At 40.6% G+C, this 144,179-nt stretch overlaps 2 long non-coding RNA genes across 6 annotated transcripts; both read right to left on the bottom strand.

Moving 5' to 3' along the window:
- Window positions 1-50,527: 50,527 nt before the first annotated feature.
- Window positions 50,528-108,003, bottom strand: LOC129460122 (uncharacterized). Of its 5 annotated transcripts, none has more exons than XR_010115173.1 (6): window positions 107,721-108,003; window positions 80,483-80,713; window positions 78,246-78,327; window positions 75,381-75,477; window positions 61,916-62,058; window positions 50,528-50,748 (listed from the first exon to the last, which is right to left on the bottom strand). It is a non-coding gene; the product is annotated as an uncharacterized lncRNA (long non-coding RNA). The 5 variants fall into 5 exon arrangements; XR_010115175.1 differs by lacking the exon at window positions 50,528-50,748 and adding an exon at window positions 59,743-60,487; XR_010115174.1 differs by lacking the exon at window positions 75,381-75,477.
- Window positions 108,004-125,083: 17,080 nt separating this feature from the next.
- LOC129459883 (uncharacterized) lies at window positions 125,084-142,082 on the bottom strand. The gene is made up of 3 exons (XR_008650091.1): window positions 141,968-142,082; window positions 129,748-129,841; window positions 125,084-126,884 (listed from the first exon to the last, which is right to left on the bottom strand). It is a non-coding gene; the product is annotated as an uncharacterized lncRNA (long non-coding RNA).
- Between the last annotated feature and the right edge of the window lie 2,097 nt (window positions 142,083-144,179).

Here is a 144,179-nt window from a genome sequence, read left to right as displayed (position 1 = left end):
TTCATCTTCATTATTCTTTGCCTCAGAGAACAAATGAGCAGCAGAACGGAGCAGGAAGAGGGTGAGGACGTGTCTGCTGTGGCCATGCTCAGTGTGACCCAGAGGCAGGCCCCAAGTCATGTGATTTGCAGGTGTGCAGCCACGCATCATGGGCCCAAACTCACCTTCTTTCCTCCTACTTCCCGCTCCGTCTCAGCCTGAAGCTCCTTCCCTGGAGCAGTCTTTCCATGCCAGAGGACCTGCCTCTTCAGAGGTCCATTGTCCATAAGCAAGCGACTCTGGCTGGGCCTGCACCACACCCTATTCCTGGCTATGTTCCTCACAGTTGAGGTGCTGACTGGAAGCTCCTTGGGATGAGGCTGGACCTGGAGCTCAGGGCATGGAGAGAAGTCCATGAGAGGGGACGATGGAGAGCACCCTGCATGGTGCAGCCAGCATTAGCCATGTTGGAGTCCCAGGCAGAAGGAAGAATATCCACCCCCAATACATACCTTAATCTAAATTGTTATTAAGGTCAAATGTATCATAAAGTTACCTATTTTAAAGTGAACATCTGAGTGCATTCAGTATATTCTCCCTGTTGTACACCCCAATGTAGCTGCAAAATACTTTCATCATGCTGAAAGGAAACCTGCAGCCGTGAAGCAGTTCCTCCACATTCCCGCCCTGCCCACAGCCCCCGAGGACCACCAGCCACCTTTCTTTCTCTGTGGATTTGCCTATTCTGCATATCTGACGTAGATGGAATTAGACGTAGGTACCCAAATGAATACTCAAACCGTGCATGGTATAGTATCAACCAGTCACAATAGAAAAAAGGTGGAAACCACGCAAACGTCTGTCGGCAGATGAATGGGTTGGCACAATGTGGTCTATCCGCACAATGGAATATTATTTAACTATAAAAAGGAACAAAACACTGATACATGCTACAAACATTCTGCTAAGTGAAAAATGCCAGACACAAAGCGTACCTATTTTAATGTATTTTTCATGATTATTTTTTTCTGGAACATTAAACTAATTGAAAAAAAATTAAAAATTGAAAAGCACTTGTATTAAAAGTTGCAGCATTATTTTTAATTTTAAATATTTTACTTATACCCCAAATGAAATTTACTATATGTTTATTTTCTTGGCTTTAAGGAAAGCAAACTCATCAATAGTATTTTCATAAAACCTTCATTAAATTATTAAAATTTCCATAAAGCCTATGTGTAAGGACACACAGTTTTCCTTTTCCTTGGGCTCCAATATCTCAGCATGGCACTGGTGGACCCTGTCTTTATTTACATTTTTGATATTTTGTCCACCATGGATTTTTTGCATTCATTTTGATTTCTTAACATACTGCATTATAATAGTATTTATCTTGATTGCTGAGATTTGTGGCATCCCCTTAACTTTTGTGTCCAATGGGAGAGTCTAACTTATGTCCCCTGGCCCGGCTCTGGCGAGGGGTCCTCAGTGCCTGTGTCTGGGCTGTTTCAGGGCTGGTGGCTGGTGACATACAGTGATCACAAGCGTTGCTGAGAAGGAACCTGCTCTGACACGGTGCCAGGCCCTTTCTCCGTGCTTTACCCGTGTCGGCTCACTGAATCGTCACAATTGTGTGGAGTCTGAAGTAGATCGTCAGGCCCTTTTTGAGGATGCAAAAATTTGTTCCCAGAGACACTAAGCAGCTTGTTGAGTCACCAGCCAAGCGATGAGAGAATTGGGGTTTGAACCCAGGCAGTCGGGCTCCGCAGTCTACCCTCTTGGTCACCCCATTGTCCGGTCCTGGATGCAACAACAAGCTTGTCTCCAACGTTTGCACAGAACCAGGGTGGCCAAATCACTCCAGTTTGCCTGGAACTCTTCCTGGCTTTAGCAGTAAACTTCTGCATCCCAGGAAAGCTCTGAGTCTTTGGCAAACTGAGATGGTTGCCTTCCCCATCCACAACAGAGCACATAGATTGGAATTGGTGGAGCCAATGTGAGCTTTGGCTGTGTTGCTCTGTCACTGAATCTCTGTGTGACTTTGGGCCCATCACTGGACTCCCTGTGCCTCCATTTCCTCTTTCATAAAAAGGAGTTTATGAGATGATTCTCATTCAGGTTAATGATTTTTTAAATCCCTGTTTGGTCTTGGTGTAGATTCAAAAAGAGTGAACCAGGAAACGTCATGTAATTGAAATACTTTGAGCTTAGAAAAGAGCAGAGGGTAACTAGCTCAGAATTTTCAGTTGGTGTCATGTATTTATGAGATGGAAAAGTCTACGGCTGAGAGGGGACAGAGGCTTATCTTCCAGTGTGGAAGGGAGAAGGGGATGGAAGAATCACTGAAGAGGAGAATACAGGTGAGAAGTAGGGTGTGGACTGTTATTTCTCCTGTACAGAGAAGCAACTTGGAAGGGCACCTGTAACAGTTAGGACAGTGTGAGTAAGGCCAGTTAGGAGGGAAACTGGTTTCTCTAGAGGATGAAAGCACACGAGGCAGTGCTGACAAAAACAGGATGTGTTAGATCGGGGATTTCATTCGAGCTGCTGGGAAAAGGGACAGATTATAGAGAAAAAGGCTGCAGAGTGCCTCTCCCAGTACTTACAAGGCGAGATGAGAAAACCAGGCAGGTGGGAGCCTGCTAAAACCAGTCAAGGATCCCCATGAGAATGAGCTGCCCTAATAGCTTTTCTGGCTGCTCGGATTTGGAGGCCATCTCCTGGCAATGATGTTATACTAAGGAAGGGAAAGTGCCTGTGCAAAAATTGTAACAGTGAGAAAATTATGGCCGTGAAAGAGATCTGTTCTAACCCACCCCCATTTTGCCTTTTTCTAATTTATTCCTGGGCTTTTGGGCTGAGCTGACTTTGGAAGACATTTAGCTGATAGTAATCATTTAAATGATAATAACCCTTCCCCAAAACTCCACCGCCTTTGTAAAGCTAATGAAAGGCCATCAGGCTGGGGAAGGAGGGAAATCTGAATTCTGCTAAAGTGTGGACATACATTGTCAGTCATTCCAGCAGATAACACCACTATTATCGATTGACCTTTTGAAATATAATATATTTTCAGGGTTTTCTTTTTTTTTTTTGGATATCTGACAGCGTGTCTCCATGTGGACCAGTCTCGCTCCTGTGACCCCACCCGGAAGTGATTCAATGCAAGAGGACAGCTTAGATCTCCTATGACTTCATCTCTGCCCCAACCCATCAGCAGCAAGCACCCATTGCCTAGCAACCCCCGGCCCTTACCCCACACTGTCTTTGAAAAACTCCTGCTTATGAGCCTTGGATGAGACTGATTTGAGTGCTGACTCCGCCTCCCACGTGGCATGGCTGGCCTCCTGTCTGTGAAACTCTTTCTTTACTGCAGTTTTGTGGTCTTTATTTGTGCAGTGGGCAGGTAGAACCCCTTGGGTAGTTACAAAAGGTCACCAGGAAATGAAGCGACTACTAATTAGGTATGAATCAACATGGTGAGCAAAGGTCAGGGGAGAGGTTCTCACTGCGGTGATCAATGGTCTCAAGGGGTTGGGTCGGATTTGCAGTAAAAGAGATTTTCCTGGAATCTGAGTGATGAAGAATAACTTGCAAATGCAAACTTGTTTCTCCTGCTGATGCGTTCCTAGTCTGTGTAAGTCAACTGAAAAGTGTTCACAAATTGCTTCAACATTCAGGACTGGGATATAGCAATGTTTTTGACTGATTTTTTTTTTTCTTTTAATAAACTGGTTCTGGTTACTTGAGTGGGGTAGTGACCTTGATTGCTTTTATACTCCTTATATCCACCAAGGAAGGCTGAACCCACCCTAAACAGTTCAGCCCAGTGGAAGGGAAGCTGCATATTAATCTGATTATACTTATTCCTGAGCATAGTAAGATACTAGTGTACTTTTACATTTAAAAAATTGTTATGCCGTCCTGGAAGCTTAAATGAATGCAGTGCAGTCCTTCTTAATGACATTCAAATGCACCCAATTCCTCTTTTTCCATCACTTCTATCATTCTCTCTAGACCCCATTATCCTCACCTGGACACCTGCAGCAGGGCCTAACCGACCTTCCTCTAATTCATTCACCACACACTGCCCAGGGTGATGTCCTAAAGTGTTACAGTGACCATGCCACTCACATTAATAAAATCCTTCACCACTCCTCATTGCTCCAAGAGAGAACGAAAATGTATTTGGGTAGCTAGCAAGCCCCTGGGGGACCTGGCGACTTTTACTTACGGTGTTTCATAATTTGTGGCTTCCTCCACTTGATACCAGTTTCCAGCCAAGTGTTATTCTTCAATGGCCCTGAACTGACCTGCTTGGTCTTCAGGGATTTTATAGTTCCTGCTGCTTCTGCATGGATCACCTTCTATCACCCAGCTCCCCCATACTTGCACCTCCTCCACTCTCTGTCTCGGCTTTCAGAAGTCACCACTGGGGTCTCCTCCTCTGGGAACATGAGACTTCCTAAGAGTGTCAGATGATCTGCCAAAGTTAAGAAAGCCTCCTTGATCTGGGATGGATAACCTGATTATTTAAATGGGAAAGGGACAAAAATTCGGGCATCATGAGACAGAATCTAGTCCAATGTTGATTTAGTCCATAGTTTAAATATTTAGTCTGTCCTCTCCCTGGAGATGGAAATGTCAGTTTTCAGGGATGCTAAGGGCTGATGAGCAGGAGGAAGGCCTTGTCATTTTATTTATTTTCCAGGGCAGAAGCTTTGGCCACTGTCATCTGTGAAATCCAGTTACAACTTTCTCTGTTTTATGAGGGCTTCATGAACCATATTCCACCCTACTTTTTCAGGGTCACTTCTTCATCCACAGAGCCTGTTTGAAGAGCCTTATGCAAGTCAATTGCACACTGTTTTGTTGTTGTTGTTGTTGAGATGGAGTCTTGCACTGTCACTCAGGCTGGAGTGCAGTGACACGATCTCGGCTCACTGCAGCCTCCACCTCCCAGACTCTCATGCCTCAGCCTCCTGAGTAGCTGAGATGATAGGTGCCCACCACTATGCCCGACTAATTTTTGTATTTTCAGTAGAGACAGGGTTTCTCCATGTTGGCCTGGCTGGTCTCAAACTCCTGACCTCAAGTGATCTGCCTGCCTCAGCCTCCCATAGTGCTGGGATTATAGGTGTGAGCCACCATGCCCAGCCTGTTCACTTTTTTCTCAATCCCGCCACACAGACATCTTATCAAAATGAATGTAGTGACCCTGGCACAGCCCATAACAACCATGCCCCTAAAAAGAAGAACATTAAAAGAGGAAATTGGGAATCTAAGCCTTTTCTGAGGACATTCTGGAAGGTCCATTATGACACATTTCAATTCCCAGGTACTAGGTTCAAGTCCTAACAGAACATTTTATATATTCCATTATAAACTCTCTAGAGTGGTCTTTATTCTTCATTAGTTTATGGGATAGAAAATTCATCATTAACCCTGACCGTGAATAAGCGCTCGTTGACAGTGTAGATGAATGAATAAGCTTGCTTTGTTTGTTTTATTTTCAGAATTGAAGAAGTGTGGATCTGCTGTCTCATTATGGTAGTCTACTCTTAGGAAACCCTCAGACATACTCTTTGATCAAAATGATGCTCATAACATTCTGTTTTTTCAAGGCCGAAGGATCAGTGCCCCCCGCGCCACTCTTGTCCATTACCAACAGCATCTTCACAGTCCATTGGAAAGTCCATCATGAAGTAAGTAATTTGTTCTCTATGTTTATCACCTGAATAATAGATTCAGGGCCCATCATCTCCTGGAAAGCTATTAATCATACACTTTGCAGTGTGGCACAGGTTTGATATGTTGGCCTCAAAACCATGCCTGGCTGGATTAGAATTGTTGATGATGTTCAATAACTGCCTTCAGAAACTATTCAAGACGTTTAATGAAGACACTTTTTTCTCCATGTTTCTCTTAGGGACAAAAAATATAGCGAATAGCTTTTTCCTCCTGATTGCCAGTGCTTTCTGAAATCTTCTATCTTCTTAATGGAAAAAGATTTCTATCTTGGCTCCTATTATTTGAGAGATGTGAAAAGCAGATGCTCCAAATATATGGGAGAAACAAAACAAAACAAAAAAACATTTATGAAAAGTACAAAAAGTCGCACACATAATAAAAGCTAAGCCCTTCCTTTCTTCCTCCTTGGTTAACTTTGGAGCCTTGTTAAAAGACAATCTGAACAAAGAGCTCTTTAGAACAACAACAAAAACTTTCACAAATGCAGCGAGCAATTACAAAGTCTGTTTAAATGGGCCTCAGAGCCACACATAGAGAGCCACGGTTGCCCAGGGCCGTTCCCAAGAACATTTCTGAAGTTGGGCTTAAAACAATTTGTTTCCATTATCTTTTACTCAAGCTGGGTTCTGGAATAATCTGTGGAATCAGTTGCAAAATTCAGCATAAACTTCTCCTTGCAGAAACTCTGGTGACATATCATTTGGCTGAATCTGACTTGATAGGTACTAATGAGAAATGCGAGCATGGCTTTGATCTAGTATGGGCTTCCTTTTTGTAGCTAATACAAGCCAACTCCTGAGAAGACATGGATTAAAAAAATTGTGTCATATTCATCATTAGACACCCTTTTATTTAATCTACTGTACATCTCTAAGTAAAATTGCAAAGTGACAGGATTCAACTTCGCATCAATCATCACTTGAAAATGGGAAGAGTGAGAAAGGATGGCATCTCCTTGGGGCCCATGGACAAGGAGAAGTTTCTAATTATTAAGCAGAGAAAACGGAATGTGGCTTTGCAAAGGCAAGTCAGAGCAAGCTCGCTCCAGTCTGGAGATGTTCAAAAGGTATAGCAGTGGCGGCATCTGAAAAAAACCTTGATTCTGTGAACTCACTCATGCAATGTTAAAGCCCAAACCATGGCTTCATATGTTTGAAAAACTCTAGTATATAGTGTGCATTTTAGTTATAAAAATCAATCAGCCAGGCGCGGTGGCTCACACCTGTAATCCCAGCACTTTGGGAGGCCGAGGTGGGCAGATCACCTGAGGCTGGGAATTCAAGACCAGTCTGACCAACATGGAGAAACCCTGTCTCTACTAAAAATACAAAATTAACCAGGCGTGGTGGCATGTGCCTGTAATCCCAGCTACTCGGGAGGCTGAGGCAGGAGAATCGTTTGAACCTGGGTGGTGGAGGTTGCGGTGAGCCGAGATTGCGCCACTGCACTCCAGCCTAGGCAAGAAGAGCAACTGTCTCAAAAAAAAAAAAAAAAAAAAAAAATCTAAAAGGACTTTTCTAGTTTACGGAAATTTTAACTTTTTTTTTTTATAAAGGTAACATATGTTTTATGCGTTAATATGTAAAGGGAAAATTACCCAATGACCAGCCCCTTCGAAGTCCACTTATAACCGAAACACAGCTTCAATCGCTTGCCACTTGCAGAGTCCAATTAACAAGAGCCGATTCAGTATAAGAAAAGTGATTTTGTTCTAAAGCTTAGCTTAGGGGAAGAAGTACAGGCTCCTGCCTTTAAGTCCTTGCTTTTGGAGAGGAAAGCAGGGGCTTTTAAAGGAACACTTGGCATGAACGGAATACAGGGGAGGAAGTGAGCAGCTACAGGGTCATTCTGCTGGGTGCTCAAGCTGGCACCATGACTGGCAGAGCTAGGCTTTAAACTGGCCATTGCCTGGAGATTCTCTCCAGGTGGAAGAGTGTTCCTTTGAGGGCATACTTTTAGGTTGTAAATTGACTGATGTCTCCTGAGGCAATCTCCTGGTGGGAGAGAGTTGCACTGCAGAGCGTCTAAGAAAGCACGTGGTTAGATAAACTTGCCCTGCAGGGAGCGTCTGGTGAAGGGAAGGTAAAGTTATAGGTGCATTTCTAAAGAACTAAGTAGGAAGTGGGAAATAGTGGAAAGGGGGAAAAGGGAAAACGATAACAAAATAATTTTAAAAATAACTCATTCTCTCTTAGAAAAACAGGGATACTCAGTTACATACCCTCAAGGGGGAACCAATGTTCGTAACTGATAAGTTATTCTACCTAAGTTCTCTCATTCTGTCCTAAAAAATCTTTTTGCCCTTAAAATCTACTTATATGACAAATGTGTACATCTGTATCATCACAATCAAGATGTAGGTCATTTACATCAGTCCCAAAGTTTATCTTCTGCCTCTTCTGAATTTCCCCCTGCCCTTGAACCCAGGGAAAACTTGATCTGCTTTTATTTCAGTAAAAATTAGATTTTCTTTTCTGGAGTTTCATATGAATGGAATTGAAACGGGAGAGTTCCCTGAGCCCCCTCATAGGATGTGTGACAAGGGTGTGGCTCCTCTGTTCGGCCACCGTGAGCACTCAAACCCCTTACTGGAGTGGGAACATGCTGATGGGCAGGTCCAGGAGACAGGTGAGCACCCTTGGGCTCCAGCCTCATGGCAGCGTCCAGGGGTGAGAGGCTGCGACTCCTGAAGCCCACGTGGGCGCATGTTACAGTGTGCTCTTTTAGCCTTGCCATCCACGGACGGCATAAGTGTTAAACAGCTCAGTGGACCCTCTGCCTTTGGCAAGGGCAAAAGGCTGTGGACCCTCTGCCTTTTGGCTGGGGAACCCTCCTTTTCTACCCAGTATTTCCCTGTCTTCTCTCTGTATCGGAATCACATGGTATGTACTTGTGGCAGATGTCAAAATGCACTGCCCAGCTCTCCAGCTCTGACCGTCCCAGATGCTACATCTCTTGGCCCATCTCTGAATTTGCCCTGAGGCCACTTAATCCCAGCCTGCCCCAAGCCAACAGCCAAGCTCAGCCAGGATTCAAGTGCCAGCCCACTCCCACAAACACTTGTAACAGAATATTTTATCTTGAGGACTGACTGCTGACCTGGTTGAAAGTTTCTCAGAATTGCATTGCAGCCTTTGATTCTTCCTACAAAATACTCTCTCCCTCTCCCTCATGGTTCGCAGGTATTCAGCTGGTATCATGGTGCAAAGGAGGTTGCTGCCTCCCCTGCTTTGACCTCATGGTCCATTGCAGCTCTTGCACTGTCTCATCCCATCTGAATGTCTGCTTCTTGGAGGACTCGAAATAACACATTTGGCAGGCCTCTGAGCCGAAGGTCAGCCATTGTAACCCCAGAGACCTGCACATATACGTCCAGATGGCCTGCAGGAGCCAAGAAGTCTGGAGCAGCCAAAAAACCACAAAGAAGTGAAACAGCCAGTTCCTGCCTCAACTAATTAACCCACCTTATGACATTCTACCATTATGACTTGTTCCTGCCCTGCCCCAACAGATCAATCGACCCTGTGACATTCTTCTCCTGGACAATGAGTCCCATGATCTCTCCACCACGCACCTTGTGACCCCCTCCCCTGCTAACAATAGATAACCACCTTTAACTGTAAGTTTCCACTGCCTACCCAAGCCCTATAAAGCTGCCCCTCTCCTATCTCCCTTCACTGACTCTCTTTTTGGACTCAGCCCACTTGCACCCAAGTGAGTAAACAGCCTTATTGCTCACACAAAGCCTGTTTAGGTGGTCTTCTATACGGACACACATGACACTTGATGCCAAAACCCGGGATGGGGGACTCCCTTGCGAGACCGGCCCCTGGACCTCACCCTCTCTCCATAACGAGATCCACCTACGACCTCGGGTCCTCAGACCAGCCCAAGGAACATCTCACCAGTTTCAAATCAGGTAAGCAGTCTTTTCACTCTCTTCTCTAGACTCTCGCTACCGGGCCTGTCAATCTCTCTTCTTTCAATTTCAGTTTCTTTCCCTCTCTCGTAGAGACAAAGGAGACACATTTTGTCCATGGGTTCAAAAACTCCGTCAGTCGTGGACTCGGGAAGACAGTCTTCCCTTGGTGTCCAGGCATTTTTTACACTTCATTCCCTCCCTAGCCTTTGCTCCCAGTGTAGCTTTTTCACAGATCTTCCTTCCTTCTCTCCCATCCATCCCTTCAGCCTCTACCCAAACCCCAGAGTCCTCTGAATCCTCCTTTTCTGCAGACCCCTCTGACCTCTCTCCCCCTCCTTAGGCCACTCCTCGGTAGGCTGAATCAAGTCCCAATTCTTCCTCAGCCTCTGCTCCCCCACCTTATAACTCTCCTGTCACCTCCCCTCTTCACACTCTGTCCACTTTCGTTCTACGACTAGCTCTCCCCCACCTGCCCAACAATTTCCTCTTAGAGAGGTGGCTGGAGCTGAGGGCACAGTAAGGGTTCATGTACCTTTTTCTCTATCAGACCTTTCTCAAATCAGTCAGCATCTGGGCTTTTTCTCATCAGACTCTACTAAATATGTACAGGAATTCCAATATTTGACTCAATCCTACAGTTTAACCTGGAGTGATTTAAATGTCATCCTGACCTCTCCCCTCTCCCCAGATGAGCGGGAAAGAGTTTATACCCTAGCTCAATCTCATGCTGACACCCGCCGGCATCATGAGCCAGACCTTCAAGAAGGCTTCAGGGCAGTTCCCTGAGAAGATTACCAAGTGGGAATATCAGACAGGCTCCCAGGTATAGTGAGGCGAGATTTCACGGTCTCCTGCCTAGTTGAAGGGCTGAAAAAGGCAGCATACAAAGCTGTTAATTGTGACAAGCTTAAAGAAGCCACCCAAGGTAAAGATGAAAACCCAGCCCAGTTCATGGCCTGCTTGGCGGCTACCCTCAGATGCTTTACAGCCCCAGACCCTGAAGGGCAAGAAGGCCATCTTATTCTCAATATGCATTTTATTACCCAGTCAGCTCCTGACATTAGAAAAAAGCTTCAAAAATTGGAATCTGGTCCTCAAACCCCACAACAGGAATTAATCAACCTCACCTTCAAGGTGTTCAACAATAGAGAAGAGGCAGTCAAGTGGCAACATATTTCAGAGCTGCAACTGCTTACCTCCACTGTAAGACAAACCCCAGTCACGCCTTCAGCACACAAAAACTCCAGAACAACCAAATCGCAGCTTCCAGGCACTTCATTTTTTTTTTTTTTTGAGACGGAGTCTGGCTTTGTTGCCCAGGCTGGAGTGCAGTGGTGTGATCTCGGCTCACTGCAAGCTCCGCCTCCTGGGTTCACGCTGTTCTCCTGCCTCAGCCTCCCGAGTAGCTGGGACTACAGGCGCCCGCCACCACGCCAGGCTACTTTTTTGTATTTTTAGTAGAGACGGGGTTTCTCCTTGTTAGCCAGGATGGTCTCTATCTCCTGACCTCATGATCCGCCCACCTCGGCCTCCCAAAGTGCTGGGATTACAGGAGTCAGCCACCGCGCCCGGCCCTTTTGCTACTTTTAAGATTCCTTTTTATTACTTGTTTTCAGAAATTTTATTATCATGAGTCCCAGTGTAGTTTTCTTTATGTTTCTTTGCCTATGGGTTTATCATTTGGAATCTATGCTTCATAGTTTTCATAAGATTTGGAATTTTTTAGCTATTATTTCTTCAATTATTTTGGATTCTTACTCCTCTCCTCTCTTTTTTGGACTCCAATTGCATTTAGAAACTAAATATATGATAACCACACAAATATTTCAGTGGAGGGGGGTAACAGCTATATAGATACTACAGAAGAAGACATTACTTTTCTTCAGCCATCAAAAATTATACGTGTGCATCCAAAGAAAAAGTTGCAAAATGAAGCACAGAGAGAAATATGTCTTTTTTTAAAAAAGGCGAAACAAAAAAACAGAGCTTCAGTGCCCTTTGAGGCAGTACATGGCAGTTTAATACAGATTCCATTTTTCTTCTCATTACATTCATATTCTTCATTAAATCCTTGAGTATACTCAGTATGTTCACAATAACTCTTTTAATGCTCATATCTGAAGATGCCATCATCTCTATCATTTATGGGTCTGTTTCTACTGACTTATTTCCTTCCTGTGTTTAGGTCCTGTTTTTCTGCTTCTTCATATGTCTTGTAATTTTTTAATTGAAAGCTAGACAGCTTAAATTTTGCATGGGCGCATGCTAGATTTTCTGTATTTCTTATGAAATACATTGAACTTTATTCTTTTTATATCAGTTTGATGTTTAAGTCTTGTTTTAAACCACTTTTAAGACTTGTCCAAAGTACCCTTTAATCTAGAGCTAATTTAGCTCTGCTTCTAAGGTATGGCTCTTCTCTACTGAATGCCTTATGTATAAACAAAATAATTCACAGCCCTTTGTGACCTCTGGTAATTTTCACCATACAGCTCCCTGGCAATTTTAATTTCCCCAGAAGTTTTTATTTATTCAACCTGTGAGTTTTTTCCCAATATATATGGAGATTTTTGTCAGCCGAAGACTCAAGTATGCCTATGTGCACATTTTTGGAACTCCTGCTTTGCACAGCTCCTTCCTTCCAGGTGTTCTGTCTTGTAAGTCCTAGGAACATCAGCCTTCCCAAAGTCCAAACTCTTTCTCTTCAATTCAGTGAGAACAGGAGTCTCTGTTTGGGTTGACCCTCCCTGCCCTGCAGCCCAGAAATTGGGAGTAATAGATCTCATCTTATTTGTTTTTCTTTTTTCAGGTATCATAGTCTTGCCCTGCCTGTTGTCCAATTCCAGAAAATTTGTTTCCTATAAGTTGCCCAGTTATAGGAATAATTGTTTTTTAAATTTGTTCACTGTAAAAAGGTGATTCTGGGCTGTGTTTCCCTCCTATGGCCAAGACATAAATTTCCCTCCTATTTATTTTGAACTATAAAAACAACATTCTAAGTTTTATCCTCCCATTTTCTTCTTCCTCCTTGTTATTTCCCTTCTTCCACCTCTGTCTTACCATTATCATGACCAGCATTATTACAAGCAACAGCTAATGTTTTTTCCAGGTGCTAAGCCAAGCATGTTACTTGCATTTTAAAATTTAATTCTCTTGCAGGGTAAAGATGAATAAATTCTGTGGACCTAATGTACAGCATGGTGATTATAGTTACTAATAATGTGTTGTAACCTTGAAATTTACTGAGAGTAAATATCAAGTGTTCTCATCATAGGCACCCACACACACTATGTAACTATGTGAAATGATGCACATGCTAATTAGCTTGATTATAATAATAATTTCTCAATATATATGTGCCAAATCATCACACTGGACACCTTGAAAATATACAATTTTTATTTGTCAGTTATATGTCCATAAAGCTGAAGAAAAGAAAAACACAAAATTTAATTCTAACAACAGCTCTAAAACTAGGCTGCCAGAACCCCCTTTATCTTAGCCCTCCTGATACGTGTGGTCATTTCTCATCATTCTCAGCCGTCCTGCCAACATTGCAAAGATGCTGATTTAACTCAGTCTCCTAAATGCATGAATATGTGCCCCTAGATGGGGGTCTTTTTACTTACATCTTATTTAATTTTTATTTTCATTTTTATTGAGATGGAGTCTCATTCTGTAGCCCAGGCTGGAGTGCAGTAGTATGATCTCAGCTCACTGAAACCTCTACCTTCCAGGTTCCAGTGATTCTCCTGCCTCAGCCTCCCTAGTTGCAGGGATTATAGGTGCCCGCCACCACGCCAGCCTAATTTTTGTGTTTTTAGTAGAGACAGGGCTTCACCACTTTGGCCAGGCTGGTCTCGAACTCCTGACCTCAAGTGATCCGTCCTCGGCCTCCCAAAATGCTGGGATTACAGGTAAGAGCCACTGAGGCCAGCCTACAATTCATTTTAAAGCTATTCATCCGGCTTAACCTGGCTCAGGATTCTGCTTGGTCTTCATATCCTCTAAGAATCTTCCGTGGTGGTCTTCATGTTCTCCCCTCCCACCCTCACTTTGCTAGGTTGAATTGGGCACAGCTATATGCACAATTTTATCTCAACCCATGCACAGCCATAATTCCTGCTGTTTATACCAGAGACTACTCTGTACTTTCTCCCGTCTTCCCTCAGAACGTCAGTGTGTGAGGTCCATCAGATTCATCTCTTTGTTTCCAATGCCCAGCACAATGCCAGATGAAGTGAGTGTTAACTAAATTCTAGCTATATTAATGGATACGTGCATAGAAGGATACACTTTTCTCACTAATTGTCTTAGCTTCATGGAACCAGGGTCATTCACATTCACTTACCTAGCCTACTCAATTGGAATCTGCTAACCTCCTTGTCCTTAAATACAGAAACAGTTTCCATATTCCTATTGCATACAATTGGTGCTCATTAATGCTCTTAATCCCCTGAGAAGTGGGAACCATAAAATCCTATTGAGCAATTGAATCTCTTTTCCTTCTAACTCTTGCTGGAGCCAGAGGAATGGAGATATTAAAAGTTTCCTGAATCTCATTATCAGCTCAGAATTTTAAGTGTGTGTCCATGCCACTATCACCCTCTGGAGCAGCACGACATGAATGAAAGCCCAGTGCTTCCCATGTCACACAGGCTGGTCCCTTATTTTGTAGAGGGTTTAACTGACACTCAGACTGTGACATTTTCTAAGGTCATGCGATGACTTAGTTGCAGAACCAGGATTAGGGCCTATATCCTTCCTGCTTACCCAGCATAAACTTCCTTCTCATTTGAGTCCTAACTTTGCTCTAATTTAATCTGATTTATGCATATATTTTGATATATATCATTTATTAATTCATTCATTTGCCAAACAATAAGTATTTTATCTGTTATATATGCCAGAAAATACTCAGATAAATAAGAAACAGACTCTACCGTCTTCTTCAACTATTCAGCTTCTATTTAACATTGCTGCAAGCATTTATTTATTTCAACATCATCATTTTTTAAAGTTGATACATACAAATAGAGCACATCTGAGTCTATACAGTGGCTAGTTCTAAATTGATTTGAAGTTTATCTACATTTCTTAGTTTCTGATTTCTTTTTCTTTGAGCTGAATGACTGACATTTACTCCAAAACTTATTTTACTTAAAATGAATGCTTTTTAGTATTTAGAAAAATATGAAATATATAAAATGCCCTCTGGTATATGTGAATTGAATTTTCTTCCTGTCACAAACATTGAATTCTTTTCAAAGTATAGTTTAATATGTCTATGCAGTCATGCACAATGATATATTCTAGGTTGGCCTCATGAATGAATTTTGAGAAAATATCCTATTCCCAGCACTTTCACATTGTATAGGGAAACAATTTTTAACTTTGTATTTGATTGATTGACCTCAGTGTTTTGAAATTGAGTTACGTATTATATATGACCATACATGAATAAAAAATATCCATGACTGTTTTTCCTGGAGCAGAGAGTGAAAATAAAGTTGCCTTAGGTTGCAGGACTGGTTCCTAAGACATGTCCAAGATCAATGCCCAGGGAGCGGCTGTCAGCCATATCTCATGCCTTTGAATCGATAAGAGCTTGAAAATCATTTCAGATTTCACACTCCTGCTTTGCTTATGTTTCTAGGTGAGAAACTGCTTGTACCTACAAGAAAGTGTAATTTGTTAAATCCTTCTGATTCTAAGTGTAGCTACCCACAAAAATTCAAAGTCTCTTCTCTTAATATCACACTTTGATCTGAGGGCAGCTAAGCCCTACAAAATACCTGTATAGGGAACATAACTTTTGGCTTTGACCCACGGAATCAATGCAGGTGAAGCTCAATTTTACTCTAAAAACATTTCAGCATGATGCCAGAGCAGGTTTTCATTGCTCCCATTAATTGACGATAATATGGTATCACTTTTATTTGAACATAAGGAAAACCTTCATCATTATCCTTCGTGCCTGGGCCCATTCCCCATGGGGCCTGGGTTGGATTTCTTTATGTAAATCTCCCTTACTGAACGAACACAGGAGCACTATCTGGCTGGTTAGGATTTCAGAAGGTCTCTGTTGAGGATCAGGAGTCAAGAGCTCCGTAAAATTGGGAAATAAACCTAGAAGTGATGCTTTCTTGCAGTTTCAGGGATTCCATTAAAAATGACAGGTGTTTTCAGGATGTAGGGAGAGGAGAATAAATACAAATCAGTCTCTGTCTCATTTCTGCCAAAACTTTTATGCCCAAAACTTTACATCAAAATGTTATCTAACTGAATATTTGCATTTCTCATTCTAGACTGATAATGCAAACAAGGCATATACTTATTAAAATATCCAGTGTTTCAGTTTCCATATCGATGTCAGGAAGGTAGGTGCTAGGGAGAAGAATGGAAAGATGTTAATGGATGGAATTGAAATGAAACCTCTTCTGCGTATTTGTGGAAATCAGAGAGCTAGATATGTCCTTAAGAGATCTAAGAATTGCAATGAGCCACCGGGCACAGTGGCTCACACCTGTTATCCCAGCACCTCGGGAGGCCAAGGCAGGCGGATCACTTGAGGCCAGGAGTTCGTGACCAGCCTGGCCAACATGGTGAAACCCTGTCTCTACTAAAAATACAAAAATTAGCCAGGCATGGTGCTGCATGCCTGTAATCTCAGGTACTTGGGAGGCTGAGGCAGGAAAATCGCTCGAACCTGGGAGGTGGAGGTTGCAGTGAGCTGAGATCTGCCACTGCACTCCAGCCTGGGCCACAGAGAGAGATTCCATCTCGGAAAAAAAAAAAAAAAAAAGCAAAAATCCTCTAAGCATATCAGGGAAAATGTAAATCTGGAGATGTGTTTCAGAAGTCCCCAGGGATCTCAGTTCCTGCCACCAGTTCTTTTTTTAACTGGAGGCAGCCAGTGTACTTTCTGATAACACAGTGCTTGGCACAATCAATTGGTCTGTGCTAATGTGGATGCCACAGTCCCTTCAATGTGAGTCCACACAGCACTAGTGGGTGGCCTTTACTGAAGCTGGAAGAGAATGTAGTAATAATCAGGACCTTCTCAGCATAGGCTATGTCCAAACCTTGTTTGAGTGGTATCCAGAAATCTCAGGATATCATCATAGCCGAATAGCCTCAGAAATGAAATCAGGGTTTGAGTAGATGTGTGATTCCCCGTAGCCATCCGGAAACATGTTTGTGTTTGTTTAGTGTCCATTGTGAGGTGATGGCAGGGAAAGTATCTTTTATGAACCAATAATAAGGTGAGGTTCCCGCAAAACCACCCCTGCAAAAGCCTCTCTCATCATGATTCAGATCAGATGCATCACTGTGAAATGATCTCAGTCAATGCCATTTTAAGAAGCATCCACCATTCAGATAACCCTCTCTGTGACAAAGAAGGACAGAGACATTCAGTATGGATTTTGTCATTATTCTGGGGTTTGACCTCTTAATAGCAAGCATTTAAGGTGAGATAAATGGAAAAAAAAATGCCCTGATGTAATGAAGATGGGTATCTGTGTCCAAGAAAAATATTTCCAGAAAAGAATTATACAAAGAGCTTTTCCTCATATTACCAAGAGGAGTGATACATCTTTTTAAAAGTTACTTCAGTGAGCCCAAGGATAATGAAAAAATATCCTGATGTTAAAGAGACATGGAAAGAATGTGAATTAAATCATTTCACAAAATGAAAATGCATAATTACTTACAGGGAGGTGTTAAACAAATGAAAAAGTTAAAAATATATTACCCTGGCATATTGACTGTTTTGAGTTAAAGGTACTTGAAAAATAGCAGGTGCAGGAAGATTATTCTGACCTCTTTTCTGTGTCCTAAAAGCAGGAGATGAAATTCCCACATGAAATTCACCTTCACTATACCAAAAGAAATAGCATCTTTATCCTCAAGGACGAGAAGTGGAGACCAAAAAATTTCAGTGCAGACTTTGTGAAAATAACTCCTGTCTCTTATGTCTTCCCACACAATTTACTGCTTCTTCACAACTTTCTATTCTTTGTCCAATCCAGTATATAAGTAACTCTGTCTAACTGCTTCAGTCTTTTTTTTTTAATGACAGCTCCCATGCCATGTAAAACTTGTATTAAATGCATTTGCCTGCTTTTCTCCTGTTGATCTATCTTAAATTTCAATTTAATTTTCAAGCCCATCTGACAAGAAACCCTACATGGGATCCCCACTCCCCTACCCACACGTGAAACTCGGTGAATTATGTAAATAGATGATTTGACCTCTTAACTCTAAAATTTTACATGTTAAGTTGGCCCTTCAAAACTTTTTAAACACTATTCTTATAATTTGAAAAATGGGGCTGGTCCCTTCTATTTGGGTATGACGTGTAGTAGATATTGCAGGGCCCACCCAGATCCCCTCGCCAGGAGCTGCCGGAGCATTAGCTGCAGACAGCTCAGAGCTGAGTCCCTCTCTGGGAATGTCGCTGGCCAAAGGAAAGTGGCTCTCAACGTTAGGCACCCTCCCTGCAGCAGGCTGCATCCAGTAACGGTAGGCGGTGGAGAAACAGTTTATAAAGGCTCAGCCCCATTGCCTTGATCAGGTCAACTCTGAAAAGCCAGCTCTTCATCAGGGCCTCCCCTGGGATTCCTGGGGGCTGATGCCACAACTCACCACAGATCACCACCTTCTACAGGTAATTCCTCCTCCCTGACTCCCTCCCAGACGCTGCTTTTGAGAATTCTGCCCAGTGAACCTCTGTCTTAGGCATGTTTCTCGCATACCTAACAGGAGGATTCTGTTAACAAATCGATGTACACCCAGGAACACACTGTGCAAGCATCTGTGTGCTGGGTACAGTAGGACACACAGGGAAAGATCAAAACATTCTTCTGCGCTAGAGGTTGCAAATGCATGACAGTAAATCGACAGAGTGGAGCTCACAGATATGTTTCCTTTGATTTGCCTGAGGGTTTAAAAAAACTTTGCATTCATTGACAATGTGTCATATCAGATTTTACATTAAATATAAGATATATAACTTTCCTTTAAAAATGAAAATCTGAGATGTGGCAATACTGGTATGCATCCCAATAGCCACAATCAGCTGGAGATGAGGTGGTAGCCACTGTGCTCTTTAGACAGCATGAGAACTCTTCAGTGAATCACAGTCTCCAGCACTCCCCACTGCCCCACACCAGTTAGTTTCACTCATCTGTCTAACCTGCCTGGCCCCTGTAGGCATTTGAGTCTGTGGCTTCCCGTCTTGTCTATGGCTTCTATTTCTACTAGAAAAAAACTGAATTTCTCAAGGCCAGAAACTGTGAATCCTGTTCCAGCATTTTTCTACTCCCAGAAACTTGACTTTTAACCTATGAGAGTTTATTTAACTGGTGATTCAGATATATCTATTTAGCTGGTTTATTTAACTGGTGATTCAGATATGTCTGCTCAGGGAGAGAGTAAACTCCATGCCTGATAGTCTGTAGAATTTAAGTCACTCATTTATTTTTATCCTATTTTAAATGTTGGACTGCAGGTACATAATTAAGTTAAACTTTTCTGTTTATAACACATCAGTGGTCTATGTAAGGCCTCTTTCTTGTTTTGTTTATTTTATTAATTTGATTGCATTCTCTATTTTCATACCTGTTTCCACTTAATCTGTAAGCACAACTCAAGCATGTGTGGTATTTGTCCTTAATATAGTGGTGTGTGTGTGTGTGTGTGTGTATGTGTGTGTGTGTATGTTGTGGGTTTTCATTTACATAATTGGTATTTGCTCACATTCTTTTTTCCAACATTTCTCAATCAAGATTTTCTTTTAGATATGTCTCTGATGTGCATGTTCACCTGGGGAATTTTCTTGGTTGTATGAATGTATTTGAACCTAAACTTCTAATTATCTAAAAATCCATCACCATAAAATGTTTCCTCAACCCTAGGTACATAAGACTTGGGGTAATACACAAGTCTGTGGCCCCTGCTCCTAACACAGGACTTGGCCATTCCTTTCTATGCACACAGCGCTCAGAGTAGGGGTCACTGAGCTCTGTCCCCTTTTCCTTTGGGAGAGTCCTGGACTGAAGGACGTGGGATTATGTATGCACTTAGTTTTAGTTTACAGTGACCTTGGACAGAACTTTCCTCTTCTCTAGGCTTCAAATCCAATCTGAACTCAGAAAAACAGAAAAATTCTCCCCGTTTCCTCTTAGTGAAGGGTGCTGTGGTATTGATTCTTGTTTGGAAAGATACTTTTTTCCCCCTATTTTTTTTTTAATCCTCCAAGAATGGAAATTTCACTCCATTCTTGACAAAAGACATCCATCAAGACCCAACTTAAAACCCAGGTCTCTCAAATGCCCAGATTCTCATTTTCCAGGAGAAAGCTGAGTCTGGACCCATGGACTATAATTCCATCAGCTCTTCCCTGCAGCATTTTCATGACCTGTGCCTACCCTGGACAATGGCCCTTCCCTCCTATGCCACATCCTCCCCTTCAAACCACAAGGGTAGGGGCAGTGTTCTGGTTATTTTCTGACTCCCACAGCCACAGCCTGGCACAGGGCTTAGCAGCAGATGACCAGGAAACATTTACTGGAAAAGCAGACTTCATTTTTTTCTGATGAGAGCTTCAGTTCCACTGCATTCTCCTCCTTAAATTTGCCTGGTCGGCCGGGCGCGGTGGCTCACGCTTGTAATCCCAGCACTTTGGGAGGCCGAGGCGGGCGGATCACGAGGTCAGGAGATCGAGACCACAGTGAAACCCCGTCTCTACTAAAAATACAAAAAACTAGCCGGGCGTGGTGGCGGGCACCTGTAGTCCCAGCTACTCGGAGAGGCTGAGGCAGGAGAATGGCGTGAACCCGGGAGGCGGAGCTTGCAGTGAGCCGAGATCGCGCCACTGCACTCCAGCCTGGGCAACAGAGCGAGACTCCGTCTCAAAAAAAAAAAAAAAAAAAAAAAAAAATTTGCCTGGTCTTCCTCACAATTGAGAGGTTTCCTGTGCAGTGCCATCAACCACAGACAGACACACAAGAAAGTGTGCTGGGCAAATGGATCTGCTTAGGATACATGTTCGATCATTGCAAAGTCAAGGCTTATGGTACATTAATGAATGTGAAATACATGTTGTGGTGTCTTTTATCCCCTCTGCAGCGGGATTACTGAGGAAAGACAAAATAAGCCCATGAGTACACTCTGAAAATAGCAACATAACTCAATCATGTGTCCTCAAGAGTTTGACTTAAAATTGAAATAAACTATTTTGTCTGTTGTTAAGAATATAAAAGTAGGACAAGCTATAGGAGATCAATTTTAAATCATTTGAAGCTACAGGAAAGATTCTTCCTGAAACTTTTTTCGAATGAGGTAATGTGTTTTTCTGTCATGGCCTTTTAATAAAGAAATCATGTATTATGCAAACATTAACATTTAAACCAATTATGAGCAACTGAAGTTAATTCTTTTAAGAACATAGAATTGAGATATGACCTTCTTTTTATGAATATAATGCCTTTACCAAAATAAAACAATGAGAGTTATGTCTTATGCATTAGCTCACACTGTTGGAGAAAAAAATGATTTTCCATTTTTCTCTTTTAGGATGAGAGCACATTATCAAAAAATTTTATGTACACCATATTATTTCTTTCTCAGTAAATGTAGGGGGTTCAACAATGACAGGCATTGTTTCACAATAACACGGTAATTGTCGTCGAAACACTAGGAGTAATTACACCATCCTCATTATACAGATGACAAAAGTTAAGCATCAAAGGTTTATTCGTCACTCACAGTGGGTCAAAATAACCTAAAATACACCCAGTGTTGAGACTTCTGTTTAACATGAGTGAATATTCAATAGGATAGTAAAAATGTAGTATATTTTAAATCTTTATTTTTTTAAAATAATGCTTTATTTATTTATTTTTTGAGATGAAGTTTCGCTCTTATTGCTCAGGCTGGAGTACGATGGCACGATCTCGGCTCACCGCAACCTCTGCCTCCCAGGTGCAAGCGATTTTCCTGCCTCAGCCTCCTGAGTAGCTGGGATTATAGGCATGTGCAACCACGCCTGGGTAATTTTGTATTTTTAGTAGAGATGGGGTTTCTCCATGTTGGTCAGACTGGTCTTGAACTCCCAACCTCAGGTGATCCACCCGCCTCGGCCTCTCAAAGTGCTGGGATTACAGGCATGAGCCACTGCGCCCAGCCAGTAATACTTTTAACCCTTGTAAAATAGAGTATGATGTTAGGATGTATTATATTTCACGACATAAATCTAAGGGGTGTGTATGTGTTTAACCCCAATGGTGCACACCCGAGACACTTCATGAATATGAGGTCAGGGTCTCCCTTCTATATGGGAATCGACTTATTTGTGTATCCTTGACCCCTGTCTCCTTTTCGTTTGGGAGAGTCCTGGACTGAAGGACATGGGATTATATATGCACTTATTTTTAGTTTATAGTGACCTTGAACAAGACTTTACTCTTCTCTAGGCTTCAGATTCAATCTGAATGGCACAGGTGCCAAACAGATAATTTCTAGTCTGTGACTCCAAAAAAGATGTTACAGCTCTTTGTACCAAGTCTGCTCTGCAGACATGTGGCACATTTTATTAAGCTCAGGAAGTGTTTTAAACAGTTTCAAATCAGTGTTTTTTACATTTTAAGATTTTGCATAAATATCCAGACTTCCTTTGTCTCCTGGAGCATCTAAGGTTTTGGTGCACCAGCCTGCATTCCTGCAGGGCCCCAGGCTGGGAGCTGGGCTGCTGTTCCTCTTTTCCACAGCTCAGGCATCCATCCAGTGACTCTGGTCTGCTGGTTCCCCCACCCCACTGATATAGGAGCTGAAAAGAAATTATTTAGGAAGTTAGTGAGGGTAAGAGAGTCCTCAGTAAGGTTTCCCTTTTAACAAAAAGCAGCCCCCCAAATCATTTCTTTTCTAATGAAGAGCAGCCTGTAAAATGGAGCTGCAGACATAGAAAGGCAAGCTGGAATGCTGCACGGGTGAATGCCAGCAGTTGTGCCAATAGAAAAGGGCTACCTGAGGGCCAGGCATCTTCCACATGGACGCTCCATCTTCTCTTTTCTTTGTCAACCACGTGTACAGCAAAGGAGCAGGCAACATGGCGCCAGCCAGGTAGAGATGCCGTCTGCATAGTAAAAGATGAGGGTGGGGCAGCCAGCTTCTTTGTGCACTATGTAAAAGGCACACCTGGTCCAACCAATCTTTGGGCACTGTGTAAATCAGACACTGCCTCTTCAAGGTCGTCTATAAAAACCCCGTGCATTTCACCTGGAAACTAGGCGGCCCACTCCAGAGCCCCCCTCCGTCTGCAGGAGAGAGAGCTTTTCCTTTCCTCTTTCTTTTGCCTATTAAACCTGTGCTCTTAAACTCACTCCTTGTGCGTGTCCTCATCCTCGATTTCCTTGGTGTGCGGCAACGAACCTTGGGCATTAGCCCAGATGCACTGTAGCAGGACTAGCCGCGGACAAAACTCCACAGACACCGAGGTGGTGAAGGAGGTGGCTTTTAATCAGCTGGAAACATCGGCAGACTAACGCCTCAAAATCCGAGCTTCTCGAGTGCACAATTTCTGTCCCTTTTAAGGGCTCAGGACACTAAAGATTTTACATGAAAGGGCCGTGATTGATTGAGCAATCTAGGGGGTATGTGACAGCGGCTGCATGCACCGGTAATCAGAGTGAAAGAGAACAGAATGAGAAGTTTCACAATGTCCTTCCATACAATGTCTGGAATCTGTGGATAACATCGGTTGCTAAGTCTTGGGTTGAATTTTAGCTATCGGGTTAGGTCAGGCAGGTCCAGGCCTGTTCTGGGTTTGGTTTTGGGTCTAGTGCCTGGCACCACGCTGCCTGCTTTTGGTTTCGCTTCCTTGTTTCTTCCTAAAACAGGTACTGAGTATGAAACAATATAAAACAATATGGGTGGGTCTCTTTCTCTCTTTTCTTAGCAGGACGCCGCTTCACCACGCCCATTCCTCTCTAGGCCGAGATGATGTCACTGCAATAACTCACTTTGCTTGCCCTACTGGTCATCTTAGAGTAAAGTGGGGTCTTTCTTGTGCCTGTGTCTTTCTCAAGACAGCACCAGTGGTCAACTACAAGAATGTTAATTCCAAGAAAAGAAGCCCTTGTACTCCTTTCAGTTTGCAATCCTTTCCTCATGAATATTAAAAGATTCCTTCAATCTGGGCTGCTTTTCTTTGACCAGAAATCCCACAGCACCAGTCCCATTAATCTAGGCTCAGAGACTGTATTTTCTTTTCTTTTTTAAATAGTCTTTGTATTTCTCATCTAAATTTGTTGCCCAGATTCAGTCACAATTAAACATTCATATGCAGGGGACTGGGAAGAGGCGGAAAAGAGATTAAATACACTTGATCTTCTCAAAAGGCTTAACTTCTGTTTTGGAAAACAAAACCCACTGTAAATAGAGTTCCTCATACAGCACAATGTAATAATGGTAAAAGCAATCAGTTATGAATCCTTCACTGTTTGCTGGGATCTGTTCTGTGTATTCTCTCTCTCTCTCTTTTTTTTTTTTTTTCATGATGGAGTCTCACTCTGTTGCCCAGGCTGTAATGCAATGGCATAATCTCGCCTCACTGCAACCTCTGCCTCCCAGGTTTTAGTGATTCTCTTGCCTCAGCCTCCGAGTAGCTGGGATTACAGGCGTGTGCCACCACACCTGCCTAATTTTTGTATTTTTAGTAGAGACAGGGTTTCACCATGTGGGCCAGGCTGGTCTTGAACTCCTGATCTCAGGTGACCCACCTATCTCAGCCACCAAAAGTGCTGAGATTATTATAGGTGTGAGCCACTGCACCTGGCCAATTCTGTGTATTATCTCTTTTTAAAATTAAAATACTACTACTAATAATAATTGTAATAACAAAACACATAGCATAAATATACTTCCAAATATTTAAACAGAATATATATCTCTTTTTTCATTTTAGATGTAAAAATCTATCATATTCCCCATATTCCTGATACATATAAAATTTACCGTCATAACCATTTTGAAGTATACAGCTCCATAGCAGCAACATTCACATCGCTGTGCAACAAACTTCCAGAACTTTCTTAGCTTGCAAAACAGAAAATCTGTGCTCCTCTCTGTCTGTGAATGTGATTGCACTAGCTACCTTCTATCTGGAATCCTGTGGTATTTGTCTTTTTGTGACTGACTTCTTTCACTTAGCATAATGTCCCCAAGGCCCATCTATAGTGTTGTCCCATTTAACTCTTAAAACAATCCTGGGAGGTGGGTCTTATTTACAGATGAGCAAACCAAGGCTCCAACAGGCATCCAATGTCACCTGACAATGTGCCACAGGTCAAGGATTTAAATCCCAGTTGAAATTCCTGTTGCTACCTCTTAGGCCAGGGCTTCTCAAATCAAGATCTGCTGGGATTGCGAGAGGGCAGTCTTCAGCATTTCTCAGAAGCTCTGCCATTTTCTATGGTGTATTTAAGTTTTATTTCTATTTTAGTGGCTATCTTTTCCTTTCTGTCTTTTATTTGGGAGAGAGTTGGGCTCAGGTGCAAATACTTAATCACACTTCTCATCTAAGGGGGCAATCTATCCCGTGATCTGTAGGAATCTGTGCTATTCATGCGTTTCCTTTTCCTCCCCCATCCTAGATTCTTCCTCCCGCCATCTTCTAAGGCACAGGTGTTGGCTGTAACTTGAACAGAACAAATATCCTTATAAAGTCTGCAGCATTGGTGTGTGCGTGCATGGGTGTGTGCGCGTGCATGGGTGTGTGCGCATGCATGGGGGTGTGTGCGTGCATGGGTGTGTGTGTGTGTGCCTGGGTGTGTGTGTGTTTCAAGTCACATACTGAACTCTCTATTTGACACTCTTCTTATTTTTTAATTTGTTTTGCATTGTTCTTAGTTGTATCAAAGTTATCACTTTTCACATTTTGAAGAATCAACAGGTCTATAGATCTGTAAAGCATATCACAAAAAGGAGCAAATTCTGTTCATCCACTCCTCCCATTATTCGTTTCCCAGAGCTGTTTTCAGCACATCTAGCTGAGTTTTGGTATTTATCTTCAAATAGCTAAACAGCATGTTTTTCTTATTACTGTTTTTGTTTACTAGCTTCTGCCATAATCTCTCATAGTCTTTAATATTGGTGATGTGCCTTAAGCTTTCTTTCACTTCCCTCATCCCTGTGTGCACCCCTACCATCCCTCATTTCCACAGTGTTTCTAACATACATTTTTTTAACTTTTATTTTAGGTTCGGGGTACATGTGCAGGCTTGTTATTAGGTAAGTTGCATGTTACGGGGGTTTGCTGTACAGATTATTTCATCACCCAGGTGATAAGCATAGTACCCGATACGCAGTTTTTTGATCCTCATCATCCTCCTTTCACCCTCAGTTAGGCACAAGTGTCTATTGTTCCCACCTTCGTGTCCATGTGTAGCCAATGTTTTGCTCCCACTTAGGAGTGAGGACATGTGGCATTGAGTTTTCCATTCCCGTGTTAGTTTGCTTGTTAGGGTAATGGTCTCCAGCTCCATCCTTGTTGCTGCAAAGGACATGCTCCCATTTGTTTCTCATGTCTGTGTGGTGTTTCATGGTGTATATGTACCACATTTTCTTTACCCAGTCTACTGTTGATGGGCATCTGAGTTAATTCCATGTTTTTGCTATTGTGAATACTGAGGCGGTGAACATACGCGTGTATGTGTTTTTATGGTAGAATGATTTACATCCTTTGGGTATATACCCAATAATGGGATTGTTGGGTCAAATGGTAGTGTTGCCTTGAGTTCCTGTAACATGCATTTTTTTTCCTATCAGTATTCTGTTAATATTTATGAACATACAAGCCCTAAGCTGAACCACCTTTTGCTTTCTTGACTTTTACTGCTTTTCCTTGAGCTAATAACTGTTATGCTTTTTATTTGCTTAGATATCTGTGCTTATTGCTCACATGGTCAGAACGATCCGTTATTCTGTCCACCTTTGCTTCCTGAAGGAGCCCCCTGCTCTGCTGAGCTGCCCCAGCCTAGCTGGGTGCCTCAGGCCTGAGCACCCCTGCGCCAGGCTCACCCTTCACCATCTCCCCGGCATCCCTCTGCCTCTCCAGGGCTGGATCCCCTGTTTCCCTTAGGCAGAGTCCTCTCTTTCTCTGTTTGGTGAAGTGCTTTCTGCACTATATGCTGGGCATTGGGTGTGTGACATTTCTTTCTGAGTTTTGGATGTCTGAAAATGTCTTTATTCTTACCCCATATTTGATTAAACACCACATGTATTTGAATACTAAACTGGACATCAGTCTTCATTTGAATTTTAATGCATTGATCTATTATTTTGTAACTTCCATTATGTTATTGAGCAAATGGAAACTACTCTGATTCTAATTTTTTTAATATGGTAGAAATGTACACCCCTGATTCAAAATCATCAAAGACTATGGTTTGCTGCTAGAAAGAAAGAGGAAGAAATGTGACTGGCTTAAATCTCTGGTCTTCTCAGTATTTTGAAGTTTACCTTGGATTTCCCAGGATTTTATTTTTAAAATCTACCTATGTGGTCATATGTAATGCATCTATGTGGTCACAGGTATATTATGTTTGTTACTTCTATTTGCTACATGGTATTCCAGGGTAAGCACCTATGGCTATGTCCACACCCATTCCTCATTGATGGAGAATTCGGTTGCTTCCATCTTCCCACTAACACTCACAGTTGTTTACCCACAGCCCAGTGTGGGAATGACCCTGGGTTATTTACCACTAATAGGACTGCAGAGAAAGGACATATATGTATATATATATATATATATTTATTTTCACAATTTATTCTGGTTCCACTAATTTGCTTTTTAGAATGGCTGAGCCAGATTTATTTTGCCCCCAGCAGTGGCAAGGATCCCATTACGTTACGTCCTTACTAACTCTTGGAATTAATCCATCCTCCTCAGTATCCCCAACTGATGGGCATAAAGTGGTATCATGTTGTTCTCTTTCACATTCTTAGTTTCCTAGTTAGTTTGAACATATCTTCAACTCTTAGCCTTTTCCTTTTGTAAGTATATTCTTAGGCATTTCGAATAGTCTAAGTGGCTGCTTTGTAAAAACTTTCTATTTTTAATTTTCATGGCTACATAGTAGGTATATATAACTGACTGCTTTGAAAGAAAGTCACATCTAACTATTTCAGCATTTTTGTTAGTGTTGATATTCATAATTGTTTCAGCATCAAGTGGACACGCAAACCAGGACAGCATTGCACAAACTGTAGGCTGTGGGCTTCCGGGGATACAAATATACCCTCTCTAATGTGAATGTGTTGAGAAGAGTATGTGAGCGTTCGGTCTGAGAATTCCGCTCTATCCTACACTGCATGGATAAAGCCAAGTGCAATGATCTGTGTTAACAGCAGTTATAAGGAGGACTCCCTTTGAGATGGGACGGTGAGGAAAAGTTGGCTGGAGAAGGAGGTCTTTGGGTGGCTGCTGATGGATGGGGAGGAATTCTTGTTACCAAACCTCCATTGTTGCAAAGTACATTGGTGAATGAAGCCAAGAATGGAACTCCATTAGATATGATTAAGCTGATAGGAGCACAAGGAAATGCCTTACAGTCTGGAGAAATCAAATAGAATATGAAAGCTTGTAAGCAAAGTAACTTAGACAATAAACAGGTATATGAGTTAATAAAGATAAGCATAAACACCCTCTCTCAGCTTCCCAAACACCAATTTTTCCTACCACAGTTTGACATTTTTATTGTGATTTCTCATAGTTTATGGAAAAAGAAAATAACCATCTATATGTATAATGTGAAATTATTTGCATAGATGATATTTACTATTCTCTGCACTAAACGCCGTTAGTAGCAATTAATTTTTAACAGCTGTGCATGAAATTCTTAAGATATCTGATATATGTGTCCTTCTTATGGCTAATGAAAAAGTCTCTTTTTCTAGAAAAAGTGAAAGCTTGTTAGAAAAACATTTCATATTTATGCTGAGTCATCTTTTCTATAAATGTCATCTTTTTCTTTTTTCAATAACTAAACTAACTTTTATAATACAAAAGAATAGAATGGGCATGCCCGTGACTAATCTTGCTCCAGGATAATGGAAAATTTATATCCATACAGGCTCAATGACCTGAGTCATGTGGCTCAGCTGCAGAGACCCCATCACTCACATTGGTCATGACACGTTGCTTCAGTGTCCTGATGAGCAACCCTGCTGGTCTAAAAAGAAACTCTTTCAGTCCTTAGCAATGTATTGGATGCCACCTTTTAATGAATACGTATCTGCATTTTGCAGAATCGTAATAAAATGTGTTTTCTACACATCAGGTAGTCCTTTAACAGAATCATTTTTGTGAACTTGATTATTTCAGGAGACAAACACTCAAGAAAATGAATATATTTAATAATCATAATTATAGATACCCTCTGCTTATGGTAAAATATATAATACATTTTAATTTTCTCTCATCCATTAAAATATAGGCTGGAGAGTGATGCAATGCAGGTTTCATAGACAAGAATACGGTTGCCACTAGCACTTCAAAATAATGTGGTTCCTGACTCATGAGATTTTATCTGAATCTCCTTTTCCTCCACATGTATTTTAGAAGAATATTACTCCATGGTAAATAATGCATAACTTTGAGCATTTATGAAGTGGTCCTAGGATACAGAGAAATGGCTTGGGAGCAATTTTTCCTTCCATTATTTTATTTTATTATTATTTTTTGAGACGGAGTCTCGCTCTGTCGCCCAGGCTGGAGTGCAGTGGCGCGATCTGGGCTCACTGCAAGCTCCGCCTCCCGAGTTCACGCCATTCTCCTGCCTCAGCCTCTCCGAGTAGCTGGGACTACAGGCGCCCGCCATCACGGCCGGCTAAATTTTTGTATTTTTAGTAGAGACAGGGTTTCACTGTGTTAGCCAGGATAGTCTTGATCTCCTGACCTCGTGATCTGCCCGCCTCTGGCCTCCCAAAGTGCTGGGATTACAGGCATGAGCCACCGCGCCTGGCCTCCTTCCGTTATTTTTAATACTATTTTAGCATTATGGGTTGGATAATATGTTTATCACTTTTAAGCTTTTGCTTGAACATAGTGTCATTCACTGATTATCACTGTGCGTTCAAAAACTTAAAACAATAAACACACATGTACACAGGGATCATTAGTGCATCGTGCCTTGAATTATCACAAAGTGGACAGAGGCACACGTATGTAATCACAACTAAGGTCAGGAAACAGACATCTAGGAACATCCAGAACACGCCACAGCAGCCCCTCGTGATCACTGGCCTCATCCTCCTTAAAGATAGCCAACATTTCCAGAGGATAAACCATTTTCCTTGTGGAGTCCAATACTGGAGATTTTATTTGGGAGAGTCCTTCATGTGGCTGGGTGTGACCTTCATTCATTCATCTTTATTATGTATAGCTTATCATTGTGCGAATCCACTCACTTGTATTATCCATTCTGTTGTTGAGAGACACTTGAGTTGTTTTCAGTGTGCAGATCTCCCGAATAATGCTGCCAGGAGTATCCTGGCATATGTCTTGGTGGTCATGTAGTTTTGTTGAGTATACTCCAAACACTGAAATTGCTTGACCATGGGGTGTATATTGGTTCAACTTGAGGAGATCTTGCTAAAATAGTTGTCCAAAGTAGTCAAAACAGATTTTATCCCTACCATCAGGTTATGGCTGTGAGACTTGCTCAGTATCTTTAGGAAAACATCACCTCGTCAAGCTTTTGAATTTTAGCCATCGAGTAAAATTTGTGATTATAGCTCATTGAGGTTTTAATTTTCACTGTCCTGGTAATTAATGAGGATATGCACATTTGGACGTATTTATACGACATTTTGGATACTTTTTGTGAAGCGATAATTCACATTTCTGTCTTTATTTTTTCTATTGGGTTCTATGTCATTTTCTTATTGATTTTAGAATTCTTTATATGTTTTGGATATGAGATATTTGATGAATACATGTATATTGAAAGTACTTGTTCCTACTTGATGGTTTCTCTTTAGATTCTAACATCGTCAAATTTGTAATTATTTAACTTTATTGTTACTGCTTTTTGTATCTTGTTTAAGATATCTTCGCATATCCCAAAGGCATGAGATATTATCTTATGTTTACTTCTAGAACATTTATTGGTTTGTTATTCACTTTAGATTTACACAATACAACTATTTTTATTTATTGTGTATGGAATTAATTTTTCTCATATAATATCTAGGAAACTCTACCGTTTATCATTAAAAAATCACCTTTACATAATTCTCTCCATTGACAGAATATCATAAATTGAGTGGCCGTTATGTTGAGTAGGCGTCTGGGTTCTCTGCCTGGTTTCATCGGTTTGTTTGTCTCATTCTGCACCTGTATTGCACTGTCTTAGTTAGTACAACATTAACTAAGTCTTGATATCTGGGAATATTTTTCCTAACTCTGTACTACATCTTCAAGATGATTTTTGTTATTCTTGTCCTTTTACAATTCTATATACATTTTAGAATCAGTACATACATTCTGATTTAAAATTTTTTTGAGGTTTTGATTGGGTGTGCATTGACGCTATAGATCAATTTGGTGACATTTACTTATTTGCACTATCAATTGTCCCAAGCTATGAATATTTTATATCCATTCATGTATTTTTAAAAAATCTCTGAGTAATTTTTAAACTATTTTTATTGTGAGGATCTTGCATATCTTCTTTTAGTTTTATTCCTAGATTTTTTTATTATGTTGTAAATAGCATTGAAAAATCATTTATAACATATTGTTGCTGTAGAATATAAAATGCTGTTAAATGAAAAAACAATTGATTTGGGAACTGGAAAACTTGCCAAATTTACTCTTTAATTCAAATAGTTTTTCTATAGATTATTATAGATTTTTCATATATTTGTATGCATGTGTGCATGTATGTATGTTTATATTTATACATATATTCATGCTGTATTATTTTTATATATAAAATAATATACATAAAATATATATAATATATAATTATAAAATATGTTTATAAAATTTTATATATAATATATATTTTGTATATATTATGTTTATATTTTTATAGATTATTTTTATATAGCATAAATATATATGTATAATATACACACATGCATGCATATATTTCTGTAAGATACAGAAACTTTTTTCTTTTTAAAAATTTTTTTTAAATTATACTTTAAGTTCTGGGATACATGCGAAGAACGTGCAGGTTTCTTACATAGGTATACACGTGCCATGGTGGTTTGCTGCACCCATCAACCCGTCATCTTCATTAAGTATTTCTCCTAATACTATCCCTCCCTTAGCCCCTGACCCCCCAATAGGCCCTGGTGTGTGATGTTCCCCTCCCTGTGTCCATGTGTTCTCATTTTTCAACTCCCCCTTGTGAGTGAGAACGTGCTGTGTTTGGTTTTCTGTTCCTGTGTTAGTTTGCTGAGAATGATGGTTTCCAGCTTCATCCATGTCCCTGCAAAGGACGTCCATTGTGGAAGACAGTGTGATGATTCCTCAAGGATCTAGAACCAGAAATACCTTTTGATCCACCAATCCCATTACTAGGTATATACTCAAAGGATTATAAATCATTCTACTATAAAGACACATGCACATATATGTTCATTGCCACACTGTTCACAATAGCAAATACTTGGAACCAACTCAAATGCCCATCAATGATAGACTGGGTAAAGAAAACGTAGCACATAAACACCATGAAATACTATGCAGCCATAAGAAAGGATATATTTTTTCTTACTTTGTTTACTGACCCGGCCTTTAGTGTAATGTTGAATTGAAGTGGTGATAGCAGGAGGCTTAAGCCATTTCTGTATTCTGGAAGACAGATTTCGGCATCTGACTACTAGGTATAATACTTGATGTAATTATTCGTAGATACCTTTTATCACAGAAGTCAGCAAATTTTTTTTCCATAAAGGGCCAGGTAGCAAATATGTTAGACTTTGTGGGCCACATGTAATTTCTATCACATATTCTTCTCTTTTATCACCTCCTTCCCTTCTTCTTTTCCACCTCCTCCTTCTCCTTCTTCTTGTTCTTTCATAACCATCTGACATTTAAGAAAAAAAATTTTAGTTCAGAAACAGATCATGGGGCACCTGGTCCATGGAGGTAGCTGCAAAACCCAACTTTCAGATTAAGAACACTTCCATTTTCCAGGTATTTTTAAAATCATCAATAATGTAGACTTCTGGTTTTCTAAGAATTATAACAACAATGATTAATTTTGTGTGTTTTCTCCCTAAATCTATTGAGATTAATATAGATTTTTCTTCTTTATCTTCATAAAACTTTGCATCATGTTATTTTGCAGTAAGTAGCAAAGCCTTTTCTTTTTGGTGGATTTTTAAACTAACCATAACACCTCATCTTTAAAGATTCTTTTACACTAACATAAAAGTTTTAAAAGATGTGAAATTACTCTGCTTTTACAATTCACCCTCAGAAGCATCTACTATTAACATTTTGGTTTTAGTGTTCCTGTTTTTTTTTTTTTCTATAGGATCTCAATTAACTTGTACACAATTTATATGACCCAGAAACTCTATGTTTTTTGCTTAAAAGTAAATTTGATAGTCTAAAACGGGGGTCATTCTTAGAAAAAAATGAGTTTCTAGGTTGAATGAATAAAGAATGATATAATCATCTACCAAAAATCAGCTGAACCCTTGAGTATGCTCTTCAAATCTGTTAAAGTTATACATTTCAACATAGTCTGGAAAATGAAATGGTATGTTTTAGGGTCAAAATTGGAAATAAAAAAAAAAAGAAAAATGTAAAATCCAAAAACAGTCATTGGATTGGGTAGAGGGGAAATATGGTATAGAAGAAACATTGATTGTGGTCATTCATTTATGTCTTCATTCATCTCCTCGTAAGGCATCACCCTTAATGCTGGCTTATCATGGTGAATGGGACAGACGTCCTTTCCTTTCGAGAGCTCACAAGCTACAGCGAAAGACAGAGTGAAATGGGTAATAGGATAAAACGTGGTGATAAGGAAGGGTGATCTAGAGGCACACAGCATAGAGGCTTCCATGTGCTGGAGTTAGGTTGGGTAGCCCAGAATCGGTGACTTGTCAGCTATGACACAGATATATATTCCACTCTGCAGCAGGGAGGAAAGACTGCCATGCTCGGGAGTAGAGGCAGGGAGCCCTGTGGGAAAGCCATTGCAATAATTTATGGAAGAGATGGTTGCAGCTTGAATTCAGGTTAAGGAGGTGGCATAGAGATCAGGAAGTAGATTTGAGAGGTAGCCAAGGAGATAGAAGTAGTAAGACTCAGCAAGGCTAGGTGCTGTGGTTTACACCTGTAATCCTAGCACATTTGGAGGCTGAGGTGGGTGGATCACTTGAGGTCGGGAGTTTGAGACCAGCCTGGTCAACGTGATGAAACTACTAAAAATATAAAAATCAGCCAGGCATGGTGGCACATGCCTGTAATCCCAGCTGCTCGGGAGGCTGAGACAGGTGAATTGCTGGAACCCGGGAGGCGGAGGTTGCAGTGAGCCAAGATTGCACCACTGCACTCCAGCCTGGGTGACTCCATCTCAAAAAACAAAAAACAAACAAACAAACAAAAAGACTTGGTGATTGTGTCTACAGGTGGAGTAGAGAACTGGGATTCCAGTCCCCTAAGTGGAGTTACCTTAGGGATCTTGGGGATCCTGGGGTTTGGAAAATGAACGCTTTGCCGAAACCTGACCCTGGCAATGCTGGGACCAGAGCTGTGTGAGTTGAGGGCTCTCTGTGTAATGTCTTCTGCCCACTGTGCTCTGCGAAGTGCAGCCTTTCTCACTGAGAGCCACTACCTCTCCCAATTGCTGCAAAACTCTGCTTCTTCTAATGCCCAGCATGGGTCGTCTCCTCCACTGTGTCCTGTGGCCCACCTGGGGCAGAGTGATGGTGCTCTCTTCTGTGATGCAGTGAGTACAGAGGTTAGCTCTGTCTATGGCTTATTTTAATTTTGCTTTCACATTTTAAAGTTAATTGATAATAGGCTCTGTAAGACTAGGAACTGTTCCTTGTATCTCAAGAAGCATCTGAAGAAGTCTTAAGCTCTGAAATTCAGATGCCTTTGGAAACCAAATGAGTAAGATAAATGCATGATGCAGTTGCATGGAGCCAATACGTAATTGTCAAGTTTGCGTTGTTGTTTTCAAATCAAACGTTTGCCAATTATATGGTTTGAGAAAATTCTATGAATACACTGGCCAGCAGTTGATAATGATTTAAGGTGAATGGTGGGTACTTTAGAGGTTCTGATACTATTCTGTCTGCATTTGAATGTGTGTGACATTTTCAACAATAGAAAGTTAAAAACATGCTGCCAGCATGAAACAAAACACACCTACCCTTTGTATCCAAGCTATAGCCACCATTGTGTGGCTCTTACAAGTGGCCTCTATGTAATTGCTAATGACAGAGGGGTGAGAGAAAGATGGGCTCAGATCTACCCTGAGGTTTAAGGAAATTAATGTATCTCCAGCTGTTTCCAGGAGGATTATCTTCACCTGTTGCTCCTTGTTTTTTCAGTTTTACACACATGTGACATGTGGGCTGGGAAAGCTGGGTCTCGGCCTCCCTATGAGGTTGATTCGATGCAGTATGTGTGATTGTAGAACAGAAAAGTGAGCTCAGCATAGTCACTGTTGGCTGCACAGCTTTGACTTGGACCCCAAGTTTACTTGTCTGTGAAACGGGAGGTTTACAGATGTCAGTAATCACTAAATAGCACGGGATTTTTAATGATGCCTCAAATACTGTGTACTACTTTAAGCAAATGCAGATGGTGATTCTGCAAACCACAACAGTAATAGGTGGCATTTATGGAGCACTTCCTAAGTGACAGGGGATGAAGTCTGCAGACATGATCACAGTTAACCTTCACACCGGCAGTAGTGATGCAGGGCAGGCGAGCCCTGAAACTGGGGCTTAGCCTGGGAGGGTTCCTGGCTTCACCCAGGAAATAAGTCAAGGGTGAGCTGGTGGTGTGAGACAGCAGTTCTTATTGAAGCGGCGTGCACGACAGCAGCAGAGGCGCTGGTCCTTGCAGAGCGGGGCTCCCCCACAGGCAGTGTGCCCAGAGCAGCAGCTCAGAGGCAGTGCTGCAGTTGTATTTATATCCACTTTTTTTTTTTTTTTTTTTTTTTTTTTTGAGACAGAGTCTCGCTCTGTCACCCGGGCTGGAGTGCAGTGGCGCAATCTCGGCTCACTGCAAGCTCCGCCTCCCGGGTTCACGCCATTCTCCTGCCTCAGCCTCCGAGTAGCTGGGACTACAGGCGCCCGCCACCGCGCCCGGCTAATTTTTTGTATTTTTTAGTAGAGACGGGGTTTCACCGTGGTCTCGATCTCCTGACCTCGTGATCCGCCCGCCTCGGCCTCCCAAAGTGCTGGGATTACAAGCGTGAGCCACCGCGCCCGGCCTCCACTTTTAATTATATGCAAATTAAGGGGCAGATTATGCAGAAATTTCTTTAAAAAGGGATGGTGACTTCTGGGTCACTGGGTCATTGCCACGGAAAGGGGCAGTAATGCCCAGGTGTTGCCATGGCAACCGTAAACTGACATGACGCACTGATGAACATGTCCTATGGAAAGCTTCTTCCACCCCCGCCCTGTGTTAGCTAGTCCTCAGTTTGGTCCTGTGTCCAAGCCCCACCTCTGTAGTTGAGTGCTGTTTGCTATCTCAGTGTTGTTACTCTGTGAATATAAATAAGAAAACTGGGGACTAGTAAGCAGACACAACAGGCAGGGGGCCCAACACCAGGATTGTCTGTAAGCCTGCCCTGCATGAAACCTGCACTCTGAGCTTGCCCTGCATGGATTTTCAGGGACTTTAAAGGACACAGTTGTTTGACTTTAAACCAAATTGTGATCCCCAGGCATGCTGAGGGCACGGGACTCACATTCTGTTTCAGCAGAATTTAGGGGAAAGAAATTTAGTGCATCTTCTAGCCGAGCAAACATGGGCCTCTCGGGTTTCCACCCTGCGGGAATGACCAAGAGGCTGGTGGGTTAATGACAAAGCTGGCTCCAGCCCTCCCCTCTGCCTCTTAAACTCCTTTCTCAGCTGTGTTGGCTACAGGCAATGTTGTGGGGCAGGTGCTGGAAACAGAACCCACAACACACACGGTGACAGTGCACGTTACCAGGACTGAACTTACCACGACTTACACACCTTGAGTGAACTCATCTTCCTTTTGCCAATATTCCTGTATTCTTGTCGGCAAAATTCTACCCTGTATTTGGCTTCTTCGTAGGCCCTACATTTGTAGACCCATGCAAATGTGTTTCTCTCCACACACAAACACCACCGGATCTGATCACGAAGGCTGATTTATGGGGACCAGTCACAGTGGCTCACGCCTGTAATCCCAGCACTTTGGGAGGCCAAGGCGGATGAATTACTTGAGGTCAGGAGTTCAAGACCAGCCTGGCCAACATGTTGAAACCCCATCTCTACTAAAAATACAAAAAAATAGCAGGGCATGGTGGCGGGCGCTTGTTATCCCAGCTACTCGGGAGGCTGAGGCAGGAGAATTGCTTGAACCCAGGAGGCAGAGGTTGCAGTGAGTGGAGATCATGCCGCTGCACTCCTGCCTGGGCAACAGAGCGAGACTCCATCTCAAAAAAAATGAATAAATAATAAAACAAAGGCTGATTTATGGGGATTTGAAAACAAATAGGGAAACATCTAATAGAGTTTGAGCTGAATTCTCGTGCTGCATGTCTGAAAATATGTCGTTGATACACCACTTACTAAAAGAAGAACTTCATATTTCTTTGAACTAAAATACCTTTTATCTTTGGAATTTGGTTGAAAGAATCAACATAACAAAAAGCATCAACTCTGAAGCGGGTTGATCCTGCTTCAGAAAATTAGGAGAGTAGAATTCATAGGATATTATTGACTACATCAAACGATCTTCCTCAAGAGCAGAGAGAGAGAGAAAAAAGTAAAGGGCTTTAAGCAATTTCACATGTGAAACCCACAGAGTTGATTACATTTTTCACATAATTATTTATATTATGCAGTTTTCTGTCTTTCATTTCTAAATAACTTCGACAAACTTTTATTTCCAATACATTGTTCTTCTGTAAGTTGCTAATTCAATGTAAAATTGACATAACTGTGCTAGCTTCTCCTTAGGGGACAGTGGGAGTCTTGCCTGATCTCCGAGTTTCTCCCTTACATGGGGTGCAGTTTTGATCCTCTGGCAGGGCAGACCTGTGTGAAAGATCTGTCAGCAGAGGCAGAGGAGAGCGGCCCCAGGGGTCCCCACCCGGAGGAGCTGGAAGGGGTGTGCTGTGATGACTGTACCCCGGAAGTCTGGGTTGTTTCTGCCCTGTACTCAGGAGTACCACGTTGCACAAAAACAACACAAAAAAATTCACAGCTGTTTTAAGACACAGCATTCTGTATTATTCTAATACGAGCACCTGCTGATAAACTTCAATATTGGATTCTTATGCTTCAAAGTGTGTGGTGCTAAAAATGGGACAGAGATTACATCGACTTATTGATATAGGACACAGAAATGTTATTTTCATATATAAAAGTTATATCTCTCAATATAAGAGCTTCGTAGCTTTTGTAAAAACAGAAGTGTACAGAATATACAAAATAAATGATATGCTTGGGCTGTCAGGAACATCATCTTTGTGACCCCTTCAAACATGTCTTGAAAATGTTTATGGCCAGGCGTAGTGGCTGATGCCTGTAATCCCAGCACTTTGGGAGGCCGAGGCGGATCACCTGAGGTCAAAAGTTCCAGACCAGCCTGGCCAACATGTTGAAACCCCATCTCTACTAAAAATACAAAATTAGCTGGGCGTGGTGGCACGTGCTGTAATCTCAGCTACTTAGGAGGCTGAGGCAGGAGAATTGCTTGAACCCGGGAGGCAGAGGTTGCAGTGAGCTGAGATCGTGCCATCGCACTCCAGCCTGGGCAAAAAAGAGCAAAACTCCATCTTAACAAAACAAAACATGTTTATGATGCAGCAATACTTATTTCAATTCTAAAAACTACTAGTAAATTCTGATATTAGTCTCTGTTTTTCAAAGCTCATGGGCTAAAAATGGGATGGAGAGACTTTCTAGATTGTAGGACAAAGAAGTATTGTTTTTATTAACTTTTTTTTACACTAAGCAAGAATTATAATTTTGTAAAGAAGGTCAGAAATATATAAATAGAAGTAAAAATTTAAAATATTTATTCACCATCATCTCTGTTTTCCTATCCCCAAATCCCATCCTCTAGATACACACACACACACATACCACAGCACATTCATATCAACACACACACAGACACACGGTCACAGATACACACATGCACACACTCACATTTATAAACACACATACCCAAGTATTCAGGTGAGATTCAAAGAGACATAGTAGCAGTCTTGTTCTTTTGCTACAATTGCAATAAATTATGTGGTTTGTGTCAAATGAATATAAGGCCTTCCTGGTTTATTATATAGTTTCTGGGAATTTGGTTGGCATAAATTGTGATCTCTGAGTCTAGCTCATTCGGGGGACTCATACACTAAATATTTTTAACTTATATAGTGTGCACGGATTGAAATGCATTCATCATTGTCAAGATTTGTCACATGCTGGATTTTAGAGAGCCCAGTCAGAAGCTATTAGACCTGTAATAATTGAAACAGTAAAAATAATTATAGTCACTGATAAATTATTTAAAAATTCAAATACAAAAGCTATTGAATATCTACTGAGATTCATCCACTGTACTTATTACTTAGGACATAAGCATAAACAGGACAAAACTCCTTACTATTTCCAAACTCTCAGCCTAGCAAGTGAGACCGATATGTACATGAGAAGCAGTAAATTTAAATGTGCACAGGCCTTGGGCAGGTAATCAGAAGATATGAATACAGCACATACGAGGCAGTAGAAAGTGGTGAGGCTTTGTGGTTCACCAACTAGTATATTCCCTTCTAAAGGCAACAAAATATTATAAAATATTCTGAAAAAAGATTTAAAGGTGTTTACGATGCAGCAATACTCATTGTTTTAATTCTAAAAACTGGTGTTTTAGGCCGGATTGAGCCAATGTGTTGGTGACTTGCAATACCTGAGGCAGACAATTAAATAGAATATTTGAAAAGCTCTAGGCAGAAATACAGCAGAAATTAATTATTCCTGTGGAAAGTGGAGGTGATCAGGAAGCTACAGACAGGAGGAATATTCCAGCAGTCCCAGGAGGGTGATTGGACACATGCCAAGTGGAATGAGGCCGGGAGTGGGGAAGAGAATTGCAGGGTCTTCTTCTAATGTGAGACCCTCATTCCTCCTTTATCCAGAGCAGGTTGCTTCTCTCTGAGACATCTGCACAGGGGTGTGTGCCTGCATGTGCGTATAGACATACCTTTACATCTATATGTGTCAATACGGGATACATATAGGGATTGTATTTAAAAATAATTTTTTACTACTCAAGCAAAAGTGTGAAAGTGCCGGCATTTATCAGCGTGAATCATGTGGCGTCAGCTGACTCAGAGTGTTGGGCGTGCATTGGTTGCGCCATGCTTTGCTGGTGCTGTGATTCCTGACACATAGGTATTCACCAGCTAAGGGCCTCTAGGAATTGTGCTTTACGTTGTCAGATTCACCTCAGGATGGTTTTTTCTTTCCTTAATAGAGTAGCTTCTGCAGAGAGAATCACGCTTCACACCGTTCTCCCTGGATCCCTTTGGCTTCTGAAGCCGGTCCCAGCTATTTTCCTGTAAAGAGTGCCTTCAGGCCACTGCCTCAACTTTCTGTCATCAGGAAGGGTCATAGAAAGGCTCGAGGGCCTGGGAGTTTAGTCCCTCCTCACAGTGGCTCACTGCCAGTGACTGATGATTCTGGCATGAGAAAGCCCAGTTCTCATCTCAAGGTCTCTTTACGAGACAGCTAATCTAAGAGTGGTGCTGTGGCTAAACTGCACACATGTAGGTTAGCCTGCTGGAGTTCAAATTCCAACTCCAACTGACCGCGACGTTAATTGAGAAAGCGAGCTAAATATGCTGTCTGTGAAACAGGGTTGTGGTGAATATTAAATGAAAGAATCTCTGTAACATCCCCCAAGCTTGTGCACGGGCACAGTGAGGACTCTGTGTACAGCGGTGACCCTATTATCCTGCAAAGGACATGAGGCGGCTTCTCTAGCCTGCTGCCACTTTTGATGTCCAAAGAAAGGAATGTTCCTACAGGGTATCAATCATGGCCTGGGTGGCTTGGCTTACTTTTTCTGGGAAAAAAAACAAGCCCAGGTGAGCCAGAATGAGCTAATATGCATTAAAGTTCATGCTTGGTGATGTGGAAGCAAAGTGTGCTACAGGAAGATGGGCAGAGGCCAGCATGGCAGAGAACAGGTGCAGGGGATGGCCAGTGAGAGGTCTGTGGAGAGAGAGAGAGAGAGAGAGAGAGAGAGAGAGAGTGTGTGTGTGTGTGTGTGCATGCATGTATGTGATCATGAGAGAGGCATGTTTTTTCCCAGACCAGAAATAAGACAGAGGGAGTGGCATGCTCCCAGAGCAACCTCTCATGCCTAGGGTGCTTGCTGATTTGCAAATGTCATCTTTCAAGGCTACCAAATGAAGTATCTTTTAGTTTTGGGAACCAAGGGATTGAAATAAATTTACAGGTTTTGTTGTGGGATGGGTGGCAGAGAAGAACAAAATGTACCCAGTCATGCAATCCTTCCATGACTAGGGCTTTGGAAATTGAGGGCATGAGATTTTGCAGGAGTGAGACAAAAGCTGGATCCGATGAGGGACAGGCATGACTGGCTGCAAATAGATTGCCTTTTCTCAGGGAAGCCTATCTGATGTATTACGGAGAAGCCGAAGTGAGGTTAGTGGAGGTAAAGATTAAAAATGAAGCTTCACATTTTATGACATTTTGGTACTCAGGCTGAAAGGATCAGAAATGATAAATTCTTTGTGACATCTGGGCGTTTGGATTATTCCCTTCTCACCTGCAGCCTCTCTTCACTCAGGAGTCAGATGTGGGTTTCTGCACGCAGCCCAGCGAGCTTCATAAACACCCTTTCAGCTGCTGTTGATGTGTAACGATCATGGCCAACCATATCAAGCACTAATGATGCATGCCACAGCGAGGCTATGTGCTCAGTGCTTTATTCTGTGTTGTTTTTGTCATCTGCACAAATGCCTTAGAATTAGTAAGCTCAAAAATTATTATCATTTAATGTATGCATTAACAGGCTCAGAGAGGGCAAGTGATTTACTTAAAGCCACACAGCTTGAGAGTAATAAAGCTAGGATTTGAACTCAAGTTTTAACCTGGTATGTATTGGTAGTGTATTCTGACTCTTGTGCAATATAGTAAAAAATGAATCTTAAGTTACATCAGACAACCAGTGCAAAACTTTCAGCTTCTTAAATCCATGATTTCTTTTTTTTTTTTGAGACAGAAGAAAAGTCGCAACAAATACAACATTAAACATGTCAATTATCCATATTGAAATCTCTATGGTAATTACTTCAGAGTGGTAACATTATTTATAATTTCCTAATTCATAGAAAAAATATGTAAGTAAACATTTTCTCATTTGAAAGAAGATAAAACAGGCAAGACACAGAAAAACAAAAGCAGAGTAAGTTGACAGCCCAAATATATTAAGAATCGCATTACATATAAGGAGACTGAATCTAACGATTAAACAAAAATAAATGCCCTTTGAATTAAAATGAAATGATATTTATAGGAGACTCACTTAAAACGGAGATAAAGTTGAAAAAATTATACCATGCAAACAATACCAAAGAAAGATTGTGTGTCCAGAAAAATATTTGACAAAATAGTCTTTATAATAAAGCGTGCAACTAGAGTTAAGAAGACTTCATAAAAGTTAAAAATCATTGAGAAGATAGAATGATTCTTTTTTTTGTTTTTTTTTTGAGACAGAGTCTCTCTGTGTCAACCAGATTGGAGTGCAGTGGCATGATCTCAGCTCACTGCAACCTCTGCCTCCCAGGCTCAAGTGATCCTCCCACCTTAACCTCCCAAGTAGCTAGGACTACAGGCATGTACCACCACGCCTGGCTACTTTTTGTACTAATTCCTTGATTTCTTATAATTATTAGAGACTTTATCCCTGCTCATTCCCTAGTCCCTTGGTGTCAGTTAGGTTGCTAAGGGCATTGCAGACAGGGCAGGTTAAGAGCAGGGCCCTGGTTTTAATACTATCTCTATTGCTTCCCAACGCTGCCCCTAGACAAGTAGGTTTACGTCTGAGAGCTTCACTTTTGTCACCTCTAATATGAAGATCATAGCATCTCCCTTACCAGGCTGCTGTTGGAATTCACGTAGGGACCCACATCTATAAATCAGTTTGCAGAATGTTTCACACATAACAAATGCTCATCAAATATGGATCATGACAGCTTCTTACTGCTTCCCACAAACACCATTTCTCACATAGTTTTGTATCACAATAGTTTTAGCTGCTATATGACCCTAGGATAATAGTAGTCTATCCATTTGATTAACTGTTAGGGCAAAAAAATGTACAGGCAATTTATAGAAAGAGATATGCAAATGGCCATTAAATACGAAAATATAATGAAACTTTTTCATGGTATGCCTGTGTCTCCACCTACATCTCAACTTGAATTATGTCTCCCTGAATTCCTACGTGTTGTGGGAGTGACCCAGTGGGAGGTAATTGAATCATGGGACTGGTCTTTCCCATGCTACTCTCATGATAGTGAATAAGTCTCATTGTGTCCGGAATTGGTGGGTTCTTGGTCTCACTGACTTCAGGAATGAAGTTGCTGAACCTCGCGGTGAGTGTTAGAGTTCTTAAAGTCCGCGTGTCCGAAGTTTGTTCCTTCTGATGTTTGGATGTGTTCGGAGTTTCTTTCTTCTGGCGGGTGCATGGTCTCGCTGGCTTAGGAATGAAGCTGTGGACCTTCACGGTGAGCATTACAGCTCTTAAGGCGGTGCGTCTGGAGTTATTCATTCCTCTCGGTTGGTTTGTGGTCTGGCTGGCTTCAGGAGTGAAGCTGCAGACCTTCGCAGTGAGTGTTATAGCTCACAAAAGCAGTGTGGACCCAAAGAGTGAGCAGCAGCAAGATTTATTGCAAAGAGTGAAAGAACACCAGCTGGTTGCCACTGCTAGCTCGGGCAGCCTGCTTTTAATCTCTCATCTGGCCCCACCCACATCCTGCTGATTGGTCCATTTTACAGAGAGCCAATTGGTCTGTTTTACAGAGAGCCGATTGGTCCGTTTTGACAGGGTGCTGATTGGTGCATTTACAATCCCTGAGCGAGACACGAAAGTTCTCCAAGTCTCCACCAGAGGAGCTAGATACAGAGTGTCTATTGGTGCATTCACAAACCCTGAGCTAGACACGGGGTGCTGATTGTGTGTTTACAAACCTTGAGCTAGATACAGTGCCGATTGGTGTATTTACAATCCTTTAGCTAGACATAAACGTTCTCCGAGTCCCCAGCAGACTCAGAAGCCCAGCTGGCTTCCCCCAGTGGATCCGGCACCAGGGCGGCAGGTGGAGCTGCCTCCCAGTCCCGCGGCCGTGCGCCTGCACTCCTCAGCACTTGGGTGGTCCATGGGACTGGACGCGGTGCAGCAGGGGGCGGCGCTCGTCCCGGAGGCTCGGGCCGCGCAGGAGCCCGTGATGGGGGCGGGGAAGGCTCAGGCCTGGCGGGCTGCAGGTCCCGAGCGTTGCCCGGCGGGGAGGCAGCTAAGGCCCGCGAGAAATTGAGCGCAGCGCCAGTGGGTCAGTATTGCTGCGGGACCCGGCGCACCCTCCGCAGCTGCTGGCCTGGGTGCTAAGCCCTTCACTGCCCGGGGCGGCAGGGCCGGCCGGCCGCTCTGAGTGTGGGGCCCGCCAAGCCCACACCCACCCGGAACTCTAGCTGACCCGCAAGCGCCTTGCACAGCCCTGGTTCCCGCCCATGCCTCTCTCTCCACCGCTCCCTGCAAGCTGAGGGAGCCGGCTCCGGCCTTGGCCAGCCCAGAAAGGGGTTCCCACAGTGCAGCCGCGGGCTGAAGGGGCTCCTCAAGGGCGGCTGGAGTGGGCACCAAGGCCGAGGAGGTGCTGAGAGCGGGTGGGGGCTGCGAGGATTGCCAGCATGCTGTCACCTCTCATCATGAGATCTGATGGATTTATCAGGGGTTTCCACTTCTGCTGCTTCCTCATTTTCTGTCTTGTCACCACCATATAAGAAGTGGCTTTCGCCCTCTGCCATGATTGTGAGACCTCCTCAGCCACGTGGAACTGTAAGTCTAATTAAACCTCTTTCTTTTGTAAATTGCCCAGTCTGGGGTATGTCTTTATCAGCAGTGAGAAAATGGACTAATACATTCACTAACACTTAACAGAAAGCACATTAAAATCATGAGCCATCCAATAATAGCAAATCTTGGCCAGGTGTGGGGCATTATGGGTTATTACTGTCTGCTGGTGGAAGTTGAATTGGCATAGTTACAGTGCGGTAACTATTCGGTAGTATCTATTGAATTGTTTAATAAGTAAGCCGTCTAGCCTTTCAAGTCAACCTCTTCTAATACCTTGAGAAAAACGCACATGCATGTATAACGGAGAGACCCAGAAACACATCCCATTATTGTTGGCAGGACTGAAAACTTGGAAATAACCAGTGTCTATCACTGACAGAAGTGGCTGATAAAACTTTATATCTCTGGCTAGGCACAGTGCTCACACCTGTAATCCCAGCACTTTGGGAGGCCAAGGCAAATGGATCACCTGAGGTCAGGAGTTCAAGACAAGCCTGACCAACATGGTGAAACTCTTGTCTCTACTGAAAATACAAAAATTAGCTGGGTGTGGTAGGGGCGCCTGTAATCCCACCTACTCAGGGGGCTGAGGCAGGAGAATCACTTGAACCCGGGAGGCAGGAGTTGCAGTGAACCGAGATCGTGCCATTGCACTCCAGCCTTGGTGACAGAGTGAGACTCCATCTCAAAAAGCAAACAAAACAAAACTGTTATCTCTCCATGAAATACTTTGAGTCAGTTGGGAAAAAAAAAGCTACAAATACAGGTGTTGAAAAAAACTCCTAAGCCATAGTTTTGAGTGCTAGAATACATTATTAAATGACCATGCAGTATGATATTTTGTAAGGAAGCAAAGACAAAAACATTATATGCTCCAATTCCTATCCGTGGGTAAATATGTTAGCAAAACCTCAAGAGAAGATCTGGAAGGCTGTACATGACATTGATCATGATAGTTACATCAGGGCCCAGGGGAGTGAAGCGGTGACCCGAGGAGCATGTGCTTTCTCTGCAGCATGTTAATTTTTTACTAGGAACGTTTATTACAAACTACCTACATGATTAAGTTATTTTAAGGACATGACAAACATTTTTCTATAACCTGTTTTAATGACATTTCAGCAAAATGACTTTCTCTCTGCACCCTGCCTTATCCCTGTTTGAATTATTTTAATGTGCTTATTCCCAGCAGGGCAGAATCTTTGGTGTCTGTAGTCCTCAGATCCCCTTGGGCACACATCAGCCTCATGGTCCCTGTCCTCATAATCTGCGAGGGACCACCCTGGAGGCTTCCTAGCATTCCACACTTAGGGTGTTCACAACCCACGCGCAGGTCTCCACATCCACTTTTCTCCTCCTCTTTCACTCTCTCTTGTACCTAAGATATGCTTCCCTGTACTGTTCAGGCACATTCAAACCCCCACCCATCTTGCAATTGCTAACAGAAACTCAGCTGCTTTCGAGACAACTTTCCCTGTTCCTAATAACTTCAGGTGAACTTCTGCTGAATTCTGCTGTCATTCCTTCCTTCTGCTATGTGTCATTATGGAAGCTGTAGGACATGAAGCCGGAAATCTCAGAATCTGAGGTATCTATAGTTGGGTTCAGATATTGTTTCTGTAAATTACTTGCGTGCCCTCAGGTGTGCTGTTTAACATCTCTGGTCGTTGATTTTATGCATCTGTAAAACGAGTTTTAAAACGGTATTTTCCTCAGGTAATTGTGATAATGCTAAAATGCATTAACGTTAGAAGGGGCTCAGACAAGACTCCATGCGCAGTGAGCATGCCTCCAGGTCCCGTGGATGTTATCCTTGCTAGAATCACCTCTCTGGAAGACTGTGAGGATATTGGGAGCAGAGTCCCTGCCATTTACTTTTATATTTCCTATGGCACTGAGCACAAGCTAACTAGGTAAATAGCAGAAGTTTCCTAACAGGTGGAATTCTTTTCATTGCTAGTTCTGTGAAGTAGAAAAAGAATGCTCTATTAACCAAGAGTGACAAAGGGTCTTAATTCAGTTTCTCTCTCCTGGTGTGTTACTAATGAGATACATTATCAAGAAAAGAAAAAAAAAGAAAGAAAAATAATTCCAGTGGTGTGCATTTTCTAGGCCAGGCATTTCTCTGATGCACTGGTATTGGGTGTTTCATTTTGTTTCAAGTTGGAATGAAATCATGACTTTATGCTCTCTCAGAATTGCTCCTGTAGGACCCTTTGGCAAAGTTATTTGTTTTTCCCCATCTGGCTGCCCACAGGGGTCAGAACACTTCTCTCCTTTTAAACCTGGGGGTGTAGAGGGTGGGAAGGAGACAGTAGGGGTCGCTGTGGTCCTCAAAGGTGGAGACAGGTGTCGCCTGAGCAGAGAGGGACAGAAGGAAGACAGCTTTATCTCAAGGCTACCTGTACGTAGGCATCCTTAAAGCACCTTAGGCTCATGGTCTGTAAGACAGAGGGTCAAAATATCTTATTGCATGTTCTCATATGTGAGCACTTAAAAAATTGATCACATAGAGGTAGAGGAGTAGAATGATAGACACCAGAGACTGGAAAGGGGGTGTGCTGGTGGGAGGGCTGGGGAACGAAGAGAGCTTGGTTAATGGGTAAAATCATATAGTTAGATAGATGTGGGGGTCTGTCCTGCAGACCCTGACCCAACGACAGATGAATAAAGTACACTGACACAGATATTCTGCTTTGCCAGTTTGGCTGAGCATCTGGGCCACTTTGTGGCAGCCGCGGCCTTGATCAGTCAGTGATACTTACATTTATTCAGTAAAGATTAATTGACAAAGGTTGTGAGTGAACACCACTAGAGGGTAATTGACATTGCTGACTTCTCCAGTAGAAAGCAATTAAGCACCCACCATAGATGAAAGGTTAGTCTTAGGACCACATGAGTAAACAAGCTAGTTAGATAAACCACCTTCCTTTGTACCCACTTTAAGCTATTTACTCAAAGTAAGGATTAGGTAGCCTTCAGCCATAGCCTTATCCTGAGACTTTTGCAAAAATCTTCAGGCCTTCCAAGAAGGTTTGTGGCTTATAATTTTCCCCACCATCCTGACTAGATAGAAGGAATGAGTTCTAATGTTTCATAGCAGAGTAGGTTGACTATAGTAAACAATATATTGAATCTTTGAAAATAGCTAGAAAAGAGAACTTTTTTGGGGAGGTTATATATAAAAATTTACTTTTTAAGTGCTCTTATAATTTACTGGATTAATTTGGATTTTTTATTTTAGATTCAGGAAGTACATGTGCAGGTTTGTTTCCTGGTTATATTTTCTGATGCTGAGATCATGAATGATCCCATCACCCAGGTAGTGAGTGTGGTAATCAAGAGGTTTTTAACTCTTTCTCCCCTTCCTTCCTCCAACCTCCAGTAGTCCCCAGTGTCTGTTGTTCTCGTTTTTATGTCCGTGAGTACCCAATGTTTAGCTCGTACTTATAAGTGAGAACATGGGATATTTGGTTTTCTGTTTCTGCACTAGTTTGCTTAGGATAATGGCCTCCAGCTGCGTCCGTGGTGCTGCAAAGGGTATTATTTCATCCTTTTTTATGGCTGAGTAGAATTCCATGGTGTATATTCACCTCTGCGAAACATGGTTGCTTTCTGTTTCCCTGTCTGAATATTTTCTTTATCCAGTCCACTGTTGATGGACACTTGGGTTGACTCCATGTCTTTGCTATCATGAATAGTGTTGCCATTAACAGGAGAGTACATGTGTCTTTTTGATAGAACAATTTGTTTTCTTTGGGATATATAGTCAGAAATGAGATTGCTGGATGGAATGGTAGTTCTGTTTTCAGTTCTTTGAGAAATCTGTAAACTGCTTTCCACAGTGACGGAACTAATTTCCATTCCCACCAACAGTGTGTAAATGTTGCCTTTTCTCTGCAGCCTCGCCAGCATCTGTTGGTTTTTGACTTTTTATTTATTATTTATTTTTGTTTTGAGACAGAGTCTCACTCTGTCATCCAGGCTGGAGTGCAGTGGCATGATTTCGGCTCACTGCAACCTCTGCCTCCCGGGCTCAAGCTGTTCTCCTACCACAGCCTCCCAAGAATCTGTGATTACAGGTGCCCACCACCACGTCCAGCTAATTTTTGTATATTTAGTAGAGACAAGGTTTCACCATGTTGGCCAGACTGGTCTTGAACTCCTGACCTCAGATGATCTGGCTGCCTCAGCCTCCCGAAATGCTGGGATTACAGGCGTGAGCCACTGTGCCTGGCCTGACTTTTTAATAATAGCCATTCTGACTGGTGTGAGATCGTATCTCATTGTGGTTTTGATTTGCATTTATCTGATGATTAGTCATGTGGAGCATTTTTTCATAGGTTTGTTTGCCACTTGTATACCTAGAAGAGAGGACTTGAAATGTACTCATTGTCTAGAAATGATAAACACTTGGGTGTTGGATACCCTGAACACCATGACTTGACCATTATACATTCTATGCATGTAACAAAATCTCACATGGACCCCATAAATATGTAGAAATGCAATGTAGCAAAAACATTTTTAAAAGAATGTAAAAAACATCTATTTCCTAAGCAAGTAAGGTGCTTGGATTATTTTAAAATTATACATTAGTCATATGACCTTGAACAAAAACTTAACTTCTGTTGGATTAATTTTCCCCAGAGGACTTGAATTAAGTGATTTCTGAAAGTCTCATAAGATGGAAAATGCTGGAATTACATCAACTGCATACAATTCAGCTAACTTTTATTAACTGCTTCACATGTATACAATGCTCTGTGCACTGAAAAATAAAAAAATTAACATCACACACACACATGTGAAATCTTACTGCTTCTGTGAATCTGTCTAGCTTGGCCAGGACCAGACGTCAGAGGGTGTGTGGCCACTGCATCACATTGACGTGAACCCTGAGGGTGCCTTTCCTGTCTCACCTGCTCCTTTCACACTCGTGTGTCCAGAGTTGGTTTCTGCCGGTGGGTTCGTGGTCTCGCTGACTTTAAGAACGAAGCTGCGGAACTTTGTGGTGAGTGTTACAGCTCTTAAAGATGGCACAAACCCAAAGAGTGAATGGCAACAAGGTTTATTGTGAAGAACGAAAGGACAAAGTTTCCACTGTGTGGAAGGGGACCCAAGCCGGTTGCCACTGCTGGCTGGGGTGGCCAGCTTTTATTCCCTTATTGTCCCCTCCTGTGTTCCAGTTCTGTCCTATCAGAGTGCCCTTTTTTCAATCCTCCCTGCAATTGGCTACTTTTAGAATCCTGCTGATTGGTGCATTTTACAGAACACTGATTGGTGCATTTTACAGAACACTGATTGGTGCATTTTACAGAACACTGATTGGTGCATTTTACAGAGCACTGATTGGTGCATTTTACAGAGCACTGATTGGTGCATTTTACAGAGCACTGATTGGTGCATTTTACAATCCTCTTGTAAGACAGGAAATTTCCCCAAGTCCCCACTCGACCCAGGAAGTCCAGCTGGCCTCACCTCTCAATCCCTCCTCTAAACAGGACACCCCAACTGCTGTTGGGAACTGGGCAGTGACCACTCTAGCTACTTCCTGCTGGATAGGGATGAAGAAGGGGCCTTTTCTTGATGAAGAAGTTGTAGTGTCCTCCAGAGGGGAAGTTTAGGCCAGCCAAAGGGCCAGTGGGTTGGTCCAGGGGTCCTCAGTAGAAGTTGTGAGTTTAGCTCATTTGGGGTTCCATTTGTAAGACCATCTGTAGCTTGATGGCCTCGATCCTGGAGGAAACAAATTTGACAAGGAGGTTAAAAATACAGGGCCCGAAGGCTAGTAATAGCAAGATGGATGTCATGGGACCTAGAAAGGGGAGAAGCCATGTCGCCCAACTCCAGAGGTTGGTATAAGAGTTTGAAAGGCGTTGTCTGATTTCAGAAGCCTTTTCCTGTAAACACCGGGCAGCATCTCATACTATCCCTGACTGGTTAGTGTAAAAACAACACTCTTCCCCAGGAAGGTGCAGCGTCCTCCTTTCTCAGCAGTGAGGAGGTCTAGGCCTCGGTGGTTTTGTAGAGTCATTGCTGCCAAAGAGTCTATTTGGAATGGTAGAGTAAGGATAGATTTTGTTATTTCTTGCAAACTGTCTGAGAAGTCCTTTGAGAGTGTGTGGCTATTCCGGTTCCTATGTAGCAGTGGCCATTCCTAACCCTGTAAGTAGGGGTGTTAGTGGTATGACCCTGTGCCAATGGACTTGAGTTTTGAGGGGCACTGATAGGGTCTGATTTCCTGGGGCAATGTCAATGTTGGGACTTAGGTAGACTAAGGTGCAGGTGCCTGTCCAGTTGGTGGGGAGGCAGATATAGGTTGAAGTTCCACATAAGAAGAATATGCCTTGGCTGGGTAGGCAGAACTGGTTGTGTATGTTAACAAGGTGTGTGAGTTTGTTGTTTTCATTTTCTCATACTCCTGGAGTAATTGCCAAGGTAGCTGTGGTGAGTGGCTGGAAAGGGGTGTTGGGAGCAAACTGAGTGGCTGCCTGTGTTCTGTTTTCCCATTGGAGAAAAAAACCATTTTGTATCTACTAGGAACCATTCAAGGGAGTGATTGAAAGAGGGGATGAGAAGGCATTCACTAGTGGTGGGGGCGCTGCTGCAGGGAGTCCAGGGGTGAATGGTCATGCAGGGAGTATGTTTGCCATTACAAAACCTGGACTGTTTGTTAAGCAGGGAGGAGGTGATGATTTTTGGGGACCCTGAGAAGCGGACAAGCCGTCTGAATGGAGCTTTTTGGGTGACTCAGAAGTTACTATGATCAGTTGGGGCTTGAAGTTGTAGTATGTAATTATACTGATAGGATAGTAGGTGCCCCAGGGGCAGGCCTGATACCAGGTTGCATCGGATGCATAAAGGGGCTTGGAAAGTTAGGATGGTATTCGTGGTTACAGGGCTGTGTATGGGCTTTTCATTGCTCATGTAATAGGTGAGGGTGGAAATGTAACAGAGTAAAAGCTGGATTGCGTGTCCAGTTACAGTATTTTTGGTCCTATCAGAGATGGGGAAGTCAGCTAGTGATTGCGTATTTAGAAGTTGGAAAGAGTCTTTTCCGTCACTGTTTCTTATGTTAGTTTTCTTAAGTGCCTCTTGAGTGTGTCATTTGCCTTCTCACCTTCCCTGAGGATTGTGGCCTCCAGGCGCAGTGAAGGTGATAACAATAGTTACCATTGTATAAATGCATGAACTTTTTTTTAATCATTTCCCAGTTGAAGAGCATTTGGTTTGTTTCCAGTTTGGGGTGGTTATAAAGAAATATCCACACAACCATTCATGTACAGGTTTTTGCATGAACTTAAGTTTTTATTGCATTCGAATGAATACTAAAAAGTGGAATTGCTTGTTCACGTGGTAAGTGCATGTTTAACATTATAAGACATTTTTGGGCATTTTTCTAAAGTGGCTCTTTCAATTGCTGTTCCCACAGGCATTGTATAAGTGTTCTAGCTGCTCTGTTTCTTCTTCTATTCTTGGTAATGTGAGTTGTTTTTATGTGGTATCTCATTGTAGTTTTAATCAGCATTTCAATAATGGCTAGTTATGTTGAACACATTTTTCTGTGTTTACCATACATCAAAGGAATGAATGACGAATAACATATAAAAACATATATATATATCTGAAATTCATTAGAATAAGTAAAAGCAGGCTTCACACCATATGTTTTCATTTCTATGGCCTTCTGGAAGGGGCATAATTATAGGAGAGGAGATTTGACCCCTGTGTAAGACCTGGGGCTCTGGAGAGTGAATGACTCCCCCAGATGTAGCAGACAAAGAAGTGTGCAGTATTTCTTAGGGTAATGAGATGATTCTGTGTTTCGAGTGTAGCGGTAATTACATAACTATGTGCATCTGTCAAAACTCAGAAATGCACGCTAAAAAGGATAGATTTTATTGCATGTACATTATACCTCAATAAAAAATTTTTTTGAGTGGCTAAGGATAGAAATAGATAAAACATCACAAGCGTATAGTCTTATCAGGTGGTTAACATCCTTACTGACAGGGTGGTATTTGAGTCAGGGTGAGGATGTTGTCAAAGAGAAATTTAGGTATGTTGCCCCATTTAAAATAAATGTCTTATTTTTAAATGGGCTAAGGTATATGTGCTTCTCCCCCAATCAAGAACTTTTACTAGCAACTGTCTTAGTGAGAAAGGAGAAGTACAGACAACTTCCTGCCTTTGAAATGTCGGGTGTAAAGGAGAAAAAAAAAAAACCCTATGATGTGATAATACAATGGAATGGATTTAATATTGAAATAAGCATATAATGGCAGACACAGATGAAATGGGCTCTTTTTTAATAACTCAACTTTCAATACATGTTATTAATGTGTTTTATAATATTTACATCTCTTCCTTCTAATAGTTAGCATTTTAAATCCCACTTTACAGAAGGAAGCTGAGGTACAGAGAGTTTAAATAAATCGCCCAAGACTAAACAGATAACGTCAGAGCTGGAATTAGAACTAAGCTAGTCTGCCTACAAAGCCCGTACTTTGAAGACATAAATCTGTTCCCTTTACATTTTGCCTGAAATTAAATATTCAAGTAGCCATCTTGAATCATACATTAAAATAAGATTGGCGATATGACTAAGATCATATACCTTAGCTACTTTAATGAAGTCAGAGTTGGTTGTTTTCTTCTGCTGGAGTCCACATCATGTATGCATTTCCACCCACCGAAGAAAGCCATAAGCTCTTCAGGGATTTTGTAACCAGTTATTCCGTGGTGAATTTTCTTATCAACATAAACATTTTCTCACCCGAGTAGCTGTTTATTGTGATATTTGGTGTTAAATCATGGACAACTTTTATAAATAAGAGCAAATTTAAAAAATAATAAAAGGTAGTTTATCTGAAATGAACCTCTATAAACCAACATTGCTGTATATTTTCATGTGCAACAATGTAATTTCACTCATCAGTTGATTGATTGTCTACAATGCTTCCCACTGTGCTGGATAAAGATGAAATATGATCACGTGGCATGTAGGAGTTGGTTGTGTTTCCTGGATTGGTGGGTTTCTAGTTTTCATTAAGTTGGAAGAGCATTTGGCCATTATTTCTTCAAATATTTACTTTCCCTCTCTCTTCTCATACTAAGCTGCTTTAAGTTGTTCCACACCTCACTAACGCTCTTTCCATTTTGGGTGGGTAGGGGGAGGGATTCTTTTTCTCCCAATGTTCCATTTGGGTATTTTATATTGTTATGCATTAAAATTCAGTTATATTTTCTTTTGCAATGTCTAATCACCATTAACCCCTTCCAGCATGTGTGTGTGTGTGTATGTGTGTGTGTTTGTGTATGTGTGTGTGTATGTGTGTATATGTCTGTGTGTGTATGTATGTGCGTGTGTGTGTGTGTGTGTGTGTGTGTGTGTGTATTTTATCTCAGCATCTCAGGCACTTGGGGTTTCCATCTTGGAAAGTCCAATTTGTCTTTTAAAATATCTTTCATGTCTCTGTTTAACTTTTGAACATAAAGGCTTATAATATCTGTTTTAATGCTCTTCTTTGCTAATCCTATCTCTGGGTCAGTTGAAGCCTGTGTTGACTGATTATTTTCCTCATGATGAATGGTGAGTTTCTGTCATTTTTTCATGCCTAGTAGTCTTTGTTTGAATGCCAGCTGTTAAACATTTTGCCTTGCTTGAGTGCTATTTTTATATTCTGGCACATTTTGAATATTGTTCTGGGATTCAATTAAGTTTTTTGGAAAAAATTTGATTCTTTTGGGTCTTGCCTTTATGGTTTTTCAGGTGGGACCAGAGCAATACTCAGTGATATGGTTTGGCTGTGTTCCCACTCAAATCTCATCTTGAATTCCCAGGTGTTGTGGGGAGGGACCTGGTGGGAGGCATATGAATCATGGGGGCAGGTCTTTCCCATGCTGTTCTCATGATAGTGAATAAGTCTTACAAGGTCTGACGGTATTATAAGGGGGAGTTTCCCTGCCCAATCTCCCTCTTTGCCTGCTGCCTCCATGTAAGACATGACTTGCTCCTCCTTGCCTTCTGGCATGATTGTGAGGCTTCCACAGCCACATGGAACTGTAAGTCCAATTAAATATCTTTCATTTGTAAATTGCCCAGCCTCAGGTATGTCTTTATCAGCAGTGTGAAAACAGATTAATACAGTAAATTGGTACCAGGAGTGGGGCACTGCTGAAAAGATACCTGAAAATGTGGAAGCGACTTTAGAACTGGGCCTAAGAGGCAGAGGTTGGAACAATTTGGAGGGCACAGAAGAAGACAGAAAAATGTGGGAAAGTGTGAAACTCCCTAGAGAATGGCTTTAACCTAAAGCCTGATAGAGATATGGACAATAAAGTTCAGGCTGAGGTGGTCTCAGATGAAGACAAGAAACTTGCTGGGAAGTGGAACAAAGGTGACTCTGGTTATGTTTTAGCTAAGAGACTGGTGGCATTTTGCCCTCATCCTAGAGATTTATGGAACTTTGAACTTGAGAGAGATGATTTAGGGTTTCTGGGGGAAGAAATTTCTAAGCAACAAAGCATTCAAGAGGTGACTTGGGTGCTGTTAAAGGCATTCAGTTTTATAAGGGAAGCAGAGTATAAAAATTTGGAATATTTGCAGACTGACAATGTGATAGAAAAGAACCCCCCCCCCATTTTCTGAGGAGAAATTCAAGGCGGCTGCAGAAATTTGCATTAATAACGAGGAGCCAAATATTAATCCCCAAGACAATGGCGAAAATGTCTCCAGGGCATGTCAGAGGTCTTCACAGCAGCCCCTCCCATCACAGGCCTAGAGGCCTAGGAGAACATGGTTTTGTGGGCCCAGGTCCTCATGCAGCTTGAAGCATAGGGACTTGGTGTCCTGCATTCCAGCCGCTCCAGCTGTGGCTGACAGGGACCAATGTAGAGCTTGAGATGTGGCTTCAGAGGGTGCAAGCCCCAAGCCTTGGCAGCTTTCACGTGGAGTTGAGCCTGTGAGTGCACAGAAGTCAAGAATTGGGGTTTGGGAACCTCTGCCTAGATTTCAGAGGATGTATGGAAATGCCTGGATGTCCAAGAATAAGTTTGCTGCAGGGGCAGGGCACTCATGGAGAACCTCTGCTAGGACAGTGCGGAAGGGAAATGTGGGGTCAGAGTCCCCACACAGAGTCCCCGCTGGGACATTGCCTAGTGGAGTTGTGAGAAGAGGGCCACCATCCTCCAGACCCCAGAATGGTAGATCCACCAACAACCTGCACTATTTGCCTGGAAAAGCCACAGACACTCAATGCCAGCCCGTGAAAGCAGCCAGGAGGGAAGCTATACCCTGCCAAGCCACAGGGGCAGAACTTCCTGACTATGGGAACCTACCTCTTGCATCAGCATGACCTGGATGTGAGATATGGAGTCAAAGATCATTTTTGAGCCTTAAGATTTGACTGCCCCACTGGATTTTAGACTTGCATGGGACTGTAGCCCCTTTGTTTTGGCCATTTGGAATGGCTATGTTTATGCAATGCCCGTACCCCCATTGTATCTAAAAAGTAACTAATTGGCTTTTGATTTTTACAGGGTCATAGGCAGAAGGGACTTACCTTATCTCAGATGAAACTTTGGACTGTGGACTTTTGCGTTAATGCTGAAATCAGTTAAGACCTTGGGGCACTGTTGGGAAGCCATGATTGGTTTTGAAATGTGAGGGCATGAGATTTGGGAGGGGCTGGGGCAGAATGATGTGATTTGTCTGTGTCCCCACCCAAATCTCATCTTGAATTCTCATGTGTTGTGGGAGGGACCTGGTGGGAGGTAATTGAATCATGGGGGCAGGTCTTTCCCAAGCTGTTCTCATGATAGTGAATAAGTCTAACGAGATCTGACAGTATTATAAGGGGGAGTTTCCCTGCCCAATCTCTCTCTTTGCCTGCTGCCATCCATGTAAGATGTGACTTGCTCCTCCTGCCTTCCGCCATGTTTGTGAGGCTTCTCCAGTCACGTGGAACTGTAAATGCCCAGTAAATTGCCCAGTCTTGGGTATATCTTTATCAGCAGCATGAAAATGGACTAATATACTCAGTCTAGAGCTAATTCTTTCCTACTATTGAAGCAAGACCTTCCTGAGCACTCTACTCAATGCCCCATGGATTATGAAGTTTTCTGGTCTGACTGTTGGGAACAGGTACTATTTTCACCCTCGAGTGAACACCAGGCACTGCTCGCCCTCATCCTTTTGAATGGTTCTTTCTCCAGGTACAGGAAGGTTCTCCACACATGTGCAGACCAGCAATCCACTCAACATTCCAGGAGGCCCTTTCCAGATCTTCAGGGTCCTCTCCTTGCTTCGTACCCTTTCCCATCAGCTCCAGATTCCTCATGCTTCCTCAGCCACCAGCTCTGTCTCTTCAGCTCAGAGACTCTTTCCAGATTCTACCTCAGTTTCCCCTCACATGCTGCAAACTGGGGACACTCTAAGGGCAGCAAGCTGGGGCAACCACAGGGCTCATATGTTTGTTTCCATATCTCAGGGATCATTGTTTATTACCTGATGCCCAGTGTCTTTCCAGCTGTTGTTTCATAATTTTAAATGGTAGATCCCTCTTAGTTCATCTTGGCCAGAAGCAGAACTTCTTCATTATTTTTAAATGGTGCTGAAATGGCAAATACTCACTAAGACTAACAGTTCTTCTTGTGCATCTTTCTTTCTTATCGTACTTTATTACCTTTTGGTAGCTGACTCATATTTGCCAGCATTTATTCAACCTTGTCTTCTAATTATGACATGCTGATTTTAATGAATATATGCATTCAGTATTAACCGCATGTGTTTTTATTTTTATTTTTTTCAATCAGATACTCAAACATTTATTAAATATCTGCTCCAGGACAGCCACTGTGCTAATGATAAACTTTTTTAGTGGATAAAACGTTGTATAATACAGCACTCTTTCCTTCCTGGATCGTGCAATGTATTTGTGAAATAAGTATAAAATGAGAGTAGGAAGTAGAGAAGATAAAGGAACATTTTTAAAAACACCCTCATTTATTAAAATCAATATTTGAGATAGTGTCTAAACTTACTTGAAATAAAATTCAATCTGTACAAAAATTAAGAATTTTAATTCTCTATCTCAAGATCCTAGAAGCATCTCTAATTTCACAATTCAAGGCCTATAGAAGACAATTTGGATTGAGCACACCAGAATTTATTTTTTCTTTCCTCTTGTCTTCTATTATAGAGGTTGAAAAGCCAAAAATGTAAACAACATAAACAAAAACAAAATGCTTCACAGGTTTTCTTGTAACTGTGAGTCACCATGTGATTCACTTTGAGCCAGTGACCCCCAATAATGGCAAAGTGGAAATACGTAGAACAGATATCTGTCCTCTCTGTCCCCTGCAAAACAACAACAACAACAAAACCCAAAAACTTTTTGAGTAAAGTTTTTTTTTCTTTTTTTTCTTTTTCTTTTTTTAATATAGCACTCTTTTTCTTTCTTGGGATATAGCTGTGATGCCTGGAGAGAGAGGTGCCATTTTGTGGCCATGAGGGCAAAACATCACATGCTGATATTGATTTAGGCTAAAGAGAGCTGAATACTGGCCTCTTGGTGGCAACACTGAGCCACATCAACGGCCAGAAACTGCCTCATCTGATGAGAAGACAGAACTCCTCCACATATTTATGCCGCTGATGTAGAGATTGATGTTATTTTCAACTAAACACAATACCTCATACTATTATGTATTCACTTACAAACTATTTTCTTTGTCTTAACTCTCAGTAAAGCAACTCTTAAAACTCACACCTTTTTTTTCCCTACATACTTTTCACATCTTTAAGGAAAGGATTCTACTTCCTACTGGTAAAAATAGAGGCAGTGGGGTATAATGGGAAAACAATAGGTTTTAGAGTCCGATAAATGCAGGGGACTCCTGGATCAGTGACTTTTAGTTGAAGCAGAGCTTCTTCTCTGGTTTCCTTGGAGCATCTGTCAACCTCGTGTAGGTTACTTCATTTCTCTTTTGATTTCTGTCTCTGAAATCACATTCGTTATGGAAATCAAGAATAATTAAAAAGCCTAATTCACAAAACATGCAATTGTGGTCTTCTAGTCCTCAGAAATCACATAAGAGAATCTTCATACCATGTGATTCTCTTACATGATTCTGCTCAGGTGAGATGAGCATAAGGGTGAAGGAAACACATTTCCAGGCAGACTCTGTGTCTATCGCCCATTGCTGGGGCTCTTTGTTCTTGTTCTTGGAGCATTTACTGGAAATTAGAGGAAGGAAGATTCTTAGGTGGAAGCCAGTAACGCTCTACAGCTGCATGTGAAACTCTGGTATGTGGATACTGGTCTCAGAGATGGTCTATGATTAAGAAGTTAAGAAAACAACCAGGCAAATTTCACTCATCTGAGCCCCAGCAAAATTATGGCTTTGCAAAATAGCATTAAACTGTCATAGCCCAATCGTCCCCATGATTATGTAAAATACTTGAGCTATGTTTGTCCAAACCAGATAAACTTCTTATGTGAAAAATGTATTGATTAATGAAAGATGAGCATTTTTAATTCAGCTGTCTTTACCCATCTTCATCCCAGTAACTTTTATTTCTCTTATTCATACAAAGCTTTTTTAAATTTTAGTTTTTCCAATATAATTATGATTTGGTGTGGTCAGAGACAGTTATTGAAGAGAGATGCTGATCATGTTTTTTTCCAGTTATGATTTTCAAAAGGCATTTCATTAAAATGCGTTTTGCACCAGGGTTCACCCAGTGACTTGAATTTTTGACAACAGAATAATGTGCCACTTGCTCATAGCATAGTTTTTCGGTTTTTTTGTTTGTTTGTTTATTTTGAGACGGAGTCTCGCTTTGTCACCCAGGCTGGAGTATAGTGGCGTGATCTCGGCTCACTACAAGCTCTGCCTCCCGGGTTCACGCCATTCTCCTGCCTCAGCCTCCCGGGTAGAGCTGGGACTACAGGCACCCGCCACCACGCCCGGCTAATTTTTTATATTTTTAGTAGAGACAGGGTTTCACCATGTTGGCCAGGATGGTCTCGATCTCTTGACCTCGTGATCCACCAGCCTTGGCCACCCTAAGAGCTGGGATTACAGGCATGAGCCACCGCGCCCGGCCAGCATAGTTTTTTAAACTCCTTGTACATAGTATCAATTACATGCAATTGTAAAACATCATGGCTTTCCCAGGAATGAGAACTGGAGATCAGGGTGGTATAAATGCAGAAGGAACTTCACCACAGAAAATTCACATAGTTCTTTTTAAGAGCTCTTTAAACCTTCTGATTTATATTGAGAAAAATAATGAAACCCTCGGCATCCCAGCAATGGCTTGGGTAAAAGAAAATGGCTTCTGAAGAACTCTTTTTTGAGGTCTTTTGTTGATACTTCAGTCATTTGGCCTGATGCAATGTACCAAAACAGCCATCTTCACCAGCTTCTCCTCGTGAACATGGCAGGAGGAAGTACTGGGTAGGGGGCACTGTGAGTTATGAAACAAACATCGTTTATAATGAATAAAAGTCCTTGTAGAGGCAGGTGGTTTATCTGTGGCATCTTACAATGTGCACTGCATACACAAATGGACTGAGGGAGCCATAACATAATATTCAATTTCCCTCTAGTTAAAAAATCACTTGCAATAAATTCTTTCTGTAGACTCTCTCTGACTTTATATTCCCAGTATAATATTTTATGCAAAAAGCTCAACAAAGAGGTTGCGCTCTCGAGCACTCTTCTCCGTGGTTCACATTTGAAGTTTTCTCCCAAGTATTATTGCATCCCTGTAACTAGCAGCCCCAGGTGAGCAGAAAGTGACGATGGGAACTGCAAGATGCAGGATGGTGTTGTCTTCTCTGTGTAAAGAGAATCATGGAGAAAACACACACTTGTATTGCTTTTTGGAAATGAGTGGGCTGGGTTTGCAAGGGACTTATCTGTGAACTACAGGGGGAAAGTCACAACAGTGAGTTGTGTTGCTTCCTGCCTTGTAAGTGAAGTCAGATAACTTCTGCAATATTGTAGTTACAGAACAAACTCAGGGAGGTCGCAGGCTGCCAGTTAATGACCACAATGTTTAAGGTTAAGCCAGTTTCTCATGGAGCATGCGTTATTTCATAAGGGATCAAATATATTTTTAAATAGAAGGCATCTTCACAAACACTTACGGTGAGCATTCATAGTGTCAATATTATAAGGCAGTGATTCTGCAGCTATTAAAACAAACCTTTTCATATCCAGGAAACCTCTTTGCCCTTCTCCATAAATGATATACATTAATCTCAATTTTATGATGTATATGTGTGATATATACATCATGTCAAGATTCAACTTAAATGTCATGATAGCTGGTATATAAATATTCACTAGCGTACTCCTTATCTCTATACCATGATGGGAAGTATTCTCCCCACCAAGCACTTGAGTCCACAGGTCCCTTAATAAAACGATTAACTGAAACTTCTTGCTGTTGGCTTCAGCGTTACTTTCTAGCCAACACCGAATTTAAGGAAATGGAGCAAGGCTTGTAGTTTTCAGTTTTCCCAAAACTCCTTTAAAGTATCACCGAACAAGATTTTATAGACTTATCTCTTTGAAAATGTCACTTTCATTTTTGCATAATGCCTGAGATTTCTCCCCTCATTGAACAGATGCTTCTGTCTTCATATTAGAGCGTTGAAAACATAGATATGTGTGTCACAAAAACCCTTGTCCCAACCAGTCTCCACCATGTGGCCCTGGTCAGTCATTAAGCATCTTTAACACCTATTTTCCCATCAATAAAATTATAGTAATAACTACCTGATAGGGTGAGAAGATTAAATAAGGAGACGTGAAAATTCTTAGTGGAAGGCCTGGTAATTGGTCATGTTTAATATATGTGAGTTGTGTATGGAAGTTTTTGTCTTACTCTCACATTCCACAGAAAACACTTGATGGGTCAGGTGCAGTGGCGCTCGCCTATAATACCAACGTTTTGGGAGGCTGAGGCAAGAGGATTGCTTGAGGCCAGGAGTTCGAGACCAGCCTGCGTAACATAGGGAGATGCTGTCTCTACAAAAAAATAAGAAAATAAAATTAGCTGAGTGTTGCAGCTGCACCTACAATTCTAGCTATTTAGGGGCTGAGGCAGAATTGCCTGAGCCCAGGGGTTTGAGGCTGCAGTGAGCTATGATCCCGCTGCTGCACTCCAGCCTAAGTGACAGAATGGCACCCTGTATTTTCAAATAAAGTAAAGAAAATACTTGACCAAGTTTAACAACCTGAATGACCTGAAGTACAGGTGCCTTGGCCTTCTCAGACACGTGGGTTGAACATAAGACAGAAAGGGGCTGCTTTTTGACAACCAAAAATAGATTAAATGTGACTATTTAGATATAGATTTTTTAAAAACACTATTTCCTCTTTTATTGTCGCAAGAACACTTAAAATGAGATCTACCCTCTTAATAGATTTTAGGTGTAAAATACAGCATCATTATCTTTAGGCACGATGCTGTGTATCAGAGTCTGGGATGGATTCTTACCACAGAACTGAATTGGAACCTCAAAGAGATGCTAGCATCCCCGTGTTATTGCAACATTATTCGCAGTAGGCAAGATGTGGGAACAACCTGGACCCTGAATCCACAGATGAGCAGATAAAGAAAGTGCTCGTGTGCGTGTGTGTGTGCGTGTGCGTGTGTGTGTGTATAAAATTTTCCAGCTTTTGAAATGACAGGCATATTCAGGAAAATGGACTTTCAGGGACACTGTTGAACCTGAGCATGGCAATGAGTTGGAGCATGAGTGGTGGTCACAGGAACACAGTCCACTGCCTGGACAGGTCTCCTGTGCAGAGCAGTTTGAGGACAGCTGCCCCTAGAACTAACTCCAACACTACAAGGAGGCAGGTGATATCCTCAGTCAAACATGGTCCCTCGTTATCAATATGGTGAAGAGAACACAATCTCTGTTGTTAAAATGACCTCAATTCATACTTTGGCCTCACGACTCACTACATGTATGACTGACAAATGTATTCAGCTCTCAGCCTCTGATTCCTCATCTATAAAATGGTTTGACCCCGCCTAATCCTTAGAGGTGCTTGTGTGGACTAAAGTTAACTGTCACACATCGGAGCAAAAGTTTGATCATTTTCTCTCACCCCTTGCTCCTTTAACTATCATCTCCCCCACCCCTGAGTGATCCTGTCTCTGCTTCAGTTGGTCTCAAACATAGGGTAATGTTGCCACCTCCTAGACTTGGGTCCTTAGAACCCAGTGACCTCCTGCTTGTCCTCATCCCAGCTCCACTGTCCTGTCCCACCCTAGTCTATGGCCATCCTGACCCCTGCATGTGGCTTCTTTCCCACCCACTTCCCAGCAGCAAAGCCAAGGACAACACTGGCAAATGCCAGGAACCTTAGACTCTTAAGTGTGAACAGACTTTAGTTTTTATTTTTTGTTTGTCTTCTAAGCAGATTCTCCAGAAGTAACAGCTGCCCATAGGACCAGCATAAATCAGATATAAGTACAGATATTCTCACTCATTTAGATAGCTAGCTAATGAAACAATTTCTTAGGACATATATTTGACAAAAATTGACACAAAATGTCACTCCATTACTAAATTTGAATCCTCAATCACAGTAGTTTTATTCCTAAATTTATGCTTTATTTGGAATACTTCAGGAAAGAGGAATTACTGTGACCTATCTTGCTAAGTGAAAATTATTGGCCAATGAAGATGGATTTCTTAGAATTCTATTCTCTTTCTTGCATCAGATAGGATTAGTTTGGCTTCCTATTAATAGATAGATTTAAAACAAAGAGTGGTTTAAATAAGATAAAAGTGTCTTTGGTTCTAATATAGTAAAAGTCACATATCGTTCTAATATAGTAAAAGACCTACTGCACAGGTCCGGTATGACAGCCTAAAGGACACCAGGGATCAGGCTCCTTCCGACATCCTCCTTCCCTAACACTAGGCAGAGCTCTGCCTTCCCTTGGTCCACAACAGTGGCTGGAAGTAACCATCACACCTGCTTCAGGTTAGCTAGAGGAGAAAGGTAGGAGAAAGAAGACGGAAAGGGGAGATGTCAAAGGCTTTTAAGAAAAGTTCCTTGCAGCTCTCATATGTATATTTTAGTAGAAGTGGAAGGAGACATTATTTGGTTTCCCTGAAATATATAGTTGGAATTCTTCTGGAGACACAGTGGGCAGATTTGCATGAGGACCAAGGAGCATCCAGGAGTGAAGAAATAAAAAATTTAATCCCTTTCCTTTGGCGTTCTTGGAGGAAGTCAGACACCATGAGGGATAGGACAATCTCTAGAGAGGATGTGGTAGGCAGAATAATAGTCCCTCAGACTTGCCTGGGTCTAACTCTTCAGCAAATGAATATATCGTCTTACCTGTCAAAAGGAACTCTGCAGATGTGATTACGGTTCAGGTTCAGAACCTTAAGATAGGGAAATGTCCTGCTTATTCAGTGAGTGCAATCTAATCACTCGAGTTATTTTTTTTTTTCCTGACGGAGTCTTGCTCTGTTGCCCAGGCTGGAGTGCAGTGGCACGATCTCCACTCACTGCAACCTCCACCTCCCGGGGTTAAGCAATTATCCTGCCTCAGCCTCCCGAGTAGCTGGGATTACAGGCGCCCGCCACCATGCCCGGCTAATTTTTTGTATTTTTAGTAAAGACAGGGTTTCACTATGTTGGCCAGGCTGGTCTTGAACTCCTGACCTCATAGTCCGCCCACCTAGGCCTCCCAAAGTGATGAGTTTTTAAACTGAAGAACATTTTCATCTGTGCACGGAGGGAACTATGAGTGCAGAAGACCGATTTGAGAGATGGCCGCATAAGGAGGCCTCATGTTCCTTCTCCACTCCTGCTACTTTACTTGACCAGCCAAAAAAAAAAAAAAAAAAAAAAAAAAGCAGTACTTATGTTAATTTACAATTTCTGGTTTTAAAGATGGAGGAGGAGGGCCAGAGGCCAATGAATGTGGGTGACCTCTAGACGCTAGAAAAGGCAAGGAATTGGATTCTGCCCTAGAATCTGCAAGTTAAACTGCATCCCTGCCAGCTCCTTGATTTTAGCCCAGTGACACCTATGTTGGACTTTTAACCTACTGTGAGATAATAAGTGTGCAATATTTGTAACTGCTACATTTGGGATAATTTGGTATAGTAGCAATAGAAAATTATTACAGGCACTGATGCCCATCAGAGATGCAAGCTGTCATATGGAGTTCATATTAGCGTCCTAGGGTCATCTCAACAAAGTGCAACAAACAAGGTGGCTTAAAACAACATAAGGTCATTCTCTTATAGTTCTGGAGGCCAGAAGTCTGAAATCAAGGTATCAACAGGGCTATGCACCCTCTGCGTGATCTAAGGGAGAATCTGTTTCATGCCCTCCTCTTAGCTTCTGGTGCTGTCGGTAGTGCTTGGCATTCCTTGCCTAGTAGATGTATCACTCAGATCTCTGCCTCTGTCATCACTCAGCCTTGTCCCCATGTGTCTCTATTCACATCGTTTTCCTCCTGTGCATTCCTGTCTCTGAGTCTTCTTCTTCTCAAGAGGACACCAGACATATTAGATCAAGGACTCACCTTATTGCGATATAACATGTTTTAACTAATTACATCTGTAATGACCTAATGACCCTATTTCCAAATAAAAGTCACATCCTCAAGTTCCAGGAAGAATGTGAATTCTTGGGGGACACTCTTCAACCTGCATAGGTGGGTGAGATGCTTCTAAGCACATCATGATAACGGCTGTCCCATGAGAAGTTCTTGCTACGTGTGCAAACTGAAAGAAACATATTGCCCAAGAGCAGCAATGAACAAGTTTTTTTTTTTTTTTTTTTTTCAACTACCAAATACTCTAAGAAAACCCTGCCAGGCTGGCATCTGTGGGGTATGGCTCTGTCCACACAGTACTTCCTCCTGGGGACAAAGACGTATGGGACTTCTAGGCCCACTGGTTTTAGTAGAAATACACTTGCGCATCATGATACTATTCAGCCAGGATTGTTACTTATCCACTCACCTTGTAGGAATTTATTTAGAAATACAAACGTGACATTCATTTGCTGTGCATCAGTGCTCATAAATATGTGCACCAGTGGTCAGCCTAGATCTTTGGTAAAGGACCTAATAGTAAATATTGTACGTTTGCAGACCGTGTGGTCTCTGATGTAAACGCTAAGCTTTGCTACTGCATCGCAGTCATAGATGATATGTAAACGAGTGAGTGTGTCTGCGTTCCAAGGAAAACTGAATTAACAAAAATAGGTAGCAGGCAAGATTTAGCCTAGGCACTGTAATTTACTGAGCTCTGAAGTAGGCTGGTAACTAAACTCTGAAGCTGTCTAGATCATTCCTCAGGGAGCAAATTCTAACCCACATTCCTTGTGCCAGAGCATGGTTTTAATCCTGCTTGTCTCTTGGGAAGGCTAAAAAAATTCTATTAAACAGATGCTGCATTAAAAAGTACAGTATTAATTAAGATACAAAAAAGGATTATTTATTTTCTTTTGATATGAAAAGAGGTAATTTCAGTCTTTTTACCTCTTAAACCCATCTACTTTGCTGGGTGGTTTGTTTTACTTGTACCCATATAGGTACACACAGAACCCAGGTGCTTCTTGTACCTGTCTGGACACTCACTGCTGGATAGTTCTGTTTGGAAGGAAAAGGCTATTTAAACTGCAGACTCAGCACCTGCAGCAGGAAAGGGTCAAGACTGGCATCACCAAGAACATGAAGGAGCTCCAACCTTTAGAAAAACCCCTGAAAGAGGACCCAGCTCTGTTCCACTCTTACTGTATTTCGCAGCCCTTGTTTCTTGTAGTCTTTTCTCATCCAACATGGTTCTTCAACACTTCCAAGACAAATCTAGTGAATATTCAGATTCTTTTTTTTTTTTTTTTTCTGTCACCCAGTTTGGAGTGCAGTGGTGTGATCACAGCTGACTACAGCTTTGACCTTCTGGGCTCAAGTGATCCTCTCATCTCAGCCTCCCGAGTAGCAGGGACTACAGTTGCACACCACTGCAACACCCAGATAATTTTTGCATTTTTTTTTAATAGAGATAGGGTCTTGCCTTGTTGCTAAGGCTGGTCTCAAACACCTGGGCTCAAGTGATTCTCCCATCTCGGCCTCCCAAAGTGCTGAGAGCTCTATTTTTTTCAGAGACTATTTTATCTTCTATATTCAAGTTTTAGGTTTAAAAAAATGAATTTCAATCCAGGGATTGAGCCATGGCAACATTGTATCTAAAGTTTAGGATATACCAAAGTTTCTTCACATGTCAAATAAAATTAATTGTGAGAAATTATAGAAAATTACTACGGAGTTGTAAAAATAAATATCAATTCAAGCTCAGAACACATTACAAATGATTCACTTGCAACCATAAAATTGCACAATTAACCCAAAAGAACTGAAAGTTGATCTATATCAGCCCACACTCTCCTTTTGTGGGTAACAGGACTGAGGATCAGAGAGGACAGTAATCGGCTTAGGGTCCCACATCCAGATATTGGCAAGATTTTCCTTTTGCTTTATTATCATGATACTGCTTTTATCACTGTAGGCTTCTAGTATATGCGAATCAGCAGGCGATGGTGAAATGGGAAGGTTAATGTAATCTAACTAAAGGAAATAGTGGAAAAGGCTGTCTATCGTCTTATTCGTCTCTACGATAACCAATTTAGAGGCATCTGATCATGTCCAGCCCTTTAAGGGCTTCAACATTTACAATCATTTTTCTTCTTTGGCATGGATATAAGAAGACTCAACTTAAATTTCTTTGGTCCTGTAGAGGTACAAATGTCAATCTACAAGCTCAAGTATAGAGAAAAGATACATTTCTTATTTCAGTAACTTATATTACCTTTTTTTTTTTTTTTTGAGACAGAGTCTCGCTCTGTCACCCAGGCGGGAGTGCAGTGGCGTGATCTCAGCTCACTGCAAGCTCTGCCTCCCGGGTTCACGCCATTCTCCTGCCTCAGCCTCCCGAGTAGCTGGGACTACAGGCACCCGCCACCAGGCCCGGCTAATGTTTTGTATTTTTAGTAGAGACGGGGCTTCACTGTGTTAGCCAGGATGGTCTCCATCTCCTGACCTCATGATCTGCCCACCTTAACCTCCCAAAAAGCTGGGATTACAGGCGTGAGCCACCGTGCCCGGCCTTATATTACTTTTATGAGTACCCTTGCTATTAGATACCTGAATGTTATTCTCCATCAATTCAGAAATCCCACCCGCAGTGACGTCCAAAGTCAGGACTGAGACAAAGGTTACGATGTAACCAACCCTTCCCACCAGAGCCTCCGTTTCCTTCAGGTCCTCTTTTTTTTCTGTATCTTGCCTGGTCTGGAAGACAGAAAACCTCCCTCGACTTTATCAATTTTTAAATGATACGTTCTGAGTTATTTTAGAATTCAGAATTTTAAAACCCAAGAGGCTTTTCTTTGACATATCCCCTCTTCTCCAATGCCATGAATGCTAGGTGAGTTGACCTCACAAATGTGAAAAAGAGTGAAGGGTAAGAAGAGATACCAAGGAAAAATCAGTTAATGTTTCAAAACACGAATTCCCCACAAACCCATTTTTAATGTCATGCTTTATCTGGATCAGAAATACAAGTAACAGGCGTAGGTGGAAGGGCATTGTTATCATCTCTTCCCCCCAGCAGTTCTCTTCCAGTTTGCAGTGGACATCCGTGCACTCAGGGCACTTAGAATGAGACTGGAGTCTCCTCTGACCCATCCACTCCTTTTAAGCTGGGACTCAGGTTTTGCCTTGATAAAATGTGATGGCTGAAAACATGATTTTTAAATAACAGGTGCTAGTGAGATTGCAGAGACAGAAGAACACTTAAACACTGTTGGTGGGAGTGTAAATTACTTCAACCATTGTGGAAAACAGTGTGGCAATTCCTCAAAAACCTAAAAACAGAAATACCATCCTGCCCAGCAGTCCCATTCCTGAGTATATACCCAAAGGAATATAAATTATTCTAATCTTAAAGACACACACATGCTAATGTTCATTGCAGCACTACTCACAGTAGCAAAGACATGGAATCAACTGAGATGCCCATCAGTGGTACAGTAGATAAAGAAATGTACATATAAACCTTGCAGTACAATGCAGCCATAAAAAAGAGCAGGATCATGTCCTTTGCAGGAACATGGATGGAGCTGGAGGCCGTTATCCTGTGTTAGCAAACTAACGCAGAAACAGAAAACCGAATACAATATGTTCTCACTTATAAATGGGAGCTAAATAATGAGAACACGTGGACACATAGAGGGAAACAACAGACACAGGATCCTACCACAGGGTGCAGGGTGGAAGGAGGGAGAGGACCAGGAAGAATAACTAATGGGTGCTAGGCTTCATACCTGGGTGAAACAGGCATACGTAAATGAAATAATCTGTACAGCCAACTCCTGTGACACAAGTTTACCTATGTAATAAACTTGCACATGTACCCCTGAACTTAAAAGTTAAAAAAAAGTCAGAGTGAAAAAAAAAAGTAAAAATACTTTATTTTTAGGGCCATTTTAAATTCAGAGCCCAATGAGGAGAATGGACAGAAAGCTCCTGCATACCTCCTGTTCCAACCTATGCATGGATACAGCCTCCTGGACTATCAACGTCCCTATAATTGTTTGTTATGATTGTGGTACATTTGTTACAATTGATGAGCCAGCATTGATGCATCCTTATCACCCAAAGCCACAGCTTACATCAGTACCTCTTGGTGTTGTTCATTCTACAGGTTTTCACAAGTATATAATGACTCGTACCCTCCATTATATTATCATACTGAGTAGTTTCTCTGCTCTAAAAATCTTCTGCGCTCCATACACTTACCTGTACATTTTCCCAGTGCCTGGAAACCACTTATCTTTTTAATCTGCCTTTTCTAGAAAGTTACATAGTTGGAATCATGTGGGTTGTAGCCTTGTGTGATTGGTTTCTTTAAATACACATTTAAAGTTCCTTAGTAGCTTTTCAGGGCTTGATAGCTCATGTCTTTGTAAAGCTGAATAATATCCTATTGTCCGGATATATCCATTACTTATTGAAAGACATCCCAAATTTTGTTAATTATGAATAAAGCTGCTATAAACATTCATGAGTAGGTTTTTGTGTGGACACAGGTTTTCAATTTCTTTGGGTAAATGCTAAGGAGCGTGAATGCTAGATTGTATGGTAAGCATACGTTTAGTTTTTTGAGACTGCAAAACTGTCTTCCAAGGTGAATATACTATTTTGCATTCTCATCAACAATGAAGGAGACTTCCTGTTTCTCCACCTCCTCGGCAGCATTTGGTGTTGTCAGCGTTTTGGATTTTTGCAAGACTTATTTTTTGGTACTTTTCTTTTATGTTGCTATTGTTCGGCTTCAAGTAGAATCTCTAGATTTTCTTGTTTTGAGTGAAATCAAGAAACAGGAATGAGCTGGCACGATCAATCTGGTTGGCTTATAAGAACTGGAAAACAGGAGACTAGAAAATAGAACCCAAAATTGTGACAATAATCCTATACACACTTTGGTTACCTATCCACCAACTGTTGTCCTGAATTATGATTTGGTTAAGACATCTACTCTGCCTACATACAGCATGTACCCCAGGAGAATCTGAATTCACTCCAACTTGAGGGATGGGCTAATTCTATCCTCATTTCCAGTGAGGGTGGAAATGGTTATGTGACCCAATTTTGGCCAATGATGAGGAAGTTCTGTTTGTGGGTACCTGGGAGAGAAATGTCCAGATTCCTAAGAAAGAGACAGAGGATGAAATGGTCATTTCTTGTGCCTGCTATTATGTCTGAATGAGACACTTGGGATTGCTACAGCCATTTGCAGCCCTTGTGAGGACAAAGTCATCACCAAGAATGAAGGATCGGGGAGATGGAAAGAACTTGGGGCCTTTGGGTACAATATTCAGCCCTTGGATCAACTTCCCCCAAAGCCATTCCTACTTGACTTCTTGTTAGGTGAAAAAAGACGTATCTTTATGGTTAAGTTGAGTTAGAGTTCTGTCATTTATGTTGGGAGTTGTCCTCACTTATAAATACTCATGCTATTTTCTTTGTACGAAGAGTAAAATAATTTAGAAGACTTGAATACTTAATATGCGTCACGAGTAGCAGTGCCAGGGAGAAGGAATTGACTTTCATGGTTCTGGATTTATGTTTAGTGAAGGGCAGAGAGGAAGAAAATTAGGAGAAATATTCTTATATTGGAAGGTTGGTGATAACTAAGAATTGCATTATTTTCTGGTAACAATTAAAAACTGGATTAATAACTTTCAAACTTTTATTAGCTCTAAGTCATTCTCTATGCCAGCTAGGGTTAGACTCACTTCAAAGACAGAAGGTACATTGAAAGATGGGATCCCATCTCTTTGTCTTTTTTATTTTTCTGAGACCAGAAGTCAACTTCCACTTATCCCCAGCCCATTCTTTTCTGACATCTCTGATTATTCACTAGTCCTAAGAGATTGAGGTCACTGAGTCCCATGCAGACACACAGATTGGATATAGGTCATAGAAGTGTATTTTATGTTGCTGTTATGACAGTGTTTAAAAAACAAGAGTTTTTTTCCACTTTTCACTACATACTGAAAGATGTCACAAAAAAGAAGCCTCTGAAGTTGTGTCCCGGGTGCCCCACATTAGGCAGAGCAGAAGCTCTCTTGTTTGCCACAGTCCTCACCACTCCCTATTGCCTTATGATCAACCTCCCAAACCCACTCACACTGCTTTCCTATTAACATTTGAGTTTATTGCCTATGTAATCATTCTAAGCTGGCATCCTGCTTGCTCCCTCATTGGAAGGACTTCTACCACCAAATATTCTATAGGGTAATGTTCTCATTCCAGGCACATAAACATTTGTAAGGAAGAACAAAGCAGTGGTGACTGGAAAATTCAAACTTTAATGAGGAAATGAGCCAAAACGTTCACTTTATTTTTACAACTATAAGGAAAAATTTAAAAAGAAGAAATAATCGGAGCTAATTTATTTATTTTAGAGTGGACATTTTGATTTATTTAGCATTTTTTTAAAGTTGACATTTGTCTCTGAGAATTATCTCACGGTTAAATATATAATATCTGAATGGGATCAAAATAATTATAATTTTTAATCATTTTTAATTTTCTGAAAAAAATTACTATGAATGTTGCAAACATCCATTTTTTAATAACTGAACTTGATTACCCTAAAAGTTTGTAAAGAAAGGGTCATTTGTAATTTTTTCTTCTTTTTTAAATTTTATTTATTTTTAATTTTTTTATTTTTTTTAGTGTCTTCTTTATTTTTATTTTTTATTATTATACTTTAGGTTTTAGGGTACATGTGCACAATGTGCAGGTTTGTTACATATGTATCCATGTGCCATGTTGTTTTGCTGCACCCATTAACTCATCATTTAACATTAGGTATATCTCCTAATGCTGTCCCTCCCCCCTCCCCCCACCCCACAACAGTCCCCGGAGTGTGATGTTCTCCTTCCTGTGTCCATGAGTTCTCATTGTTCAATTCCCACCTATGAGTGAGAACATGCGGTGTTTGGTTTTTTGTCCTTGCGATAGTTTACTGAGAATGATGTTTTCCGGTTTCATCCATGTCCCTACAAAGGACATGAGCTCATCATTTTTTATGGCTGCATAGTATTCCATGGTGTATATGTGCCACATTTTCTTAATCCAGTCTATCGTTGTTGGACATTTGGGTTGGTTCCAACTCTTTGCTATTGTGAATAGTGCCGCAATAAACATAGATGTGCATGTGTCTTTATAGCAGCATGATTTATAGTCCTTTGAGTATACACTCAGTAATGGAATGGCTGGGTCAAATGGTATTTCTAGTTCTAGATCCCTGAGGAATCACCACACTGACTTCCACAATGGTTGAACTAGTTTACAGTCCCACCAACAGTGTAAAAGTGTTCCTATTTCTCCACATCCTCTCCAGCACCTGTTGTTTCCTGACTTTTTAATGATAGCCATTCTAACTGGTGTGAGATGGTATCTCACTGTGGTTTTGATTTGCATTTCTCTGATGGCCAGTGATGATGAGCATTTTTTCATGTGTTTTTTGGCTGCATAAATGTCTTCTTTTCAGAAGTGTCTGTTCATGTCCTTCGCCCACTTTTTGATGGGGTTATTTGTTTTTTTCTTGTAAATTTGTTTGAATTCATTGTAGATTCTGGATATTAGCCCTTTGTCAGATGAGTAGGTTGCAAAAATTTTCTCCCATTCTGTAGGTTGCCTGTTCACTCTGATGGTAGTTTCTTTTGCTGTGCAGATGCTCTTTAGTTTAATTAGATCTCATTTGTCAATTTTGGCTTTTGTTGCCATTGCTTTTGGTGTTTTAGACATGAAGTCCTTGCCCATGCCTATGTCCTGAATGGTATTGCCTAGGTTTTCTTGTAGGATTTTAATGGCTTTAGGTCTAACATATAAGTCTTTAATCCATCTTGAATTAATTTTTGTATAAGGTGTAAGGAAGGGATCCAGTTGCAGCTTTCTACATATGGCTAGCCAGTTTTCCCAGCAACATTTATTAAATAGGGAATCCTTTCCCCATTTCTTGTTTTTGTCAGGTTTGTCAAAGATCAGATAGTTGTAGATATGCAGCATTATTTCTGAGGGCTCTGTTCTGTTCCAATGATCTATATCTGTGTTGTGGTACCAGTACCCCATTGTCTCAGCCAAAAATCTCCTTAAGCTGATTAGCAACTTCAGCAAAGTCTCAGGTTACAAAATCAATGTACAAAAATCACAAGCATTCTTGTACACCAATCACAGACAAACAGAGAGCCAAATCATGAGTGAACTCCCATTCACAATTGCTTCAAAGAGAATAAAATACCTAGGAATCCAACTTACAAGGGATGTGAAGGACCTCTTCAAGGAGAACTACAAACCACTGCTCAATGAAATAAAAGAGGATACAAACAAATGGCAGAACATTCCATGCTCATGGGTTGGAAGAATCAATATCGTGAAAATGGCCGTACTGCCCAAGGTAATTTATAGATTCAATGCCATCCCCATCAAGCTACCAATGACTTTCTTCACAGAATTGGAAAAAACTACTTTAAAGTTCATATGGAACCAAAAAAGAGCTTGCATCGCCAAGTCAATCCTAAGCCAAAAGAACAAAGCTGGAGGCATCACGCTACCTGACTTCAAACTATACTACAAGGCTACAGTAACCAAATTTTTTCTTCTTAATATATTCATTTACAAAAGCAGTAAGAAATTGATATAACATGTCAAAAGCCATTAGATATAGCTAAGGCTCATCCAGCTCTATCTGTAACCAAATCCAGACACATGGAATATTATGCAGCCATAAAAAAGAATGAGTTTGTGTCCTTTGCAGGGACATGGATGAAGCTGGAAGCCATCATTCTCAGCAAACTAACACAGGAACAGAATATCAAACACCATATTTTCTCACTCATAAGTGGGAGTTGAACAATGAGAACACATGGACACAGGGAGGGGAACATCACACACTGGGCCCTGTCAGGGTGTGGGGGGCAACATGAGGGAGACCATTAGGTCAAATACCTAATGCATGTGGTTCTTAAAACCTAGGTGACTGTTTGATAGGTGCAGCATGGCACATGTATACCTATGTAACAAACTTGCATGTTGTACACATGTATACCAGAACTTAAAGTAAAATAAATTAAAAAAATGAACTTTTGCACTGTTACATTGTAATATGGAGCTTGAATCACAAGTCATTTAAACTCTATCAACCACCATGAACCTCCACCATCTCAAAGATGCTGGAAATTTAAAATGTGTTTGGATAGAAGTATCTTTAAATCTCTCTCGTAATGAATGGATATTCAATCTATGATTTGTGGGGCTTGCTCCAGAATCTGCCTTAGTAATAGAGTAAACTATAGTAAACTCTTTACTAAAGAGTTGGGAGGCTGATTGAGTGAATGGATGTGAACAGAATAATGGGTAAAGACTGAGTATGCCTTACACATAGAAATTAAGGAAGGTTTGGAGCACATAGGATGTGCCAATTAGGCATTCCGTTCAGTTGCAGGTAACATAGATCTCTTCTAAAATATGAGTTTATTTCTCCCTCACATATCATGAAGTCCAGAGGTTAGTGGTAGAACTTGTGTAATAGAAACTTAGTTCCATCAATATCCACCTACATCCTATCTTTCTGTCTCTTCTCTGCCATCTGTAATCACGGACTTTTATTCTCATGTTTATCTCAACATCACAACAGGGCATCTGTATACCAGCCATCACTTCAGCATCCTAGACAGGACAAGAAGGAAGGTGAGAAAGACAAAAGAACAACTGCCACCAGAGTCACCTCCTCATCTAAGTATTCCTTGTAGATGCCATCTGATAACTTTGTAGCCTTTATTTCCATCTTATTGGCTGCTGTTGGGTCACAAGGCGATTTCTACCTGTAAGAGAAATTGATCCATGCAGTTTTTGTTTGTGTGTGTGTTTAGGTATATTTATTTTTCCACTTCCAAGAAAACTACAGCACTTTTAGAAAGAAAGGTGAATACACAGTAGACAGGTCCAATTTTAAGACAACAAGGGTCCTGACACACCAGCATGCAGGGTCCCATGAATATCACTGACTTATGCACTACTAGCAAATATTGCCACTCCTGAGATCTACCTATGCTGTTTCTCAGTATTTGTCTATAAATTGACACACTGTTGTGTTTAAATTCATCTACTTAAAAATGAACCTTTTCTTGAACTCTAAGTGAAAAAAATCACTACATCTTGTCATAAAAATAAATATAATAAAGATGAACAATTTTATAGCACTCTACCTACATAATCATACCTCCAAAATTCTGAACAAGGATTTGCTCTTTTAAATAGGAGCTCAAAAAAGTGTAAAAAAATGCTATTACAAAAAAAGATGATCCTTTTGTATCACCAGAAGGATAAAAGAAGATGCTAATGGGAAATGATTGATTCCTCATAATACTATTTAACATTTTTGGTTTTTTGGAGATGGAGTCTCACTCTGTCACAGGCTGGAGTGCAGTGGCACGACCTCAGCTCCCTGCAACTTCTGCCTCCCAGGTTCAAGCGATTCTCCTGTCTCAGCCTCCCGAGTAGCTGGGATTACAGACGTGCTCTAATTTTTGTATTTTTAGTAGAGGTGAGTTTCACCACGTTAGCCAGGATGGTCCGGACCTCTTGACCTCATGATCCACCCACCTCGGCCTACCAAAGTGCTGGGATTACAGGTGTGAGCCACAGCGCCTGGCCATATTATTTAACATTAAGAGTGATGACACCTAAAATTATCTCACATTCCAACCAAAGCATGTGTCCTCTGTACTGACTTTGTCCAACAGTTTCATTTACAGATGAGATAATGAAACCCAAGAAGGGCGTATTGTTTTCCTGAGATTTACCGCAGACAAGGGGCTAGGACACATGTCACCAACCTCTAAGTTTACGATCATTCATCTCATCACCTTTTATCAACACCAATACATTCAGGAATTCTGAAGTTCCTGGAACACAAACTTCACTGCCTCAGCACTACGTGGATTGGAGCACCTGCGTCCGGTATTCTGCAAAGCAATGGGTAGACACTGGTTTATAAAACATGTATGATGCCTGCCCCTGTGGTGCGCAAAACTGAATGCGTGATTTATTAGCAAAACAGATCAAAACAAAATGAATTCCAATGCAAAGCAAATGGCTGAGATTATCTTCAAATAAAATAAAAGCCAACTGATTTCTAAAAATGCTTTTTGTGGGTTTTGATTCACAGTTCCCATTCACTAAAATGACCCTGGCTGGAGATCGAGACCATCCTGGCTAACACAGTGAAACCCCGTCTCTACTAAAAATACGAAAAATAGCCAGGCATGCCTGTACTATACTGCACGTACTGCAGGCACGTGTCTGTAGTCCCAGCTACTCGGGAGGCTGAGGCAGGAGAATCGCTTGAACCTGGAAGTCAGAGGTTGCAGTGAGCCAAGATCGCACCACTGCACTCCAGCCTGGGTGACAGAGTGAGACTTTGTCTCAAAAAAAAAAAAAAAAAAAAAAAAAAAGACCCTGGCTGTGAATTTGACTCAGTCCCTTCATCATCAGAGTGCATTTTTTCTTTTCTCTATACATGTTAGCATTTAATTTAACATAAAGTGCAAAGAAATGTTCAGTTGCTTTATTTCCTCATATAGAAAAAAAAGACTCCTCTTTAAGTTAAGCTTGATTTTTATTCTGTTATATCATTTAACACATTTCCATGAGTCCATTTAAAGATATGGGCTAGCACATGAAATATTAGCATGTGGCCAGACTGTGAACATTTAGTCTGGACCCCAGGACTTCATTTGCAAGTGTAGATTTCATTAGGTTAATGGGAACAGTGACCACACAGCAGCAAGGGAGCCTGTCTCCAGGGGGGAGGACGTTCAGAGGAACTATTACAATCACATTTTCTTACTTTTTTTTTCCTTCTTGAATTCATAAGTCAAAGTTAAGATTTGCTTAAAATGTCACAGAGTTGAGACATTTGTTGAGGGTGAAAATAACTCCATTGTCTTAGATCGACAATTTCTGAATGTGTGGAGATGTTCACCAGACACATTCTTCCTGCCCATTGCACAGACAAAACCAATTCACTGAGACTATGGTATTGCAGTAAAGAAAGAGTTTAATTGGCACTAGACCAGCCATGCAGGGAACAGAGTTATTACTCAAATCAGTCTCCCCGAAGGGTTAGAGGTTAGGATTTTTCAAAGATGCTTTGGCGAGCAGGAGGCTAGAAAGTGGGTGCTGTTGATTGGTTGGATATGAAATCATAGAGGTGTGGAAAATGATCCTTGTGTGCTGAGTTTATCCCCAGATGGGGCCACAGGAGTTTTAACACTTGGAGCAAGACTCACGCTGAAGTTAGGCTCCTTCCCTCCCACAGAGACGGGGAAATAGGGCAGCCCATGTTCCTGGATGTCTACATTTCAAATGAATGGCTCCCAGGTCCTTGAGAAAGACAGGTCAGGTTTTTAGCACTGGCAGGAGGATTTGGAACAGATTTGCCTCTCCAAGGGGCAGAGAAAGAGCCGCAATGGCAAGTCTTCTAAAGTAAATGCTGTAAGAATAGGGAAACCAGGGACCTGGAGGCAACAAGAAGAGTTAAGGTGAGAGGAACATTAGGGCTGTCTTGGTCTGTACCCATGCATCTTACCTGAGTCCTTACATTTATTCAAGCAGTTGATTTTCACTTCCCAATGGCAAGCTCAAGGACTATTCTGAGTCTGTTTGTTCACCTGTCAAAGAGGAAAATAAAGTCACTGCTTCGTAGGGTTGATACGAAGAGCAAATGAGACCAAGTATATAAAACACCATGGTGACAGGGGCATGTGGACCCGGACAGCTGGATCCCACACGTGCAGCTCACCTTTAGGTCACAAATGACCAGAACACAGCCCTCAAATCTCGCCTGCATTGTTGCCAGTGCAGCAAATCTTTCCCATCAAGGTCATGCCCTTTTAGGGGTGGTTCACAACCAATAATAGTAATAATTGTGAAACCGCCTTTGCAAAATTGACTGAGACGGTGAAAGAGATCTAACTTAACCGACTCCATCTTGCCTCTAACCTCCAAGCTGTTCTTGTTCATTCCTAGGCTTAGGCTGAACTAACTTTGGGAGAAACTTAGTTTATAGTTTCATATAGTTTAAACAAAGTTTACAGTTTAAACAAAGATAGTAACAGCCCTTTCCCAAAGCAGACCTCCTTCTTGCCTGAGGACTAAATTGCTTTTGGAGGACTCACATTAGCCACAGGATTAGAAATTATGGTTTAGGAGTCATGCAGCTGGAGGCTACAAGATTCTGACCCTCCCTAAGCTGCCCCTAAGGTCAGGGCTTGAGATATTTTGCAGACCTTGCACTTGATGGATCAGCTGGCACCACCCCGATAGATAAACTGGCCCATCTGATCTTGTGAACCCCCACCCAGGAACTGACTCAGCACAAGAAGACAGCTTCGACTCCCTGTGATTTTTATCTCTGACCAATCAGCACTCCTGGCTCACTGGCTTTCCCCCACCCACCAAGTTATCCTTAAAAACTCTGCTCCCTGAATGCTCGGGGAGACTGATTTGAGTAATAGTAAAACTCTGGTCTCCCACACAGCTGGCTCTGCGTGAATTATTCTTTCTCTGTTGCAATTCTCCTGTCTTGATGAATCCACTCTGTTTAGGCAGAGGGCAAGGTGAACCCCTTGGGTGGTTACCATTGCTGAGGAGTAAATGCCTGACCCGGTGGAGCACAGCTCTGACAGGCCACGTGGGCTCCTGAGCACCAACAGAATGGGCCGAGGCCACCGGGACCACCTCCCAGCTCAACATCCCTCTCTGCCAGCTTTCTCCCCCTTCTCCCATAGATGTTTATATCAAGGGCACTCCCAAATAAATGTCTTGCGTGCTAAACTCAATTTCAGAATCTCCTTCCCCCGAAAAAGCAAACTGCAATGTGCACTCAGCACAGAACTTGGAGAGGGACGCCTCTCAGCCACCCATGGTGACTTCCACCACTGCCAAGGCTTCCGCTGCTGTCACTGTTGACCTCAGCAGCCTTTCCCATGTCAGGCCTTGGGTGAAACCATCCCCCCAGGATTGATAAGAATTGTATACAAGGTTTTGGACAGAAATAGAATTATGGTTAAGGATGCATCAGGCTGCACTCTGGCCCCTTCCTTGCTGCTAGAAACCTAGTAGCACCAGGTCCTCACCAGGTGCTTCCCTGTTGTTCCTACAGACAGGATTTAGGACACAGGGTCATGAGACTGTTGAAGGATTGACTTGCATTCCCATTGCTCCTGTCGACAGGATCTCTGATAATCAGCTCATGGGGCTTTTGTTTAAGGATTGCTTAGGATGTTTTACAGACCACAAATTCTAGAAACTAGTGTGTAGACCCCCACAGAGTAATGAGATCGGCATGAAAGTACAACTTCTTCCTCTCTGTGGCCCATGACTTCGCCCTGTGCTCCAACCAATCAACAATTTCCACCCTTCCGCCCACTCCAAATCTCTTCAAACCTTAGCCCCGAATTCCTGGCGGAGATGGATTTGAGGTTTCCTCCCATGTCCTCCTTCGGTGGCCTTACGATTAAAGCCCTTTCTCTGCTGCAACCCCATACCTCCAGGTGTTGATTTGCTGCATATGTTGGGTAAGGGACCTATTATGGTTACACGGGGAAGCAGTGCCCCCCTACCATCCTCTCATCCTCTTTGCATTCTGCTGCTGAACAGATGCTTCCTACATGGCTGGTAATGTGGGCCCTCCTGTTTCAAGGTCCCCAATTCAGAAGTCTCATTTTCCCAGAGTGTGCTGTCATGGGGCCATGTTCTTCCCTTTGCTCTTGGAGAATAGACAAAGCCACTCAGCCTAGCCACAGCCTCAGAGTCTTGTCCTACCTCCCTCTCCAGCCTCAACTCATTCCAGGCTCCAGTTCGGTATCTGTCTCTAGCCACACTGATTTTCCTTGAGTTTCCTGTGTTTGCTGCTGTCGCTCCTGCAGCAACATACCAGGGTGAGGCCATAGCTTCTTTATTTACTTCATTTCTTTGTATGTTTCTCATTTGCTTCAATTCGAACATCTTGTCTCAAATGGAATGCAGAAGGAGAGATGAGAATCCTGCTGTCTTCTATTAAAGAAAACATTATGCATAATTGCAAAAATATAGTACAATGCTGCTATCCTCAGAGTAATTTTCTTTTGAAAAATATGTTTTCATAAAAATATTTTATGTATATTCATCTTTAATAGGCTTGTTTTTATTTTTAAATGAAATAACAAATATTTTAAATATCTCAATGTTTAATATTGTATTAATAATGTTATATATTAATATAGCAATAATAATATATTATTGTAATAATGTATTAAATATAGATGCATCTGAGGCATAGAAACAAGACATCTTTGGGGTCCTCAGTAATTTCTAGAGTGTAAGTCACCAGTGAGAATACTTGAAATGGACAAAACATGACAGATCCCATCAAGCTCAGATGTGGGTATAACTCTTTCCATCTCTAGCCTCATTCACCTCTGCCTCCTGCCCCAGTGAATGTCATTCTCCAACAAAGTATTTGAAAAGATACTTTTCTTTGAAAAACAGTACACAAATGGACAGTTAGCAAAGGAAGAGATTCTCAACATCGTTAGTCATTAGGGAAATGCAAATCAAAACCACAGTAAGGTTATACTTCACAACCACTAGGGTGGCTATAATTAAAAGACAAGTAATAACTAATGTTGACGAGGATGTGGAGAAATGGAAAGCTTCATAATTCCTGGTGAGAATATCAAATAGTGTAACCACTTTGGAAAACAGTTGGATGTTCTTCAAAAAGCTAAACATAGTTGCTAAATGACCCAGCAATTCCACACATAGGTACATACTTAAGAAAGATGAAAATGTGTGCACACAAAAGCTTGTACAGGAATTTTCAGAGCAATGTAGTCGTAATAATCATGGAATGAAAACAACCCAAACGTCTCTCCACTTGAATGCATAAACAAACTATGGTCTATCTAGACAATAGCATAGCACTCATCCATTAAAAAAATGAATTACTGATTCATGCTACAGCAAGGATGGACCTTAACAATATTATGATAAATCAAAGGATCTTGTCCCAAGAGATCATCATATGTTATGTGATTCTGTTTGTATGAAACGTCAAGAACAGGCAAAACTATAGAGACGAACTGTAAATTAGTCGTTACTTAGCACCTGGAGGGTGGAGATGGAGGGTCATGGGAGTGGCTGGCAGTGGGCACAGCGTTTCTTTTTGCGCGGTGAAGATGTTCTAAAATCAGATTTTGCTGGTAGCTGTGAGCCTAATAAAACCATTTAATTGTACCCTTTAAATGAACGGTGGTGTGGTCTATGAATTATATCCCAATTAATTTGTGAAGTTGCATTTTCAAACATTAGTAATAGTGAGTTATGTTTAAAATTGATATTTTGGGAAATTCAGAGGATGTCCTGGTTAAACTTGAAGTTCTTTACGTCAACATAGCTACCCAATAATACGCTACTAATGAAAACTTAAATCTCATTTATAACTTATTCCTCCAGAGGAGAGCAACTTTATTAAACAACTTCCTTTTTGTGGGTGAAATAAAAGCATGAAGCAATTTTCTGTCTTCTTCATCTCAGTCTTTTTAATACCTAAATGTCTAAGACAAGTTCCAAGACAAAACATAAACTGCTTTAGATATCATAATGTGGACATCTTGTCAAGTGATCATATTTAAATGAAATTAAATCCTCTTTCCTTCTCACAGTCTTTGAGTATGCTCAGCGTGTGCCATCATGGGGCCATATTCTTCCCCTTTGTTCTTGGAGAGTAGACAAAGCTACCCAGCCCAGCCACAGCCTCATAATCTTGTTCTACGTCCCTCTCCAGCCTCAACTATTTCCAGGCTCCAGCTCAAGTCATACATCAGGTAAGTGGCATTCTGTAATAGCTGTCTATTTGATACTCAATCCCCTTTACTTCTCAAGCTTAAAATTGCCCGTCTTTGGTCGGGCAGTGGTGAGGCTAACTCGAGGTGACTGACAGTCTTACTCCCCTTTTGTCAGGTCGTCTTTAAAGATGAGAGTGATTGTTTGACCTAAGTTAAATTACAAGTCTACATATAAATCACTGTGAGGCATTTCTTGCCAAACTTTTGTTTATGGATAATAGGAGAGATATGGCTGGCATCATCTCTTCCAGATATTTTTTGTGCTGATTAGGATGTGATGGCTTGAGATATAGCGGTCACTTTTCAATGATAAGGAAAAAGCCAAAGGATTCCAAAATATTCTCTTGATTCCTCTGAACTGCTGTACTAACTCCAGTAACCTCTAGAAATGCTGTCACGTGAGGAAAAGCAATCTCTAATGTTTAAGCCATTATGATTAATTTCACTGTTACTTATAGATAAACTCAATTCTGCTTGATAGAAAATAAATATCATAATAGTATTCCTATTTCCTGTTTTTCCATGGATTATACCTTGTGTGTACATCTGCCTCTTCTACTATATTTAAAGCTATCTAATGATAGATTCAAATCTTATTCACCTGTATGGTCTTCAGAGTGCAAAGCAGAGAAAATTGCTATAGTATACTTGAAGAGGTGGCCTTAAGAATACCACGAGTTATCCCAAAATGTAATGAAAACAAAACTAAACAAAACAACTTCACAAGGACTCACTGTGCCTGGTTCTGAGCCTCATTAAATCACAAAATACAATCTCTGCTCTCAAGAAGTTCATGGTCTTCTGAGGAGAAAATGAATTTTTCTAATACAATTAGTTTTCTGTAAAACATGGCCATTTACAAATAAGTTGTATCTTTTCAATGTTTTCAGCTGTAGCTACAGAAGATCCTGGCTCATCAGACTCCTGCAATGAAGGGTCTTACTCTTTCTCCTAGAAAGCCCAAAGATCCAGTGGCAAGGAGTAGGGGTGCTGACTTGGCAAAGTCAACAGTTCAGCCATGTCAACTTGTCCCAGGTTCCATTCATCTCTCTGCATGGTCATCCTCCTCAGAATGGCTTCTCCCTTAGACTAGTGGTAAGGTAGCACCTGAAATTCCATCAAATGACGTAGGAAGCTCCTCATAAAGAAAACAGCAGGTAGCTTCCTACGTCTCTTTTTTAGAAGAGCAAAGCTTTTTACTAGAATTCCCCTAGTAAAATTCTCCTTATATCTTGTTCATCTGAGTAAGGTCATAGGTCTACACATTCCTGAACCAATGACTGCAAGGGAACTAGAATACTCCAGGGTCAAGCAGACCTGCCCAGTCCAAGGCTGTGATGGTGAGAAGTGAATCCCTGGAAAATATTATGGCTTAGCTAGGCAGGCCTGAGCAGGCAGTAAATTCTAGGTGTGTGAATGACACTTTTCACAGAAGACATAACAAACAATTCTAGAGTCAGCCACAAGTTAAGTCATTCATGAACATTTCAGAACATTTGAGCACACATTATACTGGATCTCTTCAAAAATTACAGAGAAATCCTTTACTTGATATGCCAGATGTGTCCAAGGCTGACCCTTTGATTCACAGAACACATGTGCATTTGTGTGAGCTGTAATGGAAAAAATAGAAGAATATTTGATATTTTTAATGCATAAAGCCCTTGGAACTGAAATAGGGATATTTCAGGAAAATTCAGCTTTCCTCTGAAAGAGGAAAGAGGTTTATAAACCTCTTTCCACATTTATTCAACAGAATTTTATTGATTTTCCAGTATGTGCCAGGCACACATCTTCATTTCAGAATGGAAACATGAAGACTCACATTGCTAGCCATTTCCTCTACATAGAAAATTTGAAAAATCCATGCCATCTATAACACCACCTCGTCAAATACACAGCTATTTGCCATATTCCTATCATTTGACTTTCAGGAGTATCGACATATTTGAGAAATAGACCTCAGTATGAACAAACATGAGGGGTGAAAACCGAAAATAAACTTCTAAGCCCCTCAACCAACTGGAAGGGCTCCCTCTTGGCCAAGGGGATTACGAAGATATCTGCAAAACTAGTTTAGGCCATGACTGGGAGGCAGTGGGCTGGACATACCTCATTATACCTTCCTCCCTTTGAAGTTCAGGTACAATTGATGAGCATTAACATTAAAACAGAGATCTCAAGACTGACAGAGCAGACTCTCTGTAACAATAAGTTACCAGATTCCAACAGGACTTTCATATATCACATGACAGATAGCAGGCTCTGAGGGAAATCAAAGTATTTTACCCCAAAATTTATTTATTTGACATGTTTTAGAATGGCCCTGCACAGTTGTCTCTTGTGAGGGATATTTGCATTCTGTAGCAAATTCTCTTTCTTTACTAGATCTTTTCCAGAGAGTCCGGAACATTTTAAAGGTCTGGATAGGAAACATTTGCCATCTATTGCCTCAAAGCATAGCTGCCTATGAGACTTCATCTACATAATAAGAACCTTGGTCTCCACAACCCCTTATCTTAAATCAGACACTCCTTTGTTTTAATTCCAGGTCTTTAGATAATAACTGTTTCAACCAGTTGCCAATCAGAAAATCTTTGAATCCACCTATGACCCTCAGGTCCCCACTTTGAGTTGTCCTGCCTTTCTGGACCAAACCGATGTAAACCATACATGTAGTGACTAATGTCTTATGTCTCCCTAAAATGTATAAAACGAAGCTATAACCCAATCACCTTGCGCACATATTCTCAGGAACTCTTGATACCATGCCTTGAGCCAGCCATGGTCACTCATATTTGGCTCAGAATGAACCTCTTTAAATATTTTACAGAGTTTGACTTTTTCCATCAATAATGGTGAACATACATTTTCCCTGAGAGAGGGGATCTTTTTAAGTAAAGATGTAGTGACTGAAGACCCAGTTTATGGGGAAAACTGAGTATTTAGAATTTAGGAAATTGAGAAGTATTGATCGTACAGAGCTGGAAGGAAGGTTGACGAAGATATTTAACTGCCAATGTCTCAGACAAAATTGCCAGACTATGCCATGTTCGGTTTCCAACAGGGACCTCGCCCACACCGTAGCATAACTCCAGGGGGCTCCATTTACATAGAATTCATGGGAATGGACTGCTGCAGATGTGAGTGAGGCTTCTCTGGCCCCGCATCTGCACACTTGGCCGCCCTGAGCTCACACCTCTGGGCTGGAAATCCTTTAGGTCCCACTCATCTAGAAGCTGTCCATCACCAGATTTGCTGTCTGTCCTTGTTAGACCCTGTTACAGCCATTCCAGAGAGGGCCTCCCTGACCAAGACCCCACCCTAGACTTCCTCTGCTCTCCTGTTGAAATGCTCACCCTCTAACCTGAAATTAAGCTTTCTTCCCGCTACGTTGGAACACTCCTGTCCTTTTGTGAGCAGGTAGTGGAAATGAGCTTGGTGTTCCATGAGCAGGCACTTAGTCGGTGGCTTCAACTGCAAACTGAATTGCTGATTCTTTTCGTAGTCTGCCTCCACCTCCTCATCCCTTGAATTTAATTAGATCCACCTTTTGCTCTGTTCTAACTGAGGTCATTTCTAGAATTTTGAGAAATTTCTAGAAAATACGTAGGGTTATCTTTCATTCTGGTTTGAAAAAGTAGAGGAAAGGAAAGTCTGAACTCATTCTATCTCACAATGTAGTTCGGTGGAAAATGCATTATTTCAGAGGTTGGGTCCCCTTGCCCTTCTCTGGGTGCCTGGAGAGAGCTCACAATAGGCAATTTCTATTCCATCTCCTGCCAAAGAGGAACAACTCTAGGCAAGACTGTGGTTGTCTCTATTTATTTTTACTAAAATATTTATTCAAATTTAATTTAAATGCAAATGAGTCCCTTTCCACTTGGCTTCTGGATATCCATGAAGGCAGCATATTGTTAGCAGGACCTGGAATTTCTGGTTGGACAAGGAATAATTCCAGACTTAAACAGGATTTGCCCAGAGATTTCTCTTCTCACAGGCCTGATCCATCTGATCACTTTCTCAGCACACAATGATGCTGCATCTAATGCACGATTATCTTCGTGACAGCTCAGTACTCCATGTCAAACCCCAAATCTAACGTGTCTTTCTCATTTAACCCCTGATTGTGTCCTGTGGACTTCATACCTGGTGCTTCTGGACACACAAGGGAAAGGCATGCTTCCATAGTTATCTATTTCAGTTAGGTCTTTCCAAATATTGGTTACATTTTCTGTTCTTCAAGCGATAAAACAATAATATAATAAATAGTAGCAGATTCGTAGAAGCAGGCTTTCTGAGCCAGCAGTAAGGAGGGCATGGTGGCATGCTTAGATGAGCCTTTGTGTGGCTGTTGACCAGTAGATGTTGTCAGTCGTGTGTAGTAAATTGCAGCTCTTCTCAGTAACCCCCCATGCTCAGTTCCCATCCCCAACAAATCTAGCGGGACATAAATGTCTTCCTTTATTACTTAATTTTTCAAAATAATCAAAACCAAATATTTAAAAATAAATATTTGTAATAAATACAATAACGTAAGCATATAGTTTAGAGATTTAAAAAATATTGTGGAATATCTGCCCATTAAAAAAAAATCTGATTTCCTCACTTTCTAAAACCAACAATAAAGTATTTAAAAATGTTTCAGGCATTTCCCAGTAAGACAGCATACGGCCAAATCGCAGCCCAAAACTTACTTGCTCCTAATTTCATGAATTATGGAGACAAACAAAAATAGTAAGTTTTTGAATATACTGAGCTTTTGTTTAGTGCCAACTGATTCGCCCACATTATTTTATCATAATCTAATTACGCTCTACAATATGTTCAATGCCTTTTACAGATGAGGAAATTGAATAGTTAGGAGGTAATATGAATTATATGAATTTATTTATTTATTTTGAGACAGAGTCTCGCTCTCTTGCCCATGCTGGAGTGCAGTGGCGCAATCTCATCTTACTGCAACCTCCACCTCCCAGGTTCAAGCAATTCTAGTGCCTCAGCCACCCGAGTAGCTGGGATTACACGTTTGCACCACCATGCCCAGCTAATTTTTGTATTTTCAGTAAAGATGGGGTTTCGCCAGGTTGGCCAGGCTGGTCTTGAACTCCCAGCCTCAAGTGGTTTGCCTGCCTCAGCTTCCTAATGTCCTGGGATTACAGGCATGAGCCACCACGACCTGCTGAATTTAGAAAGATCTTAAGTAGTACAAGAGCTGATGTTTGAACTTAGGGCACTTCGACCTCAGATGCTGTAATCTTAGCACCCCTCTACTAAGTCCCTAAAACAAGATTAGCCCTTGATGAAGAAAGGACTGAGATGAGAGTTCTTTGGTGCCCTCATGAAACAAAATCTGGTTCACAAGATGGGGAGTTAAAGGAGGGCAGGAGACCAACGTTTGGCTTCTTCTTCTCCTAATTAAAAGGCTTCTTGGGAGGCTGAGGTGGGTGGATCACCTGAGGTCGGGAGTTCAAGACCAGCCTGACCAACATGGAGAAACCCCATCTCTACTAAAAATATAAAATTAACCAGGTATGTTGGCACATACCTATAATCCTAGCTACTCAGGAGGCTGAGGCAGGAGAATGGCTTGAACCCGGGAAGCGGAGGTTGCAGTGAGCCGAGATTGCACCATTGCACTCCGGCCTGGGCAACAAGAGCGAAACTCCATCTCAAAAAAAAAAAAAAAAAAAGGCTTCTCAATGTGGGATTTGGTGAACCACTAGCGTAATTGTTCTATGTATTTATTTGACAAGTGCCATAATTGTTTTCTTTTAGTGTTTATGACTAAATCATGAAACTCTCTATACTTAAATGTATTCCAGAAAAAAAAAACATTCAAAATATGCTATTAGGATATTCAATAAAATATTTAAATATTTGCAATATTTAGAAGAAGAATATGTACATTCTTCTGACTGCTCTGAAAGTTGATTTTCCATGTTGATCATGACAATGACGTGGTTTGGGGAGTCCTCTGGCTGAAGGCAATTTAGAAACTTCATCCTGAACTGCATGTTATTTGCAGATGTTAATGAGTGGGTTGTTGTTTTGGGTTATAATTATAATTTCTGGGAGTATGGCCAGAAATGGAATGCAGTGCTGAAGGGTTGGTCTTTTCCTGCTCTGGACCCTCCTTCATAAACTGGTTTATTGGAAATATTTCTAAAGCAAAATAGAGGCAAAAGGGTAGGGGTATAGTATTCACAAACTAGTGAGATAAATCTTGGATGACTTACATGTAAACATTGATGCGTCAACTTGATGACCTCTGTAGTCTTTGGATATTCTCAGGTAGCCTTTGTAGGGAGAAAATACAATTCTTAATACTAAGACCTGACTGTATATTTTTGCTAATTTCTCTTCTTTCCTCATTGGACACCAGGATGGCTTTTCTATGCAGATAACTTGACACACAGAGCCCAACTTTGGTCCTGAATTCTGAGAACCACACAGTTCAGAATAGACGCTAAAACGTTTCAATGTTAGCAGCCTTCCCCTATGACTTTATGAAGTGCAGCCCTACAGGAGAACTCAGGAAGCCACATCTTCCATCTGCCACCTTCTGACTGTTGATCCTGTGGGTTCACAGGCCAGGGGGATGCTGGTGAGGATCCGTTTCACTGGGACCCCCAGGAGTTCCTGACAGAGGAGACAGACTTGGAGACACCAGTAGTCTGGTGAGAAAGGGGCTTAATGTCATGAAGTATGAAAAAATCTAATATATTCAAAAATTTATGAGAGAATATTTTGGAAGGAAACTTCAAGAAATGTAGAAGAGAGGGAGAAGAAAGAATCTCTGAAAGTCACCTCTTTGGGTGGAATTTTCTCATTTCTGTATTTGTGGTCACCATTGTACACTGGTAACAAGATTTCCTGCCATAAAAATTTCTCAGATGGTGAAATTATTTACAATATAGATACATTTATTTTTTCCTGTGTGCCTTTATTTGTTTAAACATAATTTTTGAGTACTTAATGTGAGTCAGTCTTACTCTAGATACCAGGATTGTAGAGTTGATCAAAACAGAGAGGACTCTCATCCCCTATTACTTAATTTTTCAATAGGATCAAAATAAAATACTTTTAAATAAATGTTTATAATAAATATAATGACATAAACACATAGTCTGGAGATTTAAAAAATATAATAGACTATCTGCCCATAAAAAATATAGCTGATTTCTCTACTGCCTAAAATCAACAATAAAGCATATCCAAAATGTCCCAAGACTCTAAAAAGAGTTACATTTTTGTGAAAGGAGACAGGCAGTAGATATATAGAAGATGATATAATTTTAGATAGTGATAACTGCTATAAAAATAAAACTGGATGATATAATAGAAGATAATTAGGGAATTAGGGCTAGCTTAGATAAGGCTATAAGAAAAATTCATACACTTCATTTATTAAACACAGATATATTCCAATTTTCTCCTTCTTGTATCAAATTCATTATATATTCTCAGTAGTTTTCTAGGAATTTGGCTATTACCTGAATTTTTTTCTTTAAAAATAATATTGTTTATATTATAAATTTCTTATTTTAAATGTGCATAGAATCTTTAATGATGCCCTATCTTCATTGTCAATATTTGCAATTTATTCATTCTCTTACTTTCCTTCATCAGTCTTCCTAGATTCAAATCAATTTCATTAGTCTTCTCAATGAAATACCTTTTGCATTTGATGATTTTTTTCTATTGTATATTTCGTTTCTATTTCACATATTTCTGTCCTTATTTTCTTCCTTCAGTGTTTTCTACTTTCTTTTTTTTTTTTTTGAGACGGAGTCTCGCTCTGTCGCCCAGGCTGGAGTGCAGTGGCGCAATCTCGGCTCACTGCAAGCTCCGCCTCCCGAGTTCACGCCATTCTCCTGCCTCAGCCTCTCCGAGTAGCTGGGACTACAGGCACCCGCCACCACGCCCGGCTAATTTTTTGTATTTTTTAGTAGAGACGGGGTTTCACCGTGGTCTCGATCTCCTGACCTCGTGATCCGCCCGCCTCGGCCTCCCAAAGTGCTGGGATTACAAGCGTGAGCCACCGCGTCCGGCCTAGTGTTTTCTACTTTCAAGAGAAGTTACTTTCTGCGACTTGCTGGTTTTTGAAAATAACATCATGGCATGAATATTTAGTTCATTGATTATGATATCTTTCTTTTTTTCTGGATGAATATATTCATTCAAAGCTATTATTCCACTCTCTGTATCCATTGTGCATTTATTCCTGGGCTAGGCCCCAAATAGAAGCTGAAGGAAATAGAATATGAAGAAGCAGAACACCTTTGTTGCTCCTCAGGACCTCTCTGTCTGGCAGTGGACACAGGGCTTGTGAGTCCTGCATAATGAGATCATATACGATGGACTGCCCTGAGGATCAGACAGATACTTCACTCACATTTCCATGGCTCTTGAAGGAGAACTTCCAACTTGATGGATTTTATTACTGCCCTGGATTTGACAGGTCCCCTCTTGGTGGGGAATTGAAAAGGAGCATTTCCTGCCTTTCCTAAGTCCCTCCACAGTCTATGGGCCCTATGCTCACACAGACCCCCATAGAAACCCACCCACAGTCTGCACTCCCCCGTTCCCAGCTGCACAGACAGATCAACGCGCAGAAACAGATGCACACAATGATGCCAAACTCAGGTTCCAACCAGGTATCAAGAAAGATGAGAAATTCTGAAATAGTATCCTGAATCTGCTATGCATGGGTTTTTCAAAAGACATAATACTTTTTTTTCACAATTATTGAAATCTTTTATTTGCTTTAAGACTTTAGAAGCTATGAGAGGTGAGGAAGGAAGATTCTTGGAGGTGGATTATCTTTGAAAAATCAATTGTGCTGTTACCTCTATTCCCTCCAAAGGGAGAGAAAGTGCCCATCTTCTTATCCCAAACCTCCCAAAGGAAGAGGATCCAACAGGGCTATTTGTAGGCGTTAGGATGCAACCCCTATGACTGGAGGAGATGGTGGCCTGAGTATGATTTTCCAGGACAGTGAAAGGTAGATGTGCCTATAAAAGCTTAGCTCTGGGGAGCAGCCCTGGGCTTTCAGATTTTCCCAAGGCCAGAGACACAGGTACGTTTTATCTCTAAGCAAGACAAGTGATACAATCTACAAAGACATTGGCACAAAAGTTGAAGACATTTTAATTTTTAGCATCAAAGAATAAAATAAAACAAAGTGAAGAGCACATGAAAAGAATAGTCACCTTTTCTTTGGGAATGAAGCTGATGAGAATATCAGAAGGAATATGCATTGCTCAGTAAATTGTTTTCCTGCAAAGGTTCTCAACAAATCATAGTTCTATTAATTTGAAATGTATGTAAAGTTGGAGGAAGAATCAGGTCTAGGAATAGTTGTGTGTGTGTGTGTTCACTTTTTCTTATAAATGCCTCCAGAAAGATACAGCTCAGCAGGACATCCAAGGTGATTGCTTATGTAAAAATTCTAATCCAACTTGTATTAGGCCATTCTTGCATTGCTATAAAGAAATACCCAAGATTTGGTAATTTATAAAGAAAAGAGGTTTAATTGTCTCATACTTCTGTAGGCTGTACAGGAAGCATAGCTCTGGCATTAGCATCTGTGGAGGCCTCAGGACACTTACAATCATGGCAGAAGGTGAAGTGGGAGCAGGGTTTCACATGGTGAAAGCAGGAGCAAGAGAGAGTTGGCAGGGGGAGGTGCCACACACTTTTAAATGAGCAGATCTCCTGAGAACTCACTATCATGAAAACAGCACCAAGCCATGAGGGATCCACACCCATGACCCCAAAACCTCCCACCAGGCCCCACCTCCAGCATTGAGGATTACAATTCAACATGAGATCTGAGTGGTGACGAACATCCAAAATATCTCACAATTATTGTATTCTGGGTCAAGTACAGTATATGAGGTTTACCAAGAGAAGTTTGGCTAAAAGTCTCAATATCTCACTAGATAAAAATCTCAGGCTTCAAGGGGTAGTGCATTTAAAAGAAAAGCCTTATTAATATATAGTTCAGTCTCTACTAAAAATACAAAAATTAGCTGGGCGTGGTGGTGCATGCCTATAATCCCAGCTACTTGGGAGGCTGAGAGGCAGGAGAATCGTTTGAACCCAGGGGGCAGAGGTTGCGGTGAGCCGAGATCGTGCCACTGCACTCCAGCCTGGGTGACAGAGCCAGACTCAGTCTAAAGAAAAAAAAAAAAGATATAATTCACATAACATGCAATTTGCTGCAATGCAGTTGGCTTTTAGTATATCCACAGAGTTACGCATTTATCACATGACCAATTTTAGAACATTTTCATTACCCTAAAATTAAACCCCACATCATTTAGCTGTTGATGCGGATTTTTCTCTGCCCCCTTTGCCAGACTTGTGGAAGGGATGCCCATCTACTCAGTATCCCATGCTCAACCCTCTGCAGAAGGGAACAAGTGAGTGAGCGAGCACGGGATCTGGCTGGCTGCTTTGGGCGTCAACACAGGAGCAAGCTCTGAGTGAGACCTGGGGCCAGTCCAGGCATGTCGCCTTGAGGGGAATGTGGCAGCGCCCAGGTGAGGGTGCCCATGACCCTGAAGCCAGAGAGGAGGTGTTACAGAGCTCCTTTAGTTCAGCCATCCACAGCATGTTAGCAGCTCAGTTGGCCCCTTGCCTTATCTATGGGGTGATTGCCCTCTGCCAGCAAAGGCAAAGGGCTTGTGTGACAGCCTTTCTGGGTACCCACACTCAGTGGGTCTCGAGCGCTTGTTTGACATCCAAGAAGAATGAAGTCATGCAGACAATTGAAGGATGGTGGAGGTGGAGAATTTTATTGAGTGAAGAAAACAGCTCTTAGTGGAGAGGGAAGCTGGAGAGGGGACAGGAAGGGCAGGTCATCTTCCCTGAAGTCAGGTTGTCCCTTCCCCAAAGTCAGGTTGTCTCTTCCCTAAAGTCAGGCCATCTCCTTCCCTGAAGTTAGGCCGTATTCTCCTCTACTGACTGAGTCTGGGGACTTTATAGGCACAGGATGGGGAGTGTGTGCTGATTGGTTTGTGAGTATGCAAAAAAGGTTAAAGTGAAGACACCATCCAAAGGTTGGCATGATAGTGTAGAAAACCAATTAGGCAAGTGTAGCTATATGTAAAATAGGTGAAGGGTGGGCATAAATCAGAGTAAAGTGTGCCAAACAGGAAGACAAGTTCTCAATCCAGTCCAAGGATTTAACTTGTAGCTTGGCTTTCAGGCTTTCAACTGTCTTCAGCTTGGAGATGGGGTCACGGGCTCCCACCCCTGTCTGGGCATTTGGCTGCCTCCTGCTGCTATCACTGTCACTCCCAATCTTCTCATTCACTCATTGCTCCTGCCCTAAATAACCATTAATCTAAATTTTTCTCTAGATTTGCCTAATCTGGATCTTTCATACATGTGGAATCATATAATAAGTAATTTTTTGTGACTGGCTTCTTTCGCTTAGTGTAATAATGTAAAGATTCTTTCCTGTAGCAGAAATCAGTGCTTCATTCCTTTTTATTGTTAAGTAATATTTCACTGTATGGATATACGAGTTTATGTATCTTTCAGCTGATAGGCATTTGGGCTATTTCCACACTTTGGCGATCATGAACAATTCTGCTATGAATATTTATGTCCAAGGTTTTGTGTGGATATATGTTTTCATTTCTATTGGGATTTTTGGGTCATAAACAACTCTTTTAACTTCTTGAAGGACTTCCAGGCTCTTCCAAAGTAACTGCAGCTCAAAAATATGCAAGGCTTTGTATTGGTCACTGCTGGATCCCCAGTGTCTAGAACAGAGCTTGACACATTACAAGCCTCACAACACATGACTTAAGTAAAACAAGTAAATTCCACATCTTGTATTCCTGAACACTAACATGTAATATCAACATTTTTCATGCATTCTCTAGGAAATTTAAGCAAGAATTGCACTGGGGATTTTGAAAACTAAACACTTTTCATTTTAAAATGGAAATAAATACCTACCTTCCAATAGAGTTATTACAAGGCTGAAATGTGGTTATATACATGAAAGCGACTTGAAAATTACCAAGTATTATAGAAATGCCAGTTGCTGTTACTATTTTTATTCGAGTTGTTTTTGTTAGGATTATCACTCTTCCTGTTCACAGTCCAGAACCAGACTCAACGGCACTGAGTCACTTCCACAGTTATATTTGTTCCCTTAGTGTTTCTTGGCAGTGGGGTATGCAGCTATATTGGTAATATTTGCTCAGTTTATTCATACTGATTGCATGCGTAATATAGATTGCCCTAAGACCACTCTCTTTGGGGACTGATATTTGCCAATCTCCCCTCCAGATCTATTCCTAACCCTAGTGCACCCTGCACTACTCTAACCTGTAGGCTGACCTTTTCATATCGCAGCACCTGGCTTCCTCTGCTCTCTGGCTTCTGGTTAGATTTTCTGATTGGAGATGCTGGGTTTTCAGGGTCAAAAGAAGAGAGAAGTCAAGAGATTTATCACCCTCCCTCTCTCCCTGCTCTCCATGACTTGGCATCGTCTGTGCTCCTTTTATGGAGGCCACAGCTTCCGTGGCTTCAGATGCCAAGGCCTTCTTAATGCCAAAGCTCCTGTATGGTGTGGCAACTGTCCCCTCCTGTTGTTCCTTTGGTTGGGGTAGTGGTATGGAGTTAGTGTAATGGCTTCCCACTGTTGCTAGGTCCTGGGTGCAGTGCCATCTCCCATTTATTTAATGTTGTCCAATCTATTTAAGTACTATCTTTATTAAATTTATTAAATTCAATCCCATTTTGAGTGTACCATGTATTTCCTGTGAGGACCCAACTAATAAATAATAATAATAATAATAACTAACACTTACTTTGTACTCTTTACATGCCGGGTTCTATGGGGTGCATTCACACTCAAGCTGGTTCACTTTGTCCTCACAGTGACTGAATGAGATAGGCACTCTTTCTGTAATTCCCATTTTGCAGATGAAGAAACTGATCCTCAGAGAGCGCTCCTGACTCCCGCCAGGTCACACAACTAGTAGCTAGCAGAACCAGCATTTAAACCTCCTTGGTTTGCATATAGGATCCATGCTTCAGCCCATCTGTGGGGTTCCAAGTTCTGACATGAAAATGGCTCAGGCTGGTGAATTTCCTAAGCAAAATGTTGGCAGTGGGATCCATGACACTATTTAGCTTTTATTGTTCATCATTAATTGTAAGAGTGCATGTTCAATGTCACTAGCTGAGATTCTCAAGCTTGCACAGTGAGACTTTCAATTAATCCACTAAAAAAGCTCTTTGTGCCACAACTAATGCATGCCTATTAATATGTGATTACTGTAGAAGGCCCAGTGTTCTTTGTCTGAGACGATGTGAAACTGACCAGGAGCGGGGATGATTTAGACACAATCAGAGTGCATTACACAAGCTCATTTTCACGTTAATAGGAACAACAGAAGACTTCTCACCATATTTACACCCAGGCCTTCTCGTATTTTAGAATAAAAGCAGGGTATAAAAGAAGTTGTTCTATACAGCACATTTACTATTTTCCAGAGCTATCTGCAGCTTCCTGCAGTGCTGGCAGAATGCAAATAGCCCCCATAATTTGTTAGGGATTTTTAAAATACATGTGCAGTAAATTAGATTGATTAATAGCTTTATTAAATTGTATGAGTCACAATTTTAGGGTTTAATAACACCGCTTACATATTAAGAAATTGTTCTTTGCAAGGAACTGTTCTAACATGCATATATATATGTATATATATATATATACATATATATATGCCTTAACTACTTCCATCCCATAATAATCTTATCATGTAGGTCATATTTTCAGCCCCATTTCACGGACAAGGAAACTGAGGCACAAAGGTGTTATTTAGCTGGGATACAGATGTACCACTAGGAGGTGAGCACAGGTTTATGAGACAGACTTCAACATCCAGGCTCCTACCCTTTATGCAAATCTCCCATTAGGCTTCCACTCACTTTATAGGTGTCATTTTTTTTTTCAATTTGGCTGCGCAAAAACTTCTGGACTCATGAGCCTGAAGGGTGAATTGAGCTGTGATCTCTCTCAAATGTGTAAGTGAAGTAACTCAGGAATGGAAAACCAAATATCGTATGTTCTCACTTATAAGTGGGAGCTAAGCTATGAGGATGCAAAGGCATAAGGATGACATAAGGACTTTGGGGACTCAGGGAACATCGGGGGGTGGAGTGAGGGACACAAGACTACATATTGGGTGCTGTGTACGCTGCTAGGGTGATGGGTGCACTAAAAGTTCAGAAATTACCACCAAAGAACTTACCCATGTAACTAAACAACAAAAAAAAATCTATCAGTTTTTTAGTCTTATGAGCCTGCCTCTGGCTGCAGTTTTGTTGCTTTGCTATAATTTGACATGCAATGTCATTTTTGTTAATTCCTAAATGGCTTGTAATTGGGATATTAATTCTCACTTTAACCTGATGGTTATTTGCGTGTTTGGACATTTATTTTCTTTATCATTTCTACTTATAGTTCATGGAAATTAGAGAATGCCTGGCCTTTTAATAGTTGAATTTTTTTATTCTTTCTTTGAGATAAACACTATAAGAAAGTTTTCTAAATATTAAAAAAACCCAGCGCAGAGATACTGTCTTGAGTGAACATTCTCTGGCTCTCAGCATACAGTGAACAGGCCAGGAGCGCACTGGCCAGCAGATGTCAGGAGTTACTCATGGAAACCTAGGCTCTGGGCTCCGGACTGAATTCCCTGAGAGAGTAACAATAAACCGGTCTATGAAGCCCCTCTCCTCAAGGCCAAGTCTCCCTCACATGACCCCAAGATACGTTCAGGTACTTGGAGTTCTAGAAACACAACTAAGTCTAACCAGATCAAAGACAGGACCTATAGGAGTGATGGAAATACTAAATAGTGGTTATACTTTTGTATCTTCCATGACTTGCATCTGATGAGCCCTAAATGTCTCAGGGAGGATGGCTTATAAATGCCGGGTAAGACAAATGACTCTCATGCTTTGCTTTTATGACTAAATTATAGTAAAAACAATCGACTCTGCAGGACTCCAGTTCCTACTTTTTCCTATTTGACCATTGTTCTGTTTCGATTACAAAAAGGTTAATGATGATGGAGATATGTGTGACCATGCCAGTTACCATGTATTGAGTGCTTGCTAGGGGTTAATTGCAAGTTGAAGAAATATGAGTAGTTTCTTATTTAATCCTATAGCAGTTCCGCATATATTTATTGTAAACAATTAAAAATACAGTGATATGGTTTGGCTCTGGGTTCTCACCCAAATGTCATCTCGAATTGTGATCTCCATGTGTCAAGGGAAGGAGGTGATTGGATCATGAGGCTGGTTTCCCCCATGCTGTTCTCGTGATAGTGAGTGAGTTCTCATGAGATCTGGTGGTTTTATAAATGGCAGTTTTCCTGCACTCACACTTCTCCCTCCTGCTACCATGTGAAGAAAGTTCTTGCTTCCCCTTTGCCTTCCGCCATGAGTGTAAGTTTCCTGAGGCCTCCCCAGCCATGTGGAACTGCGAGTCAATTAAACCTCTTTCCTTTATAAATTACCCAGTCTCAGGTAGTATCTTTATAGCAGTGTGAAAACGGACTAATAGACATAGATTTAAAAACATAAAGCAGTATACATATAGAAGCATATAATCAATGTCACCCAAAATAACCACCTTTTGAGGCTAAACTATTTAGGTGCAAGCACACTGAGAATCATTCTGTCTTCTCAATGATTTTAAACTTTTATAGAGTCTCTTTATCTCTAGTTGTACATTTTATCTTAAAGACTAATTTGTCAGATATTTTTCTGGACACAAAATCTTTCTTTGGTATGACTTGCATGGTCTAATATTTTCAATCTTTCTCTGTCTCTGTTTTAAGTGAATCTCCTATAAATATACTTTTATTTTAATCCAAAGAGATGCTTATTTTTGTTTTAATTGTTAGATTCAGTCTCCTTATACATAATGCAATTCTTAATATATTTGGGCTGTCAGCTCACTCTGCTTTTGTTTTTCTGTTTGTCCTGCCTGTTTTGTCTTTTCTTATTCCAAATTAGAAAATGTTTATTTACATATTTTCCCTATGAATTAGGAAATTATAAATAATATTACTCTTTCTAAGTGATTGTCTTAAAGATTGCAATATGGATAACTGACATATTAAAGGTTACATTAATCGTGGCTTTTCTTCTTTTCCAGGAAAAAGCAAAAATCTTAGAATTGTTTAACTTCATTGATGCACTTTTTGAATTAAATGCCATTTTGCCATGCATGTTAATTCTGTTTATGTGTGCGTTAAATTTCTCACGTGATTATTTGTATTTGTGTTATTGTTTTATGTGGTCATTATTCATTCTGCATATTCACCCTTTGTGATGATTTAATTCCTTCTTGGTTTTTTGTTATTGTTTTGGGGTTTGGGGTGTGTGTGTGCATCTGTGTGCGTGTGTGTGCATCTGTGTGCATGTGTGTGTGTGTGTGTGTGTGTGTTTTGGCCGAGATTTGGGATTATTTCATTCTTCCTTAATAACAACCCTTGATATTTTCTTTAATGTGGGTCTTCTGGTAACAAAGACGGTTTCTCTTTGTCTGAAATGTCTTTATTTCACTATCATTCTTAAAGAATATTTTTGCTGAGATACTTTCAATTATTTTGGTTGAGAAGTCACCTGTCAGTCTACACACTTTTTCCCTCTAATTGGAAAGATAACAATGAATTTTAAAGAGCTAGAACTTTAGTTCTGGAGGGACATGGCTGAGAATCCTGGCTCTGCTATAACTATTGACTGCCTCAAGCTTTTACACCTGTGAAATGGGGATAACAATATCTCCCTTGCTGTGATTTTGTAAAGATTGGAGATAAATTATTACTATTTTTTAGACATGTGGCCTAATGGGCACTTAAAATAATAACAATATTATTGTAAATGTTAATAAGTTAATAACTTTCTTATAAATCCTTCTTGTTCAGAAAAACAAACTTCTATATAGCCCCTGCACATAAGAGCAAATGGACCAAATTTGATATTGTAAAAAATGATCAGATTGGATATTTTAAAAATTATTCTTACTACTAAATTCTTTTCATTCAAGTCTTGCTAACCCCTTTCTCTTCAATCTTTATATCCACCATAAAAGCTCTCCTCCTGTTAATACGTAAAGGGCGGAGTGTGGGCACCAGAGCACATGCAGATTCACGTGCACACAGGAAGGTCACAAAGAAGGGGAAGGCCACACACAACCTGATTTGGTTGCAAGACAAATTTTCTATCAAACTCATTAGTAGGCTGAATGCAGTGGCTCATGTCTGTAATCCCAGCACTTTGGGAGGCTAAGGTGGATGGATCACCTGAGGTAAGGAGCTCGAGACCAACCTGGTCAACATGGTGAAACCCCGTCTGTACTAAAAATACAAAAATTAGCCGGGCATGGTGGCAGGTGCCTGTAGTCTCAGCTACTCATGAGGCTGAGGCAGGAGAATTGCTTGAACCCGGGAGGCAGATGTAGCAGTGAGCTAAGATTGCGCCATTGTACTCCAGCCTGGGCAACAAGAGCGAAACTCTGTCTCAAAAAAAAAAAAAAAAAAAAGGAAACTCATTAATACTGGCTCAGAAGTTCTGACAACATTACCTTTGTTTTTATAGGTTCTTACAGTAGAGATAAATTTGCAAAGGCCAGTGTTTGCATATTTTTCTAACAATTAATTCCTTTCCTAATATCAGATGTGATCTCAATCATTCCATAATGCCACACATTTTATTAGCTTTGTCTCTCATATAGGGATTACTTATTTGTTTTTTAGAAGGGCTGAATGAAATTGAAGTTTAATTCCTTCCCACTTGCCCTGCAAGAGAGTCACCATTCTTACTGAAGCTGAGAAGGAAGTTCAAGAAGGAGGAGGAAAACTATCTCTGATCTTCTCCAAAGACGATAATTTATTTACAGCTGTCTCTTCTCATCTTTACCTTTATTATTAAACACACATAGGCACACACACATGCACGCACACATATACACACATGCACACCACACACACACACGCACACACACATACACACACACGGTTTCTTTTGGTCAATCATTCAAATGGTTTCACTGTTTCCTTGGTTTCTTCGAAGATTCCGTGTTGGTTTTATTGGTTCTCTCAATTGCCCCTGTGATTTCCTTCGAACTAATTTTTCTGTTTTTAATTGTTTTCTTTTTTCTACTCACTGTTGCCGTTTTGTTCTGTTTTAAAATTCTCACTTCCAGAATGCATGTATGGTGATGTGTCCTCTACACACCGTTTCAGTGCTTGTCCCAGGATCTATCGGCCTTGTTTTCATTGGGGTTCAACTCTAAATGTTTCTCATTTGTATTACAGTTTCCTGTTTTATATAAATTCCAAATCTATGAAGATTTGGTTTACTTTTAATGTTTCCTGATTTAAAAATGTGTTTTTAGCACTTTGGGAGGTTTGAGGCGGGGGATCACTTAAGCCTGGGAGTTCGAGACCAGCTTGGGCAATATAGCAAAACCCCATCGCTACAAAAAATACAGAATTAGCCGGGTGTGATGGCATGGCCCTGTAATCCCAGCCACTTGGGAGGCTGAGGTGGGAGGATCACCTGAGCCCAGGAGGTTGAGGCTGTAGTGAGCCAATATTGCGCCACTGCACTCCAGCCTGGGTGACAGAGTAAGACCTTGTCTCAAACAGAAAAAAAAAAAAAAAAGTCTTCATACAGGGGAACAACGCACTCTGGCCTACCAAAGGGTGAAGGATGGGAGGAGGGAGGGAGTCAGGCAAAACAACGAATGGCTACTAGGCTTAATACCTGTGTGATTATAAAATAGTCTATACAACAAACCCCCATGATACAAGTTTACTTATATAATAAACCTGCACATGCAACCCTGAACTTAAAATAAAAGTTAGATAAATAAATAAAAAGAATTTATATGGATGAAATCAACTGCTCAAAAAAGTGTTTTGTTTTATATTAATTGTTTAAAGATTTTTTATATCATTAGAAATGATATTTTGCATTTAGAGGAAATGCATATTCTTTCATTTAAGGGAATGCGTTCTATATAAGTCCTTTAGTTAAAATTTGCTCAACTAGTGCTTATTCTTAACTCATTTACATCTGTTTGGCACATCAACTTCCAAGTAAGGTGTGATAAACCTTCCTATTCTTATAATTGTTTGTCAAATTCCCCTAATATTTCTGACAATACATACAGCAACTTACATTTAAATTATGTTCTTAGTTACTTACAATTTTAAATTTCTCACAAACTCGTAGGTTGTTTCTTACATCATTATTTAGTACTCTATTTATATCCAGAACATTTTTGCCTAGAATAGTATTTTCTCTGATATTTAATAAGACTTTATCAGCTTTTCCCTGGTTGGCCTTTATTGTACATACTTTTTCCATTAGTTTTCTCGTATTCTGTCTATATCATTGTATTTTGTCTTCAACTTTTATTTTAAGTTCCAGGGTACATGTGCAGGATGTGCAGGTTTGTTACATAGGTAAACGTGTGCCATGGTGGTTTGCTACCCAGATCATCCCATCACTGAGGTATGAAGCCCAGCATCCATTAGCTATTCTTCCTGATGCTCTCCCTCCTGCTACTCTCCCCCTCCAACAAGCCTCCATGTGTGTTGTTCTTCCTCATGTGTCTGTGTGTTCTCATCATTTCAGCTCCCACTTATAAGTGAAAATATGCGGTGTCTGGTTTTCCGTTTCTGCGTTAGTTTGCTGAGGATAATGGCTTCCAACTCCATCCATGTCCCTGAAAAGGACATTTAAAACTGTATCTTTAAATGGCTTTTGTACTATGCTTGATTTTTTAAATCTAAATATTAGGACACTGTAACATAATTTCAAATTATACGTACTTAACCAGCATAAACTTAAAATACACAATGCCAAATTGTTACAATTATATATTATTATTATTACTTGGAATTTTAACATCACTTGATTTTTAATATTTGTAAATTTAATTATCATTAAATTTATCATTTTTATTATTTTCACACACACACATATATATACACACACATATATACACATATATATATACACACACACACACATATATATATACATACACACACACACACACACACACACACACATATATATATATATAATTTTTTTTTTTTGAGACAGAGTCTTGCCCTGTTGCCCAGGCTGGAGAGCAGTGGCGCAATCTCGGCTCACTGCAACCTCTGCATCTTGGATTCAAGCAATTCTCCTGCCTCAGCCTCCCAAATAGCTGGCACAGGCCACAATGCCTGGCTGTTTTTGTATTTTTAGTAGAGATGGGATTTCACCATGCTGGCCAGGCTGGTCTCAAACTCCTGACCTCATGATCCGCCTGCCTCGGCCTCCCACAGTGCTGGGATTACAGGCGTGAGCCACCACACCTGGCCACTATTTTATATTTTTAAAGCTTGCTTGAATTTACTCACCAAGTGCTATCTAGACACGAGCTTAGACAAATTCTGCTTGGGGTTTTGATGTAAATTCTTGAATCTGAAGGTTCATTTCAAAAAAAATGAACTTTAGATGATGCTTGGATTCAGCTCTTCAGATGCTGCTCCTCTTCGTTCTTCTTCTCTCTCCTTATGGATCATCTGCCTATTTTATCCTTCATGTCTCTTAACTTCTGTGGAATATCTTTCAGGGCTTTGTCCCTCTGTGTTCTGGACAGTTTCCTCAGATTTACGTTCTAGTTTGTTAGTTCTGTTTTCTCCTAAGTCCTTGCTCTTTAAAGAGGAAAAATACATCTCTATGTCTGTCTATGTATACCCCATACCTATATCCACCTACACCTACTCCTGCATCTAAATGTGTATATTCACATAGAGGTACATACATGGGTATACAGTCATTCCCCATTATCTGCAGAAGATACAGTCCAAGACCCTCAGTGTATGCGTGAAACTGCAGATAGTATAAACCTTACATATATTATGTTTTCTCCTGTACATATATAACTATGATAAAGTTTAATTTATAAATTAGGAAGTTGGATATGGTGGCTCTTGTCTGTGATTCCAGTGCTTTGGGAGGCAGAGGCAAGAAGATTGCTTGAGGCCAGGAGTTCGAGACCAGCCTGGGTAACATAGTGAGACCCAATCTCTACAAAAAATTAAAATTGTAAAAGTATAAATTAAGCACAATGACAGACTAGCACTAACAATTAATAGTAAAATAGAACAATTGTAACAATATACCGTAACACAGGTTTTATGAATGTGGTTTCTCTCTATCTCAAAATACCTTACTATTTTTGAACTGTGGTAACTAAAACCAATGAAAGCTAAACCCCAAATAAGGGGGCCCTACTGTGTACATACAGGAATAATTAAACAAGTTTAAAACAACATCATTACTAGCAATAATTACAGTGGTTAACACACAGCTTGGGAGTCACACTGTCTGAGCCATTCTATAAATGTAATAGTAGCATTATTATTACTTAAAATTTTCTAGGGCCAATTATGTGTCTTGCACACGTTATGCAAAACACTCATTGATTTCCTTACAAAACAATTCTGAGGGCAACGCCACTGTAGCACTTATTTTAGAGGGGAGAAAACTGAGGTGCAAAGGATCTGTAATCCAGCTCAGCTTACTCAGGTAGCAAAAGACAGGGCTGAAATTTGAACTGAGCGCGGCCAGAATGCACAGCCTGCCATGCCAGAGTCCTGCACCCAGTAGATCATCAGTGGAAGCTGGTTTGATTAATGAAACAATGAATGAATCATTACTAGTCACATCTGCCATTTCCTGGGAACCTGCAGTCAAGAAATTGCAGGACTTTAGGGGAGCCATCATACACTCACAATACTGATAGGCAGATTGGATCGTTCCTTCTCATGAAGATAAAAAAATGGAGGCCTTGGAGGGGTGGAAAGACTTTGGCCACAGCCAGGTATCAGTAGAACCAGATTTTGGAGCCCAGATTTTCCTGAAGGAGGCAGAAGAGAGAAATCATTTCTGTGATTGTCTCCCTTCTTGGCCACACCCCAACTGAGTTGCTTCTGGAATATATAGGAAGAGCAAGGTCTATAGAAATATAACTCTGGAGAGGGGAGGGCAGGCTGTGTCCACAGCAGTGACATCATGAGAGGGATGCACCAACAACGACAGCACAGAACACAGGGGTGTGTGGAGGAGACAATCACCTGTGAGCAGACCTCATGGAATGTGCTCAAAACAGACTTAGTGTGTTAAGCAATTTTTACATTACTAAAAAGGAATATCTGAGACTGGATAATTTATAACGAAAAGATGTTTATTTGCCTCACAGTTTTGCAGGCTGTACACAAAGCATAGTGCCAGTATTTGCTTCTGATGAGGACCTCAGGAAGCTTACAATCATGGCAGAAGGCAGCCAGTGCATCACACAGGGAGGGTGGGAGCAAGAGAGAGAAGGCGCGAGGCAGTGATAGAGTGAGAGGAGACCAGGCTCTTTTCAACAATCAGCTCTTCTGTGAACTCACTCATTGCCGAGGGAATGGTGCTAAGCCATTCATGAGGGATGTGCTGCCATGATTCAAACAGCTCCCTCCAGACCCCACCGCCAAAACTGGGGCTCCCATTTCAACATGAGACTTGTGAGGGGAAATGTTCAAACTATAATTACCCAGGATGGCATAGACTACGCCTTCCTTGCCAGGGTTCAGGTGTCAAAGAGGAAACAGGGAAAACACAGGCAGTGGTGTCCAGTGGCTAGGCCTATAGTGTGTTTGTGCAGGGGGAAAGGACAAGGGTGGGCAGGAGAGGCAAGATGTAGGGAAAGAGATGCAGAAAAGCCCTTACTCCCATCGGAGCCTCTCTGGAAAAAAATAATGTATTGATCCTGAGATTCCCATTTCTGTGCTGTGTGTGTGTGTGTGTGTGTGTGTGTGTGTGGTCTTCTCATACCGCCTTTGATTTCTCTTTGCAAAGGAAAACTGAAGTCTAATGGCAAACGCACTGGACTTTGCAGAGTTTTAGAGAACGATGTTGATGATTCTCTTGTTAGTCCAACATTATCTTTGTTCAGATTTCAGTTCATGAGGCACGTATCCCAGGGGCCCAACCCAAACAAGAGAAGCTTCACAATTAAAGTCTTACTAACAGAAATCAAAATAGGCCAGTGAGGTTTTTTTCTTTAGACCCTTGAAAGTGAAAGACTGACAATGCGCTCTGAAACGGTGCTCTCTCTTCCTGCACAATTTTCAAAAGCATAGTCACCCCATCTGCAATGATAGTTCATTCGCAAACCGTTTAGTATGTATCTCATTTGTTCCATAATAAGAAACCAGAGACATACTTAAAGTTGCTTGGAAATAAGGATAAGTACTTCAGGAGCCCTAAGTGGACAGAGATAAATAGAGTTGATATTTCTCACACTTCTTGCCAAAGAAGAATAAATAATGCACATCATTCCTTGTACAAAGACCACCATTGATGTAGCAGTTTTTCAAGGGCTAAAAAGTATTACTTTAATCCATATATAATGAGTCTTTTCTCTGTGTCAGGTGCTGTTTTAAGGTCTGAGATGCAGAGGGGACACAGTCTCAATCCCCCTTGAGACTAGTGTCACACAGCAGACATGCGCCCTCTGCACAGTGGGGGCCTAGAAGATGAGTCTGTGTTTGATAGAACAGATTATTTCTTTCTTATTGAGTTGATGCCTATATTCGCTCCTTTTGCTGCTGCATCAAATTACCACTAGCATAGTCTCACAACAGCACACATGTATTACCCTCCAGTTCAGACATCTAAAATGGGTCTTACTGGATTTGGAGGTGAGGTATCACTGCAGATGGGGTGACTATGCTTTTGAAAACTGTGCAAGCAGAGAGAGCACGGTTTCAGAGTGCATTGTCAGTCTTTTCAATTTCAAAGATCTAAAGAAAAATCCTCATTGGCCTATTTTGATTTCCTTTAATAAGACTTTAACTATGAAGCTTTTCTTTTGTGTGGGTTGGGCCCCCGGGATATGTGCCTCATGAATTGAAATCTGAACAAAGGTAATTTTGGACTAACAAGAGAATCATCAACATCATTATCCCTTAAAGGTGTCTTCAAGGCTCAATTTCTTCTGAGGCTCTCAGGTAGAATCTATCTCCTGGCCGTTTTCCATTTCCAGAAGCTTCCAGTGTTCCTTTGCTCATGACCACATCACTCCTATCTCTGCTGCCTTCATCACAGCTCTTCTCACTCTGACCCTCCTGCCTCCTTCTAATAAGGACATGTGTGATTCCAATGGGTCTGCCAGGATAGTCCAGGACAAGCTCCCAGTCTCTCCATTAGATTAACCCTCATCTCAGTCACATCTTCACAGTCTCTTTTGCCATGTAAGATAGCCTATTCATAGGTTCCAAAGATTAGAACATCTTTGACATGTTTGGAGAACAATTATTCTGCCTATGTATTGGGGGCATCGTTGAGGGAATCAATTATTCTGCCTATCACAGTGATCAATATTTAAATACCAGAACATTTACCATTTACACTTTTGGTTAAAATATGGGCTTTAGTTAATAATAACAAATACACCATAATAATAATATACCATACTAACATATAGTAATTATTGCTAATACTAATACCAGTGTATAATATGTACCATACTAACATATAGTAATTATTGCTAATACTAATACCAATGTATAATATGTATTATTAGTATGTATTATTATACATACTAATATATAATAATTATTAGTAACACACATAGTAATGAATAATGTATGTCACACATACTATGCATATGTATAACACTATACTGATGTATAATACTACACTAATATATAATAATTAATAATCATATACCATACTAATGTAAGATGTCAATAATGGGGCACTGGGTATCCCCATTGGGTTTACAGGAACTCTGTACTATCTTTGCACTAATTCTGTAAAGCCAAAAATAAAAGTATTAAAAATGACATTTCCTGCTGCCTTGAAAATGTGGGAAATCAATTAACAGTGGGGAGTGCAAGCATGGAAACAGTTGACTGTATGAGTCTTTATTGGGACACACCCCTTTCCGTTAACTGAAGTCCCTAAAATGACCTGCTTCATTCATTGATGCCATTTCTCTAGTGGCTTATGGAATTTGAGATTGTGACTCTTGAATAAAGTAATTGAACAGCCAATTATGTAATTACCTCTGCGCTCTGCACCATGGAGAAAGAGGTCCGTAAGTTCCCAGTGTGTCCTTGAAGGGGAATCTTGCCTCTTCTCAGGCTCAGGTTGGTCCCTCAGAGTCCCTCCAAGTCAGATGGAGAGTCAACGACAGATGTGCAGGCAGGTGAAATTTCTTCTTCTCACTGTACTTTAAAGATTATAGTAATTTCAAGCTCTATTAAATGAGGATGCATCTTTGCTGGTTGATGTCCCTATTTTTCTGGTTAAGTGCATTTGTTTCCAGGAGCTGATGTGCTAAGAGGATCGTTGCCTAAGATCTAGACAAGTCATCCCAGTTATTGTGTGGGAGGGAAGGGGAAAAGGAGGTGGGTTGTTAAAAGCTGGTGAAAAATATGCCTGTGGCTAAGAATAATGTAAATCCTGGTATTATAACTTTAAGCCAGGTGCTGAGCCATTACAGTATTCAATTATTTTGATGCTTCAAGGCAAATGTTTCCAGGTCTGAAATTCTAGTCTACTTGACATTCAACAAATGATGTTGTGTTTTCATGGAAAGATGCCCATTTATGAAGGGAAGAATTCATGTCATTCAGCTTGTTCCCTGCCTGCCATCAGCACCCCCATTAATACACCTGTTACTGATGTAAGGTAGTCACATTTAATGTTTTATAAAGGAGAAAGAGTCTACAGCCTTCTGGGGAGATATTGCAAGGTCAGGGAAGGCCACATCAGGAGAAAATCAGCCGTTCTTCCTATTCTATTTTGAACTAGGAATCTTGGAACTGTAACCAAATTCTGTCATTTTCCTTACCTTTATTCCTGCACATAGTTGCTTCTTAGCTAAGTTAACCTTGTCTCTTAACCTTCCTTGATGAAAATTAAGAAGCAGGAACAGAGTCTGAAGATCTGAAAGCCATATGTAACTTTCTAGATTACATATAAAATACCTGCCTTATAATCATAACTATCATTCGCTAAACACCTTTCACGGGCAAGATACTGTACCACACACTTTTCATACAGCATGCCACTAACTTCTCATCAAAATCCTTTGATGATATTAACCCACATTTATCTTGTGAAGCAGTCAGCAAACCACAGTCCTGAGGTCAAATCTGCCCCACAGCTTGTTTTCGTAAATGAAGATTCATTGTACCACAACTGTGCCCATTAATTTCTGTATTTTGTATGGCTATTTTCCCATGAAAAGAAAAGAATTCAGTAATTCAGTGGCTGCAATTCTGTCCCGGTAGTCAAGAATGTTGAAAATATTTCGAAGTCTCACCTTTTACAGAAAAGAACTGGCAAACCCCTGATCTAGTACCATGTCTTAAGAAATACATGAAGACTAATTCATTTAATCCTCCCTCATAACTTGGCAAGCACATATTACTATTTTCCCAGTCTTGCAGATAAGAAAATGAAAGATACAAGGAGTTAGCTTGCACAAGGTCAAAGAGCTTACAAATAGTAGAGACAGCAATGAGATCCAACCCTCTACTCCATAGCTGGTTATCTTTAGACCACAGAACATGACAATCACCTGCACTCAACAGCCCAATCTATTTTCCTACTACCAAACTTCTTTATCAAATATGTGTGTTTATTCTTTCTAAAAGAGATGTAATGTGCTCGCAAAACCATCAGTCTGTAGGAATTCAATATATATGGGCCTATATCAGCATACAGATACATGCTTTGTAACATGAGGACATTATAACCTTTAAACTTCTGTTTCTGTCATTTTTATTCCTCTGAATAGTTTCTTTCCTAATTTGTTTCCCACACTTACTCATTTAATAAACTTTGAAATCAACTCACTAATACTCATGCTTAATGAGAACAGCACAGGCTCCCCCAGGCTCCAAAGAGTTACATTGTTTAGTTTCCTTTTAAAGATATATCACATGTTTCCAATAATTTTATTCTAGAGGGCAGTAGGATATGTTTCCAATAGAATAAAGCTTTTGGCTATCTGGAAGTGTCACAAGTGAGCTATATGTTGTGGTACTTAAGAGCAGGGCTGGGGCTGGGCTGCTGGGGTTTGAATTCACATTTCATTACTTAATAGCTCTGTGGTTTAAGAAAGTTAGTTAATTTCTCTGAGCCTCATTTTCTTTGTCTAAAATGAGTACCGTCAAATGCTAGATAACAGTGCCTGTTACATATTAAGAACTATGTATCGGCCGGGCGCGGTGGCTCACGCTTGTAATCCCAGCACTTTGGGAGGCCGAGGCAGGCGGATCACGAGGTCGGGAGATCGAGACCATCCTGGCTAACACCATGAAACCCCGTCTCTACTAAAAATACAAAAAAATTAGCTGGGCGTGATGGCGGGTGCCTGTAGTCCCAGCTACTCGGGAGGCTGAGGCAGGAGAATGGCGTGAACCTGGGAGGCGGAGTTTGCAGTGAGCCGAGATCGTGCCACTGTACTCCAGCCTGGGCGACAGAGCGAGACTCTGTCTCAAACAAACAAACCATGTATGAGCCCACTAATATGTGAGGGAGGTAGAACTGTGCTTAAACATATTACTGTATTCCTTGACTCCATAAACTACAAGGATTATCAATCTCCTCAGGGTATCTGAACATTGTAATTATGAACATGTTTCTTGACAGTGTGGTGAAATTTGTAGATAAACATAAGATCTGCTGCATTCTGTAGAGCTATTTGCTCCTACATTTAATGGCCCAAACGGAGGTGTTTGCATTATTTTCCAGAGTTTTCTTATTGTCCATTGTCATTTCCTGTATACTTCGCTCTGTTTCATTTTATAACTTGCTATTTCTGATCCGCTGTGGTTTTGTAAACCAGAAAGCCAAACTCAGAAGATTCATGTGCAGAACAAGTTGTTAGTTTTTCAAGGATGAGTTTTCGAGTTTGCACGAGGTATTTTCATTTCGAATTTTCCTCCATTGTTCTGGATAGTTGGGGGACCACAAGTTTCCTAGGCTCGTAAAGACATTTAGCACCCCCCAAAACCTGGGCAGCCAAAACAGAACATTGACTCATTTGACCCTGAATCTCCAGGTGATGGATAACATTCTTCACACTCGCATCTTTTCATGGTGGCGCACTCAGGCTCCCCTCAGAGTGTATGGGCCCGACACTGTCCAAGCAAACCCACGACTGCCAACCCTCATCCCAGCCAGGGAAATTGTGCTGGATTCTTCACGAACCAGCACATTTCATTTATGACACCCAGTGATTAATCTCACCACCTCACTGTGAGTACCATCATTGCCAAATTACAGCATACTTGGAGTCCTAGTTACATTCATTGATTCAATTTTAGTGTGACTGAGTTATTGACATGGATGTGAATTAACTTATTTGTCGGCAGCCAAAGGCCAGTAATAGAATTTAGAGAGAAATTATGTCTAGATAACGCTCAGCATGGGTGAGAATGTCTGATTTCAGAGACTTAACACAACAAGGAGAGGTCTCCTGGGGCTTGCCAGTAGGCAGAGGTTCTCTGGCATATTATCCTTAGCCATCGTCAGCACCTTGGATGCACTATCAGGGTAGTAGAAAACTGCAAAAGAAGTAAGAAACACAGCATGTGAATTTTTTTGCATGGGTAGAACTACTTAGAATTCTAGGAAAGGAATCTATTTTATATCAACAAAATCAAACACTTGCTTTATTCCTCAGGCCAAGGTTCCGTATATTAAATATGACAAAATACAACTGGTTCAAATATCATGCTAAGTGAAATATGCCATTCACAAAAGAAAAATACTGTATAATTCTTCTTATACGAGGTACCTACAATGGTCAAATCCACAGAGACAAAAAGCAGAATGGTGCTTGCTGGGGGCAGGGGAAATAGGAATAGCATTTGGTTTTGCAAGGTGAAAATAGTTCTGGAGATCAATTGCACAACAGTGTGAATGTGCTGTACACTTACCAATGATTAAGAGAGTAAATTTTTATGTTATGTATATTTAACCACAATTTAAGAAATTCCACAAAGTTTAGTATCTTAAAAGACGAAACCAACCAACCAAATATGAAAACACTAACTGGTTTAGACAATAAATCTGAAGTCACTAGATGCTTTTAGCAGGGCTTGTTTCATGTAGAGAATTAAAGGTTGACTCAATGAAGGAAGGACTGAGCAGGCAAAGTCAGAAAGGCTGATATAAATCTTGCAAATTATGTTGGCACCCAAGTGGCTGATGCCCAGGAGAAAGTCAGGAAACTGTGGCACCGCTTCATGCTCACCATCCACCAAGGCCCACACGCATTTCTGCACCTGCCACTGGAGACCAGTGCCTTCCCTGCTTTTTACCTTTTAAACCTCATGCACCTGACGTTCACTTGGAGACAAAAATTAGGACTCTACTAGCAAGGCAGCCTAGATCATCCTTAGATAGAGTTTTAGAAGCACAGAGGTAGCATTAAGGCTTAATAAACAATCAGGTACAATCTCCACTGGAATTTTTTTTTTTTTTTTTTTGAGACGGAGTTTCGCTCTTTTGCCCAGGCTGGCGTGCAATGTCTTGGTCTCAGTTCACTGCAACCTCTGCCTCCCAGGTTCAAGTGATACTCCTGCCTCAGTCTCCCTAGTAGCTGAGATTACATGTGCTCACCACCATGCCTGGCTAATTTTTGTATTTTTAGTAGAGACAGGTTTCACCATGTTGGCCAGGCTGGTCTCAAACTCATGACCTCAGATGATCCGCCTGCCTCAGCCTCCCAAAGTGTTGGGATTACAGGCTTGAGCCACCACATCTGGCCATCCACTGGAATATTAAGAAGTGAAAATTAAGCAAAGCCACGTTTTTTGAAATTACCACCATATTTAGAGAAAATACAGCAAGTGTGAGGTAAGAGAGGAAGGTAAATGAGATGGAGATAGGCACTTCACTATGGACATTAAGCTCTGACTGTGTTCCACAAAGAACATCAAACTGGTGATACAAAGATGATTTTTAGGAAATAGAGTAGACTATGAAAAAATAGGAATTAATTTTAATGAGTATTGAAGATCATACAATTAGCGCAGAAAATTGTGATTTCAGAGATGTTATTGATGATGGCTGCTAAATTTGGTAGTAATGAGTTCATGTATCTTCCACAGACAACAACATATTTTAATTCCAGGGCCCAGGAAGGAAACAAATAAGCTTCCTCTCCCACCAACAAAAGAAATATAAAAGAAGATTTCCAAAGTTTGGGAACCACAACATTGGTGACTCACAGCTATTTGCAAATACTTTTCTGTTACATCTTGTTTGTTTGTTTATTAACAGAAAAAGTTGCAAATAAATTGTGGACAAGTAGTTTTAGCAGCTTTATTGAAGTATAATTAACATACACTAAACTGTGCACATTGAAAGTGTGCAGTTTCCTAAGTTTTGCTATATGTATGCACCTGTGAAAAACTCCCTTCAATCAAGACAATGAGCCCATCCATCTTCTCAGAAAGATTTTTTTTTTTTTTGGGACGGAGTTTTTCTCTTGTTGCCCAGGCTGGGGTGCAATGGTGTGATCTCGGCTCACCGCAACCCCCGCCTCCTGGGTTCAAGCGATTCACCTGCCTCCACCTCCCTAGTAGCTGAGATTACAGGCATGAGCCACCACGTCTGGCTAATTTTTGTATTTTTAGTAGAGACGGGGTCAGAGAGATTTTTCACCTTGATTTGTAATCCCTCCCTCACACCCCTCCATACCACCCTCCTCAGACAACTGCTCCTCTGCCTCCTGTGACTATAAATGAGGTTGCATTTTTCTCAGACATCATTTAAAGAAATCTTAGGATGTGTACTATTTTTTTGGTCTGGATTTCTTTTTTTTTTTTTTTTAGACAGGATCTTGCTGTGTTGCCCAGGCTGGAGTGCAGTGGTGCAATCACAGCTCACTGCAGTCTTGAACTCTTGGGCTCAAGTGATCCACCCACCTCAGCCTCCTGAGTAGCTTGGACTGCAGGTGTGTGCCACCACAGCTGGCTAGTTTTAAGTATTTTTGTAGAGACAGAGTCTCACTATGTTGCTGAGGCTGGTCTCAAACTCCTAGCCTCAAGCCATCCTCCTGCCTTGACTTCCCAAAGCCCTGGGATTATAGGGGTGAACCACTGCACCCAGCCTGGATTCTTTTACTCAGCATGGCTATTTTACACTTCATCCATTTTATTCCTAATATTTAATAAAATATTCAATATTAAAATATTGAATAATATTTTGTTTCTTTTTATTGTTGATTAGTATTCATTGTACGAAGATACCACTCTCTGTGCATCCATTAGCCTGTTAAGGGACACTTGGCTGGCTTCCAATTTGGGGCTATCCACAAATAAGGCTGCAGTGAAAATCCATGTGCCGGCTTCTATGGATATACCTTTTCATTTATTTTGGGCAAATGCCTAGGATGGTTGGATCATATGATAGGCATATGTTTAACTCGAAGAAATTGCCAAAGTATTTGCATTCCAAAGTCGTTGTGGAGTATTTCTTTCACGTTCCTGACATTAGTCTTTTTATTTTTATTTATTTTTTTTGAGATGGAGTCTCACTCTATGGCCCAGGGTGAAGTACAGTGGCATGATCTCGGCTCACCGCAACTTCCGCCTCCTGGATTCAAGTGCTTCTCCTGTCTCAGTTTCCTGAGTAACTGGGATTGCAGGCGTCCACCACAATGCCCCGCTAATTTTTATATTTTTAGTAGAGACAGGGTTTCGCCATGTTGGCCAGGCTGGTTTCGAACTCCTAACCTTAGGTGATCCACCTGCCTCGGCCTCCCAAAGTGTTGGGATTACAGGCGTGAGCCACTATGCCTGGCCCCATTCGTCTTTTTAATTTTAGCTATTTAAATAGATGTGTAGTAATCTCTCTCTATGTAATAATCTCTGTATGTAGTAATCTCTTTTTCTAATGGTTAATGGTGCAGAATACCTATTTGTGTGCCTTCTTTCCATATATCTATGTTGGTGAAGCACCTGTTCAAATTTTCCTTCCTTTTTTCACTCATGTCATTTTTTTTCTTCTTGAACTTTGAGAATACTTTATATTCTAGATACAAACTTCTTGTCAAATTTATGATTGCAAATGTTTTCACCCAGTCTGTGGCTTGCATTTTTATTCTCTTTAGTTGTGTTTTATATAAAAAGCATGTTATGATTTTGATTAGTGCTAATTTTGTTCTTTTTTTTTTCAACGTTGTGGCTATTCTAGGTCTTTTGCCTTTCCTTATAAATTTTAAAATCAGTTTGTTAATTTCTATTTAAAGTGTCTTCATGGATTTTGATTGGGATTTCATTAAATCATAAATTGATTTGGGAAAAATCAACATGTTAACAATATTGAGAGTTCTCGTCTATGAACATGATAGATCTCTTTATTTATAATTTTCCCAGCAAAGTCTTATAGTTTTCAACGTAGGTCTTTCCCATTTTTATTATTTATCCCTAAGTATTTTATATTCTTGATGCATTATAAATGGAATTTCAATTTGGATGTCTGACTGTTCTTTGGAAGTATGTAGTATCTTTGAATTTCAATTTGGATGTCTGATTGTTCTTTGAAAGGATTTTTGTAGTTTGATTTGCTGAATCTTGTGCTTGGACCCTGTAGGTGTTTTAAGTAGTTCCAGTAGGTTTATGATAGAGTCGATTGAATTTCCTACATGGAGTTTTTCTGCTCTCTATATATTGTATAAATAAAGGCAGTTTTCCTAATCCCATTCCATCTGGGTGCCTTTTATTTCTTTTAATTGCCTTATTGCACTGGCTAGAACTTCCAGTACAATGTTGAATACAAGTGATCTAAACAGGCATTTTTGTCTTATTCTTGATTTCATGGAGAAAGCATTCAGACTTTACCAGTAAGAACGATGCCAACTGTTGGTTTTTCGGTAGTTGCCTCTTACAGATTGCAAGGATCTTCCCTGATGATTAGTTTGGTTAGAAGTTTATTTATTTATATTTTAATCAGGAATGAATGCTGAATTTTGCCAAATGCTTTTTAACATCTAGTGAGATTATCCTATGATTTTGTATTTTAAGTTTGTTAATATGAAGTAAATAATTGATGAATATATAAATTTTAAACCAACTAGGCAATCCTAAGATGAACAACACTGGATCTGGTGGTATTATGATTTTTTACACTGTTAGATTCAGTTTGCTAAAATTTTATTTAGAATTGTTATGTTTATGTTCATGAAGGATATCGGTTCTTAGGTTTATTTTCTTGTAAAGTTTTGTCTGGTTTTTGTATTCTGGCCACGTTGGCCTCATAGTTTCCTTTTTTCAATGTTTTAAAGTAAATTTATAAAATGAGTATTGTGTCTTTCTTAAATATTTGGCAGAATTCAACGGTGAAACCATCTGGAACTGGAATTTTCTTTAAAGAACTTTTTAAACTAATAATGCAAATTTCCTTATTAGATATAGGGCTGTTGAAGTTAGCTCTTTGTTCTTCACTTGAGCTTCAGTAGTTTTGTTTTTCAAGATTTTTTTTCTATATATGTTTTCAAATTTACTGCTACGTAACTGTTTATAATATTGTTAGCAGCCTTTTAGCGTCTTTAGAATGTGTAGTGATGCCATCTCTCTGCTCCCTGGTATTATGAATTTGTGTGCCTTTTTTTCTTGATCAGTGTGAAAGGTATTTATCAATACTTTTTATATTCTTTAAAAACAAGCTTTCAGATTAATTTCCCTCTTTTTTTTTTCTATTTTCCATTTCATTGACATCTACTCTGAGCTCTTTTTAAAAACATATCCTTTCTTCTGCCTACTTTGAGTTTTATCTGTTTTTTTCTAGTTTCTTAAGATGGAAGCTGAAGTCATCGAAGGGCTGTTCTTCTTTTCTGATACAGGCATTCAAACTTCCCCCTCTCAAATTCTGGGTCATTGACATCCTGCAGATTTTGATATTGTGTTAAGATTTTCATTCATTTCAAAATTCTTCCTAATTTTCCTTTTGTCTTCTTTGACCCATAGAAATCTAAAACTGCATATTTAATTTCCGAAAAATTTGAAAATTTTCCTGAAATCTCTCTGTTATTGATTACAATTTTTAATTCCTGTGTGGTCACAACATATATTTTGTATTACTGAAATGCTTTTATATTGACTGAAACTTGTTTTTTTTTCCTCCAAGGTCACTGATTTTATATATATATATTTTATATTATATATATTTTTTATATATATATGTATATATATATATATATATATAAAATCAGTGGAGTTTTCAATCTGTAAGAGGCATCTACTGAAAAACCAACAGTTGGCATCGTTCTTACTGGTAAAGTCTGAATGCTTTCCCCATGAAATCAAGAACAAGACAAAAATGCCTGTTTAGATCACTTGTATTCAATATTGTACTGGAAGTTCTAGCCAGTGCAATAAGGCAATTAAAAGAAATAAAAGGCACCCAGATGGAATGGGATTAGGAAAACTGCCTTTATTTATACACCATATAGAGAGTGGAAAAACTCCATGTATATATATAATATATATATATATATATTATACTTTAAGTTCTAGGTTGCACAGGATGTGGGTTAACTTGGTGATTATTCAATGTGCAGTTGAAAAAGCTGTGTATTCTGCTCTTCTTGGGTGGACTATTCTATAAAGGTTAATTAGGTTCATTGTTAGTGTTGTTCAAGTATATTATATGCTCACAGATTTTTCCATTAGGCCTATCAATTTTGGGGAGGAATACTGAAATCTCTGATTATCATTGTGGGTTTGTCTACTTCTAGCAGTTCTATCAGCTTTTGCTTCATGTATTTTCAAGTTCTGTTAATAGGAGCGTAAATATTGAAAGTTATTGTAGCCTCTCAATGCATTGACTATTTTATCATTTTGAAATAAACTTTTTTATCTGTGATGATATTCTTTGCTCTAAAATTTACTTCGTGAGATAGTAATGTATCAATTTTACTTTTCCTTGGTTCAGTGTGAGCAGGAATTTTTTCCATTTTTTAACGTTAACCTATATGTTTCTGTTTACTAAAGTGGGTTTCATAGTTGAGCCTTCCTTTATATTCAAAATAAAAATATCTGCCTTTTTAGTTGGAGTATTTATACATTTACATGTAATATAATTACTGATATGTTTAGAATTAAATCTGTCATCTTACTATTTATATTATAGTTCCCTCAAATGTTCTTTCTTCCTCTTTTCCTCTTCTCCTGCCTTCTTTTGGATTAATTGAATATTTTTATGATTCCATTTTATAGTCTATGTTTGCTGATTAAATCTTTGTTTTGTTATTATGATGCATTCTTCAGAGTTTAAATTGCACAACGTAACTTATCACAGTATAGTTTTTTTCAATAGATTTAAGGGGTATAAGTGCAGTTTTGTTACATAGGTATATTGCCCAATGGCAAAGTGTGGGCTTTTAGTGTAGCCATCACTTGAATAGTGTACATTATACCCATTAAGTCATTTCTCATCCCTCATTCCCCTCCCAGCCTCCCTTCCCTTTGGATTCTCCAGTGTCCATTTTTCTACTCTGTATGTCCATGTGCACACATTTTTTAGCTCCCACCTGTAAGTGAGAACATGCTGTACTTGTCTCTCCATTTCTGAGTTATTTCACTTAATATGATGATCTACAGTTATACCCATGGTGTGGCAAAGGACAATCACAGTATACTTTAAAGTGATTTATACTACTTTGCATAAGTATAAGAAACTAAAATACTGTACTTCTATTTCTTCCCCTAAACCTTTTGCAATCGTTGCCATACTTTTACATAAAACTCACATTACATTGTTTTTGTATTTGTTTCAATAGTCAATTATCTTATAAAGAGATTTATAATGAGAAATGAGAAAAAAAACTTAGGTACTTATCCATTCAATTATCATTTCTAGTATTGTTTATTTCTTTGTGGACATCCATATTTCCTTCTGAAATCATTTTATTTTTGCCTAAAAGAGTTCTATTAATATTCCTTGTAGTGTGGGTCTGTTGCTGATAAATTCTTTTATCAGTCTTTTGTGTAAAGAAATCTTTATTTTGCCTTTACTTTTAAAATATTTTTCTGGGGATAGACAATTGTCAAATACATGAACCATGTTTTTTCAGTTTTTAAAATATGCTATCTGAGTCTCTTCTTGCTTTGCTTGTTTCTGACAAGAAATTGTTCTCATCATTATTTTGTTACTCTGTATCAAATACTTTTCTCTGACTGCTCTTAAGATTTTATCCCTGGGTTTGGCTGATTTGATTATGATGTACTTTTGTGTATTTTTCTTCATGCTTCTTGTGTTTTGGGTGGGGTTCATGGAGCCTCTTGGATCTCTAGTTTTGATAAAACTAGGTGAAAAAAATTTAGTCACTATATCCTCAAATCTGTTTTTTTCTGTCACCCCCTCTTCATCTTCTCCTTTTGGAACTTCAGTTACTCAAATATTAGGTGTCTGGGATTGTTTTACAGCTCACTGATGCTCTTCTCATTTCTCTGTTTTCTCTTTTTTTCTCTTTGTTTCATTTTGGATAATTTCATTCTACTGTTTACAGTTTTAGGTTCACAGTTGTTATTCTGTGATGCTTAGTCTGCTGTTATTCCTACCTAGGGTATTTTCCATCTCGGAGATTGTGGTTTTTATCTCTAGAAGTTTTAATTGGGAGAGATAGGATTTTCTACATGTTAAAACACTTGTATCTATTCATCGCATATGTAGATATGTAGATTTCGACATATATGCATGTAAGTATATACAAATGCATGTACGTATACAGACAGTTTTGGACTTACAATGTTTCAACTTAGGATTTTTTTAACTGAACTATGGTGCAAAAGCAATATTTATGCAGTAGAAACCATACTTTGAATACTCATACAGCAATACAGTTTTCCACTTTCAGTGTGGTATTCAATAAATTACATGAGATATTGAACACTATATTATAAAATAGGCTTTGTGTGAGATAATCTTGCCCAACTGAAAGCTAAAGTAAGTGTTATGAGTATGTGTGAAGTAGACTAACCTAAGCTATGATGTTCCATAGGCTGGGAGTATTAAATGCATTTTTTACTTATAACTTATGTTGAGTTTATCTGGACATAACTCTGTTGTAAGTTGAGGAGCATTTCTGTCTGTATGTGTGTGGGCGTGTCAATGCTTATGTGGGGGAGAGAGGGAAAGAGAGGAAATGGCTTTATTTACCTCTTGGAACATATGAAATGCAGTTATAACAACTTCATTCATGTACTTGTCTAGTAATTCTAACGTCTGCGTCCGTTCTCTTTTGTTTCTGACTGATTGGTTTTTCTCTTTATTATGGTCATATTTGTGTGCTTATTTCCATGCCTAATAAATCTGGATCAGATGCCAGACACTGTACAGTTTACCTAGTTGGGTGAGGGTTTTTTGTTTTTTTGTTTTTTGGCATTACTAGAAATAATCCTGGCTTTTGTTCTGGGATGCCATTATATTTTATGAAAATAGTTTGTCAGTTTTAGAACTTACTTTTACAACGTTTTAGTTGCAACTTGAACAGTGCTCATTGTAAGTCTAATGATTCACCCCTTCTTGAGTGAGATCCATTCTGCACTCTGTGTAATACTCCATGAAGCATGAGGCTTTCCGTTCTTGCTGACGAGAACAACAACTACACTTGGCCCTGAATACGGTTATTACAAATTATTTCAAGTATTTCTTTCCTCTGGCTTCAGGGGGTTCCTCACATTCCTCTGCTGACCGGAATTCTGTTTCATGTTCATTGAGTCTCCTCTGAAGAATGTGGGAGTTCTTTCTCTCTCTCAAGAGAATGGGGCTCTCTCTTCTTCAGTATGATGTCCTCTTGATTCTGGTCTGCTGGTCTCTCAGAGTCCTCAAATCAAAGAGCTTTCTTCTTCCCTGTACCACAGCAAGAATACTCTCTTGGGGCCATGAACTAGAAGCATTGTAGTATCCATCTAGTTTGTCTTCCATCCCTCAGGGATCAGCATCCCTTGTTGGCTAATGTCCAATGTCTTAAAATCTATTGTTTCAAATATTTTTATTTCTAGACTTCTTTTTTTTTTGTCTGTATCATGTGGGTGGGTAAAACCTGCTCTCATTACTCCATACTGATTGAAAGTGGAAGTGTTCCTACTCTTTTGTAAAGTAAAATTTAAATAAATGATTTTAAATGGAATTATATATATACAGTTGATATAAAGAAAAAGGCACAAATCATAGGTGTAGAACTCAACAATTTTTTTACAGTTAACATGCTTGTATAACCACCACCAAAATTAAGACTTAACTTTACTACTGGCCCCCAAGAAAGACCCCTTTTCAACCCTGTAAGTCACCACCACACCCAGAATTAACTAACTGCTATACTGACTTTCAGTGATCATTTGGATGTGTTTTTTTTTCTTTGTACAAAATGCTTATTCCAAAATTTCCCAGCATTTCTATTGAATCTCCTCTTTTTAAAAAATATATTTATAGTGTTTCTACAGCTTGCCTTTTCCTACTAGTATTTTTGTTCCAACAGTTATATTGAGGTATTATCGACAAACAAAAACTGTTATTTTTTATGCGTGCAGCATGATATTTTGATATTCATGTGCATTGTGAAATGACCATAGTCAAGCTAATTATTGGTGTTTGTTTTTTAAGTAAAACTCTCCAATTTAATGTAGCTAAATTGATTTTTTCCTTGAAGTTTTTTACTTTCCATGAACTAATTAGAAAATATTTTCCTGACCCAATGTCATAAAGAGATTCTCCTATACTCCTTTCTAGAAGGATTATCATTATATGTGTAACTTCTAGAAGTGCAGGCAATTTAGAGTTTTGTGTATAACTTTTAGATAAGTCTCAAGAATCATTTTTTGTCTGTATGAATATTCATTTGATCTAGCACCATACATCCAAAGAATGATTCTTTCCACCACTGTACTATGGTGTCACTCTTGTCATAAATCAAGACAACCATTAACTGTAATTTTCATCTCCCTGAAACTATGAGACTGCTGAAAGCTATGTTTAGCTTTTCAGTCTTTTAATGAGGTTTCTCTGCAGGTTCTTTGCTTCTTTCACTGTGCAAATAAGGCATTCTCAAATGCCTTGAGTTGAGAAGAATCTCTGAGTTCATTTCTGTTTTTCCCATTTCTCTTAGATCTTAGTCTTTAAAGTTCTAGCTACCTTGATGACCATGAGCTCCAATTTTTGTTTCCTTGTCGTTGAGAGGCTGCTGAGAATGCTACCTTGCTTCTGTTTTATGCTAGGATTTCTACTGAGATTCACAGTCCTCCATCCCATCACACTTAAGCTGGTAAGTGCCTAATGGATAAAGGTTGTGCAAAACAGTAGCTGACACCAACCGGGCTCCTTTATACCAAGGTCTTTGTCACTCATGGCCTCCTCCCCTTAGGGTTTTCCAATGTCTTGAAAAAGGTAGCTTAGGCCGGGCGCGGTGGCTCACGCCTGTAATCCTAGCACTTTGGGAGGCCGAGGCAGGCGAATCACGAGGTCAGGAGATAGAGACCATTCTGGCCAACATGGTGAAACCCTGTCTCTACTAAAAATACAAAAACTAGCTGGGCGTGGTGGTGTGTGCCTGTAGTCCCAGCTACTCGAGAGGCTGAGGCAGGAGAATTGCCTGAATCCAGGAGGCGGAGGTTGCAGTGAGCTGAGACCGCACCATTGCACTCCAGCCTGGCAACAGAGCGAGACTCTGTCAAAAAAAAAAAAAAAAAAAAAAAAAAACTTAAAAATATTTTGGCTATATGCTTTTAGTTTCTCTTGTTGGGAGATTTGATTGGCTGCAATCTTGAAGGCACGCCTTGGAGCAATTCACTTTTCATATTTTCCATTATGTAACCTTTTACTCACTTTTTCGTATCATATACTGCCACCATTTTTGGCTTAGATACAGTCACGAACCTCTGAATCTCCCCAAATGTAATCATGGAGCAGTGGTCTACACAACTCATCTCAGACAGTGTATTTGAAGATTGAAACCAAATTCACATTTATCTGAGTACAGCTGTAAAGTGAGTAGCATTAGGATAAACATCATGTCTTCCAGCATTCACCTGGAGGTGGAGACAGTGAAACCCAATGAGTACATTTGTTAGTTCCCAAGGAAGAGTTTTCGTGATTATCTGAAAGAAATCTTTGATTGTCACAGAAAATAAGCTTCAAACAAGGGCTGATTGGAAGGCAGGGAATGGGGAATTCAATAGTGATTAATACAATCAAAATATTTCCTGTGACAATATTTCTGGGGTCTAGAGAGACGCCATTTCAGTTCTCAAGGGTTTATTTCTGCTAGCTTTCAAAGGGCATATGAGCCACGATATGAAAATTGTAGTAGTATATGTCATGGTGTCCACATCCCATTCAAGAGTCATCTTTGAGGATCTGTGCACATGACCTCACATCTTAATGGGAGAGCAGCAGTGACAGGTCCGCTTCTCTGGAGGGTGCGCAGCCCCCATTAGGGTTTGCCTGTGCTTCACATGCCGAGTCATCAGTGTTTGCCAACCATATTACACACAGGCATCCGTTAAGTTTTCTACAGTGTCATTGTGTTTAAACTATGGGTCTTTTTCTTTTTACATATGTCCCTTGTAGATAGGCCAAAAGAAGTAACAAAAAGATCACTCATAAACCCATGACATTCTTGAATTTTTGAAGTATTCCTTTCCAACATTTCTTTCTATCCTTGAATGATAATGTATTTTTTTGCATGCATGTAATATACTTTTCTTTACTTATTCTTCAGTGATATATTCTCATGAAAATAAACAAACATAAATCATGCTTTGCTTCCTTACTGAGGTGGAAAGCAACCAGGAAGACTGCTCCTTCCTTGCCCCCACCTCAGTTCCATCTCATACCGTTTTCCTGTTACTCACGACATGCCAGCTGCACAGGAACTGGTTGGTTCCCTGCGTGCTCGAGGACTTTCTTGTGCTATGCATGGCTGGCTCCTCCTTTTTTTTTTTTAAGTCTCAGAGTCAGTGTCTCCTCTGAGACCTTGCCTGATGACCCCTATGGAAAATAGGCTTTGTGTTTTCTACTTCTTATCACAGCTCCCTTTTCTTTATAGAGTTACTATAGTTTGTAATTATTTAGCTTATGGACTTCTTTATTATCCACCTTTCCCACTGGAAAGCAAGTATCAGTTACTCAGAGGCGAGGCAGGCATTTTTTTAAACCATTGTCTCCCAGGGCCAGCTTGTGAATCTGGGAACAGGGCACAAAAAATATTTGTTAAGTGAATGAATTAAATGACTTGGTTTTAATAACTGTATAATAAACTATTGGATGTGCCAGGAGTGGTGGCTCATGCCTGTAATCCCAGCACTTTGGGAGGCTGAGGTGGGTGGATCACTTGAGGTCAGGAGTTTGAGACCAGCTTGGCCAACATGGTAAAACCCCATTTCTACCAAAAATACAAAATTAGCCAGGCATGGTGGCGCATGCCTGTAATCCCAGCTACTCGAGAGGCTGAGGCAGGAGAGTCGCTTGGACCCAAAACACAGAGGTTGCAGTGAGCTGAGATCGTGCCACTGCACTCCAGCCTGGGCAACAAGAGCGAAACTCCATCTCATAAAAAAAAGTTCTTATTAAATCTATTGTTGGCCATTTATGCTGATGCTATTTTCTATCATTGTAAATATAAACAGGTTTCCTGGCTGGATATAGCTGAGCCTCACATAGGTTATGTTACAGATTTGGTAACACACACTTCACAGGGAGGTAGACTTAGGGGGATATTGTGAAATGCTGTCCCAAGACATAAAGGGGCTGTTGATCCCCTGGACCTACAGAAAAACTGGCCCTAGGATGTAAAATCTCAAGGTGTCTCAGAGAAATTTAAGGTGATTAAGGTGACACCCATAAGCCCCTTTAGGGGTCCTGGAAAATGCATGGGTGGACCAACCTACACAAGACTAAAACTTCTTGCTCATTAAATGCATGGCATCTAAGAGCATCTCTCTGTAAAAGTGACCCCATTTGTTGTAGGACTTTCTTTTCAGTTCAGCTAAAAGCCAGGTTCTTGTCACACAGCCATGAAAGATGAGGCTCGCAGACACCTTGAAGGGTGAGAAAAATAAAATTTATTGGGCGAAAAGGAACAATAAAAAAGGAAAACAGGGACTCTCAGCAAAGCGAGAATTCTGCTAGCCAGTTGCCTGCCTCACAGATGGAATCCCCAGTTCCACCCCAGAACAGGACAGGCCAGGCTCCTTCCTCCTGCAAATGATGCGAACTTCCCGAGGCCGCACCCCAGCGCCCACTCCTCCCAGTGCGCACGCCGGACGGAGGTTCTTCCGGGGAGCCCTTTTTACTTGGCTGCCTCACGTTCATCCTCACCAGCTAGCGATATACAAAATACACACAATACAGAGCAAATTGTGAGATGAGTATCAGTGAATAAACTGCTGTGCAGACATCTCTTGTATTTGAAATGTTTATTTGTTATGAACCCAATTCAAGCTGGCTTAAGCTAGAAAACAAACACACACCCACACAACAAGAATGTGTTAAATGTCATAACTGGAAAGGAGTGCATTGGCTTTAGAAATGGCTTCGCTGAGGTACTCAAGGGGCCTCATCAGGGTTTTGTTCCCCAAGGTCTTTATCCCACAGACATTTATGAGCATCTCCCAAGTGACATTCTTGGTAGCAGAGACACAGTGGTGCACATAGAAGGTCTGTCTTCCTCAAGCCAAGACTCTTGTTGACGGTGAGAGATGCCAGGAGTCCATCCTAGGTTCACATGCTCAGCCCTACTATTTTCTGTGACAGATACATTTTTAGCTAGGTTCTTTCCGTGTGGTGGTACCCTACCTTTTCAAGCTCATATCCTTCCAGCAATACATGTAATTAAAAAGAGACCTTATTTCCACAGTTATATTAACATTCTGGGACATCCCTGGCTTAGAATTTAACTGATTCTTATTCTCAGCTTTGAACAGATTACAGTGCAAAACAATGAAATTCACTAATTCCTTAGAACTGACACTGGGGCTGCTCTCTGAGCAGAGGAAGGCATTAGCCCCACCTAAACACATAGATGGAGAGTGGGCAAGAGAGACATTCCCAAAGGGAATTTGGGTGCCAGTAGCAGAAGGAACAACCTTTCCAGGGCAGGCAGAAGCAATAGTTAACTGCAGCATTGAAATTATTTCCTTAGGATATATTCTTAGCAGTGACATATGAATGCATAGTGTAAATATATTTTAAGACTTCTGATAAAATTGCTAATTGTCTTCTGTGATGTGTCTATTTGTTTTTACACTCACCCCATGCATGTGTCTGTGTGGTTTAAGTGGTGTAAGATGTTAAAAGTACTTAGGGTATATTAAGTTGATTTCTGATCACTGAAGACTCTCTTTTTCTGTATAGGTGATAAACTAATACTATTAGTCCATTAGTTCACATTTCAATTACAGATAAAATGAGATCCTAGTATTAGCTTTCGGGCAGATACACACACACACACCACACACACACACACACACAGAGAGAGAGAGAGAGAGATCAGCTTTGAAGAAGACTGAATTCTGTCCCTGCACAAACGAAGCCTCAAATTGTTCCGTCCTCTGCTGCAATAGCATTAATAACTCACAGGTAACATGGCCATACTCTTCTGTTCTCCCTGGTAAGAAGATCAATACCAAATATTTGTGTTTTTCGAAAAACAAAAAGCCTTCTCAGGATTAACAATAAAGCCAAATAGAAGGGAATTAAAATTAGAAAGAAATAGCAAAATCCAAGGTTAATGCTTTGATGTCAAAATGACCACCAGATGAAATGACACAATGCATCTGTTTTCAAAGTGGTAAACTCCTTCTGAATTTCCAAACCACATTTTCACCCAGCCTGCACTGCCTGTGCTTTGACATATCTCTGACTGTGATGACCCTGATCTCTTGTAAAGGATTTTGCAGCAACTGTCTCATTATGGTGTCATCTTGAGTATGGAGAAGAAGGGAAAACAAGCTGGTCCTCCTGACTGTGGTTCTGAATATTGACACAGAAGTTGATAGATCAGGAATTGCCCTGCTCCAGGAGGGGGGATCTCCAAGGGCAAACTCCAAAGTTTGATGAATGTGATGTTCAGCCCCTGCAGAACCTTGCTTGTTAGTGTCGCCTCTGCAGTCTCATTTACTGTCTGTCTTTTCCCTGGCCCTGACCTTGAAACTTCTGCAAGGCCACTGAATTTGCATGCGTGCATCACCTGGTCTCCATGGCAACTGCAGAAAATCAGAGCAGAGACAAGGGATTCAGCGTCCCCTTGTTAACAGTGCTTTCTAACTAAATCAGGGCATTTCAGCCTTCGATCCATTGACATTACAAGTCAGATGATTCTTTGTCGTAGGGTCTTTCTTGTGCGCTGTAGGATTTTTAGCAACATCCCTGGCCTCTGCCAGCTAGACGTCAGTACCACTCTCTAATTGGGATAACCTCAGTAGTCCCCATACATTGCCAAATGTCTTCTGTGGGAAGAAATCATTCCCAGCTGAGAAACACTTAACTAGGTCATTGGAACATAGAACCAAATTGGATGGGGTGTCATATAATGTATAATTTCTTTACATTTTAAAAATGACCTTATTCTGAAATTGGTTCTGGTTGCCACAGAGAAATGAGCAAATATCTTCTTAGCAGGCACATCATGAAGACCTAGAAGGAATTCCAAACGGTGACCTCAAATGTGTTATTAACTGAGACAGTACTTACACAATTTATAAAGTATTTTAATATTTTTCTTTTATATGCCTCTCATAAATTATTTTTTTTAAAAAAAACTTTGAAATGTACAAAGTGGCTCATGCCTATAATCCCAGCAACCTTAGGAGGCCGAGGTGGGAGGATCGCTTGAGCCCAGGAGTTTGAGACCTGCCTGGGCAACATACTGAGACTTCGTCTCTAAAAAATCTAAAACCCAATTAGCCAGGTGTGGTGGCATAAGCCTGTGGCTCGCGGCTACTTGGGAGGCTGAAGTGAGAGGATCACCTGAGCCTGGAAGGTGGAGGCTGCAGCCTTGGTCACACCACTGCACTGCAGCCTGGGTGACAGAGCAACACTCTATTTCCAAATAAATAATTTTTTTAAAAAGTCAAAAATAAAAAACACTTCCTCCTCTACAAATTCTTCTAGCATGCTCATGCCTCTGCTTCTGAGCTTTTTGTACAATTTAAAATTACAGATAGATGGCCGAAAGGCTTAGGACAGGTCTTGTCTATTCCTTGAATAAGCCAAGGAAGTGGCCTGTTCCTCTGCTATTTCTTCTGCCTCAGATGCTCCTCTGCAGATACCTGCAGGCTCACTCTCTCCAATGAGAATACAATTATTCTGTCCTAGTAAACCTCCCTTCCTCAGAGATGGCGTCCCTGATTCCTTAGAGGGTCACTGCCTACCTCTGTGCCATCTCTTTTTCTTTGCACTGCTTTTCTTTCCTTCTTATTATCCAAAGTGACTATCTAAAATGGTATGTGTATTCAATTATTCATTTTATTATCTGTCTTTATTGTCTTCCCTGCATAGGAAAGTTCATTTGTCTTTTTTGTTCACTTCTGTATCTTCAGGAACTAGAACCTAGGCCTAGGCCACAGTGTTTTAGAGAAAGACTGCAGAGCACATACTTGGTGGCGTATGTGCCATTATCTCATTCTGTGCCCATGGCAGACATTGCTAATCGTTCAACACACTTCTCCACTAGATTCACAAACAATATCAGAGTTCTTCTTACTGGTGCTGCCACGGTTTTGGAGCTAGCTCCTGCTCAATTTAAACACGATGTCACCCTCCTTACTCCAAGACCAACTGCCTATCACTTAAATAAATTTGATTTATGCAAATAGGGTTATTAAACAAATTCCCATTCACCTCTCTTCTCCAGATGACCAGGTAGGAAACGTGGCCAATAGATCCAGGGAAACATAGGCTGCCTGTTTGTGTTTGAATTCTAGCTCCAGTTCTTCCTAAATGTGCAACCTTCAGGAAATTTCTTTACCTTTCTGTGATTCAGTTTCCTCAGTTGCAAAATGAGGATAATAATAATGCCTATTCCAAGGGGATTGGTGGTGATTCACTGAGATAGTGAAGAATAAGTCTGTAGTAAAACATACTAAGAACGTGGCCTGGGAGATAGTAATTATATGTACGTGAGTGTGCGTTGTGTGTTTTACTACGATTATCTTTTTTTTAAATTAAGTTAAAGCCGAAAGCTATGGATGAGTGTTTCTTTTAAATTAACATCACTGTATTACCCGTACAAGGCTGTTCTCTGCATTTAGGTGTAAGCACTAGCCATTTCATGGTATAAGTTGTAGAAAAGTGAACTTGACTTTTTTAGCATAACCCACAGCAAGAATTACATTTTGTGTTAATGACGTATTATGTGATCACACACATTCAAAACTCAAAGAGAAGTTTCATAAATTTGTACACACCCTTACTACCTATAATGTGCTCTGACATTTCTTACTCTCTTCTCTATTCTGTTCTGTTTTAGCCTATTCTGTTTTTTAATAGCTGGTTCCAATCCATTAAACTGATTTTGTGCCACTGACACAGAGTGAGCAGTAGTTTGAAAGCCAGGGCCCTCTGGAAGGCAGACCCTGCTCTGGGGAAACACTGCCTGTTTTGCATATGCATTGCTGAAAACAGGCACTGCTGGCTTAGGAGTAGGAGACTGGCCTTTCAAAGTTGTCCAAATGTGCTCCTATTTAAGAACAATGCTAATTGCATTGGCCAATCTCAGAACAGAAATAAGTCAACGAACAAAATAAAATGCAGTGCATGAAATTTGCAGTAAGCTCACTCTGAAAAAATTCCTGAAATAATCTCGGTTGTAATCATAAAATTGCAAAGGCCATGAGACAATGTCTTGGCCCAGCAGCTGAGCTCTGCAGGTTCAGAGGTATCAGGCCCCACGTTGGGACTGCTTCCACCAGAGGATTCAACAATGGTTTTACCCAATTGAAGGATGAGACAGCCATCACTAAATGAACAGGCAAGAAAAGAGCGCCTCTGCTGGCTGGGGGTGGAAATTACCAAATTACCAAAAGGAAATTGGGTTCGTGTTTAGTACACAGAGCAAGGAGGACTCACTGGAACCCAGTAATTTATTGATCCTGATGTCTCCTGGTGCTTCCGTGCTCACTGGTAAAGACTGACAGATCAGATCAAGGATCCTGGGAGAGAGCTGGGGAGGTATTGTTCAAAGGATACAAAATTTCAGTTAAGCAGGAGGAATAAGTGAATGAGGTCCATTGCACATGGCAACAAGAGTTAATCATATATTGTATTCTTGAGAAATGCTGAGAGAGTAAAGTGTTTTCACCACAAAAATGAGGACAATGAGAGGTAATGAATATGTGAATTAGCTGGATTGAGCCATTCCACAATGTATATATACTTCAGAGCATCATAGTGTACACAGAAAATACAAACCAGTTTATCTGTCAATTAAAAAATAAAAATCATTATATTAATTTCTTAGTGAAAATCAAAGCAACAATCAAAAGTAGGACTATTGAAGATTCAGATTCTTTAGAAATGAAGGCTTGAGTTACTCTACCAGATAAGGAATCTTGACTAATTGATTTTTTGGCTGAGAGCAAGAGAAGTAGGGAAATATGGGATGGATCCTAAGAGAATAATGGCACACGTATATACAAGCAGAAATGAGTGTTCTATGCTTTTGCGTAGTTTCTCTTTCCTTGTTATGTGTGTTTGTTTCCATAAATAATAATTTGTATTGTCTTTTTCTCCTTCCGTTTATTACTTTACATGCAAATTATATGCTATTGTTATACAATGTAGCTTTCAGATAACAGAATAGTCAGTGGGACCCTAAGATTGAGGAGTATCTAGTGCAACCAGTGATGGTGCAATGACTTGAGGCCTGTTTTTCCTCATGTTAGGGAAGGGGCGGGGCTGCATATCATGTATAAAGGATGCTTGTAAAACAGGGTCATGTACTGAGAAGGGTAAAAAGCAATCTGAAGAATATAGCAGTCACAGATGTCGGGAGCAGGCACTACCTCTGGGACTGAAGGGGCATGCCAACGACAGAAGAGACTTGGGAAAGGGCCGTCTCCAATTTGAGATCAGACTCTTTGGAAAGGATGTGGCTCTGAACCCAGGTAGAGAGGTTCGGTGAGGTACAACAGGCTGGGCCTGGCAAGCAAGACACCACCCACTGGGGCACCAGCAAAACTTGTTGGACGGATGTACTATTCAAGCCCCACGCATTATGGCAAAGAAGCTGCTCACTGGAAGAGAGTTTCCTGGTGACTACTTCCTTGTGGGAATAAGAAGGAGAGTATTAGGATCAGGAGGAGAAGCACAATCCTTTTGTAAGTTGTTCCAGCTAACAAATGCGCAATGTTTACAAAGTTCAGTCCCAGTGTTACAGAGGAAATCGAAACGGATGGGTTTGGAACTGAAAGTCAAGAACTCGATAACTGGTCCAGCCTCACCTGTGGTAAGCCAGCTTCCCACACACCCATCTACACATATTTCGACTTCTTTAAGACCATGAAAAAATGACTCTATGTTTCCATCTACTGATCAATCAGAACATAATTGGAGGGAAGATGACTTGTATTATCTGCCTCCTGAGATAATGCGATAAAAGAAGTACAAGCCCACTCTAATCTACTCCTCCCCCCAATACTATTGAGCCTCAATATTTAAAAAATCCAGTTTACAGAAAACATGGGGATGTAAGAATATGTTAAAGATGCCGTGATAACATAATCGGCTTCTGCTGAGGGCCCTCAAGACCACCCTCCATCTGGAGTTTTCCTAGAAAGTTTCATAGGGCTAGCATATAGTTGTGCTCATGACTCAGATTTGTAACAGGGATGTGATAAGAATACACACTGGATCCCAGGGGTCAAAGACTCTGGCAGGGTCTGCAGGAATCTCCATGTTGGCTTCCGGTGCTCTCTCCCTCTTATGAGGGTCTCAGAATCCATTCTTCCCCCAACTATGAAAATGTAGCAACAGGTAGACCATGTTTCTGCCCAAAGAAGCCCATTAGAGACTCAGCACCCAAGGTTTTTGGGAGCTGGTCACATAAAGATCTTCTCCCAGGCACATACCAAAATGCCAGACTCCCAGAAGAAAAGCAGGTGTTCAGAATAAATCATACTGTTTGAATAGTCCAGGCATAGTGAACTAGGCTTACCATGGAATGGCAGGCACATTCCCAAAATCCAAATTCCTAGACATCAACCAAGGGCTGACTTGCAAAAACACCTTTCTATGGAGAGTAGTCTCCGTCCTGCTATGCGAACTCATTTCTGCACACAGCCCAATGTAGAATCTGGAAAATTCTATTGGAAAATTATTTTTATAAGAAAACAAATAAATGGCATGGATAAAGAGAAAAAGTACAAGAAACTGTAAAAACTTAGAAAGGATTTATGGAACACACCAACCAAAGAAAATATCTGGATCTTGCTTTGTTTGGACCTTAATTTAAATGAACTGTAGGCAGACATTTTTAAGGTAGCAGGGAAGTGTGAAGATAGATTGGTATTGAATACTATGAAATGAATATTGCTGACTATGATTGCATTATGTACAATCATGTATCTTAGTTACTTAAAAAGAGTCTCTATTAGCAATACATACCACCATATTTACAGATAAAATTACTTGAGGTCTGGGAATTTAAAAAATAATAATCTTGCTTTGTTGGTGATAATAATGAGAAGTATTAGTGGAGATAAAACAAATTAAACAAAATATTGATAATTGTGGAAAAAAAATTGTTTTTTTTTGAGATGGAGTCTCGCTCTATCTCCCAGTCTGGAGTGCAGTGACCCGACCTCAACTCACTACAACCTCTGCCTCCCGGGTTCAAGTGATTCTCCTGCCTCAGCCTTCTGAGTAGCTGGGAATACAGGCATGTGCCACCGTGCCTGGCTAATTTTTGTAATTTTAGTAAAGACAGGGTTTCGCCATGTTGGCCGGGCTGGTCTGAAACTTCTGACCTCAGGTGATCTGCTTGCCTCAGCCTCCCAAAGTGCTGGGATTAGAGGTGTGAGCCACTGTGCCCAGCCTAATAGTGGAAAATCTTCAAGGAGTACAGGGAGATTAGTCATATCATTCTTTCTATATTCATGCATGTTTGAAAAGTTCCATATTTAAAAAGGCTAATGTAAGTAAAGATAGATTTTGTTTCTTTTTATGTGTAGCCCATAGAACCCACAATTAACCAAAAATGTGAAAGCGAGAATAACAGGGTGACAAGAAAAAGTTAGCTTTTCATTAAGAAGTTACCTGCAGATTACAAGGTAGAGTAAATGTAGTCTATCTCCTGGCATTCGTAGGCATATTTTTGGCAGGAGCGAGAAATCTGATCTTTACAAACGATGTTGTTTTACCACCCCTTCTCTTTGTACTAACTTCCTGGTAAAGGTTAATTGATTTACCTTTTCAAGAATTTCTTTCTATACAAACGCCTCTGTATCTTCTTTTTTTAAAAAAAGAACAATATACTTAAAAGTGAAAATTAGTTGTGACTTTAAGATAATAATTCAGATTTTTGTGGTTCTGTGTGTTTTCGTCTGAACTCACTTGACTTAGGCTTTTGATTGGAGTGCTGTTTGGAATAGGATCAAGAACATACGGGCAATTAGGTCGGGCGCAGTGGCTTACGCTTGTAATCCAGCACTTTGGGAGGCCGAGGCGGGCAGATCACTTAAGATCAGGAGTTCGAGACCAGCCTGGCTGACATGGTGAAACTCTGTCTCCACTAAAAACGCAAAATTAACTGAGTGTGGTGGCACATGGCTGCAATTCCAGCTGCTCAGGAGGCTGAGGCAGGAGAATTGCTTGAACCTGGGAGGCGGAAGTTGCAGTGAGCCAAGATCGTGCCACTGCACTCCAGCCTGGGTGACAGAGTGAAATGTTGTCTCAAAAACCAAACAAACAAACCAAAAAAAACAAAAACAAAAAAACGAAAACAAAAAGAACACATGGGCAATTGATCTGGAACAGCTCTCGCTCACTTACCTCCCTAATTAGTTTTCACTTGCTGCTTTACCAACAAATTAAAGTACAGCTCCCATTCAATAATATTTGGTTCCTTCTCATGTCCAGCGCAGACATCAGCACTGGGTGTTAAAGGTTATCAGGCAGTCAGAAGCTCAAAGACATCCCAGCTTATTGAAAGAGGAATCTTCAAATAAACAGCAACAGCAATGTACTATTGGGTTCTTCTCATAAAGCTGACTGGAGAGAATGGAATAGGAGATCAAGAGAAGGACGGCTCAGTTCTATGAGAAGGAAAGAAGCAAAGAGTATCAAGAGTGTAGAGAAGGGGAAGGTTGTGTGCAATTTTTCTTTGAAACAAATTTGGTTATCTTAGCCCAGAATAGAATTCTATTGAAAGAAAAATAATATTGATCACAGCATCAAAGGTAAAGAGAAAAAGCTGGCTTTGGGAAACACAGAAACTGAATAGGAGCTAAGAAGATGTATTTGTTGCCACAGCAACAAATGGGTAAAGCAGCTCCAACTGTTTTCAGCCTTTCTAACTCAAGATTTACATTTCTGAGGAAAGCATGTGCATGGCCCAGATTGCTCCCTTACCCCTCAGCCAAGAGAGCATTGGGCATTTTGATTGACAGCCCCAGGAAGTTAGTACATCAGACAGGGTTGGGGTGGAGGGGAGGATGGACGCTGGGCAGGTGAACACAACACATGTCCCTGTAGTCAACACAGATGATTACGCAGGGATGAAAACTGGCAACCCAGGCAGCCAGAGCTGTATACACCATGACAGAGACATGAGGGACTGATGGCCTATAAATGGAACAAGCTACATGGAACAGGCTGGGAAGTGTACTCAGTTTTGGATTGCTGTGTGATTACCTCATCCTCAAACATTGCTCTGAGAGGTCTGGTCTGGATCACAGATACATATCTGAAGCCATTATTGAGGGTGTGTACTTTTTCTTGGCTTCAGAAAGGTCATGGGCAGGGAGCCACAGAGTCGACTCAGCCCACTGGAAGGACATAGACTGTGAGTGAGGAAGGAGTTCATCTTCAGAGGAAAGCTGAGGGCTCTTATCAGAAGAAGAAATGGAACCCAGAAAGGGAGAAACAAACAGGACATCATAATTCTCCCACTGGTTCTCAAAATATTCTCTTCCTAGGACATAGGAGGAGAAAACACTGCCCTCCTTAATTAAGAGATGAGGAAATTGAGGTAAGGACAAATGGACATCCCGCATTCCCACAGCTACCACAAGGTGGAGCTCAGACTAAACCCTCAATCTCATGACTTCTTGGCTGGTGTAGCCTCTATTGATGTCTCTGTGGAAGAGTATTCAGTCAGTCAGTGTGGAAGTGTAGTCAGTCCTCTGAGACATTTCAGAGGCAACCCCAAACTCTACCTAATGCCACCCTACCCCCAAGCCTCCCAAAAAGAAATAGAAATTGAACATTCCTCTGGGTCCTAAAATGAGACCCCCAACTCTCTGACAGAAACAGGAACTGCTGAAGTAACAAGGAGGAAAAAACCAACTGATCCAAAGAAGCACCTGTTCCATTAAGAACATCACTTCTGTTGGTTCATTCAGGCCAGAGAGAAGGTCAGTCTCTGGAAATCCAGCTGCACTTTGGACGCTCCACCCGCTTTGTCATGTGCCTAAATCTAGGCAGGGCTCCACATTGTTATTCTGGTCATGAATCCAAACACAGAAAAAACGGAAAACTCCAACCACCCAATCCTGCCTCTAACACGTGTGAGCCATTGGCCCTTGGGCTCATTAAATACATTATTTAGGCCTCAGTGACCTCATTTGCCCATGGGGATGGCAATAGAAACGGTCTCAGCTGCTGTTGAGAAACCCATGCAATAATGTACATGAAACCCTGAACACAGTGGCTGACATAGGCAAATGCTCAATAATGTTGGTTATTACTATTACTGCTGTGTATAATAGTAATGATCAGAAACCATCCCAAGACGCCAAACTAAGACACTGCTTAATTATGGCAAGTCTACATATGAAATATTTGGGCCATCATAAATGTGTTTATAAGGAATATGGAATAATAACACAGAAAAAGTTTATACTTAATACTGACCAAAAAGAGCAGAATTCAAAACTGTATGCCAACATGAATAGGATACAATTAAAATGTACAGGGGGAAATTAAGGAAATGGACTAACGTTCACTGTCAATAGATTTAGTTGAGTCCTTTTCCTACCTTCTGCTTTTGCTGTGTCTTTAAGTGTTTCTATGATAACATTTACTTTCATGACAATAGAAGGTTTTAATGCTTTAGAAAAGATGTACGTTCTCATAAATTTCAATTGCTAATTCATTATGCATTGGGAAAAATGCAACCCATTTTGGGAAGGCTTCCTTCCCTCATCTATAAAGAACGAGGAGGAAACTCATTCATTGAAATGGCTCTTTACAAGCTCTTTCTTCTAGCATTCCAAGCCAAGTGATAAGGCAGCTACTTAGGATTCAGGAGTAACAGCATGAGCTATTTCCCCAGAGAACCAGCAACAAAATTTCTATATCAATTTCCAGTCTGTGAATCTAAGATTCCATAACTACACCTACGAAAGGGTTTTTCGGGAGAAAGTACATCAGAATAATATTTGAAGTAACCATTTACAGTGGAAAAGCGGAAAAATGTTATCCAGGGACTGGAAAAGCATAGGGTGGGGGAAAGCTAACCCCACTCTAATTCCCACTAGCATGTTCTCCCCCTGGTGTGGCTGCATCGTTGTGCCAATGAGTATAATAAATAGAAGAATAAATAATAGATGAAAGGCTATAGTGTCAGGGAAACAGAAGGAGACCTCTCTCACCATAGATTTTCTTAAATGAGCCAGTTCCCACCAGTCCTGAAACTATTAAGTTCTCTGCAGTTTTAACTTGTAAGTAAGTATAGCTTGAAAACCCACATAACACATGTGTCCCTTCCAGAGAATTACTAAGGAGTGCACATCATGAATACATAAAAACCAGTGCCAAATGGACCTGTGTTCCGCTGGACTTTAAGGAAACCCCAAATCTGAGCAAATACAAGTTAATGTGCTCCCAAGACTAGTCTTGCTCACAAGCCAGTCTCAGTTAAATAAAGGCTGTTTCTCTTGAGCTGAATGAAGGGTATTGGCAGCTAGGACTGAACGAATAAAGCAGCTGCCATTTCTAGGAGCTCACTGGGTTTGGCTCATGATCTAAAGATTTAACCTGCCTTATTGACAAGATCCTCACAAAAGCCTGATGTGTGTAGGTGAGTGCATGCCTGTGTGTGCGGGGAGCATTATCATCCCTGTTTCACAGACAAAATACTGAATGTAGAGAGGTAAATTCAGTAACTGGATGTAACAATAGAAGCCAGAATATAACTGAGGCTAACCCTCTCCAAACTCTATGCTGGTCAACCCTATAGGGATACTCTCATGCATTCTCCAAATTCCATTTATTCCACCAAGATTCCATTTTACATGTGCTGACAAAATATAAGCAATATTTTTTACATTCATTTGTTTTGAGATTCTCCCATGAAACAGTATCCCTGGGAACAGACTGTATTCTGTCAGGGCAAAGGCAGTGAACTGGTGGTTATCTGGCCCAATGCTGTTTGCAGTCACATTGCGTTTGCCTTGCAGAATGTTTAAAAATTTAAAATTAATATCCAACATGTAAAAATAAAATATTTTACAAAAAATAGCAATATCTAGCTTTCTGTGAAGCGTTAGAAGATTTGTGAATACTGGAAATACACTCCCATTTGCCAAAGATAACCCAGCCCCGTTAGAGCCTCTCTTCCTACCTGCACTCCCGACATGAGCCTAGGGTGAAGCTTCCTAAGACCAGGGTCCAGGTGGCAGGCTCCTTACTCTCTGAGTCCCCTGACTGCAGGGAAAACTGTCATCAAATTCCTCCATCCAAGGACATCCGAGAACCTTCACTGCAGCTCATTGTTTCCCGTAGTAATATTCAACATTTACTCAAGAGTAACTGTGTGCCAATACTATTTCATAAAATCTTCACAAAACCCCCATGAGATGGTCAATATTATGATCTATTTAAATGAGAAATAATAGTGATTTTTCCTCCACGACACTGGAAAGGATCCACTTAAATGATACATTATTTTTTGCTCCAGGATTTTTTCTCAACTTTGATTCTACAAGAACTCAGCATTCCATTGTCTCGAATTTTGCACAAACTGAGCTATAGTTTGTTATTGTTGCTGTCTTCTTGAGCAGGTATCAGCACCCATGGCTTTAGGAAGAGGGAAAATGAGGAGGAAATCTAATCTACGTGAGTCTAAAAAATAAACATCCGTGAATAGGGACATTGCATTTGACAAGATGGAAAAGGCAAATAAATTTACTCTGGCTATAAAAATGCCATTATTTGCTTTTACTTTAAAATGGCTCTTCAGGTTGTTCAATGTAAAGCAAATAGGCTTTCTCTTTAATGGTTTCTGTCAGAGACAATATGGTGTGAGGTACAAATGATGAACTCATCCCAGGATATCAACCAAGCGTATGTCCATCAGGTAGGGAGGCAGGGGTCCTGGTAATACACTATGTGGAAGAATGGGGAAAATTTATGGAGGACATGATTGGAATCAGTGGATTTAAATTTTATCTCAATTCCCCTACATCTTATAGTCCTAGGCATGTATATTCTTTGTTTTATCCAAAAGATACCAACTTTATATCAACTAACCAATTAATTTACGGGTTAAAGGTTCTATTTAACCTCCTAAAGATGAGTCCCGTACAATGAGTGCCTCCTCTTTCCCAGCCCCTGTTCTAAGTACTTAGGATATATTATGTTATGTGAGTCTCAAATACCCAGTGGACTGGGGACTCCTAGTATGGCAGGTAAAGTAAAATCATACAGGTTTTCATTTTTATACCTGCTATCTGCTTTCTAAATGTTCTCTCAGTTGTTTTGTTTTCAACATGGAGTCTTGCTCTGTCGCCCAGGCTGGAGTGCAATGGCGCGATCTCTGCTCACTGCAACCTCTGCATACCAGGTTCAAGAGATTCTCCTGCCTCAGCCTCCTGAGTAGCTGAGATTACAGGTGCCCACCACCACACCTGGCTAATTTTTGTATTTTTATTAAAGACTGGGTTTTACCATGTTGGCCAGGCTGGTCTTGAACTCATGATCTCAGATGGTCCACCTGCCTCGGCCTCCCAAAGTGCTAGGATTATAGGAGTGAGCCACTGCACTTGGCCATTTGATTCTTATAACATCTTTGAAAGTAGGCATGACAAATATTATAATCACAATGTTATAAAATACTATGCTGGTTTTAGAAAGAAGGGAACTGAGGCGCCACAGGGTACTTAGAAGTTTTGCCACTGAAATTCAGGTGCATTTGCTTCTATTCAATGTCTTTTTTACCATCTGAACAAACATACAGTTGGCTGTGATGTTGAAAATGTCCCGTCATGCACCTACACCGCCACACACAATATGGTGGACCTTGACCTGAGTTCAGAATTGCAGGTATATTAAATGTTAGTCTTCACCATTTAAAGGCAACTGTATTTCCTATGGAAGAGACTACTTGTTTTCTCCCTATGTATTTCCCCCATAAGAATAGAATTTGTGTTTTTTGACTTCATAGGTAGCTGTCCTGAATAAAGTGTACATTACCCAGCACATCTTGGGTCAAGGGAATGTCAGGTGACTAACTAAATTCTAGATGAAAGTAGAAGTGTCACATGACAGCTTCCAAGGCATAGCAAGGACATGCTCTTCCTATGGACTGTAACCTAGTTTTTTTATTTGTCTTCTCCTATATACTTTAATGTAGAGGGGGTGTCTGTAGCTGTTACTGCCATCTTGCTAACGAGATGAAGAGGAAAGGAGATCAGGAGCAGAGCAACAATCTGGAAGAAGCCTGGGTTCCTGACGACCTTTAGGTCCAAACCACTATTCCAGCTTCAGACCTCTTTCTTAAGATGTTTTCATGAGAGAGAAACAAACTTCTCTCTCATATAAGCAGCTATATTTTAGCCTCTATTTCAAATGAACACTATTCTTAACTAATAAAATTTTCAGACAAAACATTGAGACCCACCAACTAAATATTGCATGTTTTGAATATGAGGATGAACAAAACATACCTGTGCCATTAACATGACACCACAAACCTTAATGAGGCTCTCTGTCTTAATATACTTTTAAAAACCTGATTTAGCCAACAACCCACCCTTTTAATATAATGTTTCTGTTCATTTTTGGGTTTTAGGAGGGCAACAGTTAACCCTACCTCATTCCTCTCTGAGTTTGGAACCAACTGAAATAAAAAGAGGCATGTTTATATAAAGATATGACAAACATAGCAATTTCATTGCTCCTGTTGCTGGTTTGGTAGACATGGTTGGGCCTTTAGTAAAATTATCCTCTACATTGGTCTCAGTAAGTACAGTTTTTCTTTGGGCCCATTCATATAGAGGACCAGGGCCACCTCTCACCTGGTCAAACACAGAGAATCCAGGAACCTTACAAGTAAGTCACACATGACCACAATGTTCACATATTAACCTCGCTAGTTAGAAAAAGGAGATAAATACTGTAAGCATCCTCCATCTCCACAGTTCTTCAGCCTTCATCTGGGTTGAACAAGTAAAGTGGGGAAGGGGTTCAGTTTTATTTCAACAATCCCAGAAGTGAGAGGCTTCTATATCATGGTCTCCAGCTGGAACAAGTGGAAAGAAAGGAGATCTCCTGCTGCTCAAGATAAAGAAGGAATATCGCAGCTAAGGATGGGAGACATAGGGAAGTGATGGTTTCTAACCTGGCACAAGGTGGAGAGAAGTAACAAACTAGATGATGAGGGAAGTAATTAAAGTAAAACAAATACATGACATGAGATTTCCTTAAACACACCCACAAGGAATGTGGGACTTGATTGCAAGCTTCTTGTTCTTTCATGTTATTATTGAACTCATTATCATTATTGCTGTAATTGTAGTGGTGACCCACTTTATTCATTTATTATAAGACATTCCTGAAACCAAAGCAGAAATAGGCCCTATTCTAATACAATATTTACCTGTCATTGTTCTACAGTATCTGTCTCTCTTTTGATGTGGTGTCAAAGTCTGTTTAGGTTATATGGTACCCATACCCACTGTCATCAGCACCCTTTCATGCTCAATTCTTCTCATCTACATGCACAAGAGTCCATTTCTCTGGGAAAAGGATTGTAGATAATAGACAAAAGGAATGTCTACCAGAGAAACAGATGAGCTTGGCTAACGAAGGAAATGAAAATTGGAGCCATAATGAGCTACTGTATCATAAATGAGCATAAATTATTTTGTCAGTGCATTTACAATTTTACATGGTGCAGAGCTTTGCAATTACGTCTATTCAATTATGCCATTCAAGGGATCTTTCAATAAGGATTCTTCATTGTGGCCAAACAACGCATTTGGAAGCTTCTGTTGTACATGGGATTCAAATCTAGCCACGAAAGAGTCCATTGCTGTAGATTCAGAAGAAAATTCTTAGTTAAATGTCAAAATACTAGCAAATTCTTGAAGGAGAAATTTTCAATTGTTTAGGAATAAGGCATAATGAATATGACCTCTCTCTATGATTGTGGAAATTCTGAGTTGAATTCCAAATATCTTTGTGGTTAGGTCAGTGTATTACCAACAATGACAAAAACAATACAAACAGAACAAAATTTGGAAACAAAACATGATCAGAAGATTTTACAAAGGTTAAAAAAGCCCTACTGAGAGGTTTTTTCATAGAATATGTAAATATTTTTATGCGTGTTAAAAACATAAGGACTCAAAATATGACTGTAATACTATAATCATTCATAAATAGAATTAAAAATATAAATATAATCAAATATCTAGTCAATGTTCAAATTTCCTTGCATGTCTGAGCTTTTTTAAACCTCTAATATATCATTTGTACATGTTTCATTTTTTTCTTTCCATAGATAAGCATGGCAGCCTTCCAATCCACTTTCTTTTCACCAAACTTAACAAATCCCGTAATTACATTCATCCATGTTGTACTATTCACAGCTGCACATCCCATCATGAAAGAGCTTGTTTTTCTGTAGGAGTCAAGCTAAATAACCCAATTGTTAAGACAAAACCAGGCTGAGCTTGGCTTAAAAATTGAATTGTGTTACCAACCTAGTGGAAAGTTCCATTATTGGATTGGAAGAAGCACTGTCACCTTTTCAAGAATGAAAGTGAATATTAAGCTTCTAGTTATAGTAGTAGAGGTGAGAGCCACAGCCACTGAGGCAAGAAAGTGAATGTTAGCATTTACTTACCCTATAGAACTTCCAAGGCAATGCTGGGCTTGTTTTACATCTGACTCCTACCCCAGATGTGGATACATTAAGCCTTTGGTCTTAAATACAGCTGGCACATACTGACTCATGATTTCAGATGGTTTCAGGAAAGACCGTCTAGCAAAAGTTGTACTTGGGGGAATCCCTGGCAGAATAACAGATGTAGCAATGTCTAACTGCTTTTGTGATGTAAATTGATCTCCCTATGGCATCAGTGAATCTTTGTGCATTCCTTGCATTGATCAGATAAAACTTACTAGAAATAAAAATAACACACGCAAAAACATCTTCAAATGCTGTGTATATTCATTGATTATTTTTGAATTTAAATGCTTCAAACCTGACCTATAAACTTTTTGAAATGTGTTCAGGCAGTAAATACACATACCGTCTACCCATGTCTATTTTGTTTCTGAAACTAACCAAGCTTATTCTTGCCTCAGGACTTTCCCTTGCTGGGTCCTGTGCCTGCAGCTCCTATTCTTGGCCTGTCTGCTTTGCACCTTCCCTCCTTAGGGGACAGCACCCCCATGTCTTCATCTGGGGAGCCTTCCCTGACTCGCTGTCTTAGGTAGCTCCGTCAATGCCATTCCAGTCTCCCTCCATCAAATTACCCATTTATTATCTTCATAGCATTTTATCATAACCTAAAAAGTGTGTTTTTTTATTTGTTTTCTTGCATATTGTCTGAATCCTTCATTGCATGTGACCATGATGAGGGCAGGGAAGTGACTCACATTCACCATGGGATCCCCAGGTCTTAGACCAAAGCTTGGCACATGGTAGGTGCTTGTGAATGAATAAATGAAAGGGTGGATGGATGGGTGGATGGATGGATGGATGGATGGATGGATGGATGGATGGATGGATAGGTAGGTAGGTGGATGGGTGGGTGGATGGGTGGGTACGTGGATTGATGGGTGGATAGATGCATGGATAGAAGGATGGATGGATGGGTGGGTAGGTGGATGGATGGGTAGATGGGTGGGTACGTGGATGGATGGGTGGATAGGTGGGTAGAAGAATGGTTGAATGAGTGGGTGGGTAGGTGGATGGATGGATGGATGGATGGATGGATGGATGGATGGATGGATGGATGGATGGATTTGTGTAAGTATAGATGGACGGATGGATGGATGGATGAATGGATGGATGGATGGATAGATGAATGAATTAGTGAGTGAGTGAATGAAGCACCTACAGAGAAAGTTGAGGAGATTTTACTCATAGTGAATTTTATTTAGTACAACCAACATAAAGAATTTCTGATAAATTTGTTTTAAAAGAGTTAGAATTTTATTAGTGAATGGCCCAGAATAGTGGATGATGACTCTAGATCTTTGATTTTCAAATGAGATTACTCTAAAACTAACAATGACTTTAACTGGAAAGTAAGCCAGGGAAAGTTTAAAATATGCTTGATGTATATAAAGAGAACCCAAGGATTGAGTTATATAAAAACGATATGGAATGAAGCCTCCTTCTCACCTCCCCTGCTGTGTCAGTTGCATGTTTGTCCTCACTTTGCTTGTAGCAGCCAGGATGCTAAGACTCTGGAAAATCATAGTCGAACCCCTGCAGCAATCCAGTTACATTTGCTTGCAGCAGAGAGAATTGATTTGAGTGTTCTAGCATCCTTAAGACTTGGGCTCATTCCCCAGTCTCCTCCAAATCTGTTGTGCTGCTTTGAACAATTACTCTCAGCCTTTAAAAACTCCCCTGCCATCAAGGTCACTGCAGGACAATCTCCTGTCGACTATCTGTTATTGTGTGCTATTTCCACGGAAAATGGGTAAAACATAACTGATACTATTAGAAATATGATCCTCACCACAAAAAGGGCCAATTTCCTTTGGTGATGACTCTCTGATTCAATTCAGATGATTACATTTGCATCATCTGGACATGTCACTGATTCCCCCAGCAAAGTCTGTTCTTTGACAAGCTATTTTAGAAGTAAAAAGCCTTTATGGACCTCGTTCCAAAACTTTGGTTCAGGGAAATTGGCACTGACTGATTGAGCAAAAAAACACCAAAGGTCATTGTTCTGTCATTCTGGAGGACAGAAGTTGTGATGGAAAACTTTCTTGCCCCTCCCACATGGATATCAATGCATTCTCTCTGCACCTTGCTCTTTCTGTTTCTAACTCACAGAGTTGTATGTGGAAATGGAACCTCACAAGCCACTGCT

Source organism: Symphalangus syndactylus, chromosome 13, assembly GCF_028878055.3.
Source record: "Symphalangus syndactylus isolate Jambi chromosome 13, NHGRI_mSymSyn1-v2.1_pri, whole genome shotgun sequence".
Lineage (NCBI taxonomy): Eukaryota > Metazoa > Chordata > Mammalia > Primates > Hylobatidae > Symphalangus > Symphalangus syndactylus.
This window is presented reverse-complemented; position numbering and strand designations above follow the sequence as displayed.